Here is a 144,179-nt window from a genome sequence, read left to right as displayed (position 1 = left end):
GTGAAAATCTTATTTATTTTGCAAAAGTGCCTTATTTTGATGTGCTATATCCCAAGAACCTGTCTTTGTGATTTATTTTTTCTTTTTAAAACTAGAAACAATTAAGTGGTAATTTTTTACAATGGTGTGGAAGATTTAGATGACCGTTCTATAATTGCTCTCTCTTTGGCTGGATAAGTAGTTTTCCATCTCTGGATATTTTTTCCCAGCTTGCAAAAAGACTTCTTCACTGTTGAAAATAATAAGTCAAATATAATACAAGACAATATAACATAAGGCAAATGTAATAAATCTCCTGCAAAACTACATATTTCAAATTATTTTTAGGTTGCCTATTTTGATAAAAATGTGTCAGAATTATGAACCTATTCCCCTAGAGGAGAAAGTCAGGTATCACTGAACAAAATATATGCATATGCAAGGCTTCTTCATAGTTTTTCCATGGTAACTAGATTTAAAACATATTAAAGTCTAGAACTGAAAATGAGGCAATGAAGAGAGTCCAGGTGAATCATAGCTGATCTTTAATTTGAAGGTTCAGATGAGTCATTACTTTTTACAAATTTCCTGATTACTAATCTCCCAACCCTGGATTATTTATGAGTAACAGAAGCACAGGAGAAATATCACCCACTTGTGTCTGAGCTGAGGGGAAAAAAATAAGGTTCCTGCCAAAAACACCCCCAACGCAATGCAGAATGGCTGGCGGTTCTTTAAGAATATTATTGGATGTGATTTGAGTTCAGATGAAGGCAGGAGAGGAAAAAAAATCAAAATATTAAATAGAAAACATTTTTCCTCACAGATTTATTCCATCCTGTGTGTGTATATGTTTTTTTCCCTGGCAGTCTTTTAACACCATCCTGTTCCCCATGTTGTCTGGTTGGAATTACTTTCAAAAGGCTTTAAACCAAAGAGTACATATGAACCAAAATTATTAAACCTTCTCTATTGTTGCTGCTTATACTATATATGAGTGTCCTACGTCTGCTAAAGAAGAAAAATGTCGTTTCTTTGCAAACAGTAAGTTCTTTATCGAACCTAACGTCTCCACGATTCAGGGACAGGGCTTGGGTTGTCCAAACAATGACAAGCTCTAGATTTCATGTCACTGCTGCACTACAGCTGATAAAGGCTGTATCACTGTGTGTCAGTTCTGCAGCTTATTCATGTGAATTCCATGAAGATAAACCACTTTAGAAGCTGAGGATCTCAGTCTGCATTACTTATCCCTTCACATGAGTACTACAGTATGGAAACATGACATGCTTAACTACCAGAGCACTAGTACTGATGTTCCTTTTCTGCTTAATACTGCACAGCAAGGGACTGGTCTTTCCTCGCAACATGAATCACAATACCACACAATAAGAATGTGCTTTAAGCTAACATGGCACTGAAGAGATGCAATACTATTCAATTATCTTGTGCTAATAAACAATTTAACCAAAATATGCTAAAGGAAAGCCCATACCTAACCTAGCCAAAAGAAGCAAAAGGAGCACCATGCTCTAAGCAGCCATAAGAAATGTAAATACTCTGTGTAGAAAAGTTCTGCCCTCTGGCCATGCTGCAGGATGGCAGATTCCCACCAAGTGCCTCTGTCAGAATCCTCTCCTTAGTCAATGGGCAGAGATCAGCTGTGCAGGGCAGCACAGACTGGGTCACACCCTGGCACCACTTGCTCTCTCCATTAACTGTATGTGGGACCTACATATTCCTACTTCAAGGCTCAGAACCTCCTTTAAGCCAACCGAGGCAGTTCTCCTTCCCCGTATGCAGACACTGAAATGATCTTGTTCACAGCCAGCTCAGAGGCAGCTTCACTCTGTTGGTGCTGAGCTCTGTCTCAGCTGATTCACTTGGCATTATGCAGATCCCAAAGATATCTGAGAAACCAAACATGAGAATTTTAACCCTTTCAACTTTTCTGCCTCGGAACCACGTCCACAGGAACACGCAGCTCTTCAGAGAGCAGTACTGGCAATCAGAACCATTATCAGCTATCCAGGAGCACAGATCCCCTCCCTGAGCACGAGGTGGGGGTGCAGAGCCCTGTACAACAAAGCACCCACAGCAGAGGGGTGCAGTTCTGAGACCCTCATCTACTTCCTGACAAAGGAAATGACAGATGGAGGCACAGAGAGTACAGAGAATTTCATTAACCTTGATAAGACCCCTCTCTAAATATATTAAATCACCTCCTGTTCTTAGAGAAAGCAGCTTTGAATTTCTAAGCCAGCTGCTGTATATACTCCAGGGAGTACTGTCACACATACGTTTGGAGCAACTGATTCTCAGCACAGCATTTTTCTGTCTGGGGAGACTCACCTGTTAAAAGACAGTCAAAATGCAGAGTCCCGCCCAGCAGTGTGGAAAGGAGCCCTTGTCACCTGGCAGGTGTCCTCCTGCAAGACATCTGAGGGTACTAAGCAGTGCTCTCTGCATTAGCACATTAGGATAATGGAGATGGAACACTGAGGAGGGGAAGAGGAAGCTGCAGCTTGTGATCAAGTCTTTGTAAATCACTGCTTCATACTAAGAAAATAACCACATGGATTATAACATGTCAATATTTTGTTGTAGGGGATCAGAGTAGCATAATATCAGAGCTTTACAGAAAAGGCTCGGTGCTGTTTCTCTGAAATGCCTGTGCTTTCCTTCCCCCCTTCACACTTCCTTCTGATGCTCTTTCCAATGCATGCAAAAAACCAGAGAGGCATCCACAGAGAGCCTGCTTATCCCAAAGCCTGACTATCTTCTGCCCAGAATGATACCAGAGCCCTACAGAAACCTCTGTGGAGCAGAACAACTAGAGGTGTCAGCAGAAGGAGGTGAACTGAGGTTGTATAGACCTGGTTATAAGAAATGAAAGTATTCAGAAATCATTGATAATATTCAAGAATTAAATGCCAATATTTAAAAATAAAACTCTTGCCTGACTTTCATCCTATTTCCTACTTGCAAACTTGCCACACTCTCCAAAGAAGGTAAATAGCCTTATTTCATTTTATTGTGGGGAAATGGAGAAACAAAACAATTAAAAGATTTGTCCATAATAATCCAAAAGACCCATGACAGAGTTGGGCTTCATTCTGAATTCAACCTGGCCCTTTGGACACGGGATCTAGACAGGGCACCCCAGCAATGCTCTGAGTCTCTGGGTGTTAGTGAGTGAGTTAGTGAGTTAGTGAGTGAGTTAGTTAGTTAGTTAGCTTGGCCAGTGAATCCCAGCTCTGTATCAGTGCCAGACCCACTGCACACAGCAGCCACCCCACAGGATTCCTATTGGCACCAGAGAAGGATGAATGCAGCTCCTCAGGAGCTGCAGGGCAATCACATGATGATTTCCAGCACAACACACCCCAAGTAAGCAAATCTTGTCAATAATACCCAATTAAAAGATAAGAAAGTTTTTTAAAAAAAAAAAAAAAAAAAAAAAGTGACATTTTCCACCACTTGTTGCCAGACAAGTGCTGCTGTTCACCCAGGTAAAAATATTACTTGTGTCTACTGTATGGTAGAAATATATTTTGTTATTAGCAGTTGCTTAGAAGCAGCTGTGTAAACTTTCTCCTGATTCCTCATGGTGGGTTGAGCAACAATTTGATTTACCCCATTCAAATTTCCTTTTGATTATTCAGTCCATTACATATACACATCAGAGGACACCACAGAAAAGCTCTGGCCCGTCTTCAGTTTAAACTATTAATGTAATACTTTGACTCGAACATCTCTCACACTATAAATGTTTTGTTAATATCATACAGTAATCAAGATGAGGATAAATCATAGCTGTAAAAAGAATTTGCTTTCCACTTCCAGAACCACCCTTTATTACCCACATAGAATATTGACCTACGACACAATGAAAGCCTAGTAAAAACTAATTTAATAAATGCAAATCTATTAATAAACCCAGCCAAAATGTGGAATGAGGATGTTCACCTTCTCCTTAGTTTTATCCTTGTGCCAGGGTCAGAACAGGGGATTAAGGCTATGATTACTTTTCTGCTGGTCTCTATACCAGTTCACTTCACAAAGTCACTGGGACTTTAAGGACTCTTGGAATAATGATCATCAACTCATCATTGGTGATTTAAATACAAAATTGAAGAAGTAGCAAACCACTGAAAAGCTTAAGTCACTATTCAAAGCTCAGACCGTGTCCATTCTGATCTGAACCAAAAAAGACAGCTGGTTCTGGGTCCAATTCAAGATTGGCTTAAAATGGTGCTGGAAACAGGAGCTGGCTTGCTAACAAAGCATTTTTTCACAGAAAGAATAAATTGTAGAAAATTTTCCAAAACTTCTACATGCATTGCTAGAATAACTGAATTGCTTGAAACCATTTCTACTATTAACAAACTTTCATTAGCTTCAGAAAACAACATATTTTCTAAAGTATTTAAGAACCATATGTATATATGAAAGAGAGAAAAATATTTGTCACTCCTTAGATACTTATTATCCAATCATAATCTAGATTTCTCTCCCTGAGTTCCCCTCCTGAGTAGTATAATTTTTCTGCGAGAAAGGAAAATACTGATACCTGGTCACAAATTGGTATCTTGATAACAGCAGAAGTCAGCATTAAATAATCTGAAAGGAGTTCAAGTGACCCAGGATCAACATATTCATTAAAGATTTATATAAAAGCCATCTGCATTAAAACCCTGAGCCAAAGGTTCCATTACAGTGGAAAAAACCCAAAATGTAAGTTTGATAAAAGTTACTGCAGAAAAGAAATTTTGAATGATTGCTTAGGAACAGTGAATGTGGGTCCTCTCAGACTCCAGGTAACACCCTGAGGTAGGAATACCTGCACTATTTGCAGCCTAGAATAAATAAAAAGAACCTGGTTTGGATTACAATTTAGGTTGGATTAATTTTAAGAACATCTATATTCTTACAAATTTATGACAACATCAATTTGTTACAAAAGTATTTACATAAATAATTTTGCCTATATAATATGTCGATTGCTTAAGAAGTCTGAAATGGTTTTAGCTCTTTGGGAAAAATCAGCAGTGAACTTCTACCTCAAGCTTCAGCTTATGCTTCAAGCCACTATAGGCTAATAAAGCATGTCCTGCAAATTACCCAGCCTGCAGTGCATATGCTGAATCGGTGCTTTACAAACCATCAAAGTCTTCACAGGAAAGCCTTAGTGCCATAACAACCTGATCTCATCCACATCAGAGGTTTGGAGAGAACCTAGAACATAGATCAGCGCAAATTATGCTTTCAAGAAGAAGAGGGGCTCCTTTTCAGTCTAAGTAGGAGAAAAGTAAACTCAGTCCTACTCCTGGAAATTTTTCAACTAATGCTGGGTTCCTTCTGCTCCCTAAAAGGCAAAAGAACTTAATCTGTGTTTAAAGAATGCAGAGTACAGAATTTTTGAACAGCCTCTTGAGGCAGGTGCACTTTTACACTAAATATGTACTGATCCAGCCAAAGAGAAACCCCATCCTCTTGTGGCCCTGTGTTCTTCTGCCACTGCCATGGCTTAGTACAGCCAAACCCTTCTCCTTTAGGAGGGTGTTTATCTTTAGGTTTCATTGTCACCAGAACTTGTAGCAAGTTGTCTTCCTAACCAAGATCTAAAGAAAACACCTGACAGTCACATATCCAACTCAGTGATCTTTCGAGCTCAGCTAAACCTGAGTCAGCTGCTTCGATGGACTCCATGCTACAAATGCCAAGTCTCTAAGGAAATGGAGTACTGCTTTTGTTGCTGAAAGTAAGTTCTTTAAATTATATTCTGTGTGACTTCTACATAGGGAAAAAGTCAGGTTTAGCTCCCTCAGCATAAACTCTTCTAAGTAGATGAGTCTCCAATTAGAGAAAGATAGAAATCATTCACTCTGAATCTAAACATTCTTGGACTTTGGATCACACTGATTGGAAATTAGTGCCTCAGATTTATTTCTAGTTAAAGTAGGCTAACTAAATTCCACAGTTCATGATGTTTATTCTTTCCAGATCTACATACAGTCAGCAAACAGCTACTTTAAAAACTTCCAAGTAGCTCTGCTGTATTTGTGATCGCCTTCTTCAGCTCAGAACCATAAAAGGTATAATACAAAAATTTTTCCTCTTTCCAGTTTTCTTTTTTTTTTTTTTTTTTTTCCTCTCTCTGTTTGGAAGGTGTCAAATAAAGGGATTTTATCTTTCTGTTGCTATTGCTCATTTTTCAGCTATATCTCTGATCTCATCACAATTAAAAAGAGTGTTCTTCTGCATAAATAAGGGGGCAAGCCCAACAGGAGGGATACACAGGAATCAAACAGCATTAAGCAACAAGCTATTTTAAATGTGTGAAGAGATGAAGCCTTGCTCCTCAGTCACATATCATGCCTCCTTCAGGGACACCTCCACTGTAGGGGCAGCTTGAGAATTTTTTTCTCCACAGGAGATTTCTTCTCACAGGATGACACAACTATCAAGTTGCATTGATTTCCCTGCCTACAATAAGAATAGCAGAAGAAAAAAATTGTCTCTGAGTTGCAACTTAAGTGATGAGTTTTTCCCTCCTTTATTTTTTTCATTTATAGATTTATTCAGAGAGAGAATCTTCAGAGATGAGGTTGTGCATGGAGCTCATCCTTCAACTTCAGCTGCTTAAAAAGAGGTGCCAAAGGTCACAGAATCACCCTTAACTTGCTACTGCACCTTAAGACAAAAGGATTATCTATGGCTTAGCTGAACTCTAGGTAAGGAGCTGACACAGACCCTGTACAAATCTTCTAGGGGCAGGTGGGTTCAGAAGCATTAATCTGTTAACCCAGTAAAAAGGAAGGGACTACTTTTGTTGCACCTGCAATCAAACAATATAATTAAGCTAATTTTAAGGGAATGACTAATTTGTGAAAGGAAAGATGTGAATTTGTGTGACAAATGTACAGTTGCCTTTCCACAGTTATGAGTCTGAAGTAATGGCTTGTTTCACACCTACTGTGTTACAAAGGACAAGAGAGAAGGGCTGTATTTATTGCTGCTCACACCCACACCAATTTATGGCCACAGCTCTTTTCTCAAGAGCATGAGCTATGCTTTGGTCCAGGATAGATAGCCAGAAGAAACATGAGGACAAAGTCAACCAGAGCTGAATATAAACATGTGTTTATAAGTGTCTGATCAAATTTATGGTTTTCAATAATATGTGCCTAGATTTAAGACTGTTTTACAAGGAGAATGCAAAGTAAATATTGAATTGTTTAAACCATTTTTATTTTCCATGACCTCTAATATAGCTGCACTGCAAAATAAAGTCTCAAAATCCATTATTTCACCACACAGAAATCTGAAAGATTTTTACCTCCTTTGCAGGTCCTATATTTAAATGTCTATACACTTCATAAGCTTTCCAGTGGCAAAAATATTTATCCTCACTATAAATAATTTTACCTGTGATATTTGCATCTGTGTTATTATTTTATTAGAATACAGAAAAACCAAGGAAGAGTAAAATTGCTTATAAGTACAGCTATAGAGAATAAATCCCATTCTGGAGGGATTTTGCAATGTGTTGGATCTTGGTTTTGTTCTGACTGGAAATTCTCCAAAGGAATGTTTTTCCATAGGAAAATGCTGATTCATCAAAACCAAAGCATTTAGCAGTAGAAAAGGCCAACTACAGTGGAAATCTGTCTTCCAGTGGAAATATGCCCAGGCTTCTGCCAGCTTGCTTGAGGCACTGTGCTGCACAGAAGGGAAAACGAAGCATCTCAAAACTAAAAATAAGAGTTTTGACATGGATATAAGATCATGGAAGGCTCATTAGCTCCAGTTGCCAGTGTCCTACATTTCCAAGGTTTCTCATTCTAACACAGTTCACTTGGAGGATTGCTGGGCTAGTGGAGGATTCAGGGTCCTGAAAAAGTAGGTGCTTATCATCTCCAGGGCCAGGATGTCCTACTGCTCCTGCTTACTCTTCCCCCATTTGCCAGCCAGGATGACAGAGCTTTGTTTTATGGGAACACTGTAAAACCCACAAAGACCATGTGAAGAACAAAAACATATATTTACCATTTCTTCTGACAAAAAAAAAAAAAAATTCTCTAAACTTTCTTTTGTCCTGAAAACCACTTCCAGTTCTGTAAAGCCTTACATGGAATTATAATATCTTCTACAATACTCCTATTGAGACATTCAGAGCCATTCCCTTTACCATTAAGTGCTTAAAAGAGCCAGAGAGGCATCTTCTCCTCAAGCTGAATAATATTTGGTATTTTTGTCAAGTGAGGAAATTTAATTAAATATTAAAGAGTCGTAAAATATATTGAATTACAAGCGTAAGCCAGCCTACCCCAAACAGTCCCAAAAAATATTCCCAAAATATACCTGGGAGCTGCAGGTGCTAAGACACCCTGAAATGGGGCCACGAACTTGGCACCCAGAGTTCCCCCACATGCACAGAAGGACATTTATCCACCTCACTGCTCCTGGGAATGGCAGTGCACTCAAGACTCCACTCAAAGAACAAGACTCCGCTCAAAGCTCCTGCTTGGAGCCCGCAGCCTGGGTGACTTGTGGGATAAATCCTGCAGGGAATTTCATGACAAGACAGCTCCCAAATCCTAGCCCACTCTATCCCTGTAGATACGAGCGCATGGCAAAGGGCTTGTGCTGAAGGATGGCCTCACCTTGCTGGGCACAAGCAGTGCCCATAGCTGGTGGGGGGATGTGCCAGCCAGACCCCAGGTGAGAGCACAGCTGCTCAGCAGATTGGCACAAACAGCCTTCCTCGTACCCCATCAGGGCTTCCCGCACGTAAGCGCTTCTCAGGGCACTACGCCATCACAGGCTGTGCTGTGGTCATTGCTCCCTGCTCCACAGGGAAGGACTGAACTTTTCTCAGCACACCAAGAAATCCAGTTCTATCACTTTATTTAATTTGGACAATTCTATTCAGAGCCAGAGCCAGCAGCAACAGGGGCTTGACTACGGGAGTGCCAAGTGGCTGATGCTCAACATAAACAAGCCAGAGAAGGCAAACTCCTTCAGCAACAGGATTGCTGTTATGGGCATTGGAGTTCTTAAATCAGTGGCAGTTTCGATATCTCTGTAAGACAGGTGTTCAGTGCAGCTTTTGGGAAGGGGAGTTGACTGCTTGCTACATAAGTCATCTTGCAGGGAACACGAGACTCTGCTGCCCCAAAGTCCAAACGAGATGCCCACTAACACTGGGGGGCATAGAATAAGTTTAAACTTTCAAAATGAAACTTGAATTCAAATACTATTGAAGGAAGGCACACTATTGACTTGAATAACTGACATTTACTACAAAAATTGCTGTTTCTGCCTTTGTGATTACATTAAGTTTTATCATTTGTATGCACTCAAAGATGTAACAATGGGAATTACTGTAGTGGAGTTGCATATAGTTATGAATTCACTAGCCTGTAATTGGGAAAGTATCCCACAAATGCACAACTGAGCATTCAGCTGAGATGTCACCTAGAAAACACCAGCAAGTTCATTATTCACTGAGAGTCACTACGTGGAGTATCAAACTTACTCCAGGATCTCCAACTTCTAATGTGGAATTCAAGACACATTGGCTTAATTGATGGTTCCTCCTTTTCCTTTGCACCTCTTTCTTACAGGAGGCTTCTGTGCTTGGCCTTTTCCAGTAATCTGGATCCTTGTCTTTCCTCTCAGACCTCAAAGACATTCTCTTAAGGCTACCTCAGAAGAGCTAGAGCAGAGCACTTCGGAGCTTTTCAGACACTGGAAGTTTAGACCCACAGGATGACCATTATATGGAGACTTGCAGTCTGTAACAAAAAAATCTAGCACTGCAATGGCATGAATCCTTTCAAATCAAATTACACTTCCTCTATGGCCACAAGGGATTCCTCCAGGAAGGCCTCCTCCCCTACAATCTTCACCATTCTGTCTCGAGAATGAGGGAACCCTTATATTTGCTCAGCTGTAGTTATTCTCTGTGAAACTCCTCAGTGGAAGCCAACGAATTATGGGGATTATAGAGAAAAGGAACAGTTCAAAGATTCAGGCAATCTTCATGTTATTTTGTGCAGCCAGAACTGTGCAGTGAAAACAGATCTCTGCTTTCAGAAAACTATAGGACCTTTCATGAGAGTTACTTGCTACTGATCTCTACTAAGAACACTGCTGAGCACAAAATTCTGGGAGATGAAAGGGACAAGAGCCTAATAAAATCATTATGTAGGATTTCCACTGCTCTCTTCTAAACTGGTCTTATACCAGAAAGTTTGACCTTAGGAGAATTGCTTCTTGGAACAATTCGTTCCGGAGCACACAGGGGAGAGGATGTTCTGACCCTTGTCCTGAAAACACTCCAGCCTGGTCTGGCACAGCTCAAGAAGCAGCTCTAGTGAGGCTGCTAGTGACAGTTATCACCACAGATTCCGTGCAATATCCTTCAGGAACAAGTTGCTGGGGAGAGGGGCAGCGTCTCAAAGGAATGTTCAATCTAGTAGAGTGACACTAAAACCTAGAAAGAGAAATTTTTTCAAAACTTGGCTTTGTCAAAGGCACCCTGAAATGAAAATATGCAAATTGAGTACTTAGCAAAGATGCTGCTCTTGATTTGTTTTAATCAAAAATTCTATCCTGAGAAAAGAGAAATCCAACCCATGCCCCTCAGTAACCTTAAGTAAACTAGGAACAAGAAACAAATCCACTGAAATGAAGGCCAAAGTGTTCCACATGACTCAGTCAGTGATCAGAAGGACGTGACTATGATAAAATTAAAGAATTAAATTAAGTTCCCAATATTCCCATAAAGTCACAAGTGTTGATATCTCCTCTTCTTGTTCTGCTATGTCCTCCGGGATGTGTGAGAGTGGAGCTTGGTTTAACCACTTAGAGAGTGACACAGAAAGAATGGTCTAGCAGGTACTTGAAGGCACGCATGAACTTAAAAAGAACATAGAAATTAATTGGTTATCAATAAGTTTATGAACCATACCTCAAGTGTACAATTTGAAAATACATAATGTGTACAAGAAAACTGTTTTCTAAACAGTAAAATTTTGTGCAAAAAGTAAAGGACAGGAAAGGAAATTTCTCGGTAAATAAAGCTGTTAACGTTATTGCCATCTGTTAGAGGATTCCTTGTGTCTTCCTTTGCAGACACTGAGATGGTCCTACCCTTTGAGACCAGGAGCTCAGGTGTGACTACAATAACCTGTGCTAGACACACACCTAGCACCAGCACTTACAAGTACAGCAGAAGGCAAAAAGCCACACTATTTTACAAATTCATGCAGGATGTTATGGGACATAACTCCAGGTTTCTCAAGGCTCCAAGTGTCTCTGCTGAGTACAAAGTACATTCATGTCTTGAGATATCTTCATAATTGCCTTCCTCTATAATATTTTTCTACAACCTCTTCCCTTTGTTAAAGGTACATTTGCCTACATCCAAAAGCTGCTCTAATAGCACACAACTGTATAAATTTGAATCCAGTTTCCATAAAACCAGGGAAGGTGTGAGAAGCAGAGATTGTGCTGTCCCATCTGGTCTTTCCACAGGATACTCTGCCCATTGGATTAGGAGATATATTTGATTTTTCTCTGAAGTATATGGTAAGCTCACTGCACCTGGCTTTGCACTTGGCTGACCTTTCACTTTACCTTGACCTTTTCACTTGACCCTGGACCTGTCTTGTCCCCAGACTTGTCTGGTGATCTGGTCTTTTCTCTGGTCCTGGATATTCTCACTGGATGTGCTGCACCCTCATTCAGGTCCTGTGGAACTGGAGCCTTGTCCAAGAGGCTGCTGTCTGCGTGTCACTCTGTCACCCCCAGCTCCCTGACACACATGGCATTGCACCACAGGCATTCCGAGCCCCTGCGGAGCAGTACCTGTGTACCAGCTCAAGTGAACAGCCCAGCACTGAGCAGCTGTTAGATCAGTATTTAGATTAACTGCTAAAAGTGTCAGTGCTGCAGTTGCTTCATCTTGGGAAAACTAGGGAGAGCTGGACTGATGTTCATGTTGTGATGGAAAGTTTTTTTGGCTGACTTTGTGGGGGGTGGTTTCCATCCCTTTGTGCAACCATCGTTTATTTTGTTTCTTGTTTTGTTTCTTGATAGTTTGCCAGCATTCTCTGGGATAGATTATTCCTCAGCATTTTCTGAATCTCTGTCAGTACAGTCCAATGTTTCCTCCTCCCAGCTCTCATAGATGCAATGACTCAGCCCTGGCTCTCACTTTCCCTTTGTTGAACTTTGTGACAATTTTTTCAGCTGCATTGCTGTGTGGCCAGAAGAAGTATGTACAAAGTATGCCAAAAAGGAATTTCAAACAACAGAAAGAAAAAGCAAGAAAGCTATTTGTTTCTCTTGCATTAGAATATATCTGCATTTTTTTGTCTTGACTCTATGCATATAGGGACACTCACACTTATCTGTGCCGGACGGGAGTGACACGTAAGATGCTCAGCAGTTGCTGAACCTGCGGAAAATTTTAACACAGAAAAGTTTGGAACAACAATTTCTTGTTTCATGGGCCTCATAACACATTATCATCAGGGGGCACTGACAAGACACATTTGAGATTTGAAAAAGTGATGAAGTGAGCTGCAGTGACAGAGTTGTGGACGTAGGTTAAGACACAAAGTCTCTTTGAATTACAGACATGGAACAGGTTGCAAGCAAATAACCCAATATTGTTCACTAAACTCAAAGGTGACAGAATTAATGTCTAGCTTTAGAATTAATTGACAGGACTAATGTCCAACTTCATAGAGAAGTATCACAAGGAGCCATTGATGTCCCCAGTCAAGAGGAAAGGATAGCATAGCTGGAGAAACTGTGAGCTACTCTAAGGTAACTTTCAATTTGCCTCTGAATGGACAGAAGCAGATAATAATGTTCTTGTTCACATTTTTTGTTTGATTCTATTTTTCCAATTCTATTCCAGTTAAAACACACAAGGAAAGAAAACTCTTAATGAATAGGGCACTGTGAGGGTCAGAGAAAGCAATACAGGTGCTGAATAAATGAAATCCTCAATTCCTGACATTACCCTATCCTCAGTGAAAATCCAGATTAAAAAAAAAAAAAAAAACAGCGCCTCCGTACTGCACCATGTCACTGCATAGTTATTGAAAGCTTGCTGCATCAGTGTTTCTGAACTTATGGAACAATTAATTCTTCTGTGAAAGGGGCTTGGAGCACAATTAAATTCCAAACTGAAGTCTTGATTCAGGCTTACTAGAGTAGCCTGGACTTTTTCCAAGTTTCAAAATTCAGTGGGAAACTTATCAATTAAATAGAAGAATTTGATAAGCTGTGCAGATATTTTCCACTCTTTGTCAGACTAGTTTTTTTACAGTGGTGCTCTGCTACAATATTTTATCCAGTTCCTGAATAGCAATAACTTATATTGATCTCCCAGGCAGAGGTCTGTCTCTTTCGATTTCATGTGTACCCTCAAACATACAGATCATGCCCTTGCCTTGGCATAAGAGCTGGAGGGTTTTTGTTTATTTAAGAATCATTTGTACCATAGCTGCTGGCCACGGGATCCACCTCCGCTGGATTCTTTTGGACTTAGTTCTCTTGTAAAACTTCACCAGTGTTCAGATTCCTAATTCAATGAAGACTTGTTATAAACAACTCCTCCTCTCACCGCTTTTTCTAGGTCACAGTCAGCCACTTTCCCTGGGAGGGAGGCACTGTTGCCATGGCCTTTCCTTAGGATATCACTTATATAACAGTGCAATCTCTGCAGTGACAAATCCTCCTGCGGTCCTGGCCACAGCAGGACAGGGTGTGAGACCTGCATCCTCCAGGAAACAATGGTTCCAGTTACAGTAATGCTCGACTTGGCATCTCAAGACAGAGATGGGACTGAGCTAAAACTGTAGTCAGATGCATGTGTTCTCTGAAGATCATGCCTCTTAATATGTACATAAACAATTGCCAGGGTGACCACAATGTTTTTCTTCTACCTCCAAAACTGTCTGCTCCCAGTCTGACAGAATCTGTTTCTGTGCCATGGTTTAGGCTGCTCAGCCTTGAAAACAAGGACCTTTCCATTAGTACAAATTTATCTGTCCTTCAGGTCAGCTGTAGGGAAGGGTGGGAAATGTGGAGGTGGGAGAGTTTTTCATCCACTGTTTTACTGTCAAATAGTTTATAAACCAATAAATATGGATTCTACTCCTGCCTGCCAACATTCAAATAAGTTAAACTATTTAAGGTAAACGAACAAGAAGAAAAGGAGAGGCAACCCCCTCCCATTCTGGCAGCTAGTGAACAAGCAAGCACACACTATCCTTGTCGTGACTAAATGGCGTGGTCTCTGTCTCCTTCCTATCTACACTAATAGTCTTGAGTGGAAGTAAAAAAGAGCTTCAAGAAACCATGATGTTTATACCAAAATGCCTTTCCCTTGGTAAAGCATGTTGATTTTGATTAACAGAGTCATTTCACTAAACTTCAGCATTCTGTAGAAGCTTTCTGATTTTCTTAAATTATGATTTATGGGACTCTATACAGCCATAGCACTGTAAACTATGGTTTAATATAGTTTAAGAAAAGTAGGTTTGTGTTTGTTAAGCTAGGAATGAACTCATCCACGTTAGACAGGATTCTTCTCTAACCTTGCCTGATTTTAGGAGTTTAATAATATTTGAGACTCCTAAAATCCTGAGTAGCCTGTGCCCAGGGGAAGCAGGTGAGATTTTGGCCAAGATAAGACCACAGGAACCAGATGAGCTGGCAAAGCCCGTTCTGCCTCATTGCCAATCCAAGCTGATGGATGAGGCAGCAGGGGGAGAAGAAGGAAGATGACAGTGACTAAAGGAATGTGTTAATTATATAGAGTCCACAAAAAAAAGAAATGTTTGTGGAGTGACATCAGAGGTGCTGAAAGGACACAACACTCAGTGTGGGAACTTGACTTCACATAAAGAATTAGCTCTGACTCCCAGGTCACTCATTAGGAGAATTTTGGGTATACTATTATCTGCAGTTTTAAGGGACTTACTTTCTTTGGTTTTAAAAAACCGTGATCTATCTTCACAATTTCTGTTTGGTGATATGAAGGGAAAGCAGAACAAAAAGAGGTAACTAGATATATGTTAGATTATGTACAAAATGTTCCTGTATCAGGGAAATTATTTTTCTTTACCTAGTGGAATAAGTTTCTGCCATTTAATGTGAAGCTAATTTTCTCCCAGTTCTGCACAAAAGATCTGAACTACAGCTTAGGTGACTATTCTGGGGCAGATCGACATCATTTTTTTCGGCACAACAAAAGAGGGAAAGACAATTATGTTTTATTCAGGCATGAAACAGTTAGAAAATGAAATTCACTAAAAATTTACAATTTGCTGTATAAGATGAATAAATCACCAAGTAAAATAAATCACAAAGTTAAATCCATTATTCTGGGGCAAAATTGAACTGACTTAACATTTTTACTGAGGAAAGGGGAGGGTTTTACAAAGAAAGGACCATTTCTATTCTACTTCACAGATTTCTGTAAGGAATCAGAAACTGCAAGAGCTTTTTTCCAGTACAGTGGATAGCAGAAGATGTCTTGATAGGCTTTGCTATTTGGGTCATTAGCTTTACATTATTCTGTTCAGAAGCAACTAACAGCCTTCAAGACTTTCACACAGGCAAGACATCTTTGATGTATCATTCTGTTTTGTAAGGGGGCAGCTCGATTTTTCACATATGTTCTAAGCGTAATTCTTATCACATACAAGCTAGAAGACCACTTTCAGTGGTCTTTGAATTACAAAAACTCAATGAACAGTTGAAAATCTGAATTGCAGTCTTTCTTTTCTGGTTCTGAAAGTGAGTTTTTAAAACTTGGCAGTAAAGAGAACATTCAAGTAGCTGGTTTTCTCAGCCTTACCAGAAGATCACAAGAGTGTGATGCATTAAAGAAAGCCTTTTTCAGAGGCCTGTAGGGATATAAAGGGATATTGACTTCAGGTAATCTAGAGAGACATCTTCCCATGTAATGTTTGTTATAACTCATGGGAAGGTTTGCGTGGCTACAGAAACAACCAAAGGCATTTTGCATTTATTTGCAAACCCTCCCTCAAGGCAGACATTTATCTGATCTTAAGTTCCCCTCTTATTATCTCTTTCTCGGCAGCAAGATCACAGAGTTCCCCACTAGTAAACATTTATTCTGAGGATGGGAATCCACCAGCAACTTGCCTATGTGGAGTGATTTTGCTGACTGAAAAAGCCAGGAAAATTGAAATTAATCACTGTGATGACTTGCCATCCTCTTTTAGTGACAAAGAACCGCAAATTTTATTTTGCTGTGTAGCTATCATGAGAACTGGCAGCCGAGTTGCAGTGGCCCTTGAAAACCCTCTGTAGACACACTGGGCCCCACTGCCATGGGCATGGTCAACAGGGAAGGCTGTAGAAACCACAGTGAGGAACTCTTCTGGAAATTTCAGGTTACAGCAAATATGGGAGCCCCGGGAACTCTTACTTCATTGCCAAAGCTGTAATTTAATGTTCAGACTGAATTCATTGCACTGTGCATTGGGGAGACAATGTGGTCTGGAGGTTACAGAGGAGGGCTGGGAACCACAAGTATCCTCTTGGGATTCTATCCAAAATGAGCTGCTCACTGCGTGACTTGAAGGAAGTCACTTAATCTGATTTCTGTATGCCTTAGTTAATTTAGATATAAAACTGGATAGAAAGCAGAACAAAGCTAAAATTTCCTGTTACTGCAGTTAGACCTTATCTCTGCAGAATAAATAAGTCCTTTTGACATAATTCATTATGGAAAGAAATATCAGAGAAGAAAGGTGACCCAGAAACAGTCTGGTTTGTTAACAAGAAGCAAAACCAGGCACAAAGAGAAGTAACATTTTCAAATATTGAAGAAATGTATTAAAACAGTACAACACAGTATTGCTCACAGCGCCTGCAGAGAGTGGCTTTTGGATAGGAAAAAAGTCTGAGAAGTCTCAGTGACATTTGGTCATCCTTTCATGAAAAAGCTGATACCTGAGCAATCAGATTGGCTTTGTTGGTGCTGAGATGAGGGTGCTCATTTGGAGTAATTTGATCAACAGTTTGCAGTATCCACTTGTGAGAAAGAAGCAGGGAATATCAAAGCTGTAAGTAGATGTATTGCTGTCCTGATGACCTGTGGAAGAGGACAGAGTAGTCCTACAGGGTCACATACCTACACAGTATCCAAAGGCATTTACAGCTAAGCAAAATGGATCTCTCTATACACTTCTGCCAGTTTGAAAGTCCATGATTTTCTTTCTGTAGCTGGAATCAGAGTATTAGAGGTCTGGCTTTATCACACTCAGGGCTTTCTAGAAGCTGTTAATCTGTTCCAGCTCTGAACATAAATGATCATGAAAGTGAAGTGAACTCCCCTCAGGATGGATAGTTAGATAACTGTATGATTTTAAGGCAAAAAAAAACCCAAAGCAACTAACCCTGGCTTAACCACAAAGTGCTCTACATACTGAAGCTTGGATCCATATTTCAAAATGTTCTGAAAGTTTAAAGGGTCTTGCATGGAAAACTCTTGGAAGAGAGGTGAGGAGCCATCATTCCAAATATGAATTCAAGAAGCAAAGACAAGCAAAGGAATTTTACACAGATCCCTGTTTTTTACAGAAAGGATTCTGAACCCATCAAAGTATAGCAACAGTTCATCAGATGGAGATTTTAACACTTGGATTTTCATATATGAAATTATATAATATATATATTTATTTTAGCCCCATTTTCTTTCTCGGGAATACAAGCTCCTCATTAGAGTAACATGGGCCTGCCTGTGAGTAGAGAGCATAACAGTAAAGCTGTGGTGACTGGAAGAGAGATGTTCCATGTGGAAAATCACTGGAAGAGAGATGTTCCATGTGGAAAATCTGCAGGAGTCCAGCAATCATCCAAAGAAATTTTACTCAAAGAATTCTGGACAGAGCTTGAATCATACCAAATAATTCAGTGCATTTAACCCAATATTCTCTGAAAGCTGCACCAGGATCCAACCAAATTAATGGCCATACACTGAGCCAAAAAAAAAAAAGCCTTAGCTACAGAAGGATTTTCCCCTCTCAGTTTAATATGCAACATACTATCAAATAATATCAAAAACTGTACAATATATTTTAATTGCATTGTTACTATTTTTACATTAATTGCTTTAAAGCATACTCCTTAATATTGCCTTTAAAAGTCATGTCAAATGAACACGATGGGAAAACATTCTGCAATAAGCATGCAGCATTCTCCCTCTGCTCACAAATGGCTTATAAAATTCAACAGCAACATTTTGGCAATCAGAACTATTTACATAGGAGACAGATGACTAGGCATGGGAAAGCAGCTTTTGTTCACATCAAAGGACCACATACAAATTCTCACATGGAACTCTCATTTTTAAAAATCCTCATTTTTATTTACAGAGAGAAGAGATTGAGCAACTTGGTAAAAATATGAATGGTGAGAAGTACAGTATGTTGAAAGGGGGAGAATGCTGCGTTACTAGTATAGCATAAGGAAAAGTTGTCTTGTTGCATCATATAGGAAAGTGTCTCAGAGTTCAACCTGGGGACATGAAAGCAGAGCTCCTGCACCATCTGCCCTCTGTAAATGTCCTGCAGCATAAAGGAACTTGCTAAGTGATATTTCTTGCTTTGTCTACCTGATTACAGCTATCTCTTATAACTGCTGCCTCACATCAATATCTTCTCTCATTACAAAAACAAAAACCAGTTTATATAAGGAACCTCCCATTTATATAAGGAACCTCCCATTTATATAAGGAACAAAATTGGGCATAGAAACCTACTTTTAAATGTTTGGGGAAAAGTATCTCAACACGGTATACTGTATTTAAGAAATTAATTCTGCAGCAGCACTGAGCACAAGCAGCTCTCAGCTCTAAGGTTACTAATTTAAACCATGGCAACCTCAGCTTGACTGAAGAACTTTAGGAACCTGGTTTCAACTACATGCCATATCACACAAGTGCTTTTGGTGGTCAATAAAAGAACCTATAATATACTACCTGATCATACAAATACTGCACATGATACAAAACTTTACTACTTTTTTCCCCCCTCGATACAAAACTTTACTACTTTTTTCCCCCTCCCTCAATGGCTGCTGGGTTTTTTTGAGTGAATTTGGTCCTCCCAACTTCAACAAAAATTCCATCAAATTCTAACACCTAAATAATTTTTTTCATGACAGCAGAATGTAGTTTGTTGTGCACAAATTGTGAACCACTGAGGTACATTGGCAATTAGTGAGCAATGACAGTTCAAAAGCCCGTGGTATCTCAACAGTATGCTGTCATTTCCGCACATGCATGGACATACACATTATGTAAACACAGGGAATTTAACCCTTAGAAACAGGAACCAAAGGTCTTAGAGGCTCCATGCTTGCCTTCAGACTGTCCACAGTACATACCCAAAATGTGAGAGGCTATTTTCCTTGTGTAGTAATGACTGTGGTCAACATAGTCTTTCCTTGGGCAGGGTGGAGCTCTCTACTGTAAAGGCTAGAGTTTGTCTTCTTTGGAGCCCGACATCTGTCAGAAACGGAGCCCATCTAGAAAATTCCTTCAGGAATGCAGGATCATCACAAGGCTCTTTCCCTCCTATTTTGACCACTTTTCTCACTATTCCTTTTTTAACACAGTTGCGTAGCAATGTGTGTTTAACAAGCACAAACACAACCATGACACTTCACATCATAGATATTTCCCTTTAGGGAGAGGATGACAGGCACACTATCATGTGCCAGATGGTGGTTATATTATTTAACATTCCCCTGGAAGACTCTGAGATATTCCTACATATGGCAGGAGAAGCTTCGAAGGGAAGGGTTCCTACCATGTGAAATGAAAGAGGTAGACACCATTACTTCCTCCAAGATCACTCATTTTTCCTTCCCCAGATCTGGTGCAATAGTCCCATGTGCTCTTTACAGCTAACAAACCAGAGCACATCAGTCCTGGAGAACTGATGGTAAGGGAGTGACAGCTCTGCCTTCTTGCCCACTGAATTGGCAAATTCCCCATGGCTGCTGTTTGCCTGGTGTGGACCTTTTCCAGTTATTCAAGCATAGTCTGAGGTTCCTGAGCTCCAGACAGTGCCCGATGACAGCAGCTCTGATCACTGACCACCTGCTGTACACAGACCACAAGGCTACAGCTTACTCACTAACTCATTGCCAAATAGACATTTCGACCCATTATTTGACCAACTGTAAAACACCTCAAAATAAGTTTAAAATTAGCTTGTGGCTTTAAATTCCACACAGATGATTGTTTCAGACAATTTGACCTTCTCTAGTCAGGGATGAGTGACTTGTGGATGGGAGGAGCATTTCTAATAGCAAACATGTATTTAGAAGTAATTCAAGCAAATTGTTTACCAACGGAAGAGATGTGTTTACTGTACAGTCAATACTACTTGATCTTACAGAAGAACAGCTTGTAAGGAAGGAGATTAAATGACTCATTAAAAGTTGTAATATGCATTTTTTTTTCTATTCCCAGGGAATAAAAATTTCTCTCATTTTGTATTTCACTTATGAGTGAAACACAAAGTTCTGGACGGTCATACTTCTTTCTTTGCTGCTAAACCTTTTTTTTTTTTTTTTAAGTGCAGGCTACTGATCTGGGAAATAAACTTTCTACCTTTATTGCATAGATTTAGGCATCTGGAAACAGTCAAACAGTATCTCAGTTCCTGATAAACTAAATCCTCAAAAGTAGACCTTTTTTCCAGGTATAATTGCAGTGAGAAGGTACAACTGTTGCTATAGAATCACTTTTATCAGATAGAAAATGCAGCTTTATATGCAGGTCGCTTGCAGAACAGTTTTGACTACAAAAATGTTTGGAGAAGGTGGGATGCTAAACTTGCTTTTTCCATATTGGTGGTGGCTGGAAGTTCCAAGGATTAACTAGACCATTCCACCACCTTATAAGGGACCACATTTAACTTCTCAGCACACAGAGGGGATCTGAAATCCAAAGAAGCTTTCCCAAACATTTTAAAGTATTTCATATCTCTCTCAGCCCTTTCCCTAAGAGCCATGTTACTTTATATAACTTAGAAAAACAAAGAGCTGAGTGGTTAAAGAGGTGCAATGGATGGTTTGAACCTGATTGAGAGTTGTGAACTGAATGGATTGGATAAATGTCACCGAGACACACAAAGCAATCACACGCAGACAAGAGATTTTCGCAGAGGTTCCTCTGATCCAGCTCCCAGCTGAAAGAGCGGAGAGAAGAGACCCCTTTGTTTATTCTTTTATACATTTGTGGGTCTAGCAGAAGATTGGCTTTTTGGGGTTTCCACCCCTCAGCCTCAGTGGCCAGACGAATTGTCAGTTACAATTGTTTTCAGGTTAGAAATATGCAAACAAAGGACAAAGAATGAAAAACAAAGGATTTGTTTATATTACTTCTGTGGGAAAGGTAGAAGAACTGCTCTAATATTCTACAGTAACTAAAAGATCTGACTCCATTTATGAAAATCAAAAGGCTAATAAAAAACTCAGAAAAACCAAGGTAACAGATAAAAACGGGAAGAGCAGCTCCCTTTACATCTCCACAAGCAACAAGGTGGAACAATTATCTTGATTTAGTCCTTATTTCAGAATCGTTTTCATTTGACACATCTGATTCAAAAAGAGACATTTAAATTTTTATTTTGGCAAATAAAAAGCATTGCATTTAAATTTAATTTGATCTATATAAGAAATCTTTCAGCTGTTGAGCTTCACTGACTGTTAGCACAAGCCAGAATGCCCTCCACCTGTCTGAGATTGTCCTGCTACTGGTGCACATTAAACAAGCTTTTCTTAACCCTCAGCAGCTATTCACAATGGGGAAAGGAGCCTTTCCTCTTGCTTTAATTGAAACCTAAGTTTGTTCCTCTCTTTGCCTGGCCTGGACGGTCAATGCTGTTGTCTTCCAAGACCAGCATTTGAGCAGTCTGGGCTCTTGCAAGTCAGGCTCGCAAGAATTTTCAAGTCCAGACATAAAGTCTGATGCAATGTGAAACTCAGTACATTACTGCAAAAGAAGGAAAGGAAAAAAAAAAATAAAAATTGGAAATTCATCCAAATTCAGTGTTGAAGTATGAGTAGGTTCAAGATTCTTGTTTTCTCTAAAATGTCATAAACCTCTCAAGTTTTGGCATGACACCCTTCAGCAGTGCAGGGCTGCAGCCTGCTTGCACTAAGTGGTTCCATTGGCTTCCACACAGGTACAATAAGGCACTTATGGCAGCAGAAAACATTTTCCTGGCTGAGATAGATACGCTTATGACAAAGCAACCTACTCCTTACCTTTTATTAAAGAGTTGTGTGTAACAAATTACAATTCAAAAGTTCTCCTAAACAGAGAGAAAGATTTTGAAATTTTAGCATAATGAATACAATTTGTCACTCTCTTGCTCAGTGGAAACATTTTATGCAAGAGCTAACCAAAATAAAAAACCTGCAGCCAGGAAAACAAGTGTTAAATCATGCTGACAGTCTTGTCAATTTTACATATTTTCACTGAAAACAAAGGCACTAGCTACTTATTTAATTCTACTTTAAAATACGTTAGCATGCTAAATAAGAAGTGCAGCCTAAGATAAATAAGATATAAATAGTTACTAGGCTAGCCTAGCACCATTTATTATTTTTATTGATTTATTTTTTTCCTGCCAGCTACTTAGATCTGTTGTTTCTTCAAGCATTTCTTTTCTTAATTTCTTCTTAAGAAGAAACACTTCTTGGGTAATTGTAAGGAGGGATTTGAAGAAATTTGCTGACAATCAGATACCAGTAAACCTAATGTGAAAATCTTTGCTCACTTCTGTCTTAAACAATTTAAAAATAGAGACAACCATTCCCTTCACTTATATTCTCTTTCACACACCCAAGCCCATGATGTGTTGCCAAAGAAAATATTCAGAAATCAGATGGGCTAATTTCTTAATGGAAATAAAATTTTCTTTGCTGTTTGAACCCTGAAGTTCTGCTATTTTCTCTTCATTTTTTTAATATTATCTCTACTATAGAGGAAATAAATTAGAAAAGGTTTTATCATCTCAGTTAAGTCCTCTGAGTATACAGCAAGCCAAATAACTCATGTTAAATATTGGTTAAGACAAAATACATGAGTTAGTGGGTTGAATTCTAGGTAAGAGAGGCAGATTTTGAACATGGGCAATTATGTCCTCTGCTAGTTTAGCAAAGACTTCTTTCCCTGTGTAAAGTGGATATATCTTTTCACCCAGACTCCAAGCAAGCAAAGAATACACAAATTAATTCACTGTACTCCAGTGATTTTTTTTGTTTGTCTGTGGGTTTTTGGTTTTTTTTTTTTTAATTTTTTACTAATTAAGCTTGGAGTCTAGCCATAGACCATGATTAAAGCCATAAACCAAAAGGGTTAGCTACCACTGAAAAAATAAACTTATCCAAAGAGTTCCAAATCAACGAGCAAGTCAAGATCCAACAGCAGGGTCCAGAGAATCAAGCACAGAGCAGCAACGAAACAGTTTGGAAAAAATATCCTCAGGCAGTCATTAGACTGGGAAACAGAAGGGAAGATACGTGCAGAACAATTGCTTTCCAGGTCTATAAAATATATTGATTTCCTGCCATACAAAACTTGATGACTAGTCTAATTCAAGGAAACAAAAATAATTCTGCTTTCCTGCAGAGTGGCTGACTAGTTCATCCCATTCCCACCTCTCCCCTTCCCAGGTGTGTGGGATTTGTGCTCACCACAATTTACAACCCAATGGTGCTGCTGGCCTGCCAGACCAAGCCTAAATCTGGAAGGGATGCTGACCTCCAAGGAGCGCCCAACACAGTGCTGGGGCACTTACCACAAATGCACTGACTACTCACAATTCCCCTGAGTGACAGTGGGAGTCTTGGAGTAACCAAGGTCTGGAACACTTTCTGCAGTGCACAGAAAACCCTTAGCTTGTTCCCAATTCCAGCTTCACCTTGGGTATGTGAATGGCATTGACCCATTCTAAACATGGATTTGGCCATACTGCTGGTTATGGTTTTGGAAAACACATCTCAGGGTTTTCCTCCAGAGATTAAGCAAAAAGAAGCTGTTCCTCACATGAAGAAGAGTTAAGCTGAGGATTTCCACTGTGGGATATGATGAATGCTAAAAGTTTTCACATGTTTAAAGGGAAAACTGCATGTGTTCATGAGAGGAAGATTTATTGAATATTACCAAATACATAGGAGCTCTGTTGGCTCAGGAAATCTCTAAGCTGGAAATGGAGCATTCACAGGGAAACTGTGCTCATTAATTCTGCTCCCACATTCTCATCTAGACAGGCACCCATTTTCAGACACCATCAGAGAAGAAGCTGGGCTGGGTAGGTCTTTGGTATGAAATGAAGGCTCTTATGTTGTTTCCTGTAGACTGGGATTTCTTGCTGTTTTCTTAAGCTGTTGCTCACAGCTGTTGTACACTGCCTCAAGAACTACTTTCCTCACAGAGGCTTCTGCTTTGAACTGCTGGACATGAGATGACCATTGGGTGTATAATGAAAACAGCATATTATCAAACTGTTTTATAGACCTTTACACAAGCTCCAGCCATGAAATAATGAAAAACAGTACCAGCAGAGGCTATTCCTGATCTCTGCTTTCAAGAGTTTGTAAAACACAAAATTATTCATGTGCCTTTCCAACCTGCAGAGAATTCAGCTACCTAATAATGAACAATTGAGCTGCACAATGTCTACCATAACAGCTGGACATGTTGTTCAGCACAGTACTTTAGTTCATTATGCAATTTTCATTACTATCACTGTAATTCTGTCTAAGCATCAAAGCTCAGTCTAGTTTTCCTTGGCAAAATACACTGTTCCATTCATTTCCCAAAAACAATAGTTTATTTCTTCTTCCTAACAGCATCAGCTGCTTTCGGCTCTGTTGAGTAATGTAAATTAGTTATTCTACACTAGAAAGTTGGTGAGCAAATTGGCCTTGCTCACAATAACCTCTCAAGCAGGAACCATTTGCCAGAGATCATAAGATGAGTAGTTAATTGTGGCTTTCTAAAATGCCTTTCATATTCTCTACTGCAGAAATAGTATTTCTGCTTTTTTTAGCTGATAAACACTAGCAGAACGGTCCCTGTGGAGGTGGACTGAGCTTCAATGCAGTGATCTGAGCTTTCTCAAAAGCTCAGGTGTTTTGCAATCTTAGATTTTGGTTTTTTCCTTTGCAGACATAAAAGTTGGCTTCAAAACTTCAAATTTGATATGCAATATTTATCACATTTCAAGCTGAGCATTATGTTTCTGAAGATATTTTGAGATACTAGAATGTTAAGGGACATGTTTTCTAAGGATGAAAACAAATCTTTCTGGTGGTGGTGGTCAGTGTATTTTTAAACAATTACAGAAATCACAGGGAATAGATGCTTCCACCCATGCTGGTGTGAGAGACCACCTGGTCTCTCTTGTTTGAAGCACTCTTCCTTTATAGCACCCACCTAAAGTGGAGCTCAAGCTCAGCTACGATGATAAAAGTGACCACAGAATGGTGCCAAGGATTAGAGAGGCCACAAAGACTGACAAGACCAAGAAACTTTGGTTACCTCTGTGCTTACTGGATGAAACCCATGGTGGCATAATGCAGAACTTTAAATAAGCTTAGAAATAACCTCAGAAAACACATGAAATGTGATTCTCAAGCACAGGATATAGCTCAAGATGGATCACTGAAAAAATACTCTTTGATGACCATATTATTGTCAATTCCAATAACATTACAAGAGAAAACATGCCAGAATTCCACCACAAGAATATTAAATTTTCTAAAAGATATTAAAGAAAAATGGTTAATCTTAGTTAAAAGAAAATTTAAAACAGCAACTACAACAGCAGGGCAATTGCATGCAGCAGGGTGGCATTCAAAACACTACATAAAGACTCTCAGTTCACAGCCATCTGAGGGGAAAAAAGACTCCAAATGTAGCAATAAGAACAACAGTGTGGTTAAACTTGTGAGGAAGGACAGCTATAAGAAGATATATTTGAAAAAATTAGAAAATGTGGAAGATATTGCTAGATGGAGAACACAGGAAAAGGAATTAATTCTGTCAAGTTAAAAGGTAAAAGCACATTAAAAAAAATATTTTCACTGTTGGCATAAAGTACAACTTGCTATAGGTATACAGCCTACTAATAAAAAAACTTTTTCAAAAGTACTGGAAGCCAGGAGCCTGCCAGAAAGTTTCTGAAACGAACAGATCATAAAGACATAAACACTTAAGCAGATAAGCCCGTTTCAGAAACACCACCGAATTCTTTCCATTTGTGTGCAGCACAGGGAGGTCAGGCAGGTTCACCCACTAAGCCAGTCTGCCCAAGAAATCAGTCTGAGGAGCTGCCTCAAGCCAAAGTGTTAAAGAGGCAGCTTTTTCCCGGCTCTGTAACATCAACTGCATAAATTGTCAAGACCAGGGAGCGTTCTCCCAGGAGTTCAAAAGGACCCCGGTATAAAATTTTGCCAGACTATTACAGTGCACAGTTTGTCATGTAAATCCTCCTCACTTGCAGAGGGATGTAGTGGGCAAACACCTCCCAGATCTGCAAAATGGATCAAGGTTTTACTTGCAAAAAACAGACCCAAGAATTTCACTGCTGCTCCTGTAAGGCAGTAAAACGTTTATTGTATGTCAGAATCAACAGATACTTGGACAAATATGGTTTAATGAGGAAGAGTCAATGAGCTTTTCAAGCACAGTGGTGCTTAGGAAAGCTCTCAAAATGCTTTGAGTGTTGATCAGTGTGTTAATAAAGTTACTCAGCATACTAAGATTTCCCCCCAAAGGTACTGACGCAGGTTTTTGAATGGCCTTGACAGCCACTGCTGTTCTGTGGACTCTCTGACTTTGCTCTAGGATAAAGCAGTGTCCTCAAATGACAGAACAAGGGTTTAATTTTCAGACTGAAATACATTTGAATAGGGGCACTCCAAAACTGGGACCTGTGCTACTCAACATTCTCTTAATCTGAGAAGGTCAAATAGGGACAGAAACAGAGCAATATAGTTTGCCAATCATAAAAACAGGAGTGAGGAGAAAAACAAAACAGAATCTCCATTCTGGACAATTAAAACTTAAGCTGAACTATGAAGGATCAGAAGCTTCCCAGTATTTGATATTTAGCTCATTAAATGAAAACAGAATTTATTGCCAATAAAAAGAGGGTAATGCATATGGGGAAAAGCAGACTTCACTGTTCTTGTGTGGTAAGCATCTGGTTTTGCCATTAGTATTTACTTCCATTACCCAAATTTTGCTGCAGGTAACACTTGAAATCAGGCCACTCTCTGACTCAATGCACTTTCAAACAAATAAATGTGTCTCACCTACCAAGAGATTAATAGACTCCAGTGGCATTGCATTTAAGTAGGTACTTACTGCTCTTTCACACAATCCAGGGGTTTGATTATTAAAAAAAAAAAAAATCTTAGATAAGTTTGTACCACCTACTTATGGCTAGGGCAGACAGTCAGAGTCTGTAGACTTGTGAAAACATCTCTTAACATCTCTCTGTGGTGGCTGCACTATTGACTTCACCAAGACTGAGAGTTTTTATTCTTTTCATGAGGGAGGTAAGGGAATGGATGTCTATGCATATAAGAAAAGACTCTCTGAGAGGTTCTCAACAATATCAGAATCAATGCATTTCATCAGAGGTCTCCATCTTTTATGCACAAATTGCACCTCACAGCGCACAGTGCCAAAAGCAGTCAGCACCATCTCCAAACAAATCAACTCCTGGAACATTTTAGTGTAAATAAACAAAGCAGTGCATGATGCCAGGCAAAATAAAAACAAAAAACCAAACAAAAAATTAACCACCAAACAAAAACAAAACAAAGAAACGTAACTCCCTCCCCCCAAAAATCCAAGAACTCACAAGAGCACAGCCCACAAAAGCCCTCGCTTCCTGAAAGAGCTCAGTATTTCTAATTTATAGCATCCTTGGACTAGAAACAAACAAGAAAACACTAAGTAGGGGAAAGAGAGCTTGCACTTTCCTCAAATAACTTGGCAGCAGGCTTTCTAGCTGTCCACAAGCAACTGCCCTGAGCCACGTCACAGCCCAGCCGCACCAAATCCCACTTAGAGGAGCAGCAGTCCATGCAATTCTTCCCAACCCTAAGCAGCCATTTGATCAGCACCAAACTTAGCTGAGAAAAATCAGGTTTATTATGGCCCTCAGAGCCTATTACAGATTCCTTCCCACCCTGTGAGCTCTCTCATACATGAGCTCAGTGCTCAAAAATCCGAGGAAAATCTCAGGTGCTTGCAGCCAACTCCTTTCTTCTCCCCTCATCTCATCCAAGTCCAGGCAGGCACAGCAAGTACCTGAGTGATAGGCAGGCTCTCTTCAAATTAGTTTCTGTGAAGCATCACTTTTCCACACCACAAATAGAGCCAAGTCAAAATGCACCAGACCTTCTCAAGGGAATCTTTTTGTTAGATTGTTTTGACCTAATCTACAAATACCAATATAACAGAGACCTTTTGCCAGCTCATCAGCACAGGTTTAACTTCTGTCCAAACCTGATTACAGCCAGCTCTCATTCCCCACCGTGCTCACTACTGGCAAAGTGGGATTACACATCAGTCACCACTCACATCCCCTGCAGAAGGTATTTGCTGTGCCTTTCACTCAGCCAAAAGCAGGGGGAAACCCCCATGAAGCAGCAGCAACAATACACCAGGAGCTGCAGCTCTTGAATTTGAGACAAATATAAAATGGAACTGCCAGACAAACAAAGGACAAAATTATCTTTTCCCTTTACTTTCAACATGCAGTGGGAAGGTGGACAGAAGGAAGAAGAAGCTGTCCATTTTCCCCTCCAAGCACACTTTGTATGCAAACCATGTCTCAGGGTACAGGAGAAGTTTCATGCCTTGCTAAGGAAAACAATCAGCAACTTAGATATTCTTTTAAATAAGCATAATTCTTTATAAAACTCCATCAAATAATTGCAGAAGAAATCTCTCTTAAAGATGCTGCATAAGAAAAACTATACAAACTAGAAATTTTTAGAGTTTGTTTTGCTTGCAAAAGAAAACTGAGATATTTGTAATTTCAGTTAGAATCCAGCAAGCAGAGCCTTTCACTGCTAAGTCAAGTACCTTCTGTGCTGGTGGTGCAGCCAGGCTCCCTTTGCAGGAAGATCAGCTGCCTCTGAAAGCTGCAGTCCAAAGATACGGTCCCAAACTGAGTTAGTCCACACAGACAAAGGGATATTCCTTTTCCAAAGAATACTACCCAGCAGAAATTTGGGTTATTTGCCCAGGGGAACTTCATAAAGGACAGCAATACTACAGATTTCCTGAACCCAATTCACACGAGAGTATCGAAGGGCTCCTGGGAGAGCTGCCACCAGCCCGGAGAGGTGGCACAACACTCTTTAAACCTGCTCACTGCTTTGCTGTGTTCCCATCAGCATCATGCTGAGCACTCAAAACATATAGAAAATTAAAACCATGTATTGAATTCTGTTTCCAAAGATAGCAGATCCAATTACTCATCTGTTTTTTACTTCCACAGCTGTTCACTAAGTGTCTAACCAGAGCACAGATGAATGTTAAGCTACCAACTTAAACATTTTCCATATGGTATCCAATTATGCGGCTTGGATTCTTTTAGTTGGAAGCTGGAATATTTGCATATTTTTAGGTCTTTTTAGGAGTAGCACACAGGAAATACTTAATTTCTTCAAAAGTCAGGATAAAAAGCAGTCTAATAGTCACCTGCTTCAAAGAATCTGCATAGTTAGTCATCAGCAAAGTGTATGAAAACAGGAAAAGTAATGGACTCTCGGAAGTCCCCTCTGTGTTGCCTGCTGCTGTCAAATATATAAAAACACCATTACCATATGGAGATTGTAAAATCCCTGTGTTCACTCATGTCTGTTCAAATAAATTGTTTTCTGAATTTTCCATATTTAAATGTCAAGGTGGAAAGAAAACTTCTTTCGGCTGTTTCAGAAATGTGGGAGTTAAAATCCTGTTTAAAAAACCCTCCCAATAACAACCACCAAACAAACACCCACCTCCAAAACAAAACAAACCCACCCTCAGCCGCCCACAAAAATCCCCCTTTTAAATGACAGTGGATAAAACAACAGCAGCATCAACAACTGAAATATCTCACCCTTCAGCTATTAGTTTAATTTTATGGTAAACTTTTGGCAAGTTTGTTGTGCTGGGCTTCACACATAGGATATATGTCTCAAAGAATCTACTGTTTGGGGATACGAAAATGGAAAATTCATCTGGCAGCATAAAACACGCTGCAGGAGCAAGCTGGGAAGGAAACAGGTTGGCTGTGGAGCCACTGGTCGAACAGAAATCCCACCAAGCTTACTTTATTCACTGTATTAAGAAAATAAGAGGTGAGATGAGCTGCCTTCTTTTGTCCTGACGTGTGAGAGGAGGCCTGGCAGAGGACACTGAAAATGGCTTTTATTGGCTTGGCTTCATGCACATCTACGGGAGCCAGACTTTCACAGGGCAGAAAGCTGGAGGAGGACAGATGCTTCCTTGGAATATACCAGGGAGATTCCCCAGCAACACTACACGTACAGGGTCAGGTCAAAGATCCCTCTAATCTGCTCCTTGCCCCCGCAGCAGCTGGGGTGCCTAGAGAAAGTAGCACAAGTATACAATAATATTTCCCAAGTGTATCCTCCCAGCTCTGAACTTCCTCAACCAGAGACTGTATCTACTGTTCAGGAGCCTTTTGTGGATTTTTTCCTTCCATTGATTTGTGTAATAATGGTTTGAAACATTTGGCCTTCAAAACATCCTGTGGCGAGGCACGCCATCATTTAATTATGTTTCTATGGAAAAAAAAAGTAAAGGGGGTTTTGTTTGTCTTAAACTTGTCAGCTAGTTATTTCATTATGTACTTATAGACCCTGTGTCATGAGAAATATTGAATATGCCTTCACTAGTCACCTTTTCCATATCTCTGAGTTTATAAACTGCCATGGTCTGCCTTTCCCACCCTCTACCTCACATTGAATCTTCCAAGTTTAAGGACTGCCACCATTTCCTACATCTTCACAGAAACTTCTGAACCCTATGAGAAGTCCAAAACTGCGCAGACTAAGTGAAACAAGAGCAAACTATGAAGATGTTTTCATTTTTATTTTCCTAGTATTTTTCCTTATTTTATTTCTCTGCCTTTTTTACTATTGCCAACCACTGTGGAAAACTAGTGCTTTACTCCTAACTCAATCTCTGTGAGGAATTTTGAGTGTGTGTTTTGGGGTTTTTTGCTTGTTTTGAGTTTATGTTTTTGTTTGGTTAGGGTTTTTAAGAAGTTCTAGTACTCCAGCATAAGCCAGATGGAGAATTAGCTCCTTAATTATTGAGACCTTGCAAAAACATCATAGATGTGAGGCATAGCTTCTTTGTGTGAATCTCTTGTCTTCAGCATATCTGTATGACTACTAATTCTATTGTTTATTATAATTGCTTAATAGTTTTCTCCTTTAGAAAGTCATCCTTACCCAACTTAATCTTGCCAGATTCCCTTAAGAATCAGCATCAATTTACCATCTGTTATTCCTTTGGCACCAAAGATAATTTAACTCATATATTAGGCACCACACTTAGCAGCTCAGTAATTTCTGTTTGACTACCTTCAAAACACCCAGGCTACACTGTTCAGCCTTGACAATTTGTTACTACTCGTTTTTATGGATTTGTTCCAAAAACAGCTTCTGGCATCTCAATACCTCTCTGAGAGGTAGTTCAAGCCAATTAGACCAAGTCACAGCAGCACACACATGAAAGAGTGGGGACTGCCCCACAGAAAAGGATCCTCCAAAAGGGCTGGATGATGTATTATGCAATTAGAACACAACATTTACCTTAGAAGCGTAAATGCCAAATTTGGAAAGAGTCAGAGACCCTTACCTTCACCCACACCAACACTAATGTTGGCACTATATATAACTTGCCGCAGGAAATTTCCAAGCTGACTGGCAAAACTTTTTGCTATTTCTGTGTGCTATAAAAGTCTGAAGACTAAACATTACATGTAGCTGTAAGCAATACCTCCTAGGATCACATTACTTGAGGCTGGGGAGAGTACAGAATGTCAAGACTGAATGAATACCTTCCAAAGATCAGCAAACAACAAAGTGCTTTGTCCTCAGGGCCCTTTCTGTTTAGTAAAAGTTTGCTAGCAAAGCCAAAAACCACATGTCTTCAGGTTTAGGCTTATGTATATAAGACCTATAATATGAAAGCAAAGTTTCTTGAGGTTATATAATGAAGGTTATTTGAGAAAAAGGGAAAAAAATAACAAATTGGGCTGTTCCCACAGGCGCCCTTCTTTTCCTTGGCCTTATTTTTTCCACTTCCCCTACTTCACATTGAATTTCCTTCTGCTTATAATCACATTTCAAGATGGTTTCTTTAGCTTGGTCATAAGTTTTGGTTAGAAAGAGACAGCCCAAACAGAGCAACAGTTATGCTTATTGCAGAGTCTTGATTAATGAAGTGTTCCTGTTACAGCTCATGTTTCCCAGAAGTTCCTCCAGTTTCATACTCCAGCTTGGCGGTGTTATTGCCATTTAACTGATGTTTTAGACACTCACTAAAACTGATGCTGTAGTTAGTTATTCCGGCAGCTATCACACCTCTGCTGGACAAGGCACAGCCCTTAGCTCTGCCTTTGTACGAGACTACAGCAAGGACAGCCTTGCTAACAGACCACACTGAGTTACCTAGAAGCCGAGAAGACAAACGGGATTCATCCCTTAATCTACAAACGTGTTCTCCTGCCATCAGAGGAGCCCTGCACCAAGCAAAACCCCTTTCAAGCGCTGCCCCTCTGCCTGACCCCATGACCTGTGATGCCTAGTGCTTTAGAGGAAGGTGACAGGAAGGGCAGGAAAGAATGAGTTGCCAGTGCTGAATAATCCCTTCTTAATATATCATCTTAAGGATCACAAGCAGAAAAGCAAAATGTAAATCCCCACACAAACAAACCATGAAACTATCTCAATGTTTAGAAAACCACATAATTTCACTAAATCTAAAAATCTGAACCCTGTTGAGGACAACTTTTCATTTGGGTGAAATGGCATTTGTTTGCTCACAGGGGAGACTGGAAAAAAGGAAGATTTCACATCCTCTGACTTATTTTGTCAGGTTGAATTTGATCTTACCCACATCATCAGTTCAGACACTGCACACCAAGAGCTCCAAGGGAAAGGAGACCAGATAGCTCATGAGAAGAAATAAGAGCTTTTGAACATGAATATCACTGAATATCCCATCCTATCAGGCATGTGGATGTGCTAAAAGTCTTTACCATCCTCAGCCTGATGCAGTTTCTATCTACATTGCTTCTGCTGAAGGAGCACAGTTCCTACCTTAATTCATACACTGCCACTCTCTTTCCCAGTGGGTTCTTAATTCATACACTGCCACTCTCTTTCCCAGGGGGTTTCTAAAACCTAGGGCCCCCAGAAAATTGCTTTATAGGAGGTTTCATAAAACCCAGAGCTAAAGCTATGGCAACCTAGCACTAGCCAATATCCCACCAGTAAGCCAAATCCCTCTCTCCATCAGCAGGGCTGTAAAAGACAACAGTGGGGAGCGCAGAGTGCAACAACCCAACCAGGCTTGGTCCTTTCTACATCCTTTCTACATCTACAAACTTGATTCTGAGCATTTCAACATGAAGAACTGTACAGCTCTTACAGCTCTGCAGGGGCCAGCTGGGTGGGTGATCAGGCTGTGGTTTCAGTGATGTGCATTCCCATAACACCTACAATGCACATCCCTATCCCTTCCTTGGGAAACTGGTGGTCAGGTCAGGAACTGAGCAACCAAGGGAAACCTTAAAATACCTTTCCATTCCTATCTGTAGTAAAAAACCCCAAAACAACAACAAACAAAACTACCAAAATAAAAATTAAAAAAAAAAAAAACACATCACCAGCCCTTTTCATTTGCACTAAGACCTTCACACATGTTAGTGTGCTCAATTCCTGTTGAGTTCTTTACAGAAAAGGCAATTAAATATCTACAATCTTAATCAGATCAGGTGATATATATGTTTTCTTTAGATATTTAAACGTGTCTCTGAGTACAGTACAATAGAAAAAAGTAAGGAAAACACGTTTGCAGAGACATCTCAATGATAAAAAGCAGCAGAAATTAACAGTCCTAAAAGTGGCATCTACACCAATGAAACAACATAGCACTGCCTCTGCACACGTTTAACACTTTGTTCTTATCCACCCTGAAAGATAAAGCTACTGAGGTTTTTGAGTTATTTTTGCTCACACTTTCTGCTCAGCTAAGTATAAGCCACAAGAATCTTTAAATTCTAGCCATAAAATACAGCAGGTGCAGCTTTGTCTCAGGACACACAGATTGCACCACACGGGTTGGAAGGATGTATATATACATGGTCTACTCCGGGACTGCATCATTAGGCCATGTGGATCATTATAAAGAAAAAAAATGAAGGATTTTGCACAGTCAGAGAAGAAGAAATGGTAGAAGCCTTAAGTAGGTTTAACAGACTGGAATTCAAATTTAGAGCGCTTTGGGATTAAACTGGAGTTTTAAGATTAGAAATCCATTTATAAGATCTGATAGGACAGAAGGAAATGTATGTTAGTGTTCCCTGGCACTGGAGAAAGCAAAACACCAGGCAACAGGAAGAGAATTTCTCTCTCAGCATTATTTAACAGGTCTGGTCTCTCTATATCACTTATTTATAGAGAACACTAGAGACATCTTAAGAGCCTATGGGGCATCAACAGCAATGTCCCTGACAAGCCAGCAAGGTCCTTTCACTGTGTGCAGCAAGCCTGACGTGCTCCAGGATGTCTGAAGTGCCCACTTCACTCCTCATGCACAGTGAGCCCACCTCAAAGAAGGGGCAGACTTGGTCTTTGTCAGAGCATGTAACCATTGGACCACTCTCATCAGCCTCAACAAATGGAATCCTTCAGGACTGCTGCACATGAGCACAGCAATTTCACTCACACTGGCTTTGGGGCAAGTTTTGAAGTATCAAACCAGTACACCAGGGACCTACAGCATAAGCCTTAGGTTACTATTAGTAAATACTGTTACACAAGGCACAGTCAGTGCATTCTGCTTGTTTGGCACCATTTATACCCACAGAACAATGAACTGTTAGAGTTATCCAGAGTTTGGAGAGGTCATGGATACCTAAATGCAGACCACTGCTCACCTGAGAGCTTTCTCAGGGGATCACACAGAGCCTGCCTCAGCATGCCATGACTTGCAGTGATGCCAGGACCAAGCACTTGCAAAGAGACCCAGACCCGTGAAAGTTGTGCCCAAGGGCAGACCTTAGCAGCACTTATTGCTATGGTAGCATGAGAAAGCCAAAACTTTCTAAAAATAACCTGAACAGCAATTTCAGAGACTTCATGTAGTCAAAATTCTTTAGCTTCTTTCCTTAAGTAGACCTGAAGGTTTGATTGCAGTGATATAAACTTCCTCTATACCAAAGACAGATACCCAAGCCCTTTGTTTACCTGTTTGGGTGACACACAAACCCAAACAATCCTTCAGTTTTAAACAATTATTTCAGTCACTCTGAGGGCAATAAATCTCAGCTACCCCTTATGCCTTGCATCTCTTGGAACTGACCCCTTTCTGAAAGCAGGTCACATCACTTTCTTGGAAGCAAGTGGCTAGAAAGGAACTTAGCAGTTTAGGTAACCTTCATAATACAGGCAAGCTAAAAATCAGTTCTTAATCTGAGCAATATCCCTCCCATCTCTAAGGGTCTCGTCTAAAAACCCCTTATCCACCGACCTTATATCCCTTATCCACAGTGGGCTAAATCCCAGCAGAGTCACAAACTGCTTTCACTACAAGTGTGACCGGATTCTTTTGTCCCCATGAGCTGTGTTTGGTTGCACCTGCCTTTCTGTACACCTGGGAAAGGCCAAACTGTTTGGAAGTCATGGTTTACTCACGTAACTCTTCATTTGCAAAGCCAGTAACAGCTTGCAAGCCTCTGGCTGATCTGAGCAGCGTTTGCATGCACTACTTTCTTCTCATGGAAATTCAGTTTTACTGCCTCACTTCTGCTGAACATGCAGCCTCTCAGAGTGTCTCAAAACATTATCATTCTGTGTTTCCATGCATATCAGCTCAAGGCTTTCAGCTACCAAGTTCTGTTCACTTTAGATCTACAACAGGAAGAACAAATGTCTCCTTTGACTTTTGCAGAGTAAAAGGATGAAAACTGCATTAGCAGAGAATAATCTCCTTAAAGTCTAAGTGTGATTATCACACTGTGATTTTCCAACGAATCTGAGCAGCGTGCAACATCACTCATGCAATATCTTGTTACAATTTTGAAAATATTTTAATAAGCTTTTTCTGGGTAAGTAGTTATTTTTCCCCTAGGTAAGGTATGTGTGTAAAGCTTAGGAAGATAATAATGGCTGTGACCTGACAGACCAGAAAAGCCATCTAGCACAGTATCTCCAAGAGTACCCTAGAATGGATGCATACAGAAAGGACTAAAACAAGGGAGCACAGGATAACGTTACACAGAATAATCTCTCAACATCCTGACACATGTTGTGAGCACCTTTTTCAGCAAGAGACCACAGTGGTCAGTTTGATAATTTCAAACCCTTACAAAGCTATGATTACAAAATCAAAACTGGGAATGTGCCTCTAGGAAAATGGGATTGTGTCCAAAAGTGAGGCAGTACCTGAAAATGAAAGAAAACAAAGACTATAAGTCAGGTGAAACACCAAGGATGTGTAGTTTCCAGACTGCAAAGTCCTAATGGTAGAGAAAAAACCTCAGGGTTTCACTTCAGAGAGAAAAAAAGTGTCAGCAGGGGCTGTGCTGCCATTACACAGAAAGGTGCAGGGAACAGGGAGGGGACAACAGCAGCAGACAATTTACAGAATCATGTCTAGCACACCTTGATGCCATCTTACACCTGCATGAGACAGCAGCTGCCCTCCTGCAGGGACTCGAGGGGGTGGCACCGAGCCCTCAGAGCAGAGGGCAGCCAGAGTATTCCTTTTACCTCCACAGACTGCTCTGGTGCCATGGCAACAAGAGCAACAAATGAAAAGCAAGATAAAATGAACTTTGAGCAGAATTTGCCATTTTCATAATTTCTGATTAAAATGGCTTTGAGAATTTTTTTGCAAATTCTTGCATTTTTTGAGCCTGTTCTGTCAGTAATTTGTTAGATTCTGAGATTTGAGCTTGTCTTCACGTCACTTTTTGCGTGCAGATCTCCAGGTAATAATTATGCTTTGGCAGGTTTTTTTCCAGGCAGCTTTTCCCATACCTTTTACAAAAGCAGTGCCCAAAGCCCAATCCACCGGTGATAAATGTTTGTCATTTTTCCCTCAAATTGCATGTGGCAGCTGCTGAGTGAGACAGAAAGCCACACAAAAACTTGGGAACAAAGGCAACAGGAAGGACCCATTGGCATACTCCATAGCTTCCAAGGAACAGATACTTTAAGATAAAAACCTGCATTTCTTTCCACCTTCCGTTTGCCATGTCTTGGGGTTCTCTGCTCATTGTGCTCCAGAAGACTTTTGCCTCCAACACCCCCCAGAGCCAGTATGTAATAGGACTCAAGAAACCTGTGCTCTGGGACAGAGCCAGCATTCTCACAGGTGTTGATGCTCCACGTGAAACCTCCGAACAGAGCAGCATGCTGAAAGTGCCACCCTGGTTCTCGGATCACCCTGTCTGCTCTTTGATGTAGCCTTCCCTGCTGCCAGAGGATTTGTTCTTGCACCACAGGACCACACCCACACAGAGGAATGAACACGAACAGATGGGTATATAAAGGACAGATCTGTAATCCAACTGTAGCACCTTTCACCGACTCTTCTGCTTAGAACGCTTAAGTGCCTTCAAAGGGTTTTGAAATATTTATCCACAAAACTCCTGCCCAGGTTTAGTGATGATAGCAGGGGCTGTCAGTGAAAGGGAAGACTTATCAATGAGTTTGCACACCTTTCTGGCTTTGTGGGAAAAAAAAAAAAAAAACCACTAAAAAGAACCCAACAAACAACCAAATTACAAAAAAAAAAAAAAAAATCCTCCATCCTCCACATTAAGGTTCATCTTCATTTCCTGAAAGCTGGACCTAGCCTGGTGCAGTTGTGGCAGCAGGGTGATTGTGCCTGTGCTGAGCCTCCTGCTCCCTCTCTCACTGCATTTCACCACTCAGCTGGAGCAAACCTCAGAGATGTGAGCCCACCAGCACGGGAGGTTTTACCCAAACCAAGGACTGAAGCAGGGAGCCACATAGCTCAGAAATGTGAGCTCCCACTGCAGAAACGCCAGGCTTTGAGCGTGATGCTCCCCGTGCTCACGCATCCTCTGTGACCCGGGCACAGCTGGGGACACAGCACAGAACCCACCCACACGCTGCTCCTGGGTCACTCAGCAGTACGTGGGACCAGGGGCTGAACCAGCATTCGAATGTGGTGACTCAGCTCAGCTCAAACCCGGCTCTGCAGCGGAAAGAAAACTCGTTGCCATGCAAAGCACCAGAAACTTCCAGGCACCCCTGGCAAACCAACAGAATTGAAGTTCCCTCATCTCCTAGACTTGACCCACCTTTATCAAGCACCCAGGGTGGCCCCTTTCACCCCTTCTGAACAACTCACGGGACAGGGGGCACATTTTCTTGATGTGTCAGAGACACCCACAGACAAACCTCCCTAAAACTGAGCAGGACTGCGAATTGGAAAAGTTCTTGTCCCACAGAGATCAGTTATTACATGCTAAAGTACCACAATAGAGCTCACCATACTTAAAAATTCCTCCACCAGACGAGCCTGACATCTTTCTTACTGCAAAAAATATTCCAGGTCGCATAAAATAATTTTTTTTAAAAAAAATCACAAATGTGAACTAGAGGAAAGAATCAAAAACACACCTTCCAATCACAGAAGCAGTACTTTAAGTAACGTCTTCCTGCTTTCCACCTTCTGAGAGCAAAGAGGAGAGCTGTAGGAAAGGAGCTCCAACTCCTGAGGGCACTAATAAGCTTAATTACCCTGACTGGCCTCACCCACACCTGCCTCCACGGCCCAGGATCTCCTTTGCAGCCTAGGACGGGCACACCAGTCCCAGAGCACACTGCAAGGACAAGCCTCCCAGCTGGCCTGGGCTGCCCCAGGACATGAGTCCAGCACCCACAGCCCACCCCAGAGCTGTACAAGGACTGGGGGTCCCAGCCAGGGCTGCACTGGGTGGTCACAGGGTCAAGGAAGGAGAAAAGCAGCGGTGGCCTCTAGAGGAAAAAAAGTAAAGGATGTCACTTTTTGATGTTGTCTCTGAGCCGTGTGCTTTAGTGAAATTCTCCTACTGAGATCAATCTCATTAAAATTCCCCTTTGGCTATCTTGTTATTCTAGACTTCTCCTGAATTAAAAAAAAAAAATAAATAAATAAAAATAGTGCAGTCTTCGTGATGCTGCTATAAATGACTTGTCCAACAGGGTTTGTACTTTTATTAAGGCGGGAATATTGTCCTCAGAGTGCTAGCAGGTAAATGCATTTAGTGAACTCTGATACCTCTGCAGTGCCATGGGATTGGAGACTGTCCATGGTCTGGCTGCTCATAAGGCAAATCCTGTGTTCTTAGTCTCTGAATTGATGAGAATTGTATCCAGTGCAAGCTGCTGCACTGCTGTTTTTCTCTTCTCAATATTTGTTTACAGATTAATCCTGGAACTGCTGATTACACTGGCTCCTGCACTCTCTGTCAACCAGCAGCCAAGGAAAGCCGTGCATTCATTCACAGATGCAAAACCAGAATATTGCATGTTTCCCTTCAAATATTGGCACATCCTAATATACCCAGGAATTAGAGCTCAATGGCTGGGCACTAACCTGCAACAAATCTGAGGTAGCAAACACCAAATACCAATTACTGCACAAAATTCAGGCACAGGGGAATGATTAGGCACCATGCTACTTCCACTAAGGCTAAAACTGCATGGTGCTTTCCTCAAAGACAGTCATATGCAAAATATCCAAACTGAGGAACTCTGGCCCATCTCAGGTCTCGGTGGACTGTTTGTGTCAGGTACAGACTGTTACATGACCCACCATAGAGTGTCCTGTTTGCTTTACCACCTCACTCTGGGCCCTTCTCCTCTCCCCTGTATGATGTTGTGCAGCCAGACCCTGCAGGAATGCATCATCCTCCTCAAAGATGCTTGTGAAGGTTCTATTCAGTCTCTGCAACACCTGCCATGGGGTGACTTTTCAGCTACTTGCTGCCTGGATCAGATTGGGTGGGGGAGAAAGGTACCAAGACTCTGAGATGTTACTACACCACTATTAGCTGCCCCATTAGCTAACTGGAAGAAACTGTAGAGATGCAGCTGATAGGCAAGCTTTCTGATAGGTTATACTCCATATTTTCATCCTTCCTGACTCTGAAAGAAATTTTATTTTTCCCACTGAAAACAGATGTAAAAGGAAATGAGCAGAGAATGCTGTGAGTCGTCCTGAACTGATCCAAAAGCCTGTGCTTATGGGTTTGTGTTTTGTAGGATTTTACCCCGACATTCTGCCCACCTCACCTTCCCCAGTACTAGCAGCTACTGAGAAAAAACAGGACAAATTCTCATCAAAATCTAAGGTCTGTTTCCAGTTAAGGGTGCAGTAAAATAACATGTCATTTATAAAATCAGATGGAAAAACCCAAAGAACAATTTAAAGACAGGCTGGTTTCTTCTCAGAAAAATAAATGTCAGCCTAGCTCCACTTTTTCTTCTATGCTTAGGACAGACTGAGGAGAAAAGAGGTCACACGGTCCTGTCTGTCTCATGAGTGGAACATTTCCCTTATGCTTGCATTATAAAAGTCTGCTGTAGCTAGCAGCACCTTTAACAAGCACACTGAAGCAGTTAGTGAGATCCAATTGTTGTTTTCAGGTTGTTATTTAAATATTAACACAGTTTCCAAAGACCTACCTATTATCCATTGTCTGCCCGACTCATGGCACCCAAACCACATCCCAGATTTCTTTGTCTCAGCTCCCTGTTTATCACATCTCTCCCAGCCTGCGAGCTCTGGTGAGTGGAGTTGCTTGTTTTGTACCTCCTCCTTTAGCAGCTGGCAAATGAGGCCCCACTTTGGCAGATTCATGTGAATAACTGCTTTTAGTCAAAAAGATGATTTACAAAATTAAGTAAGTTGATGTTTCCTCACCAAGAACTAAATCAACATGGCTTTTACTTGAAACACGGTTGTTTCAAAAACACCATTTGCTTCTTAAACAGCAAAAGAAATGATAGGATATTTAATTCTCTGATTAAATCCAAGAAGCATTGGATCCAGACTGATTTCTACCTATGCCCTGAAAGAATCCACATCTCTTACAGGAGCACTATGGCTGCCAGGCTACAGGATAAACAAATCTCACACTGTCTTGGTGTTCTTGTACAATTTTGTACCAGTTATAGTCAGAGCAAACTATACAGCAGAAATCTGATATACTCTTGCCTCTGTGTATTTGCTAACCACCATACTAGGGAGTATTTGTAATTTCTTTCTCTCTGGCTCAGGAAATATGTATTTTTTACTGTAGGGACACAGGTCCAGTGGGACATACTGTGTATGTACTGCCCTTTCTTCTTAACATACTCAAATGCGCTGGCAATTCAGCGGAAATGAATTATCCAGCTCCACCCAAGCATGGACTGAAACTGTGTGAGGGATTCCCAGTTTCTGGGCAAATGCATTAAGCCCTGAGTGTAGTAAATGGGAAAAAATTATCCTCTTCCAGGAAAAAAAATTTAAAAAAAAAAAAAAAATTAAATCCCAGGAGTAACTACTCAGAAAATTTGACTTGAAATGATAAATAGTTTTGGGATGACCTAAATACCATTTTCCCAACAAACTTATTATTCACCAGATTTTTTTCCTTCTGACTTTGCAGGCCAGTTGGCTCATTTGAGGTCCCTCACTATAGGCCTTAGACAACAAACAAGGTTTTCCTTGTATCCAGCTTGGATCGAAAGGAATTCACTATGGGACTCCTTAGTCCACACTTAAAATTCTGCAGCCTGGTTTTCTAGAGTGACCATCATCACAAAATTATCACTGTGAAGAGCGCAGCAGACAGAATGGCCACAGTCACCCTCAAGAATGACATTCTCCCAAGTTAAAGGTCACAAAATGCCTGACAGGATTGCCCTTTTCATAAGTCACTGGAAATATTAAAACTCCTGAGAGAAGCGGATGACATGGTATCAACCTCAGACACAAAATGAAATGAAAGGGCAGCTAATTAGAGGTTTCACAAATATCAACAAGGCAAAGCTAGAGCAGACCCTAGCCCGTGGGGAGGAAATGCTTTCTGATTACCCTGTGACTGAGCCCCAGCTGTGGTCACCACCACCAGCACAAGGGACTGACCATGGTCCCTCTGGCCCCTCCTCGGGCACGGGCACCAGGCAGTCCAGCCCCAGGAGCAGGGTCTGCTGGATCTCCTCACAATCATTTTGTGCCTTCACAAGGGAGATCTGCGAAGGATGAGGAGATGTCAGAGCAGTTTGTGTTAAAGATGCAACGAAGATAAAGCTCTCATTGGGTAAGCTTGGCACATTCTCACCAGCCTGCTCAGCTCTGGGACGTGGATGCTCTCAGCTAATGGGGCCTGACAGGCTGAGCAACCAGGCTGGGATGTGTAATTAAACCATAAAGTGTATCCTGACACGGCTGCTGGGGACTAATCACAGGCCTTGGGGGATGAAAGAGCATAAAGTTGTGAGCAGCAGCACCTGAGAGGCGTGATTAAGGAGGAAATCACAGGGTTTGTTATTCCTCTGCCCTGCCCTTTGCCATCACCTTGAGCCACCGCCCTTCCCAGGCTCCCACACGGCAAATGGCCTTGGAGGAGGCACGGGGCCTCAAAGAGCACAAGTTTGGGGTGCATCTCACAGAATTTCCCCTGTGGGGCTGCTGTGGAATTGCAAGAGCACTGGCTCGGGCTGTGCCCCGCAGAGACCTCTCAGAGATGCCCCGTGGGGGCTGTGAGCCCTCTGCAGCACTCGCAGCCCCTCGCTGAGCCTCGTGCCCCTTGCTGCCCTTGCTTGGAGGCAGGAATTCTCCTCATTTCGAGGCTTTTATCACCTCACTGTTTCTTCTGAGAATCAATCAGTGTAATTAAGAGATTTTTTTCAGTAACTTCCAGTTGTTCCACAGGCATGAACCAAACAGCCGGAGGGCTGCACAGAAACACTGTCTGAAGGTAATTGTGTGGTCACAGCTCATGCCTGCCCCATCTCTGCAGCAGTTGCCTTCACCCCTGACAGACTCAACCCCCACAGCAGATGGAAGGGGGAGTTGGGGCACCTCAGGTCCCAGCTTGCCCCATGTGGGTCAGAGCTCTGTGTCAGAGCAGCCTGTTTCCTGTGCAAATAATCCGGGGCACGGTGGGGAGAAAAATACAAAACAAGCATCTGTGAACGGCAGGTTAAAAGCAGGCTGCAGGTTAACCTGCCCTCAGGGACATCTGTGACTGAAGGTGGGAAATCTGGTGTGAACTGGACCAAAACCCCAATAGATTCAGAATGAGGAGACCTCATTGACATATTTGAAAACCTAGAGGATCCGTGGCCACCAGAGCTCTTTCGAGGCCATTTCTAGGGGAACCCCACTGGAGCAAGGAGCCAAGAGCAAACCTGCACCTTTACTGGGTTAAGAAGAAACATGGAAAGCCGAAGAAACAGGATTTATTTTAATACTTCACTTTTATTTCTACTGTGATATGCAGAAAGTGACCCATGGAGCTGAGGAGGGCAGGGGAGCCCATGGAAACTGAAGTACTGGTGGAAGATGCTGCATCAAATCTAATGGAGCAAATGAGGACCTGTGTGAGGATGAGCTGTCCTAACAAATCTTTAGAGCTTCTTTTTTAAACCTTCACCAAAGGAACCCATTCTCTAAGCCAGCTGTGTTTTCACAGCTCCAGCATTCCCCGTTCGGCTCTGTCTGGGCTTTGACGTGCAGATCCCATGGCAGCACGGGGAGAGAGGCAGCTTCAGCCAATTTTCAGTGATCAGGGAATGCTTGCAGTAACTGTCCATGTACTGCTAACCTCACAACACCTGGCATGCTAATGAAACCAGTATTTCCACACACAGAATATGTCACCACTGATGAACCTTGTGAAAAGATTAGGGGTAAGAAGGGCTGAGGGCTGTAGCTGACGTTAGAGCAGGGTGCTGTTTTCACTGTCACGGCTCAGCTGGTAGCTTGCAGCACAGTCTTTCCCTAGGGCTTGATAGCACAGTCACTTTTATGGGCCCGTGCTTAAATGGAACAGTTTGGCCTTCAGATGCAACAATAGCTTACGTGCAGGACTCCCTAAAAGCGCAGGTCCCTGGAGAGGAGCACGAGGATGTCTACAGGAATGAGCTGGCTGTGGCCCGAAGCGGCAGAGCAGATTCATGTAATCCCTTATAGACCAAAGAGAGGAGTTAATCATTTTCCAGGCAGTGCTTCAAATTGGATCACTAGGGATATCTGCGAGGATTCCAAAAGAAATGTTCCTGATGGTCATTAATGTGTTCCCAGTGACGTACAAGACGCACACGCACAGCAACAGAGCAGAAGTTAGCCCGGAAAAAACCCAGCTCGTATGAAAAGGTGCACTTACAGAAAATTTCATTGCGAGGGACTCATTTCCAGCACAAATAATGACTCCCACTGCCCTTCCACGTGTGCTCCCAGCAAGGGGTGAGGGAGCGGGATGCAGGGCATGTGTACAGCCCAGCTTCCACCCTTGAAGACTCCAAGGGGCCACGCTCTGTTTCCATAACACTTTTTACATGCTTACTTTTATGGGTCTCTTGATGACAATCTAAATCCTGCCTGTTCTTCAATAAACCATTAATCTTCTAGATAGAGTTCAGGGAAGTTGCTGTGTAGCAATAAAATGCATATTTCCAGAGCCCAGAGGGAACAAAAAGGAAAAAAATAAAGTGAAAGGGAGAGACACTGTTTCTGATAGTCAAATTCCTGGCTTGCAGGGGTTGGGGGGCATGTAGGGTTATCCCCCCAAATCCTGCCTGGAAGCCATCCCTCTCCTCACCACACCCTGATGTCACTTTGAGTGTAACATTTGTGAGAAGGTCCATCATCCACCACCAGTGTCAGCATAAGAAAGGGGCTGGTGACCCCTATACCTCCCATCCTCATGGCCCAGAAGCCTTTTGTGAATGGTGCCAGCTGGGACTGTGCTTTGGTGAGCAGATACCAGCTGGGGAGTGTCAGTGATCATCACTGTCACTGCTAGACCGGCCTTGGAGGTCGGTGGGGAGAGGGCTCCACCATTCCCCACCGGCCAGAGACTTCAGCAGCTACCTCACATCACCCAGCTTCCAGCCTTGCTGCAGCTTTTGCAGAATGAAGCATTAAATGTCTCCTCTTCACCTTCAAATGACTTCCTTCGGCGTGCTGAGGGACCCAGTCTCACAGAGCCAGTGGCACAAAAGCCACAAGTCCTCACACCAAGGCTGGTCAGTCCTGTCCTGGGTTTGCATTTGAACCCGTGACCCACAGTAGAAGATACAAATTCTGTGCCCCACTTTATAACAGGATAAATGAACACAATCCCTTGTGCTTCCAGGCCCCTATAAAATTGATGGTAACCATATGTCAGTGTGTGTAGCTGGTAGGAAAGCACGTACTGCCCTGCTCAAGAGAGATGGTAGCAGTCAGCATTAAAGAGTGCCAAGGAATAGAAAAAAATCAGATTTGACCTGACTTAAGTGCCTTAAGCTATGTCTTTTATGCAGTAAAGAGAAAAAAGACAAGGATAGGCCTGAAAAAATAATTTCCCTGGGCTAAGGTCCTATAGAAAAATGGTAGAAAATGGAGAAAAAATAGGCACATCAAGAACACACATACAGATATAAACACAATTATTGGACTGTCGCAGTTCAAACTGACACAGCTCTCAACAGAAAAATGAGGGAAAATTCACTGTCTGTCTAGACATCATAAATAAACAAATACAAGGACTCAGAGACTCTAGTACCATTACTCTCAACTCCTGGGTTTCTGATATTTCCCTGGCACACATGTTTCTCACAAATATTCCTATTACAGGATGCTTTTAGACCCAAAGCTCTGTCTATTCTATATGAATGGTTTGTACTCTTCTTTCCACATGAATATAATGTTCTCGTTGTTCCTGATGATAATACTCCACAAGACAAACTAAAGGTCATAGAAGAGAAGTTATGGAAAAAACTCTTTTTACTGACAGAAGAAATCCTGGGATCTATTCAATGTTCTTCATGAGTTTTATTACAAAACTAATGCATAATGTACTGCGTAAATGTCTACACAAACAGTAAGCAGAGTACCTATAGATCACCTGCAGCAATAAAAGCCTTGAGCAGCCTCCTCTAAGGGAGCATTTTTCTTGCCACTGCAGCGTGATGAAGGTCAGCCCTTTCAGCAGCCATTTGCACCTCTCTGCAGAAGTGAACTGCATGATTAGTTTAATCTGGTCTTGAAGCCTTGATGAATACAGGAGAAAAAAATTTTTACAGCGAGCATTCATCTGAGATACACGTTCTGGCTGAAGAGCAGCTAATTAGATATGACTGGAGTTAATTATGTTTAATACTGAGGAGATAGACCCTGAGAAATAGAATGTGACAGGGCTCTTGCTGCTGTTTCCTCCAGTGGAGGCACAATGGGCTGTGTCTCAGTAAACATGGGTAGGTGCTACCATCACATCATCCCCTGCCCTCAGTGTCATTTCTTAGATAACACTCAGCCTTGTAAACCAAGTCTACAGCATCCTTTGGTGTAAAAACCTGTGCAGCTGATGAAAATTAACCCTTTTCACTCAATACACATCCCCAGAATTCCCACAGCGCTCTCATGCAGCGATGAGTGAGGAAAGTCAGATCTGGAGAAATGTCCCAATGGTGCTTGGGCTTTCAGCAATCCCAGAGCTGCTCTGTGCTTCTGCAAGTTCCCTGTTTCCCAGTGCAGTGGCAGCACAGTGCTTGCAGGCTGGAAAGCAATTGCTGACACTCAGAGGCTGCTGCTGCTGACAGGACCGGCTGCTGCAATGGGTCATTTTGTAGCAGCAGGTATTTGTAAGGAAAACCAGGGGCTGGGTCTTCCATTGAGGCCCTGAAAGAGGCACCACTGGGGCTCTCCTGTGCTATGTTCAAGGCAGCCTGTGTGCTGCTGTATCACTACTGTTAAAAATAGTAGCAGCATCAGTTTTTCTCTTCCTCTCTCTTCTCTTACAGGAAACCTTGTCTGATCAGTTTATCCTGATCTGAGGAAAGGGAAGGGGGATGTACACCCTTAGAGGTGCACACTTTATATTTCCTCCTGAGGAGCAGGAAAGAGCAAGCTTTTGTGCATTGGCTAGGATGAAATTCAAAAGCACTTGCATGTCCCACATCCTCTCACCTGCAGTGTTTAGCTGATGCTTTCATTGCTGGGATGAGACACAGCTGTCCCAGGGAGGGCTAGGCTGAGGAGCAGCCCACAGCAGGCTGCTCCAGGTCCAGCATTCACAGGTAAGCTGCAGGGTCTGGAGGCATCACACAATAGTTCCATCTAAGCAGCTGGAGCTCAAACCGGAGGAAATCCTTCAATTCTTTAATTGGCTCCTTCTCCAAGGACAAACAACTCTTCTGCCTTTTCTCACTTTCCATCAAAGCTCAGCACTCTGAAATTCTCAACATACTTATCTTCACTTATCAGCCTTAGGCAGGGAAGGTGTGCTCTTCTTTAAAGTTTATAAAAGGGAATCTTAGCCAAAGCAAGTAATTTTCCAGAGTACCACAATGAACCTGGAGCTGAAGGGAGAACTGGATTTAGTCTCACATATCCCAGAACTACTGCCCTGCTCTCCAGCTCTCAACAAAGCAAAAAACCTGTTACATGGTTTCTCTGCACCTGAGGAGGGATGAACTAAAATATTTCAGGTGCTATAAATTGGCATTTGTTGCCGGTGACCACCGTTGCATCTAGTAGTATTAAGGAGGGGAAAAAAATGTTGTTCCTAAGTGGGCAAGAATTTTGTATTTATACCATTTCTTCCATCTAAAATTCACAAGCATTTCATATCTATCAGAAACATCTCATATTTTCACAGATACCAATATAAGCAGCATCATATGATAATCAAGAGAAGCACAGACCAGTTGAGCAGATTACTGAGGGATAGAGCTGGGAACACAGTCTGTAATGCATCATCCAATTGCTTTTATTATCTTTTTTTAGTCACTTATTTGTGTAGTAAAATCTTTAGTCTAACCTTGATTAACACAAACTAGATCCCTACCCAAACCAAACAAACCAGCTTTGAAAAACTGGTTGCTTTTTTGATTTTTTTCCATTTTCTTGCCTGGTTGAGCTGGTTACAGAAGTGTCAATGAACTAAGAAGGTGCAGCTATTTTTAGCTGTACACAGTAAGACTTGCAGAGGTGTGTGAAAATGGAAAAAATAGAAAAGTAAATCAACCAAACACACAGAGGCAAATATGATCAGTGCATGAAAACCAAAATCCTGAATAATTTTACTAACTTCTATGCCTCTTAGATCCAACTGTTTACTCAGGAAGAAATCGTCTTCCCACTAGGGCAAGTTCTAAAAAGATTATAACATGACCATGGTAAGTGAGCAAACACAGGAGAGCATGGTCCAGCTTTGCCACAATTGCACCTGACACATCCAAATATTCTGTGCTGCACCCACTTTGAGCATCTCTGAAAATGCTCAGTTTTTGTGTGGTAGGGACCCCTTTCCATCTGAAATTTTTTGATGAAAATTAGAGGCAGATGGTTTTACCTCTTGGTCGAAATGGCTGTGATAAAATCATGGTCTTCCCTGGGGACCTGTGTACCCTTTGTCCTCAAGCAGCACACATACCCTAGTCCAGCATCATGCACTGAGGGCCTGGAAACAGAAATGACTGTTAGAATTTACCCTTTTCCTTCCTTTCCAACTCGTTGAGAATAGATTTGATTATTTGTGTGAATGTGGGCACTTGTCTGAGAAAGGGACATATCCAGGGAACCCGCTGTGAGAGGACCAAGCTAAGGAGGGAAGTTTTGCAATGAGCCATAGCACGTGAGGTTCCTGGCCTTACCATCATCTGTGACCTGTGCTCTGGTCCTGGGAAAGTGGATTCCCTCCTTCACCTTCCTTCTCTGGTTAACTCTCCCCTGGGCTAGATCACAGCCATGCTGGGAGAACTTGGGAGATCCTGTGCCTGGGGAAGAGATGGGTTCTGCAATCCTCCTTCATTTATTCAGCAGGTTCAGTCATTGAATGAGTAACATTACAGGTGTGCCTGAACATGATGCACTGGTAGCACTCAGGAGAGGTCCTATCACAGGTCCCAGCCTAGCAACTTTGAGAGGTGGCATTTCTACTTACAGTAGGTCCTGGAGCCAGCCCATGTACACAGGCCACACGCGTCCATCTTCTCCTTTTCTCTCAAAGGGGTTATGTGCTAACTACTGCAGCAAACGTATGAGGTACAGCACTGCCAAGAAATGGAAGCTTAATGCTATGTTCTTTTAAAGAAGAATCCATTTGTAAAAAAAATCACCTCCATTCAGTCAAATTACAGTCAATTATCATGGCCTCCAAGCCAAGATCTATTATCTCTGAATCTTACTTAACTCAGTTACTGAAGCACACTGGAAATGCCATTCATTTTGGGAAAAACAATATTATTACCTTTTGCTCCTTAGTAGTCAAAAGGATTTTGAAACAAGATTAATAGGAGCAGATTTTTTTCCTTCTATCCACAGCTTTTGAAGATTAGCAACACTTCTTTTATTTTGGAATAGCTACTTGGAATAGGCTATTTTGGAATAGGCAGTCTAGGATCACTGGGCTGTCCTCAAGGCATCATTGCACTCACTTGGACATGCATCTAAGTGTTATAGCTATATAGATTTTCACGTTTTTTTCTCTCCCGGTACCATGAAAATACTGATTTGAACAAATGCCTTAGGACAAAGGCAAATACATTCAAAACTATCTACATGCTTTCTCCAACCCCGCAACCCAAGGACAGCTCCATCGCAGTCTGCAAGAAGATGGCCACATTTTTGTGTTTAGTAGCTGTTTTCAGTGTAAATAGGCCCTAAAGCAGCCAGAGTTTCCCTTTATAGCAGCTCAGTTTAAACCGAGAAACTTCTGGAATAAGCTACCTTTTTGATCCATGCAGCAGAGCTGCAATTTACATTTGGTTCTGTTTTTCCTCCTTATCACCAGCGCTGTCAGGAGGCTCTTGATTCATGACTGTGGCAGTGGAAAGGCTGGAGGCGCGAGGCGGCGGCGTGGGGGAGTGTGGGAGATGCGGCGTTAGGGACTGACCCGCTAGCCCAGGACACGGCGCTGGCCCGGGAGAGCGCAGCGCTGCAGGGAAGCACGGCCCTCGGACGGGCAGATGGAGCTCCACAGAAGCTTCTGATCAGGCCCCAGAATTATTTAATAGGGAGTGAGTGAAGAAACCGGAGCACAGGGGAGCCCGTTCTGGGGGAAAGTGAGCAGATTTAACTTTTTGGCAACGTGATTTTTGAAACGACCTCAAATTACCCCGTGCAAGCAGATCTTAACCAGCACTCATGAATCTGTACATGTAACTCAACAAGTTTAGGGAAATTCAACGTTGCCTGTAAACATTTTTCCCCTTCTTAGGAAGGCAGATTCTGAAAACCTCCTCTCTACGTAAAACCGGGAACAACAGAGCCGCAGTGAGACCCAGGGTCAAAGTTTGTGACAAAGCCAGCTGTGTGCCATGGCCGAGCAGTGAAATCCAGCGGGATTAGAGATCTGTGTCAGATACTTGTCCATAACCTCAACCCTAGCCTACTCAATTTGCTACAATGCAAATCTAACTCTGAAACTCAAAATGCAAACATGTCCAGAGGCTGAATAAGCAGCAGAGGTTTCCATAGCAGTTTTGCCAGCCTCTCCAGCAGCCCCAGGGCTTTGCAGAAGGATGTCCCTGTGGCCCTGCTTGCACACACACCACCTGAGCGTCCTGCCCTACAGTTTACAGGGACCAAAGGTGGATTTGGAGCACCTGGCTCAGCCCCGCAGTCAGCCCACAATGCTGCAGTACCGTAAAACTCAAGGAATCATTTCAAAAAGAGGTTAAGAAAAGGATCCTGCAGGAATTGTGCCCAGTCTTGTTACTGGGAATCTATTTGACGTAGTGAACGAGCGTGGAGACTTTCCCAGGAAATGTGTTTCTTTATTTAAATAAAATTAGTGCCAGTAGAAACAGTAAACTTTAAATACATGAGACAATTATATACAACTCGATGTTAGGAATTATATACATCATTTTTTTACAGATACAAATACAGTTATACCAAAAGTAAAGGACGAAGGAGAAAGCAATGGAAAATGTGACAACTTGCACATGTCAGTCTCATTTGGAAAGTTTCAGGATTCAAGTGATTCCAGGCAAAGTGCCAAACTTAATTTGGCTCCTTTCAAACTTAAAACAGCCCCTTTTAGAGTAAATCTACCAAAAAGCTTTATATGGTCTGATCCAAAGTTCAGTGAAGCCGATGGAAAAACTCCCGCTGCCTCCAGTGTGCCCCAATCAGGCCCTTTTGGAGCACAATGGAGCCTTTGTTCCGCTGTGCTTGGAGAGACAGCGATCCCTGATCCCTGCATCCCTGCATCCCATTAACCCTCTGAGCCCTGCCCAGCGGCAGCACACAGCGCACTCCGGCTTCAGTTCACTTCTGCTCCTCTGCATTCGTGTCCCTCGAGCTGTCTCTCAAGCTCTAATGCCAGTGGATAAATCACAGAGCTATTTTAGTGCAGGAAATACACGGAGACATTTTGCAAATATTTTGCTGTGCAACGCTTTAAATTCAGGCTCTTCAGCCCTCATGCTTCAAAACTAATCAAAACACTGTAATAAGTTATTATAAAATAAAAGGTATGATTGAAATAATAGTCTTCTTTGTATTACTCTTTCACTTCTTTTAAAAGTGCAATAATTTAGTAACAAATTTCATGAGCATTTGAAAAATGTCACAGTACCATTAAATTGGGGGAGGGGGAAGTCTGTGGTGGTTTTAAAAACTAGTTACTAATAGCTTTATAGAAATGCACGTGTCACATGCAAGCTGATTAAAAAAAAAGATGTAACACAATGCTGACCTACACTGGCTTAAACAGAGCAAAAATTCTGGATTCCTTAGTGATGTAAATGGGTACAATTTTACTGACCTCAAACAGAGAATTTAACTCCAGCAGAAAAGCACAAAATCTTGTGCCTGTCCCCGATTTAGCTGATGATTTTGCTGGGGGCAGGAATTCATCATTGCTAGGTTAAATTCCATTCAGAATTCCACCTATTTCTCAAGGGAGTGTAACAGAGCAGCATCTGAGCCTTTTTACATCTTACAGCCTGTAACAAACATCTGTAAACATTTCCTTTAACACAGAGATCTTTGCCTTTAGCGACCAAATGTACAAACCTTTAAAAAATACAAAAGCAAAAAGCTAAACCCACTTTTCCTGTTTGTAACTCAGTCACAGGCTGGATTGCAGCAGAAGGTGGTGAACCTGACCCAGGCAGCACAGGTATAACTTAAGCAAAGACACGGGTAAGTGCCATGATTCTGGAGCCAGGCTTTACAAACTGCACAGGAACTCAGCTCCTCTTTTCTTCTGCCTTGTCTTTCATCCTTTCTGTACCTAAAGTCCATCTCCAGACATGCTGCAATCCCCCTTCAAGTACAAATTTTCAGCTGTCGAGGCCTCATTGAGCAAATGTGCTGTTGGCTGTGGTTTGTCATGAGAAAAACACAGTAAGAGCATTTCTAGTCTATCACAGCTTTGTGTGAATGAGCATTACCCATCATCTTTAAGAACTAGCCACTCGTATGAGGGTAACTTCCCCAAACATTTCCCAGATATTTACAGAATTCTGAAATATGCAGAGACATGCCAGTAATAATTACCTCATTAGAAAATACATATATGTTCACCATGTTCTTAGCTCTCATAGTAAGAAATAATAATGAAAAAATTAAAATTAAGCAACCCAATTATGTGCAAGTTACACTTTGAAGTTGCGTACCACTGCTTCCTTGTCCTGCCAGCTCTCAGGAACACCTGGGGCCCAGGAGCACAGATACCTGTTCAGAGTTCATTGGAGAGCAGAAAAGTAGAGCCGCAAGTTCTCAGAGGGAGCTCCACTCACGCTTTGGCAGCTGATCAGGGGAGCCCTGCTGGTGCTAGGAGTTCTTATGGATGTTTTCCACAGAACCCTCGGTGCTCTCGTTGAGGGGCGTTTCTGACACTTCCCCGAGTTCAGAATCCAGCACTTCCTCCTGGATGGTGAAGTGCACATCTGGGGAGGAGGACTCGGAGCTCACGCTGCTGCCTTCCATGGAGCAGATGGCACAGGACAGGGATGGCACCATGCTCTCCTGCAGCATGTTCAGCATCATGGGGATCTGCACGGATTTCAGCCCTGCTACCGTTGGGAGAGGCTTTACAGCTTCCCCCCACTCTCTTTCCTCATCTTTGTAGAGCAGAAGCAAATTGGATGACTTCTCTTTTCTTTTGGATTTCATGTAACCAAGCATTATTCCTATCAGGAAGATCCCATAGAAAGACATGACAATCAGGATGTAAAAATACTCGTTGCTGTTATTCTTCTCTGTGCTGGGGGATTCGGCATCAAGCATAGCTTGGGTCACATTTGCATGGTCCATCTTCAGCATGGAAAGTGTTTTACCACAGCTAAAGCCTAGAGGAGAATGTAAATGGATATGTAAGAGCAAACGTATAAAAGAAGCACCTGGAAAAAGGTTACCCCAAACTCCTCCTTATTCCTTGTAATTGTAAGCTTGCAAAGCCCACACCTGATTGAAGCTCTCAGTCTATTATACCTCTGCATTAGTATTCTAACAGAATCAACTCTTATTCAGATACAGAAAACATTAAAGGAAAGAAAACACATAATATTAAATTATCTTGGGTTCAAAGCTGAGTTATAAAATCCCCAAACCATATGATTAAAGAAAGAAAATTATATAGAAATTCTCTGTTAGGCACTTAAACATAGTTTTGAGCTACTTGATCATGTTTCCATGGTGGGGGAAAGTTAGAAGTATTATTTTGTTCAGTGATGCAGGGAAAAAAATAAGCAAAAAGCAACTTACGCTGGTATGCAAATAATTCCTCCTTTTGCAAAGCTCAAGAGACCTTTCCTCTACCAAATGCCGGGTGTTCTGAAAACTTTCCTCTGCTGCAGTTGGAATAAATAGCTCTCAAGAAATGTTTCATCACGTGTTTTAGAGGCACAGTTTATAATAGTTTTGTGTTGGAGTCAACAGATGAACTTGAAGGATTGCAGTTCAACCCACTGAACTCTTAACAGCTGTGAAAAGAAAAAGAGTTGGGAATTCAGATTTTACTCTTTCCTAACCAGTTCCACACTGGCTCTTTCAGCTTATGAATCTGCTCCTTTAACATCCCAGTTGATAAATCTGACCTCTTACCCTGAGAGCTGCTACACAAAATGGAAAGCCTGCAGATCATTATTCTGTGTTTGTCATAACATATAGAAAAATATACATGTGAATTTTATATTCAACACTACCAGGTTATTTACATGTCTGCTATACACAGTCTTCCCTAAAGAGACCGAGGAGGAAACAAGCTCTTTTCTTCGGTCAGGACAAGTGACAAAGCTTTAGAAAGTGTGTGCAGAACAAAGTGGTGACTTTCAACTCATGCCACAGCTCCACTTTGTCACAAGGTGAGGGGCTGGGGAGGGCTGGGCCCTGAGTCTTGAGGGAGTTTTGGATAGACAGGTGCTGGTGCTGCCTAACTTTGGGCATCAAAGCAGCAACTGTGGGATCCCCACATAATCAGTGGAAGGGTGGAAACTCCTCCAGGGAGAAATTTGGAGCTCCTGAAGATTGCAGCCGCCTTCTGCCTCCACAGAAGCAGCTAAGAGTTAATGCTCAGTGCATGATATCATGGCTAAATAGAGCCCAGGGCCACTGAGTTAGTGATGATTGAGGTACAAAGGGACATTACCAGTTCCTAGGCAGAGGGATGCTCTCTGAGCCACTGCTGCAGGCTGCTGGGCTGAGCAGGACACCTCACAGCCCACTGGGGAGGGCACGTAGGATGCAGCCTGGGTTGCAGGGCCCACAGAGTTCCCACTCATCAGCTCAGTGGTACAGGAGGCTCTGAGACCCCTTTCCAACACGTAAGCAACAGCCCAGGCCATGGGAAGAAGGAGGCCCAGCTTGCACCTTAGGGATTTCATTTCCTTATCCTCTCCATCCCCGTTCTTCACACACAAAGCCCAATTAGTCAGGGCCCACATGTGAATGTCACCCCTTCTGCAAAGCTTCAAGGATGTTTATGTAACAGAACACTCCACTTCCAGAAAGCAGTAGACTGGTGCTGAAGTTTCCCAACGGTAGGTCTGGGTTTTTTTCCCTGCAGTCACTTGTGGATTCTTTGCATAGACAGCAAATTCTTTTCCAAACTCTGCCCTTACAATCCCTCTGAGGTAAAGGCAGATAGGATTAACTTCTCTTCACATGTAGGAAAAGGCAAGACAGAGAAGTTAAGCAACTTTAGATGTAGCTGAGCATTCGAGAAAAGACAGGATTGTATCTGTGTTTGGAACCAACATTTTCCATCACTTCTCTGAACGACTACAGAAAGAAAGGAAAAAATCACATTAGCCAGACTGCCCTCTCTGCACCTTAAAATAGAGGATCCTCCCTTTAGGATGTTGGTTTTATCTCCTTATGCATTCCCATGTGATAGCTCAGGAGCTGTTGATGTTGGACTAACGTCTACTGGGATTTCATCTGACAAAATCTGTCTGCAGCACCAGCTTGCCAAGTCTGAATTCTTCTCCCCTGTTCCCGACAAATTACCGAGCAGGCAACAAGAACATATCAACTGTAGGCTAAAGCAGAACCCAGAGCAAGCCTCTGGATTTTCTAGTTAACTTTAGGGAGTATTTACTTCACAACTTTCTCAGCTCCATGTGATATCAGTCCTCCCCATTCAGGTCTAGAAATTTGGGGGTGGAAAAATTTAAGACAACGCGTCAGATTTTAGCAACACCTCATGCAGGACTTTCAGAGACCCGTGAGGAAGTGCCTTGCATTTTTGGCTCAATGAAATTGGGCTCAGCACAAGGAGAAGTCCTTTCTCTCTGCCCATTAAGCCCTCTTGGAAGTTGCTCGATCCTGGGAACAAGACCAGCCAAAGCCTGTCATCGCTGTCACCACTTGCCTGGACACAAAGGCACATCCAGAGGCACAGACACTGCCAGCAGAGCAGGGGCAGACCAGCTCTTCTGTAGGCACCTGCATGTGCAAAGAGAATCCTTTATTTGCCCCAGACCCTTGTATTCTTCACATAGGTGAAGCCCGGTACAAAATTACCAGGAAGAACTGGAGCACCCAGCACGAACACAGGAAGACTGCTCAGGTACATCCATAGATTTATGCAATTCCATAAAAGTTTAACTGAAAGATGACTGGATTGCATAATTCTAGAGAGTTATTGATGAAAACTCTTTGCAACTATGTTTACTTTGGCTAGCTGATGACATGTCTTCTCCATCTGTTAGCCCATGGTTCTTAAAAACTGTTTAATTTTTTTTAAAAAAAAAGGCCTGCAAGGAATTTCTGAGCCTTCTATAGACATGAAGAGGAGGGATAGCAAGACATTGGGGAATAACCACCTGAAAAACACACGCCACTGGTGCCATCAGTCAGCTTTCCCAAGCTATACTCTGTAGAATCTATATTTTTGTCTAAAAACAAGACCTAGAAAATTAAAACTGGGAGTTTTAGTTCAAATTATATTTGCTGTAAATTATATTGTGAAGCCATTGATCACAGCAAGAAACTTGGAAGTTTGGAACAACTTTTTTTGAAAGTTAAACTTACTAGCTTCTTCTTTTTTGATGTCTCTTTCAGATCAATTCTTTTCCCCAAACTTCATAGAATCTTTCCTGAAATTTCACTTACACATCTCTTACACTTTCAGCAATTGCCTCTCCTACGTTCCTCTTTACCTTCTTTGCACCCATCCCAAACAAGGCTACAATGTTTAAGAATAATCCTCATGCTGTTGCTGCCACCTTCCATAGACCCCCTCTGGAAAACATTCAGGCCAATAAAGCAGAGCAGCAGCCAGGCACTCCAACAATGAAAAGGTCACAACATAGTTGTTGATGCCAGATTTTTTTTCTCAAGGTCCCTGTCTCCTAGAGAGCCTTTTGTGGCAGCAACCTCCGTCACGAAAGGACGCAAACGTTGAGGCTTGAGGCATCCCACAGGGCAGGAATTCACAACATGGCTTAAGGGATCATATAATGTGAGCCCTTTCTCCAAATAAAAATGTGAGGACAGTCAGAAAACTGAATAAAGACAGGATCTATTATGAAGACAACATGAACCCTCCTTAGAGACCTAGATGACTCTGCAGGCTGCCTTGGAAAATATATACCTAACCCTTCATTACAAGCATAATCCATGGTCTGATGCTGCATTTATCGTTCTTGTCCCAGTTAGTGAGTTAATAAGACTAAAGACACCAAACAATTGTTAAAGGACCAGCTCCTATGGGAAGCTGAGCCTGTTTGATGAGTGTTTGCTGACTACCACTCTAAAGAGTACTTGAGTATGTGCTTTTTTAGAGTTTTTTTGTTGGGTTTTTTTTGTTTGTTTGTTTTTGTTTTGTTTTGTTTTTTCCTGCACATGCACATTTAATGGAAGTAATGTTTGGTAATTTACTGCTAGGGGGAAAGGGAAGGGAGAGTTTTGCCATGCAAGTATGAACTTATTTTCTGATTTAGACCTTTCAGACACTACAGTTGGCAAAGGACAACCAACCAAAGGTGATCAAAAAGATGATCAATATATTTCACTCCCATATATTATTTCAATTAAAGTAAAGTTGGAGCTGCTTTTGACACCATAAAGGAAGAGATGATAAAATAGATGTTTGTGGTCCTGATCTGGTCTTGCATTTAAGGACCTGCCAGGTACAGGCTGACTTTCAGTCCTGCTGCAAAACACACACCTCACTGAGGACCTGAGCCAAAGCCCCCGAAAGTTACTGGCAGTGCCTCTCCTAAAACAAACACCAGCATCTGCTCCTTTCAGGTTCTGTGCAACTCAGTGAAGCCTGTGAGTGTGCTGGAATAAAAGCTAGTTCAAAAAACAGCAATACACTCATTCCCAGAGCAGGCAATGAGGGGCACAAGCCACATGCCTCCTCACTATTAAGTGTATGAAATTGATGAACTTTACTACAGGTTCTTAACGCTCCTATGCCTCATCAGTTCAGACACTTAAGTGAAGTTAATCTAATAATACCTACAAATTTCTTCTGCTGGGAGGCACAGCATGGTAACACACTGGCAGATCACCACCCAAAAAGGCAAGAACCATTGTGTCCATAAGCACAAGGGCTGGGTTGGCATTTGAGCTCTAGGTTCAGTGTCATTTTCCATCACTCTCCCTTATTTTTCATACTGCAGAAATAGATGACATTCTTCATAAACTTGACATAAGCAATTTCTTGAGGAAGATGGCAATTTCCTCAGTGTCATCTGTAACATACTGTGTTGCCACATGGATGCCAAATAGGAGTAATGGTCTGATCTGTTATTAACTGTAAAAAGATTAATAAAATGCTACAGCTCTGCCTTGTTACCTTACACCCTTCACTGGGGAAAACATGCAAATATAACTCCAGAACAGGCATGCATCAGCCTTCTCTCCATCTTCAGAGTTTAGTTTAATTCAAATTTTATTTAACCTTCATAGCAGATCCAAATTCATGAAACTTGAAATTTCTTAGGTCGTCTCTGCACACAGGCAGAAAAAAAAAAAAAAATTAACCAATAGAAGCAAATACAAGGTTTAGCAGCACCTCACAGCCAAGGTGACCATCTGCACTCAGTCTCAGCTCTAGCAGTGGCAAGAGATTTCTCAGAAGCCACATCTGGAGTGTGCAATTGCTTTCCAAGCACAAAACAAACATCTGTATAGAAAAATTGGTTTCAGATCCTGAGAGATGACAAGCAACAAAAAACCTCAATAATATCTGTAATAAGAGTTCAGACTAAATTTAGCATTTACTGTAAGGCATGTGTTGTGAGAGTCCTGGAGAGGCATTCCATTTCAACCTCTAAAATGAATTTCAGAAAGCTAGGAGTGACTGGAAACAGACTGAAACAGTTAACCCTCATGATAGCAATAATAAAAAATTACATTAAAAAAAAAAAAAAAAAAAACAAAAAAAAAAAAACCAAAGAACTTTTCAGTGGTTAATATGAGAATCTGAGTTCAAAGTCATCACAGCCACAATTCTGCTTCCTGTAGCTAACACAGGTTACAAAGTGATTTTATTAACATAAATTTCCATGCAATAAAATGAAACCTATACTTCACATTACCCTACCCATTTCTTTTAATGTGACACAGAGAAAGTAGTAATGCTTGATTTGAAAATACTTCTTTTATTCTTTTTCCTTTACTTTTTCTTCCTTCAAATATAATTATCTGTTGGATGCACTACCTTTCAAAACAAAATTAACTCAGACAGCTTACTTTGCTTTTGGAGTCAAATAGATTCAGCAGCTCTGTGTGGCTCCTCTGTGTTCAACATTATTTGTTTCCATTTTGAGCCCAAACAACAAGCAAAAAACTACATTCTAGATGTCACTAAATAAATAAATAAATAGCCTTTAAATGTGATTAGCAGTGTTTAGGAGAAAATCACAGACAAATCCAAACACACACAATTCTTTCTCATCAGCGAAGAGAGAGTTCTTGCTCTTCCAACTATGGAAAGGTTCTTATTTAGGTCCATTCATTCTCCCTGAACAGCTTCTAGCTCTAATCTGCTTAGAATATCATTTTGATTTATATTAGTGAATGCTTTTCATCTACAATTGTAGATAAAGGAATATGTATCAATATTTACAGGGCTTTTGAAAAATTCCTCTGCATGCAGCATGAAGATCACAGTTTTTTCTTTTCTTTTTTTTTTTTTTTTTTGTTGTTGTTGTTATTTTTTGTTATTTTTAAGACTTATCTATGACAGAAGAAGTTCAGCAATGCCAGTAATTGCTAAGCATAAGAAATAAAAGGGACAAAACCACTGAAAATATTCAAGTGCTCAACTTGAACATGACGACAGACCACAAATTAAAGATCATTGGAAAAGTTAAGAGATGCTTGCCCAGTGTGAGGTGGAAACCTTATGGAGACACTGATAAACATCTAGCTGTCCAGTTAAACACAAGCAGAGATCAAATAGGGAAGCATGCATTCATTCCCTGTGCCAGGAAACACTTTGTTAGGATGAGTTCACATCAGCTGGGACCCTGCTGCCTTTTTGAGTAGGAGCAGCTACACATTACCTGTTGCCACTTACACAAGTTCATGTCTTACCCCAGATAATCTCTTCCTCCTGCTCCTCAGTTCTCAGTTCTCCGGGCTATGGAGAAGCCCAGCATGGCATGGTCATTTAGAAAAAATGATATTTGGAAGCCAAGGAGAACAGGGGAGCAGGATCCTCTCTCACGAAATGAACAGGGCAAGGTTCACACAAGCAGTGACTTCACTTGCCCAGGTTCAGAGGTGTAACCATTCTCAAAGTTGGTCACACTTCAAAGAATTTGAGAAGAAAAACAAACAGGTTGTTGGGGTTTAAGTCTCTGTGGAATTTTTTTCCCCCTCCCAAGTTGCTAGGAGACTAAGTGCTGAGTGCTTAACGTGGACAAAAGAACTGATAACTTAGTTTTGGGGGAGGGAAAAAAGCTCCCGGAGAGAGCGGAGGGTGGGGGGATCTCGCGGTTTTTTCTTTTCTCTTCTTCCGGGGGGGAGCACCGAGCGGGCCACAGTTGTTGGAGTCCACAGTTAACGAAGGAGTCTGGTCCTGGGAATTCTATCATCTGTTGGAGTATCCAGGAATTCGGAGTTCCTTCGCTGTCCTGCTGGATTTTGGGTGAGCCTGGGTCCCGCCGCTGCAGCTTCTCCGGCACTGCCACCTCTGCCTGCCGAGGACACCCCCTGCCTGCCGAGGACAGTCCACCGCGCCCGGCTTCCAGCCATCAGCGCCGGAGCCTCCACCGTGTGCCCTCGGGGTTCTTGGTTCTGTTCTACTATTGTTATAATTGCTGTTGTTTTTTGTCTGTCCTGTTATATTTACTAGTAAAGGACTGTTATTCCTTTTCCCCATAGCTCTGACTGAAAAGTTTTATTTTTAATCTTCCAAATTATAATAACACGGAGGGAAGGATTCAAATTCCTCATTTCCTAGAGAGGCCTGCCTCTCCTTAGCAGACACCTGTCTTTTTCAAAACCAGGACAGAATTTGGCGCCCAACGTGGGGCATTGAGAGAAAAAGGAATAACAGTTCTTAAGTGCCTACATTGCTGTGCACTGGATATCATGTGGTCTGGCTTAACCTGGTTTGGGTGGCATGTGGGTGTGGCCGTATTTCTCCCATTTGCAGGCCCTTTTCTAAACATGGGCCCTGTAACTAAGGTTACTGTGGCTGTCATCAATCTTGCTATATGGGTTAACGAAGTGAAGAAATCGTGGATTTTTAATTTCCTCTGGAAAGCAGGCACATGAATTCAGGGCTATCATACACTAACTGTGTGTTTCTGGAGTTACTTTAACAACGGTACCTACTGTGAAGAAATGACACCAGGGGAAATTTTTTCACAACCCTTCACCCAGCTCTTTAGGCCTACCCCACCAGTCTTTGAAGGGTTCAAATCTCTGAATGTTAATGACATCATACAGTGGCTGGTGTTGCTAGTATGCCTGTTCTGTTTAGCATTTAGAGATAAGGGGAGACTGACCTGGATAACTACCCTGATACCTACCCTAGAGAATAAGGATGCTGCCCCAGAGCCTGAGCCCGCCCCACAGCCTGACCCTGCCCCACAGCCTGAGCCCGTCCCACAGCCTGACCCTGCCCCACAGCCTGAGCCCGTCCCACAGCCTGACCCTGCCCCACAACCTGACACTGTCCCACAGCCTGCCTCAGGAATAAACCACCCAGATTGGGTGAAGGAGATAGGTGAGATGCTGAGGGAGTACCTTTCCCCTGTAGTAGCCTCATTAGCCCCAACCACTGGGATTTTAGAGATAATTACAAACTAGCCGGAAAGTGAAAACTTTAGTCTCATAGATGAAGAAGAGCAAGAACAAGTGACACGTGCTGAAGAAGCTCCACCATACAACCAACTGCCAGCAGAAAAAACACGCTATGCTCTTTTCACTGACAGTTCCTGCCGCATCGTAGGGATGAACCGGAAATAGAAAGCAGCCGTATGGAGCCCCACACGACAGGTTGCACAAGCCACTGAAGGAGAAAGTGAGTCAAGCCAACTTGCTGAACTCAAAGCTGTTCAACTGGCCCTGGACATTGCTGAAAGAGAGAAGTGGCCAAAGCTCTACCTCTACACTGATTCGTGGATAGTGGCCAATGCTCTGTAGGGCTGGCTAGACAAGTGGAAAAAGGCCAATTGGCAACGTAGGGGAAAGCCAGTCTGAGCTGCAGATGAGTGGAAGGACATTGCCACTTGGGTAGAGAAGCTACCTGTCAAAGTCCGTCATGTAGATGCCCATGTCCCCAAAAGTCAGGCTAATGAGGAGCACCAAAACAACGAGCAAGTAAATCAAGCTGCCAAAATAGAGGTGTCAAAGATAGACTTAAATTAGCAACACAAGGGAGAGTTGTTCCTAGCTCGATAGGCCCATGATGCCTCAGGCCATCAGGGCAGAGATACCACCTATAAGTGGGCACAAGACCGAGGGGTAGATCTAACTATGGACAGTATTTCTCAAGTTATCCATGACTGTGAGACGCGTGCTGCCATCAAGCAGGCCAAGCGGGTGAAGCCCCTGTAGTATAGCGAGCGATAGTCCAAGTATAAGTACGGGGAAGCCTGGCAGGTTGACTACATCACCCTTCCCCAAACCCGCCAAGGCAAGCGCTATGTGCTGACCATAGTAGAAGCCACCACTGGATGGCTAGAGACCTACCCTGTGCCCCATGCTACTGCCCGGAACACCATCCTGGGCCTTGAAAAGCAAATCCTGTAGAGACATAGTACCCCTAAGAGGATTGAGTCTAACAACGGGACTCATTTCAAGAACAGCCTTATAAACACCTGGGCTAGAGAACATGGCATTGAGTGGGTGTACCATATTCCTTATCATGCGCCAGCAGCCGAGAAGGTTAAACGATGCAATGGCCTGCTTAAAACCACTTTAAAGGCACTGGGTGCAGGGACTTTTAAGAACTGGGAGAATAACTTAGCAAAAGCCACCTGGTTAGTGAACACTCGAGGTTCCACCAACCGAGCAGGCCCCGCCCAATCTGAGCCCCTGGGAATAAGAGATGGAGATAAAGTTCCTGTAGTACACATGAGAGGAATGCTGGGAAAAACTGTTTGGATTAATTCTGCCTCCAGCAAAGACAATCCCGCCTCTGGGGTTGTTTTTGCTCAAAGACCTGGCTGCACATGGTGGGTGATGCAAAGGGATGGAGAGACCCGCTGCATACCTCAAGGGGACCTTGTTTTTCAGTGAACACTGTGACTGTGTCTGTATTTATATTCACATGTATATATATGTATATTATTTAAAGATTTAAATTCAATATAATATGTTAGTGTGGGAAAAAAATTCGGGGTGGATAATGTTGGGGTTTAAGTCTCTGTGGAATTTTTTTCCCCCTCCCAAGTTGCTAGGAGACTAAGTGCTGAGTGCTTAACGTGGACAAAAGAACTGATAACTTAGTTTTGGGGGAGGGAAAAAAGCTCCCGGAGAGAGCGGAGGGTGGGGGGATCTCGCGGTTTTTTCTTTTCTCTTCTTCCGGGGGGGAGCACCGAGCGGGCCACAGTTGTTGGAGTCCACAGTTAACGAAGGAGTCTGGTCCTGGGAATTCTATCATCTGTTGGAGTATCCAGGAATTCGGAGTTCCTTCGTTGTCCTGCTGGATTTTGGGTGAGCCCGGGTCCCGCCGCTGCGGCTTCCCCGGCACTGCCACCTCTGCCTGCCGAGGACACCCCCTGCCTGCCGAGGACAGTCCACCGCGCCCGGCTTCCAGCCATCAGCGCCGGAGCCTCCACCGTGTGCCCTCGGGGTTCTTGGTTCTGTTCTACTATTGTTATAATTGCTGTTGTTTTTTGTCTGTCCTGTTATATTTACTAGTAAAGGACTGTTATTCCTTTTCCCCATAGCTCTGACTGAAAAGTTTTATTTTTAATCTTCCAAATTATAATAACACGGAGGGAAGGATTCAAATTCCTCATTTCCTAGAGAGGCCTGCCTCTCCTTAGCAGACACCTGTCTTTTTCAAAACCAGGACACAGGTAAAATTTGATCATGAGGGAAACCACGGACTCCAAAAAAAAGGAGACAACGTTTGCTTAGTCCTACTAAACCACAGCATTGCTGGTTTAATTTTCATACATCAAGAAAAGGTAAAGATGCCAACAATGCAAGCTCTGCCTCAGCCATGCCCAGAGCTCCCACTGAATCCTGCAGGATTCTAGTGAGTGTTAGGAGTACAACTGCTAACACAAGGCAGAGCACCAATCTGGCTTCCAGCATGGTCTGGATTTTAATACTTTAAGATTAAAATACCTGCCAGTATTAAGGGGTACTTCATATCAAGTTCTAACACTGCTCTTGAAAAGGCAGCATTCAAAAGAGATTGGAAACAGAGAGGGAGATCATCACGGCATTTACTACAAAAACAATTCTACCCCTTTAGGAACTCACACCATACAGTAAACACTATAACCCGAGTGTCACAGTGATCTTCCATCTTCATGAGGACAGAAAACAGGTGCAGCAGGAGATTCCCTCTCTTCTCTGAGAAATAAGTGTAAGGCAGAGATGAAAGGAGCAGAGAGTGCTATCACAGTAGCACACATCCAGCCCAGCCAAAGTAAAAGCACTTGCAAGGCCTTAGAGGAACAACCCTTTTTTTTTTTTCATTGTTATTTCTTCCAATCCCACAAAATTCACAAAGAAAGAAGCAGCCTATCCTTGTTTCACAGCCATATAACGTCCCAGGTCACTGTGACCTTCAGCGCTTGGGAGATTTTCATTTTCACATGAATACCAGATGTTGAGCCCTCTCCCTCTGATATTCACTTTTCTACAACATCAGTCACTCCACATCACGTGCGTTTGTAGCACTCCCTCTGAGTTTTGGTTGTGAAACCTCCACATCTAACTGTAGGTGTTACAGCAAACATCCATTAATTTTGGCTCTCAACCCTGTCGACCTGAGTCTTCATGGGATTTCAAATACAGCTGAGATTACATCATGGCTCTTCTCTACAGCAGTCCCCTTTCAAGCTGAAGCAGCTAAGATGGCACTTCAGTTTGATCTATTACATCTTGGCATCTGTTGACTGTATTCGCTTTTTAGAGCATTCACTTTTTAAAATACTCTGAACAGCTATTTGTATGCTTATTCCAAAAGTCTGCTTTGGAAACGTAACAAAAGGAACGAAATAGCAATCTGGGGCGTAAAGATGTTCATCGGTAGGGTGAAACCCACACGCACAGCAGAGAGGGAGAAAGAACACAAAAGAGGCAGCAACAGCACGTGGCATCCTCTCCAAAGGGAGAGGCTCTGCAAGGCAGAGGAGGGAAAGCAGTAAGCTGTGATTTCTGAAACCTGAGGCTAAGATTTGTTCCTGTGTTTCAGTATTTTGGTGTTAGTCCTCATAGCCACAGCCGTGAGGGTGTGGGGAAAGGGTCCCCAAATGCACAATGGAAAGAACGGGTTGTAGGCAATGCAGTATCATGCCAGCTCTGACAGGACAGGATTTCTTTCTTCTTAACTGTTAGGGAAACTTTATTTCCTTCAGTCAACACAAGCACTCCTAATCCAGCCTTGCGTGGACAACTGATGGGGTTTGAATAATCTAATCCTCCACTACCAGGACCTTGGCTAATGTAAGAGCCCCCCGAACCCTCCCATAGCTCCTGCATGGAGGACATTTGGAAAGAGTTCCAAGAGGCCTGGAAAAGCCCAAGGAGAAGCCCTGCTGACATCTCCCTCATCACTGCTGTGAGTGGCCACGCTGCAGATCAGGGCTTTGCACGTGGCATCGAACAGAACCAAGTGTGCAGCCCCTGGGAAGCACTGCCGTGTTCCGTGCTGGGTCTGTGCCCACACCACCCACGGAACACTGCCCCTGTGCCGTGTGGGGAACAGAAACAGGGCAGAGAGCACACATCCACAGTGCAACAGGGCTCAGCAAAGGAATCCAAATTAAATTCCCTAATGGATTCTTAAAAAATGATACCAAAGAAAAGAAATTTAGCAACATAAAAATCCTTCCTCTAGGCAGGGAGGGTTTACTTGCAAATGATAAAAAAATCAGAGGGGATGTATTTTTCAAATCCAATCCTTTATAGCTCATTGGGCAGACATGAAAAAAAAAAAAAGTTGAAGCAAAGATAACCATTGTTTTGATGGAATTGTGCTTTTAGAACTTAGGGGAAAACACTCTCTTCCTCCCTTGGCTGCTTGTAACATGTGAATAATCAGCCCAAAGTAAACAACATGTGGTCTTGTGTGGTCTTTTTCTCTTCATATGAGGTTGGTATTCACTTGAAACTAGGAAGTGACAGGAAGTGGGGAGTTCTGTGCAGATACAGGAGACCTTGTGCTTTCCCAACAAGCTCTGGAAATGCAGTGTGTTTGAAGAAAAAAAGAAAAAAATCATTCTTATTGCAGACAGGAAATGCAAAATAAAATACATCTAAACACATAGAATGAATAAATCTTCCTTTGAGTCATATAACTAAAGAATTTTGCGTAGCCTTATTTACAACATTTCCTGACTCTTTCATGAGCACTCCAACGCTCCAGCGTCACTGAGTACCAACCAATTCTTAAACTGAAGTGTTAAAGGAGTTCCTGAAAGCAACATAAGTGCTGCATTATTTGCAATATAATTCTTGCTGTGTGGTGGTTGCTCACATTAATCATCCACTTAGGGAAGAGAAGCAGTGCCCTGGCAGACAGAGAGGCTCAGCACAGCTGGGTCTGTGCTCCCCTTGCTGTTGCACTGCAGGCAAGGAGTCCATTGGCTGCTTTCTTCAGGAGGCTCCTGAAAGAATGATGAGTGTTTAACACGCTGCTACTCATTTTCACATCAATATGGGCTGTGGAACGTTTGTGTCGGTTTTCTGAACCTCAGCTCCCTCACACAGCCCCAGCATGCCCTGACTCCTCTTACAGTGGCACATAAAGCATCAACTCAGCGAGTTTTCCAGCTGTCTGCTCCCTTTCCCTGCCCCAAAACCCCTCTCCCACATGACTTCTCCACATCCCCATCAGTCCAGCCCTCCCCCTGTATGGTTTTGATCTCCACCCTGCCCAGCCATTCGATCCAGCTCAGCCAAACCCAGAAGTTTTCTCCCTCCAGGCACCTCACGGGATTTGGCTGGGTCCCTATGTCCCACGGGCTCGTCTTTGTGCTCTGTGGAGTACAGAGGCAAAAGGACACAGCCTCCTCTCACACAGAAAATCCTTCCTCTGGAAGCTATTGCTTTGAATACTGGGACTCACGTGGTCCTTGCTTTCATTTCTGGGTTTCCCACCTTCTGAGTTCAACATCCGCCACCTTCTCCCTCTGTGACTCTTGTCCCTCGTCTTTGATTTCTCCCAAATTATCTCATTTTCACCATAGGTCCTAAAAAAAACAGGTTGCCAAAGCATCTCCTTAAAGTCCTTCTAAAATCAACCTATTATCTTATAGTAATAGGGTGGGAAGTGAGATAGACAAAAGATTTTAGATAACACTAAAATACTACATAAAATACTTGTGCATTCAGTTCCACGTCCGTATATTTATCCATACCTTCTGTGTCTTTTCTCTGACATTACTGCCCATAAACACAGTGTGTCACATCAAACCAATTGCTGTGTTCGTGCTGGGGCAGGACTGTGTTTTTCTGGAGCAAAATAGCTCGCATTTTTCTGCGCCCTGAGACAGCAATCACACCCCGCAGGTTTGTGAAGCGCTCTGGGCTGGGACAGCTCTGCAGGGTTCCAAGTGTTTTCCCAATATCTCCCTCCAAGAAGGAGCTGCCCAAACCAGCTCCTTCCTTCCCCTCAAAGATATACTCTCTTTGCCAGATTTCCTGGGGGTGCAGCTCAGCACCTTGGCCCCCACACCACCAGCACTGGGGCTGGTGCAAGGCACATTCCAGGAGTGCTTCCAGCCCTGGTGTCTGTGCTTCCAGCTCCTAGCTCTCCTCCTTTTCCTGAAAGTTCACCCATGCTTTAGGCAGATTTATTTTCTTTTAAATAGTTACTCATTCAAAAGCAGAGAGGGGTGCATGTATTCTGGAAGATTCCCTGCCCAGGTTCTCGTTGCCTGGTATATCCTGTTTGGATTGGAGCACAGACTAAGAAAATATTAATCTGAATTCATTTGCATTTGTAAATAACAGATTTTAAAGGAAGAATGAATGCAGATTTAACAGCATTAGGATTAGCTAGCAGCATAAGCAAAAAAAGAACCATAAAAAAAAAACTCACAAAAAAAAATTTTTAAGCCAGTTCTTTGGGATTAAGGAGTTTTGACAATTAATCTTTATGATTTGCTGCTGAAACAACCAACAAGTCAAAATGTGACATTGTTTTTTCCTAAACCCAAGAACTAACAAGAAAAACAAAATCAAATCCAACCAATGTTTTGGTCTATTAAAAAGTCTTTTTTTTTTTTTTTTTCTTTTCTTTTCTTTTTTCTTTTTTTTAATATCAGGATCTGAAGATTACTACAGAACATAACTGAAATGTGAACAGCACAAGATTGCCAGTGATGAGCTGTGCCAGGGTGCAATTTTGAGGTGACAAGGACAGAACCATCTTGTTCTGCAGTCCTTCATGATGGGGAGGGGGGTGAATAAGACAAAAAGACAAAATTATTCCCTTCCAGTTATGTGAAGGATGAAAAGCAGCTGCAGAGTCACTCAAACTGGCATGGATCAGAAATCCCTGAGGATCCCACACCCCTTACCTCCAGGCTCTGCCTGTCTCTGCTGCAGCCCCACTGGCTCCTGCAGCTCTCCAGAAGGCAGGGCTGAGCTGACAGTCATTACAGCATCCCAAAAGTTCCCGGCAGGAACTCACAGCCCCCGTGCAGCCAGAGCAGTGCTCCTTCACAGACACCCAGTACACTTCATTTTAAGGAAAGAAAGCACCTCTTATTACAGGCACTCAACCAGCACAGGCACAGCCTGGGAACTGCTCGATTCCACAGGACCCAGCAAACCCACACAGAGATCATTCCCCACTGAAGTCACTGGGTCGGTTTGTTTTCCTGTAAGGTGAATCATATTCTGCCCTTTGGCTTTAATACCTAAATCCTTTTCTAGAAAAGATTCCTTCCAGCTCAGCTCTGTAAATTGCCTCGAAACCTCACATCCCACTGATGTCAGTAGCAACAAGGGTTTGTCCCCTCCTCACTGTGCCCCAGAACACCACATTTGTGTTAGCACAAATCTGCCCCTTTGCAGCCACCTCCAGCTCTCACCATTTAGTGTTTGCTGGTCTCTGGTACATCTCTGCCATTTGTCCCTCTCAAACACAACTTACACGGACTCTCTTTGGCATTCAACAAACCACAAGAGGTTTCCTAAGGGGGAGTTGTGATAGATCCTGTCTCATCACTGGAAATCTCAGTGTGGGGAAGTTTAGGTGTCATCACTGAAACACCAAGTTGTCTTTTTAGGTTTTTTGGTGTTTAGCTCATGTCTTTTGATCCAGCCCCCCCATGACTGGTTTCAGGGTCTGACAAAACTCAAAAAGGAAATGAAATAAAAGAAAAGAAAGCACAGACATTAATTTGGGTACCCAGTGCTCAGACACTTCCAATAAATTGCCCTGTGCCTTGCGGTAATTTAGCTCAGGAAAACAGCCATTTTGCTAAATTAAAGGTATTAGAAGTTTTATGAGTAAAGTAAGCTTAGGCTTTGACCCCTAATTCATTAGCATTTTCGGTTAATTTCTCTTATTTTACTCAACCCTTCATTTCAGAACTGGTCACGGTACGACCACATAAGTTCATTATCACATGGAAAAATCCCTGTGCCAGGCCAGTGCCATGGGCTGCAGCAGCTCCTTCAGAGCAGTGGCTCCAGCAGGAGCGAGCTGCACATCCCCAGCCCGGCCCTCCGCCCCAGCCCGGGTTGCCACGGCTACGGGAGATGCTCAGGAGCTGAGATTGCCATGGCACCGAGGCGAGAGAGGCTGCCCGGGGCAGGGCACACACTTCTCATCCTAGATGCCATCCTTTTAATTAATAAGGGGATGTAATGCAGTCAATTACACACAGGTAATGAATGCAGATTTCTGGGGCCATTTCTGCTGGGCTAAGCTCAGGAGAGGTTCTAATCCAGCTTTAAAAACGAGCGGCAAAACCACAGGAGCTTGTTAGCAAAATAAATCACAGACAAAATATATTGGATTTCTATTGTTGTAACAATAAAGTGATGGCAATTAATATGGACTAATCATAAATAAAAACCAAATGAGGACCCCTCACATCAACATGAACTCCATACTACTTTCTAAAGATGGGTGGAGGGGCTTCCTTCCTTGGAGGCAGATACAGTGCAAAGAAAACCGAGCAAGCAGCAATCTCCTCCGTACCAGGATTTTTAACACTGGAAATTTGTCCAGGATTGGGGCTGTTCAAAACCCAGTCTGTGTGACTCACAGGCACTCTGAAGCAGGATCATGTTATCACCCCCCATTTAATAACTCTCCCCATTTAATCAGATGCCTTGCAGCACTGAGATACTCATCTCACACCGCTGAGCTGTTGCCAGGACACCATTCATGCTTCTGACTCCCCATTAACATCAGCTAATAATCTTCTGCCGTTGGCTTTCAAGGCACTCCAGAAGGATCCAAGGCTGCTGTAAGAAAACACGGCAAGAGAAAAAAAGCTTCTTGCTCTTGCAAGCAGTCAAATTAAGTTTAGCCCATGGCTTTTGCATGCCTCAGATAACCAGGAAACCAGAATAATAAAATCCTTAATCCATTACTTGAGTCATTTGGGGATCTGAGTGGTGAATTTTGAATTACAACTTGCTAGGAGTTGGCAGGAGCAATTAAACTTTAAAAAGCAGACATGACCACAGGTTCCCCTGTTTCCACCCGTTTCTCCCTCGAGTGCTAACAAGCTCTCTCTCTCTGCTTCCATCCATAGCTGAGCCCCTGGAAGCCCACAGCCCAACCCCTCCATTTCTCAACCGCTTTCCTATTTCGTTCAGAACACAAACTATTTGAGCAGAGGTTCAGTCAGGGGCACAGAAACTTCATCCTGAACAAAGCTTTTGGGACCAGTATCCCGGGGTTGGAGCTGGGGAAATCCCTGCTGCAGAGGCCAGCCAGCCCTGCTGCTCCTCAGCATGGACAAAGTCAGGGAGACGGAAAAATTCCAGCCAGCCTCATCTCACCCCATTACTTTGCTCTGACTGAAACAAACTGTTATCTTTGACCCTGCTCTCCTCCCAGGACACAATCACAGCACTTGTGAAATGCTCCTGCTTCTGCAACACTAAACCCACAGTGAGGAAATCAGTGCCGTAGATCTGAGTCTCAGCAAGAGCTACAGACATTCAGTAACCACCAGGTCTCCAGGGCTGTGTGTCCCAGGCTCTACACCGGTGACAATGCGTGTCCTTAGCCCTGGGCAGGAAGGTAACGGTGGCACAGGGATGTTACCTTGGTTTTTCTGAGTTTCTTTATTAGCCTTTTGATTTTCATAAATGGAGTCAGATCTTTTAGTTACTGTAGAATATTAGAGCAGTTTTTCTACCTTTCCCACAGAAGTAATATAAACAAATCCTTTGTTTTTCATTCTCTGTCCTTTGTTTGCATATTTCTAACCTGAAAACAATTGTAACTGACAATTCGTCTGGCCACTGAGGCTGAGGGGTGGAAACCCCAAAAAGCCAATCTTCTGCTAGACCCACAAATATATAAAAGTAAAAGAATAAACAAAGGGGTCTCTTCTCTCCGCCCTTTCAGCTGGAAGCTGGATCAGAAGAACCTCTGCAGAAATCTCTTGTCTGCGTGCGATTTCTTTGTGTTTCACGGTGACATCGGGAGATGGATGCCAAGGCTGCTGCACGAAGCCAACAGAGCGATGAATGTCCAACCTCTGCTGCAGCAACCAGACTATTCTTACCCTCAGGTAGGTTTGTGTCAGATCTCATTTCAGCTGAACTCGATGTTAGCCTTCAGAACAGGTAAAATAAAGAAATCCTTAGATCTGTGAAAAAGATATGGCAGGCAAATAACAGAGGGATAAGAACCCCAAACCAACACATTTTGTTGAGGTTGTTGTGATGATACCTGGGTGTGAGGAGTGGAGATTTCCGACTTGCACCCTTCATTCTGTCACTGGACACATCGCTTGCTCCCGGACTGAGAGGAAAACACGACTGGGTCACTGCCCGGCAGGACGATGACCCCCAGGGAGGTCAGGGGCTCTCCCCCACAGCAGGAAAACTACAAAGGATGGATTCAGAAAAGATAAAGATATTTTTTTATTTTGCTTTGCTATTGTGAAATAGACAGTGAAAAATCCTTTCAAAATAAATAAAGTAGGACTGGGAAGATAATTCTTCACAATAATGAAAGGTATTGCTTTTTTCTTGATCCAAAATGTGAGGAAATCAGGTCAGAACCATGGGTCTTTGCTCTTGTGGGAGATTCCCAAATTCACAGGAAAACAAATGCCACTGCTGCTCACCAAGTCATCTACTGCACGCAACTGCTATCGTAACTGAGTCATTGACAAGCTACAAACATTTCCCACAATTTTCCCATAAGGTTGTGGGGCTTTTTTTTGTCTAGTGACTGAAAAGAAAAAAAACAAGACAGCTCCAGCATAAAAATCCTGAGTTACATTTTAAATATTACTTAAATTATATTTAAATAGCATAAATGTCTATTGTTGTCCTTCACACCTACTGTCAGCCGAGTTTTTTACACTGCAGTTTCAGGGAATGAAGGCACTCAGACTGTGCCCCAAGATATTCATTCAGCTGCCTTTTAAGACTACCATATGGACCGGCAGAGAAAAAAATCCAGGAGAGATATTTTGCTTTGAAACTACCAACACCAACATTTCAGTTCATTAGCTGAGGAAATTAAAAAAAGTTCAAGTAAATTGTCCAACCCCACACGGTCTGAGTTAGCGATTCCCCCAGTGCTGCAGGAGCATTCAGCCCCGAGCGGCTGCAGTGACAAGGGGCTCTGTGACGCTGATGTCCCCAGCACCCCACGCTCCTCGGGGAGCCCATGACAAAGGTGGGTGGCCTGTGCAGCCAGGCTGCTCCAGCTCCCACCTCTGCAAACACCTCCACAAGTGATGCCTGCTCACACCAAAGAACTCCTTGAGGCGGACACAGCTTGGGGTATAAACTCCAGAATAAAACAGATGAAGAGAAGGGATAATTAAAAGGGTTGAAGTTTCGATATACATAAGAAAAAAATTTGACAAGACTTCTGCTAACTCAGTTTGTACAGAAAGTCTTTTGCTGCAGCTGACAAGTGCTTCTGATCTTAAAAATGATTTACAAATTAGGAGTGAGATACCAGACGTGGAGATGATGCAAGCATTTAAGATGCATCAATCTTTAAAGCTATTTCTCTCTGAAAACTATGAGAAAGGTCTTGGCAGTAAAATCAAAAAGCAAAAAAAAAAAAAAAAAAAAAGAAAAAAAAAAAAGGGAAAGACACTAATTGTTTCTTTAGGGGAGCTGGGAAGAAAACCAAAGCAGGACTATGGAACAGTGGAAGCTGGCTATAATTTCCTGCAGCCTCTGCTGAAGGTTACCACAGCAGCGTCCCTCGCTGTATAAAGTCGGAGTTTCCGAGGAATGAGCTCAGATCGGAGGCTGCTGTCGGGAGGGAAAGCTCCCAGTGCCCGGCTGGGTTTGTGCAAGGCTGGCTCGGCACAGGGAGCAGCGCGGCCGGGCTCTGCTCCGCTCTCACACGGGGCCCGGCTCCGGGAACAGGCTGGAGCAGGAGCCCAGCCACCCAGAGTCCCCAGGGCACTGCAGTGTCCCCACGGCATCACCAGTGTCCCCATGGTATCACCAGTGTCCCCATGGCATCACCAGTGTCCCCATGGTATCACCAGTGTCCCCACGGCATCACCAGTGTCCCCACGGCACTGCCAGTGTCACCATGGTATCATCAGTGTCCCCATGGCATCACCAGTGTCCCCACGGCATCACCAGTGTCCCCAAGGCATCACCAGTGTCCCCATGGCATCACCAGTGTCCCCACAGCATCACCAGTGTCCCAACGGCACTGCCAGTGTCACCATGGTATCATCAGTGTCCCAATGGCACCGCCAGTGTCCCCATGGTATCATCAGTGTCCCCATGGTATCACCAGTGTCCCCACGGCACGGCCAATGTCCCCACGACACCACCAGTGTCCCCATGGCACCGCCAGTGTCCCCATGGCACTGCAGTGTCCCCACTCCCATGGCACTGCAGTGTCCCCACGGCACTGCCAGTGTCCCCATGGCACCGCCAGTGTCCCCACTCCCATGGCACCGCAGTGTCCCCATGGCACCGCCAGCGCTCCCGCTCCGGGCACACAGGGAACAGCCGGAGACTCAGGCACCTACAGGGAGAAGAGAGCTCAGAAGAGAAGGAACCAAACGATTCTCAAAAGAGGTCTTACTTGAACAAAAAGTTGAAAGAAGCCAGGGAGTTGGCTGTAATCTCAGCCCTAAGAGGGAAAGAAAATGTGAAATGGTGTCAGCATGTGTTCCTAAAGAGACTTTCCAAGGCTTTGTTGCACTGAATCAGCACAGGATTCTTCAAATCACCACGGGCTAGAAATTTCTATCACAACAAAGCTGTTCTGAGTACTACTGGAGCTTTCTTGAAAAAGTAAATAAACAAAGACAAGCAGATGGAAATAATTATAATTTGAATACTTGGAATTTTTGGAGTGCAGTTTTCAACTATCCCAGATTGGTCTGGGCCCTAAAAACCAATCCAAACTTTTTCTAGCTAAGGCTAGAAAAGAGGGGGGAAAAAAAAAAAGTAAATCACTCCTGGCATAACCATGTGGGAGGTTCTTGGACTGTGGCCCTCTCCAGCACACAATCCATGGAGCCCCGAGTGCCTGGCACCACGGCACTCCCACCTTCAAACAGGGACAAGCCCCTGGAGGAGGACACGCAGGGAGTGGTGCAGCACAAACAGGTGTTTGACCAGGACTTACCGTGGCAAACAAGGGCCAGGATGATGGTTTAGCTGCTGTCAGCAAAGGAGAGGGGCAGCCAATGCCCCCCAGCACAGAGGGGGATGGAGAAGGGGCGAAGGGGCAGCATCCTGGCACCAGGAGTGCATCCTGTGGTCAGTTAAACTGTCAGACATCACAGGGCAATTCAGCACCCTGTTTAATTTTAACCATGGAATATTTAAACCAATGGAAAAAGAAAGGTGTCACGATAATGGAAATATTTTTTCTTTTCCTTTTTTATTTTTAATCAGGTTTTCCATTTCCCACTGAATTGGGGCTGCTACAGACCACCAACACTGGCTATTCACAAATCCTCAGGCCAGAGGCTGAGGACAGCAAATCTTTGTTTTCAAGGCAGGCATTTCTCAAATGGAATTCTTTCTCTCCACAAGATTAGCTCCCCCTTCCACAAGGAACACAAAGACAGGGTGGCTACACACCTGCAGAGTGCCCTGAGCAGACTGCTGCAGGTGACACTTGGCAGCCACAGCCTCACTGTTACAGCATTTCAGAAAAAATCCTACCTAGAAATCACTGCCAGTCAAAACTTAGAACATCATGCCTCCTGTGGAAGCAATCCATTTTATCTACATCTTTCTGTAAAGTCTGTAAAACAATTTAAAGAGACAAAGCATCAGTTATGGGGGGGAAAAAGCACACCAGAAAGATCGGATCAGCCCATGGTGTAACAAAAAGTTACTGGTAGAAAATAAAACTGATAGAAGGAAATGGAAAAATGGTTTAGAAACAAGTGTCCCATAGTAGCACCGGGAAAAATTCTGGGGAAAGTCCCAAATCTCATCTATTTATGAAAACATTAGGAAATTACTGCAAAATACAAGAGGGCACATTCCCCATCAAGAAATATGCTGTCCTCAAGCAAACCTGGCACCTGCCAGTCAGTCCTGGAAGATCTCAGATAATTCATTACTAAGCACATGGAGGAATAACTGTATGGGAGACACTTTCAAATAAACATTTCAGAAGTTTATCAAGATTTCAAATAAAAATTAAAGAAATTTCTGAGAGAAATTTTAGCACATTTTACTTACAACATCCTTGAAGAGACATCAAAGAGTTCAGCAGGAACCACCAACCCCCAAAGCTCCATGGTGGTCTGCACCAGGAAGGGACAACCTGAAAACCTTTTAGCCCCAAATCTGCCCTGTTGCAGGACACCTATGCAATGTTTGCCCGTGCCTGTCAGCCCGTGGGAGTGCAGAGCCACAGGCTGACATCCCACTGGAGCTGCACTCAATCACTTAGCAACCCATTCTGATACAGAAATTACTCTTGCAAAGTCTCCCTTCTTTGATTCTCCTGTTGTTTTACAGCTCTTACACAGCTGGCAAGAAGGGGAGCAAAGAGGATGTGAACAGGCCAGATTGCTCATTGGCATTCTCAGCCTTCCCACTAATTACGTTAGGCTGCTTTAGCTGCAACAGACCAAGTCCCGAATTGCAAGAAAATTAAGCAAAATCACCTAATTTCCAAGAAACCTGGCAGAAATACCCAGTAAATGTGTGTGAGATCCAGAGAACTGATGAAACATAAAATGCTTAATGAGCTTCAGTAAATGGCTTCCTTACAGCTTGTTAAACATCCACAACCTATCTTCCAACTACACTGCATAACAGGAGCTGCACTTTTCAAATCATTCTTCAGTTTTGTAAGCTATATGCTTGAGATATAAAAACTATACAAATATGGTACTAGGAAATGTACCAAAAATAGAGAGTTTGCTGAAAAATTCCTGATACAAATCTTATTTCAAAAAAACCCTGAACTGTAACTGACCACCATTATTAAGATAAAGCTCTAACTCAAAGCCTGTATTAATAGTTAAGCATCCAGGATGTTTTACCAGGTAGGGATACAATGAATTTTGGAAATTTGATAGACAGTCTCTTTTGCTATTAATAATTTCATATTTCAAAATTACGCTTCTTTCTCCTTTAAGCTCTCCAGGAGCCTAAAGCAGCAGAAACTCAATGGAAATTTACTTTATATAAGGAAACTTACTCAATGTAAGGAACTACATCAAAATCTCACCATTTCAGAGGAATAAAGGTCACCAGCTACCAGGCTCGTTGCCAAACACTGCTGTGATTGCACATCAATGGGAAGCCATGTAAACTTTCCCATTGAAGTTTAACTCTTACATTCATAAAGCTGTCTCTCAATTATCTGCAGATAATTGCCAAGACAAAAACCAAACAACCTACCCAACCTTGCTACCAATAGAAGGCATTACAATTCCAGAGAAAGAAATAAACACACACTGGTAATAAAGTGGGAAAGGGTACAATGCAACACACGAAAATTCAGGGCTAGGGATTCAAATATAGTAGGTGTTTTTTCCCTGCAGTTGCACTTGGCAATGCTGAGTACCTCTGAAGTCTGATATAAAACATCTTTTTGACATTTCATGCATGACAGGCTGCACTATCCTCTTGGGTACGTGTGCTCCCAGGAAACTGAATCCATCCCACTCCCAAGAGGGAAATTGTTTGCTCTTCTACCAACCACCTCCCACTGGGGACCAGGCAGCAGTTTGGGGATGCCCACCCAGGAGCACCTGCAGAGGGAGGCGCCCCGACGGCCAGCCCTGTGCCAGAGCTCTACATGGGGCAGGGAGGCAGCTAAAGCCAAGCACTGGTTTGCACGTAAAGCAGCAATGAAATGCTCAAGCCAGTCTATATAATGAAATCTGGGATGCAAATCATAGAGACATTACTTGCTAAAAGCCACAGGTATCTATTTTTATCACAGCTAGAGTAGAGAAACTACTTGCCGACAGTCTCAGGAACTTTCAGCTCCCCACAGCTGCTGTCCCTCCAGCCACCACAGCTGGATCCACGCTGGACAGCACGGGCAGACACACGCCCACGGCCACCAGCCTGTCCTCAGGTGCAGCTTCAGCTGTCCGTGGGCAGAACATTCAGGTGCCCTGCCTGGGAACATTCCCTAATTTCCCACTGATCACTGGTGCCTTCCATCCCAAAGCAGAAACTTCTCTCCCCAGCACAAAGACATGCCTGTCATCTGTTCCCTGCCTTGCCGAGGGCAGACAAATCCACTTTATCTCAATTCTAGGGAAAGCCAGAGCTCCCTTTCCACACCAGTCCCCTTTGACCTGCAGAACACTGAGAAGGGAGGGCAGGTGCCAGCCCTGCTTTCCCTGGGACAGCAGGCACTGCTCTGAACAGAGCACAGCTCTGGCACTTCCTTTAACCTTCAGTGCCAAGGGAGAAATGCTACACACACAGAAATAACAACAGATTTTCAACAATATTATCCCCAAGTATTACAACTGGTTTTTAAAAAATTACTCACCTTTTCAGCTGTTTGGGTTCTCACTTTCGCTGCTGTCACTCCTGGATTTTTTTTTTTTTTTTTTTTTTTTGTCGACCGTAACAGCAGCTCAGATCTACAATGTTTTTATTTGTATTTTTATTGTATCTGTTTGGATCACCATGCCTCTCCAATGGCTACATTAACATATTTTTTGATACTGTTACATTTAGCCATCGTGAAATTAATTGTTGTTATAAATACCTGTTATAAAAGTTCCAAACTTGTTTATTTCTCTTTACTAAAGAGATCCCTACCACCATTTTATTAGCTGTATCTAACAAAAAAAAAAAAAAAAAAACCAAAAAAAAAAAACAACAAACCAACCCAGTTAAACTGAATCATATTATCCTAAATGATTTGAAATAAGTTTTCAGTCTTAACACACCCCCCCCCCCCCCCCCCCCCCCCAGTATTTTTGAAAGAGTACAATCAACAATTACTTTGGATATAACTAAATCTAGAGGAAGCTGGAGCCTTCTCATGGCTGGTTAAAGGGATAAAAAAAAAAATCACCAATAGAGCAAGGAAGGTTTGACATTTTGTCAGCACTACAACCCTGGGCATTTGGGGAACCTATAAACAGAGACACAAAAAAGGGGGAAAGAGGCTTCTGTTGAGATGCCTGCAGGCTGGACTGTTACCAGCAATGGTCTGTGAGCTTGTCATCAAAACCTGAAATTTAAGTGCTTAAGATCTCTTAAGACATTCAATTGCAAGCATCTCATACCTGACCCTTCAACACACAAACTTAAGGAAAATTACATACTAAATACGAGTCCTGGCACAATTAGATAGGAAAAAAAAAATGTCACAAGCCTACAGCTTTACATCAGGTATTACCCACAGCCAAGGCTTTTAAAACCAGGTAAATAGCAGATCATGTGCAAATAAAAATTGACCAAACACAATTAATTTTCCTGCAGTGAAAATCCAGGCTAAACTGGTAATTCCTGCTCAGTCCAAAATGGTCACACACATTTGAAACATTTGACAATAATGAACACATTTCTGTATTATCAACTCTGTACCACTGAAAAAAAACCTGGATGTACAGGGCCCAATTTGTGAAATGAATTTTATTTTTGAAACATGATGTCCAATTACAAATAAATAATTCATACAATATAACTCAAATAGGATATACAATGTTCAGGCAGTTCATAGTAACAACCAAGATCACATTAAAAATGAGTTTATATTAAATAACCCATTACAACAATATACAATTGGTCATTCAATTAGTTTCAGCCTGGTCCAAGGTGTAGGCAAGTTGAAAATTGTTCCTCTTACCAGTAAAGAGAGAGAAGTACATAATTTCATATCCAGTCCAAAGTAGTTAATACACCACAGTAACAAAAATTAAAAATGCTGCATTGCATCACCTAAATGTAGTTTTAGTAAAGAATAAAAAGCTTGTCAATTTGAGCGGGACAAAGGTTATTGCAAAGGAGTTCTATGTCCTATAGCAATTTCTGCGTGAATGTATGAGCTTTACAAGGTGTTCCCAATGTATGGTTTCGATTCCATACCCATAAAGCAGTGGGATGTAGGTACCTGTTATGTTCTTAGCTCCAGTCACACGTTGCTTTTCACTTCCATTTCAGCAGAGTATTTCCCTGCTCAGCCACAGCTCCCCTTTGAGGTGTGCTCCTGCCTCTGAGACCTGCAGCAGCAAACTCACACTGTCTTTTGACACGCAACTTTTGAATTTCTCATCTACTCCAGAAATGCTACGCTCTGTAAAGAACACTTACACCTGGACTGAATGATAGCCCAAAGTCCTGAAATTTTTTTAAAAAATTGTGAAACTCAAAGGATATTCACAGCATCCCTGGAATTTATTGGTCAATAATTTTAATAATGAAATATGTAGATTTACACAAGAGAGTAAGTGGTTACAATTTTCAATGATTCAGAGACCGGGTAAGTTTTTATTTACAAAAGTTTTGTTCAAAATCCCCCCCGCTTTTGAGGGCCTTTCAGGCGAGGTATATGCTCCTTGCTGCTAGTTTGAACTCAGATTGTTTAAAGTTACAGCTCTTTCCATTACAAAATCCCCCATGTGACAGAGACCACTCCTCCCAAACACTTCTCAGCTCCTGCACAGCTGCCCTCGGCACAGTGCAGTGCACTCCAGCAGGTACTTCTGCTCTTGTTACACAGGGCATGGGCAGACACACCAAAAAAACAAACATTAAAAAAAAAAAAATAAAAAAGGAGGGGAATTCCCAGCTGGCAAGCAGTGCATCTCTGCAGGGTTGGAACAAATCCCCCCCAAGTTGTCCTTGTGCTCAGCAATGCAGGAGCACGGGGTGGCAGCCAGGACCTGGCAGCCCAGGGGAGCAGGAGGAGGGGAGGGATGGAGCCCCACAGGTGAAGTGCAGCCTGGCTGAACATCCCATTACAGCCAGCATCACCTCCCAGCACACACAGCCTCGGTGGGCCACGGAAGTACTCACAATCCAGCACACTGGAGTCTGTATTCTGCTATAAATCAAAAGAAAAAACCCCATACTCATCACAAAGACTTTTAAAGGTCTATCTCCAGCGCTTAGACTAAACTTCATGAACTGCTTTATTTTCACATTCTGCAGAAGAAATAAATGTCCACAATGAATCTGGTGCTTAATGAAAGAGGAACTATATGTGTCACATCCATTTTAAACATAAAAACCCTGAACTTTAAAATCAAATGCAGTTAGACTGCAACCCCATCTTGTGACTGGATTAGACCAAAGAAAACAAAACCACTATTTCCAAATTACTTTAAAAGTTTAATTTACTCAATTTTTCAAAAGGGGATTTAAACCCTTAGCAAAACAAAATATTAACTTCAGATTTGTTTGATCAAAAGCAGATTTATTTTCTTAAATCTGCTGCACAATGGACCGAGTGACATACATAGTACTTCAGGAATTTATTAATTTTCACTAAAAATCACAAAAATATTTGAACCTTGTACAGTCTGTGCTGAGTTCTATTTAAGAACCTGTTGATGGAGTACAGATACAAATTTAAGTGTTTGTAATATCTAATAATGTGACGCTTCCCTACAGCCTTGGCAATTTTTCCACATTCAGATTCTTCAGTCATTTTTCAACATTTGTCTTATCTCTATTTGCCACAAGGTTTTCATTTATGATCTGGATATCTAAAGGCAGTAATCTCAAAAATATGGTTCTGATTTCTTTTTGTCATTTCTATTTCTATTTGATTACTTACACTAAAATTTACCAAATGTTAAACAGTTTTTCATGGACAGCAGCAGGGGAAATCCATAATCAGCACAAACCACCTCATCATTTCATCAGGGAACCTCTTGATAAACTTCAACTCCTATGAATCTTTCTGTAATCAGTGGAGAGCATTAATTAAAAAAAAATATTTCAGAGGTTTATAAAATGAGAATTTGCACGTCAAATACCTCCCCCAAGACCTCATGTCACGAAGACAAACAGCAGGAACTCCCTTCTCCCAAACTAAACTTCTGGCCTTCAGCACTGCAATGTGCTACCACAGCAGGGCACTAGGTGAGCATCAGGACCTTGAGTTTTAGTACTACAAGTCAATGATACACACGAGAGCAATCCCTAAATTAAAGCCATTTCAGTACTTGCTTCATCACAAAGTTGACTGATGCATGCCTTTTCACATTCTCACATAACCCTTAATACTCTTTCCAGAAATATTTTGAAAATAAAATTCACACCTGAAACACATCTGATCACTCTCACTGAAGATGAAAAGAGCCTCCATATTTTTTCAAACAATATCCATGAATCTCTACTGAAACAGAAATTGAGACTCCTTCCAAAAGTAAGAATTAGGCGTAACAAACCAAGCAACATAATTAACTCTGGCTGACAAATGCTCCAAATATCTGTTTTTAAAGCAGAAAGTACTACACAAAAGAACAGAGAGTCAAAGGGAGATTTTTAATGGCACAAAGGGCAGCTAGGCACTGTGTGAGCTGAGAACATAACTGTCATTATGACTTTAAAAATCCCCCCCAGGAAGAATTGGGTAGCAGCTAGGGCAGAGCAGGGGTCTTGCCAAACCTTCATAAACAACGAAAGAGCAAACCCACTGTAATGTCCAAACCTAATGGGAAAAGACAAAGGTTGCTACAGTCCCTCTGCTAGAAGGACAGTCAAGCTTGTAAAGTGTTAGGTGACATTAATGATGAGAATTCATATTAGCACTACACAATTCAGCTCCAGACTAAATGGTCATGAGCTATTTAAAAAAGGAGTTTCTGTATCTGAGAGATTACTCTTAGGTTTAACTTCTGCTGTGTTAATAACATCTTCTGTATTAAAGGAGCTTTAACTAACACCTGCAAGAGTACCTGCCTTGAGGCAGAGCTGTGCCATGACCATCCTTCTATCTTCAGATAAAAATAAAAGTAACCATTAGGCACATATTGAAGGTGTATTACACAAGCTGGAACGCCAAACATTTTCTCCCTCAGATTTACACAGAAAAATAGCACAGCAGCAAATAACCTGGTCCTCTGTTCAACAATTACCTTGTAACAAGCATTTTCAATGTACATAATGTCACAACATCAATACCTTCTTATCTTTAAATAATTAGGTAAAAAAAGGCCCCCAGTATAACCATTTCTTATATAGCCAAGTTCTCTCTATATACATCCAAATTTTAAAGATACAAATAAAACATTATACAGGATTTATAAATGTTTAAAAACTTGAGGCTTCAGAACCATGGTTTCCCAAAAAGACCGGGAAAATCCACAGCTGACAAGGTAGCAGAGAAAACTGGAAAAAAGGAGACAGACACGAGTTTGCTGCCGTAACATTTTACTAAACTTGTCAGTCATCATGGTGATGTCATTAGAAAGAACAGTTTAAGCTGGAAATGAGGAACGGTGGTTTTGGGTGTTGATCTCAAGTGTTGAGTTGAGACAGGCAATTCAAGTATTTCCTATTTGATCCAAGCTCATGGTAGCAGAGTGGTGCAGAGGAGGATTATTTTACATTTTTTCCGTACATTCGATCAATGTCCGTTTGATAGAACGCTGTGAGCTCTTTGCGTTTCAGTTTGAACGCGTCCGTCACCAGACCAGTCTCTGGGGTCCAAGGATCAGGGCTCAAACGGATCTTTACTGGGATTTCAAACTTCTCCAGATTTGCTGTGAACAGAAACATTTTTAATACAGAACCTAAATGCAACCATTTTCCTAAAGCTAAGCACAAAAGGAGAAATCATATTCTCACACAGAAGAGCACCATGACCCAAATGAAGAAGTGCTCCTCCAACCCCCCAGAGTTGTGTGACAACTTGTGGGGGTCACAGGTGGATCTGCTAGTACCTGTTGTCCAGTTTCCACAGAAATAAAGCCCAGCTATTCAGGTATCTGTGTAGCTCCCTAACCTCAAAAAAGTCTCAGTGCATGGAAATGATATCCTGAAAACAGACTCTGCTCTACCAGCACCATGGTACTCATCATCTGGAGAGAAAAATCTTAAAATCCAGACTACTTAGGTTAGAAAAAATGGGGAAGTTTGTTTTTTTCCTGATAGTTCTAAACTGACCAAGGGAATTAAGTTCATATTCTCTGTACTGGAAAGAGCAGCGCTCCCCATGTTACACCTTCAGCATGTAGCACTATCATTTGCTACAATTTCTGCTGTGGTTTCAGATATGAGGAAAGAAAAACAGATAACTAAGAAAAGTAGCCAACAGAGAGCAATAATAATAAAATCTTCTTTTCAAGTTGAATTTCAAAAATATACAAAAATGTATGCCTAGCATGTACAACCTGACACTTTTAGGTCTTCTTGCCCCTTTTTCTCCCTTTGGCATTAGATTACTGGGTTTGGGTTTTCAGGGGTTTTTTTTGCAATTTATCACTAAAACCCACAGTATTTAAAAGTAAATAAAGCCTGTGCTACCAAAGTGAAAACCAAAACCAAATATAAAATAACACAAAAAATCATTGAATCAAATACTATTTTTCATCAAATTTTAAAAAGTGTTTAATTCTCTTTAGAATGGTGTTGAACAAAAAATGAAAGCAGCTTTGTACATGCTCTCCATTACAGCATCTTCTGAGAAAGCCTTTGCCCCTGTGCTCCATACAGTGAAGAAAGGAGGAGGACAAAGGGAAAGGAGGGACAGAAGGACACTGTGATTCTGAGCAACTGTGAAACAGCAGCAAACATCCATCGCAGGAAAGTGCCAAGAGATGAGTATGGAAAATCTTACACCCCTGATGATCATTTAAAAAGAAACATTCTGTGGCCATAACTGACAGCGTTATGAAAAAAGCTCAGTGCTCAGAAATGGCCAAAAGCAAAAATAAGGCAGAAATTATTACACAGAACAAACAAAATATCCGTGTGCCACTGCTTCATTCTGCACCAGAGCAGCCTGACAGACTATGGCCAATTAGCATGAAAAAGATACTGAGGGGGAAGAATAATCCACACTGACAGAATCACAACCACCACTGGGACTGCTCACTGGCCCTCCCAGACCTGAGCTCAGCAGAGACAACCTGAACTGGCAGATGGAAGGGCTGGCACAAAAAAGACATTTCTTCAAGCAAACAGGCCAAGTGACAAATTCACCACAAGATACTAAGGACACTAATACAGATTATCTGAGTTATTTTCAAATGTGGCTAGAAGAACTCATATAAGGAAAGTGTTCTGAAAATCACTAACTACAAAGATGCTGCTTTGGTTTTGGAAATCCTTCAGATGCGAGTGGGAGCCAGGAGAGCCCCTGTCAGCCTGGGTTTATTGCAACTCTGCACTGGTATGTAGCCTGTGAGACTGTCCACACCTATTGCACATTATGATTATGGATCTATAGTTGGCACACCCCATTTTTGGGGCAGCAGCAAGGCCAACAAGATACTACAGGACATCTTAAAGAACATCACACATACACAGAGGACTGTACTTGTAAAGTTTCCCTGCTCTTATATTCTTTCCTCAGCTACTGGCCGCAGTAAAAGAAGCTGCATGAAACAAAAGGACTGACCCAACTCATGTTTTGTTGTTGGGGTTTTTTTTTTTGAAAATCTCACTTCATACAGGTTCAATGAAATATACACACTCAAAGAAATATTTTAGGGCCTATGCTTGTCTATTTCACAGACATTACAGTCCACAAGATTAATACCATCTACCCAGCCACTCACCTGCCATGGCAGCCTCAGCTAGCACCTTCAGAACCTCTTTTTCCATCTCAGGACTGTTGCAGATCTCTTCCCAGGTTCCTTTAAATCCTTTTTTTCGGGCTAGTTCTGCGAGCTCCTTTTGATTTGGCACAACAAATCCAATGACATAAGAATGGAAACTGAGAAGCACAATGTACTTTAGTATGAATTTTGCAAAGTAAACAACTCTTCAAAAATAACATTTCAACTTGGAGGGTTCACACTTCATACAGAGATATTGCTCTTAACAGATGGCTTTTGTTCACCTGATAATCTTCCTGAAATAGTACACGAGTTACCTCTGCCTGCTTAAAAATAAGTAGAAAGAGAAGCTACTTACCTTACAGTAACTGGATTGCTTCAAGGTGTGCTGTCCATATGCATATTCCACTGTGCCTCATGCCCAAAGCTTTGGGAAGCAGTACCCATACGATGTCACTGTGCCCTGCCCCTCCTCATGCTTTGCAGCCCGGAATGGAGACTGGTGTGCCGCTTCCCTACCTCAGTTTCCTCTCAACTGCAGAATCCAGTTACTGTAGAGGAGTAGAGGACTGCAGTGAAGAGGGGTTGGAGAGCAGGCTGTGGAATGAGCATATGCACAACACATCTCAAAGGATGCCTGCTTCTGTAAGGGAAGTGACTTCTCTTTCAAGTGATTGTCCATACACTCACTCTACTGTTGGCACTCTTTGGTCTGCTCCTGACATGCCCAGAACACAGGAAGCTGTGGTCTCAGTCTTTGGGCCCTAAAGCACAATTCACTCTGAAACAGGTATTCAAGATTTTTCAGAGGATGTAAAGCTAAGGTAAAACGTGCACAGAATCTCACCTAGCAGCTTGACACATTCTAACAAAGCAGGTTAGAGCCACCGTTGAAAGTGAGCTCGGAAGAGCTCCTAATCAATTCACCTGCCCTGAAGCAGGGTCAGATACATCCAATAGATGTTTGTCTACATCTTTCCTAAACATCAGCCAGCACTAACGCCAACACTTCATCACTCATAACACGGACAAGCTGCTGTGGATGGCAACTCCTGACTCTCTTCCTCTTTGCAGTTTATCTCAGAATAGTCAGATGCCCCTCTCTTTTTCACAGAAGCTATTTATTCATTCACAGATCTTCCCTGTCACACCTTTTTAGTCTTGCTCCCTTTCTTAGGTTCATTTAGACATAGCAGGAGTGCCCTTTCCTCCTAATTCATGCCATGACAGGTCTCTGCCCAGACATTATTTTTTTCTTGGACTCAGTCCATGAGGTCCATCTCTTCAGATGTGCTACATGTAGAACTCAGACCCTTTAATACTTGTTAAAGCAATGAGATCACTGTGCATTTTGTAGGCAGTACATCTGATTATGCACTTTGCCTTATATAACAGCATGGCACTTGTGGACTCATGTCAGCTCCTACAGAACTGCTACCAACTGGTGGTTCTCACCCTTCGGCAGTTTATTTAGCTGTAAGTATACTTTACAACTCCTCTCTTTAAATTTACTGCTATTTTTAAGCAAATCTCCATCTAGCCAAGCTTGCTCTGAATTTTCATCCTATCCTCTACAGTGGTTTTGGTTACCTCCCATCTTAACCATCTACAGATTTACTACATCTTTTCAACTCTCACCAGACAGATCATTAATACAAAATATGGAAACTTAGCCCTAGCATGCAGACTACTGTAGCTGTATCCTTTAAGGTCTTCAAGATAATTTTAAGATGCTACTTCTAGATATGCTTTTGGTTACTGCACACTGCAATCTTCTTCTTTGTTACCAGCATGCCATTAATGGGCATCTGACAGGAAGACTGCACCAGAGCCCATTACAAACACAGACTTCCCTGGCAGCATCATCCCAAGCTTTGCCTGCCAGCTCAAAACCATTCTCATTTTTCTCTTCCTGAGAATGTATTACAGGATGATTTCAGGTTAGCATCACTATCACTACTGCTGCCATCTCACCTGCCTTTGCCTCTGCCCCATTTTCCCCCAAGCACACCCATACTGTACTCTGTACTGAGCCCCTGTAACTTTGCTCCCTACTGTGTAGGTATTGAGTGTGAAGGCACCTGGGACACAAAGGACTGAGGCACTTTCATCCCTGGTTCCTGCAGTATTTTGACATGGCTCAAGATCATGTCCAGCAGTATCTCCAGTGTTTCCAGGGATAAACAGCATATAGAAGCAATCAGTTGGCTGGGTAAGCATCAAACTTTCTGTTCATCTAAAATTCAGCCCCTTGAGCAGAAGTGTACTTGTTCTGGACAAACAGGGTTCATCCAATTGTTTATTTCTTGGAAAGAACACCTTGCAGCTCACAGTTCCCGGTACATGTAATTTTTCATTCTGTGCCACAAAGTTGAATCTTCACTGGTTGCAGTTTAAGTGCTAAAGCACCGTTTTGTCTTGAGAGGTATCCTGAAGGTGCATCTTCCCTCTTGCTGCTCCTTATGTCCTTCTTTTGTATTTGGTAGCTTTGTCTTCAAAACAATTTTCAGTGGAAATTTTCAGACTTTGGTCCTCAAGACCTCCCTTAGTCATCTCTTCCATGATGAAAGACTTTACCAAAGTGTCTGTCCTACACTAGGCAGTCTCATTCCCTTGCTATGTTTACGATTCTACCCATGTATGGCACTCAGAGCTATGGTCTAAACATATTTAGTGGCACTGCACATAGGTACCACTGTTTCTAGTCTGTAAAGTCTGGTCCTTATCTCCTTGAGACTACTGAGGACTCCCTCAGGTTTTCTGCCATGTTTGCTCCTTCCTCAGGTAACTGAGCTACTCATTTTCCTGAGGTGATGCTTGACACCCACTTAATGTGTCTTGGATGGGTGAAGTGTTGATAAAGCAGTAGGAGTCTCCCCTGACAGAGCTCTCATCACGATTCATTTCAGCAAATGTTTTTATTCCTTATCTCACTTAATTTGTCTGAAGGCAATACAGCTTTTTAGAAGTAGCAATATCATGCAAACAATTCTGATTCCCTACCACCATGTTCAGAAGAACTCTGCACCCTAAAATCTAAGGTCGAATCACATATTAAACCCATTTGTAGAAGTCTGCCCTCCTTGTCCTTTTGCATGTGGGAGACAGAACAGCTACAAATAAAGGACTCCTCCTGCATACAAGATCACCCAGGCAAAGGTTAAGAAGAGACAGGATCTAAGAAAGGTCACAGGAACTGTTACAAAAGCTCTCTGAGCTCAGACTGCTGAGGTGAGCACATGCCCACAATGAAATGTGCATATGGACAATCATTCAGGGACTCTATTACATGGTTACTCAGGCCACATTACACACATAACAGTACTAAGAAAAAATACAGCAGCAACAGAAAAACCATCTGGAAAGTCTTGTCTTGTTTGTCCTTGGTCTGGGCTCTTGTTTGTAAATTACCTTTAAAACCTGCTCATAGGTTTTCCTGTTTTTAGGTAATAGACATGATATGGCCTATCAGATTCAAGTGTCTGACTGGCAAGTGCATTTTAGCTTCCAATGTTACGCTGACCTGGCAAAATTAACATGAAAATTTGGTAGCATGAGTCCAAGAGTGAGTGAACTGCAATCCTGGAAGAGAAGAAATCACATGTAGGAAGCTCTTTCTCCACAGATTACAGAGGGTGCTTGTCAAAGCCAGCAAACACGAGACTCACTCAGTGAGTCCAAACCTCAAATAAAGCCTAAAAGAATGGAAATGTTCTCAGCGGTGGCAGGCCCAATGCATGCCAGCCTACTGAGCCAAAACGGTCAAAACTGAAGTTACAGAATGACTATAACAACCCCCCCCCAAAAAATTACAGAGAACCAGGTGAACAAGCCAAAAGGCAATTGTTTTATCTATTACCACTGAGCAATTCTCTGGTATGCTTATCCTGGCTTCTTTTAAAGTAAAGTGGGGCTTTTTGGGCCATATTGGGAATCAGAATATTTCTGATCATTCAGAAGCTCCAAAATAACTTTCTAAAGATCAATGTCAAATGTCAACAGGAAACAAAGACCACCTGAAGCATATTTATCTGTGTAAGAGCTAAGAAACTCTAGAAATAGAATCTTAAGACATATTTGAGCCCTTGTCACCTCATTTATTAGTACACATATAAAGCAAATAGAAATGGCATTAGACTGTCATTTATTGTGTGTTTGCACAGTGTTCAGGGTGGTTTTTTTCTCAAGCTTCAAGGTGGTGTACTGCAGGGGTAAAGAAAAGTAACTTGAATTCACAAGCCAGCTACTGGGCCATTGGTGTTTTTTTCCCCCACCTTCCTCTGAAATACCACAGTACTTCCTCTGAAGGACAAATCACAACTAAACACAGTGAGGAACAAGGTGTCCTAGGGCTTCTAAAGCTAATGATCTCCAAAGTGCTTGAGTGATGCCTGTTAATTAATGCAAAAGAGCTCAGCTACTTTTCACATTGGGGAAGGGGGAATGTAAGACTCATCATTGGTATTCTCCAAAAAAAGATAACAAATGAGAAAGGAAAAATGAAAATGGATTTCAGATCTTTTTGTTTTGATAGAGGGTTTCCTTATAATACAATTCCGTTGTATTGTAAGTAAAATCCTTTTTTATCTGATTAAAAAAAATTCCACACATTGTAGGGCAAAAAAAATGTGCTAAAGGCTTCAAGAGGACAAAGAACAGAGCAGTAACAAAGTATCAGCTGCTCTTACCTGCTTGCATACGCACAAATATTATCCACCAGCGGGAGATTCTTCAGAGCTGCTTCTACTTTGCCAAGAGAAACATATTCTCCTGCCTGCAGTTTTACAAGATCCTTTTTGCGATCTATCAAGGAAAAAAGGAATTAAGTGTTAATTACAGAATAGAAAACTTTCACACACTGATTTTAAATTTTTCTGAAATGCATTATTTAAATATCCAAAGTGATTCATGTTTGGTGAATATACCAGAAACCTTTAATGTCAGGGCTCCAGACTGCATCTTCTCAGTCTGTCTTTCCCAACAAAATGAGGGACACTGAAGTTCGATGCATTTTCTGCCTTCAGAACAGCATTTCCTATATGACAGCACCATCATGTGCATGGAAGACAAGCAGGACTATGCAAAAGCCACTTTTAGCCAGGAGCACACATTTTTTGCTGTCTAGCCCAGATCCACAAGGCAGGATATGCACCATTTGGTGACATTATGTTATTTGTTTCAGGCTAAATCCATATTTAAAGAGCAACTGCTTGCTTTTTACTTGAAAGACAACAATAGGAAGCAAAAATTACACACAAATTACTTGAGGTTATTCTACATAACTTTACAAAATTATACAATATAAGGCAGCTTATCTATTCAATGAGCTTATATTTAACTCTCTAATTACTGCCCAGACTCCCTAACTTAAGGAGTAAATGTTAATATTGTTTCAAAATGAACCAAAGATCATCATCTAAAACACCCTAATAAGTTTACATTAACATATCAGAACTTCCCTGGGATACATGGGAAGGCTTTAGATTGCATGACAAGATTTGGAGGTTTTTCTCATTCCTGTTATTTCACAGCCCTGAAAAATGTGTGTGCATATGAATATCTATACATATACATGTTCACCTGAATTTATGAACTCACCAATAATTTTTAGACATCCATCATGATGAAACTCTCCAATGTCTCCAGTATGGAGCCACCTCTGCCCATTCTCATCAACAGTGAAATCTTTTCTGGTTCGTGCTTCATTTTTGTAGTAGCCCACAGTCACATTCTGCCCTCCAATAAGGATCTCACCTCTAGGATATGGTTTATCAGTGTTGTAATATCCACCTAAAAGGATGGGGGGTTTTATTAAGTTTATAAGAATGAAAACATGTTCCAAAGCAAAAATTTGTGCCATCCTTCTGGCAGTAGTAATGTGCTTTATCAGTTTCATACAGGCTCATGTATAGCCAAATAATTTTGCCTCATAGTTTAGAAAAGAAAAAAATCCATAAAGTTTTGCATTAATCCAAAACATACTTAAGTATTATGTATTTCTACTCTACAGTACATAAAAGCCTATAGTGAAAGGAAATACCCAAGTGCATTTCAAAATTTATTATATATTTTTTATAAAGTCTCCATTAAGCTTCTAATTCTACATGCCAATTTTTAATGGCTTTAAGAATAATATTATGAGGATTATTTTAAATAATTTGGTAAATGGCAACTGAAGGTATTGTGCATACTACCTAGTCAAAATGTCATGCTTCTGTCTGGATATTTCCCTGTTTTGAAACTACTGAGAAATTTATTTTAGCTTTCCTTTCCCCAAGAGCAAACTTTACTAGGCAGAAGTAGCATTTAAAATACAAACAGCCAAGAAATAGTCTTCTAATTACTGCTACTGAGTAAAGCCCAACAGAAAAACACAGTTCTTCCAAACACATCACAATTTAATCATAAGCAGGAATTCTCACCTTCTTCCCAGTTCATTAACTTGATTTCACAACAGACCAAAGGTGCTCCCACTCTTCCTGTAGTGTAGTCCCAAACTACAATTTAAACAAGTGCATTTTCAGAAAAACAAAAAACGAAGCTGGTTAGAAAAAAAAAAATCTTTTGTTGTCATGCATCCTCAGTGAAAATTAACTGCTATTTATTTCTGAACCTTAATTCACAGGACCAAACTTCCAAGAAAACCCAAGGAATTTATCAGGAGAACTCAGGTAAAATTCTTATCCTACTAAAGAGAGTAGATGGCTGTATTAACAGACACCCACAGTTACTAAAAGGCAACTGAAACCATTAGTTCTGTTACATAAAATTAAAACCCGGTGCAGGAAGGTTTTAATTCCTGACATCTCAATATACCAAACAAAATCTGAAAAAAAACCCCAAAAACTTTTCAGTTCGCGTGATAACTACAACAATACCAAGAACCCATTGACGCTGGAACGGGCTGCTCTAGCACGAACGAGAACATTCATTTTACACCTGCTTTAGCGCAACACATCCAGATCAGCACTGCCACCGTTTCAAACGTTTTTTGAGAACACCCGATTCCAAGATTCCAAGATGATGGTCGGTGGCACTGCCAAAGGAACGGGCGGGCAGAGCGTGCCAGGCTGAACCGCGCCGGGCAGAGCCCCGCCGGGCTGAACCGCGCCGGGCAGAGCCCCGCCGGGCTCAACCGTGCCGGGCAGAGCCCCGCCGGGCCGAACTGCGCCGGGCAGAGCCCCGCCGGGCCGAACTGCGCCGGGCAGAGCCCCGCCGGGCTCAACCGTGCCGGGCAGAGCCCCGCCGGGCCGAACTGCGCCGGGCAGAGCCCCGCCGGGCCGAACCGCGCCGAGCAGAGCCCCGCCGGGCTCAACCGCGCCGGGCAGAGCCCCGCCGGGCTCAACCGCGCCGGGCAGAGCCCCGCCGGGCTCAACCGCGCCGGGCAGAGCCCCGCCGGGCTCAACCGCGCCGGGCAGAGCCCCGCCGGGCTCAACCGCGCCGGGCAGAGCCCCGCCGGGCTCAACCGCGCCGGGCAGAGCCCCGCCGGGCTCAACCGCGCCGGGCAGAGCCCCGCCGGGCTCAACCGCGCCGGGCAGAGCCCCGCCGGGCTCAACCGCGCCGGGCAGAGCCCCGCCGGGCTCAACCGCGCCGGGCAGAGCCCCGCCGGGCTCAACCGCGCCGGGCAGAGCCCCGCCGGGCTCAACCGCGCCGGGCAGAGCCCCGCCGGGCAGAGCACACAGGGCTGAACCGCGCCGGGCAGAGCCCCGCCGGGCTGAACAGCGCCGGGCTGAACCCCGCCGGGCAGAGCCCCGCCGGGCTGAACAGCGCCGGGCTGAACCCCGCCGGGCAGAGCCCCGCCGGGCTGCGGTTCCACCCACCTTCCGTGATGGTGCCGGCCCCGGCGGACTCGGTGAGGCCGTAGCCCTGGCCCACGGGGCAGCAGAAGCAGATGTTCATGAAGCGCTGCGTGGCCGCCGAGAGCGGGGCGCCGCCGCACAGCAGGACGCGGATCTTCCCGCCCAGCAGCATCCGCACCTTGCGGAAGATAAGGCTGAAACGCCAAGGGAAAAGGACGTTTTGGTGAGTAAAAACAAAGCAAGAGAGCACTTAAGTTTTGGACCTGAACTGAAAGTTTGCACTGTCTTCAGATAGATTTTTATGACATCCAAGGAAAACCTTGAAGGAGCCCACTGAAGTTTTCAGAAATATAGGCACAGATTTCTAAGATTGTTTCCATGTTCTAGTTTGAAGATGTTTGAGAAAACAGATTTAAGGAGGCAGTAAAGTTGCACGATTTTCTCCTAAAAATACTGTATATATTTTGCAAACACATTATCCTTTACTCTCACAGAAGCCCAGTTAGACTCAATGATCCTGTGGGCTGTTTCCAATTTGAGGTATACCATTGCTCCCTCCCATGACAATGTGGAGTCTACAGTTTTCTGTAGGAATAAACTTCTCATCTTACTCAAAACTTGTATAAATCTATACTTACATTCCTGATGAAAATGCAAGAAATGTAAATTTTCAATCAGTTTCAAATTAAACAACACTCACTTAGATTGTAAGTATTTAAATCCATCAAAAAACCCTCCTGATTTGTTGTTTCAGTTCACACTCAAGTACAGAGATGCTCACGTTCAAAGTGTCAACAATAAAATGAAGAAAAGCACAAAAATACCAGATACCGCTCCTGTGGTAAGTCTTTGATTTTTTTGGTGCCATTAAAAATGAAGTTAACGTTACCTGTCACAGAGTGGTGTAGTGTAACCTTTGGAAATCTGTTCCATTTTGTAGTTGTAGGCCAATATAAATAGATTCCGCTGGAAACTGGTCATTTCATTCACTTTATTCATGACGTTTTTGTAGATTCGATCCATAATTTCCTGGTTATGTAAAAAGATGACCATTAACTCAAAGAAACAGAAATCCCGAATTCAATACAGTAAAAAGAAAGCACAATCTAGAAATTCAGGAGAGCTTCAGGTGACAACCCACTCCCAGGTTCCTGCCTCTTTCCTTGCTAAAAGACAGCAAGATGTTCATGGAAAGGAGGAAAGAAAAATCTGGGCAGGATCAGCGTTTAACCCCCCACTGCCTGCTGCCAACTCTCTTTATTCCACTCTTTCACTGTAACAGACAAGAAATGACTAATTAAAATGGAAATCAAATCTCTATTGCTATCTTTGAAAAAGTTTGATACTCATATCATTATTGTTTATCCCCAACATACAAATAAGTACCAAAAATATTATTTTAAGGCAGTTTAACATCAAAGCTTCTACCTTTTCTATTTAAATGGTCATGGTATTAACTCTATTGCTAAAAATTGAATTATAAATTATATTTTAAAAAAGGTTTTAAAAATTATGCATCCTTTAGTTACTTACCGGAACAGCTGCCATCAGAGTTGGCTTAAGTGTAGTAACATCCCCTTTGCTTCCTTTCTTTATTTTAGAAGACTAAAGTGAAGAACAAGTTTACTAGCAGACACATTCAAGATAGTTAACATCAGAAACAAAATCTGTACTATTTTTAAAGAAATATTACAAAGATCTCACAAAAGTAGATTTTTTTTTTTTGTATTTCTTTTTTTTTACTGTAAGGACTTGCATCTACAACATACCTGGTCAGCCAGTGTCTGAGGGGAAGAGTAACCGATGCGGCACCCGTGAGACAGACACACAAGCTCAGCACTCAGCTCCAGAACATGGGCAAGGGGCAGGTACCCAATATAAGTGTCTTTTTCCCTGCAAAGAATTTTAGAAGATAGGTTTATGTTGTATCACTAGAGTCCTCAGATGCATCATTAAGCACAATTTATGCAAAGTTTACTGCAGAAATGGAGAAAGTAGAAAATGCCTTTTGAGCTTGAGAGCATATTTCAAGTCACATGGGTTTTGATTTTCAAGAGTTTTATACTATGTACTGTAAGTTTAAGGCATGAAGAAAGGGTGATGGTTACTCTGGGTGTATGAGATTAAAAACTGCACCAAGCCACAGAATTTAAACATTAACCAAGGGAAGCACTGCTAGGGAGGCTTTCAACCACTCTAGTACAAGGTGGCCTCACAGGTTTTTGTGTCCTGGTCTTGCCCACATACCAAAGAGGAGAGAGCAAAGAGCACATGAAGTAGTCATGTCATTAAGTGCAGTGGAAGATGCTCAGGTGTCAGTGCATAGTGTGATGCGTCACAGACATAGCAATATAAACCAGTTCATATTTTACACAGTAATTAATCTAAAATTAAATGCAACTACGTACCCCAGATTTGGGATCCTCTCAGCCATTCCAGTTATCCCAGCAATTATGTTGCAATGGGAGATCATAACTCCTTTGGGAACTCCTGTGGATCCACTTGTGTACATGATCACTGCGATATCCGAGGGCACAGGCCTGGATGGCTGCTTGTTTCCTGCAAGTTGTTATAAAATAGGATGTGAGAGCCTCTTGGCCTGGGAGTTCTGACACACTGACACATTTCAGCAGTCACTGCAATACAGCACCACATGACTCTTGCTATTACATTCTGCTTTTGCTTAAAAACATCGTGGTCAAGCTTAAGTGCCTTCACAAAGAGCAGGAACTCTGCATTAGCTGAGCAATACTTTGACTGACTGTCCTTATCTACCACGACAACAGTTCTATTATTTTTCCCCTACCCCTGCAGTGGAGAGAAAAACAGGCAGAGCTTTGGCTTGTCCAAAGCACCACAGAGCATCCCTGCCTTGGGAAGGTTCCCTGGCTGGTTCCCCTCTGCTACAAAATCCATCCTTCTGTGCCAAGCTCCTGCCTCCTGTGCTCCCTGGCAGGGAACAACACACTGCTTCATTTGCAACACCTGCAGCAAAGCACTGCTGAGCCAACCTGAGGTCCAATCTCCATAAATACTTAAAGGAAATTCAACAGCTTTAATTGGATTAAAGTGCTTTTTAAATACTTGTGCTGAGTGCAAGAAAATACAAAAACTACTGTGCTTACTCAGAGGAAACTGCATCACACACAGTGCACACACTGAATGAGAAGCACGAAAGCAACATTTAATCATTTTCCACTCACTGAATCCTGCCTATCCTGCACAGTGAAATACAGAGGAAAAAAAAAAAGCAATAGCTCATCTACTTAATATTAATTGGACATGCTTGACCATAAACAATTCATGACAGCATTTCACAGTTTATGAATGGTTAGCTTGACAAAGATAATGTTCCTTTATTGTAGTGCAGAGTATGTAATATTTAAAAGACTGAAGGAAGATTAAATATCTTTTTACACAGCACATAGATTAACAAATTTCAGGGTGCTAATGAATTACAGCCAAAATTTTTCTTCTGGTGTTGTATTAAACTGGTACATCAAATAGGGAAAAGCATCTTCTAAAGTAATTGAAGCAAATCTGCCATTCCCTTGAACATCAAAATCAGGACTGACCACCCCCACCTCCTAAAATACAATTGAAGATTCCCGCCTGCAGTAGGTTAAGAGATTCTGAAAACACAAAGGATTGGAACAAAAGAAATCAACTAGTGAATATATTGAAATCTTAAAACACTAAGATGGGCAGCTCTTCAGAGCCAAGAATTAAGATTACAATTAAAGTAAGTTCTAGAATTCTGAATTATAGTTCTAAAAATGTTACCCAGACTGGAAATAGATTTCAATGAATTTACATACATCAATGCTATCAGAAATGTAATAAGTGACCAAGTTATACAGATTCAAATGATATTTTACATTTTGCTATCCGTGAATTTTACAAAACTTAATGGTAACAAATGACTGATTTCTTTTGTTATAAAATACAGTGATTTTCCTTTTGTGCCCTGAATAACCCTGTTTTAAGATGTCTGATCATAAGAACGCCAAGTTTCTATCCTGAATTAACTGCTTATCCTAAAAACTATCCTTCAACCTGTGACATCTGATTGTGGAGTCACATTTTACTCCGCTGAAAAACAAAGCAAAACAAACTTACACCCCAAAATCCAACCACCCACCACCAAACCAAAAATAAAAAAATCTCACAGATTTTATTTAAAGGAAAAGATGATAAGAAAAGATAAAATCTGCACAATTTTGAAATTGTACTTTCTTCAAGTTTACTCAACGGGGTTAAATTAGGGCACCAGAAGAGATGGTCTGAAGAGGAAGAACCTACCAGTGTCTGCCTTGGCCCCCATGGCTTGCACAGATGCCATCGTGTGGACAATGACACCCTTGGGGAACTCTGACCACGTTGTGGGTTTGCCATCCACCGTAATTATGTGTCGCAGCAGTGGAACTTGAGAAACAATTTCCTGTGCAAATGAAAAATTGGTTCAGAAATTAGAAATCAGGGTTTTTTGGGTTTTTTTTTACTTCTTGGCATAAAAACAAAAAACAAGAACAAAAATCTCCATGCTATCTGCTGTACACTTTTTAAACAGCACTAATATATAAAACATCTCAGAATTTTAAAGGATAAATCTGCCAAGCTCAAATAGCTGCAAAGCTTGAAGCTTTCCAATTTTCAGTCCAAAAACTTCCCCAATCATTTAGTGATTTCATGAAAACCCCACAAATAAAACTGCAAGGATTTGTAGACATAATTGACTTTCCCTTCCCATAGGACAAAGAGAAATTGATGATACTGAGCTCACAATAATTCTTAGGCTGCTCCTCAGTTATTATGCTATTTAAAATAAGCAACAGCTAGCAAAAAATATTGAAAATTACTAGTTAAGCATTTCAAGCAAAACATGAGTTCTAAGACATTTACCAGTGTTCTCATGAAAGAAGAGAAGATCACCACCTATAGCAGAGCAAATACATTCCCTCATTGCAAGCTGAAATAAATGTGCATGGCATAGATACTGTCACTGTAGTAATTTTTAAAGTTTGGGAAATTCTCATTCAAGATTCCATAATAGTGCAGTTTTTCATCTTAAGGTCCAGTTTCCCCAAAACATACAATGATGAAATTCATGCAGATTAGTTGTTCCACTTGGGTATTTCATCAGGGTCAGTAAGTTAAAAAGGCTCTTGGACTGTTCTAATGTTTAGTGAGTTTTTTCTCCCCCTGCACGGAAAAACAGCTCTAACTCTTTAAACGCCCATCTTTAGATGTAAAAAACATTCTCTGCTGGGAAAACAGCTGATAATAAGCCAGGAGCATGATCACAGTTAGCTCTTTATACATTTTTCTGTCTTTCCCATTGTTACATTTATAGGCACTAAATGCACCCAGAAACCACAGCAGTTTCTTGTAAAGGTGTTTTTCCAGGCAGCACTCCAGCTCTGCAATACTGCAAATTGCTCATTCTCCAGTCACTGAGCAGCCTAAAACCCACTGAAAGCAAACTACCACTTTCTGTACATGAAGACAGATGCATAAATCTTCCAAAAGCGTCTGCCTTCTGGAAAGGCAATAAATCATTGTTCTGTACAATGGAACCAGGCCATTTAACAGTGGTGAACAGACACACTGAAAAGAGATAGATAAAGATCAGTTTTCTGACCTTCAATTTTGTTTGCATCAGTTCTTTACTAGTGATGATGGTGGTCACCTCTGTTTCATTCAGCCCATGAACTATTGCTGGGCCTCCCAGCGTAGCGTACAGAGTAACCACTGAAACACAAAACAGGGGAAATGGTCAGTCTCTGGGTTGCATTTTCAAGAGTAGTTTACAAAAAAAGATCTGAGATTCACCTATTCCAACTTAGGCAACACAATAACAATATTTGTCAACTCAAAGACGGGACAGTTTTGTATTTAAAAAGCCTCTTAACATCTGACTTTAAATACAGTGTGATTTTCAGTTACTCCCAGAAGGAATAATGAACAACCATACTCTATGTGACAGCTTACTCTTTTCCAAGGTCCAATTAGAGGTCTCAAACCCACATCACCTTATGCAATTCTCCTACATCTACTCTTATACTTTCACCATCTGAAAAGTAGGCAAACCTTCTCAGTTTAATCACTGTGAAACATTGCTCTTGCACACAGGAAAGAAGCAGCTTCCAATCATGTGACTTCTCTTTCCAGAAGTCACATACTCTGTTACAAACTTTTACAATTGACTGCTAATAACAAATTATTACAGCATGGCAATATGTGTCATCAGCAGAGAATTCTCACAGCCAGGAATAAATCTGTGGCTATCCTGTTCTGCCATCTATTTAAAATAATGTAATAAAGGTTTAATCATCACAGTCATTAGACCCTGAAATGACATCATGAGAATCATACAGAATAGCAAGAAAGAAAATATTTAGAAAACTGACTATAAGAAAAATTGTTTCCTGTTTCTAAGGAAGCTCATTAGTGTGTTAAACAACTATTTCATATTAACACCTTTAAAATAATATTTAATTTCCTGCAATTTTCCATGGAACTGAATGAGAAAACACTAGGGAAGAAAGGGCAGCTAAAGATTGAAGAGAAGTATTGCTCCCTCTCAAAAAACCACAAAAAACAAAAACAAACAAAAATAATAATAATAAAAAAACCTGTTTTCCAAGCAGGACACTAACAGGGACATATCAAAAAAAGCTCTGAGATGAATCAACACAATCAATAGTTACAACATCCTTGCTGGGAGTTTTGTCACATCAAGTATCTGAGTATCTTCTGCTTTTTAGTCTGTATATAGCTGAATATTTAAAGAACATAATTATAAAAATAAGACAACCCACTGTACATTAGGACTGTAATCACTGCAGCAAAGATTAAAAATTAAAATTAAAATTCTGTTGTATTCTAAGATTTTTATTTTAATATTTTAAATGCAAGGAGTTAACCCAAAACAACTCAAAAGCAGTTTTCTTACACAGAAAAGTAAATAGTTGACCTCTACTTATTTTTTTTCTTATTAAAACAGTCCATTATAGTTCAGAACTGTTGCAGGGCAAATGCACATGCACTATGTTTTCTTTAATTTGGTGGGAGCAAAGTCCAGAGGAGTGCCTCTCCTCGTTCCCACGAGCTCTCTCTACTTACTGCAGTGACCCCTGTTATATAAACATGTAGCAGAAATTCAGCTGCCCCGAGCCAACAAGCAGAACCCAGCTGACAACACCGCCCAGAAGGCAAAGCATCATCTCGGGAATAACCACGGAGGTACTTAATTATTCATCTGCAAATAACTACGTTAAGACACTCAGAGCTGTACGACAGAGCCAAAGAGAAAGAGAGACCATTTATATGATGGTGCACTGATGTCACAGAGAGAGCAAAACTGAGCAATGACTCTCTTCTCTGAAATTCTCCCTTCTCCATGCTGGCAACTAAAACTTTTTCAGGCACACTCGAAATTTTTGATAATTTTTTTCTCTCCTCATTCTCTTGAAAACATACAGAGAAGGGATTATTTTGTATTCACCTTTACACGCGCAATAGTGTGAGTGTTTGTTATCTGACCAAAGGCTTGACAAAAAGAAAACCCCCAACACCACGAAATTTGCCAGCTCGTATAAAAAGACAAAACCTTGCCCTAAAGAAACAAATAGAACTTTTACAATTTATTTCAAGGTGAGTGAAATGTTAAACTGAGTATTTCAGCATCCATAGTACATCAAGAGTAAAAAGCAAAATGCACCTTTAAAGGCTTCAGCCAAATTTAATTCTGACAAAACCACTTCTGCTCAAGCATGATTGAAAAATGAAACTTAATCTCTCCTATTCCACCATGTGGCTATGCACTCTTATGTTTTATCTGCCTACCCTGGTAAAGAGCTGCTCACACACATGAAGAGGTACTTAGGAAAAAATCTGTTTTCATGATAGTACTACTTCTTCTGTTTCTGAACTAGCAATCCCTACCCTACTTCCTGCAAATACAAGACTTGGAGAACTCCAGAAAAAGTCACATTTAAAATCAAGCATTTCTAACCATAAAATCACTTGTTTGTCCAAGTAATCCACAATCAACATCACTTTCCTCATATTAATTCTGCAGTGCAAAAGGCATTCTCTCCAACTGTATGTACAAAGCAGATGAACCTGCTCTGTTGACATCAGTTCTGGGCCCACTCCATCAGACTGAACACATTTCACATTTGAGAAGAACATCCCAACACTCCCACAGCAGTCAACTGGTATCAAACCCGCACACTGAAAAATGCTAACATAAGCCATTTAGCAATGCCTTGCCACTACTACTGCTTCAACATCATCTAAGTCTTCCAATTTGCCCTGCAAGCTGCCTGTAAACACGGCACAGCTCTCTCTTCATCTGCCAGCACAAGTCAGCCAAGTTCACAGAAGATGACACAGCTTAGAGCTGAACACCACGTCAGAGTGTGTGCCGAGGCACGTCGCAGTAAGGGGATTTAAAGCACTAATCCAACAAACCCAAAAACATGCATTCCATTCTGATCACAATAGCCAGCCCCTAGCTCAGGTTTTCCCCCCTCAAATTACAAATCTCCCTAGGATTTGTAAAAGTGCTTCACTTCCAAAGGGGGGAAAAAAAATTATACAAGCCTTTGCGTTTTATTCCCAGGATAGCCACTAGGAATCTGACAGATCCCAAAACTGATAAAAGAGAACTGGTGCAGAGACATGTAGTTTAAAAGCAGCACAGGCATCTTATCTGAGAGTAGTCTTTGCAGTTCTCTGCTCTGGTAGGAAGGCCAGCAGCAGCATTTACTCACTGAAGAACCAACCAAAACCATCACCAATCTAGGTGGGAAAGCACCTGGAGAGATCCCCTGCACACACCATGCACTGCAGCAGAGTGCTCAGAGCCATGGCCACTGTGGGTTTTATGGATCTCCAAGGATGAAGATTTCACCACTCTTCTTTGTTCCTGTTCTGATTCAGAACCACCCCCACAACAAAGACACTTGCCCTAATATTTAATCAGATTTTCCTGCCGTTGAACTTGTGACTGTGGCCTGCAGTGATATCAAGGCACACCTTTGTGAGCAGAGCCAAGCTCCATCCCCTCAACATGCTCCCACCAGGAACTGTCAGACAGCAACAAGATCTGAACTCACTCAAGGCTGAACAGACCCCTCTCTGTCAGCCTCTCCTCAGCTGTCACGTTCTCCAGCCCCTCCAGCATCTTGGCAGCCTCCACTGGACTCGCTCCAGGATGTCAGCATCTTTTTTCCTATTAGGAAGCCCCAGCACAGACACAGTAGTCCAGATGTGGATCTACCAGCATCCAAAAGGAGGAGAAGGATCATTTCCCTGGACCTACCTACTACACCCTTGCTACCACCATCCAGGATGTTGCTGGCCTCCACTGCAAGAAGGTACTGCAAAATCCTGACTCATGGCCCACCAGAATCCCCAGGTCCTCCCCTGCAAAGCTGCACTCTCCAGCTGTCCCCCAGCCTACACTGGTGCACGAGGTGCATTCCAGCACGCACAGGGGAAATTTTAAGTGCCTTTAATGAATTCCATGGGGTTCCAGACAACCCACTTTTCCAGCTGCCAGGTTCCTCTGCACAGCAGCCCCACCCTCAAGTGTACTGGCTGCTGCCCCCAACATGCCACCAGCTAGGACCTCCTGTGTTTGCGCTCTGTCCCATCATCCAGACCTTCAATAAATTAAGCACTATTGGAGTCACTGTCAACCACTGAAGGCTGGCAAGTAATAACTCTGTCCTGTGGCTGACAGTCCTTGCAGCTGGTGGTCCATCTTACCCACCTTCACCTGAACAGTCTGGCTCTACAGGTACTACAGCAGAGCATGCCAAGGGCATTGATGCAGTGCCAGTACACAACATCCACCCTCTCCTTGTGCACAGAGCCAGCTGCCACACAGGGCAAGCAGGCTGACTTTGAAATGTGAAGGGCCAGAGCAGTGCACCCTGTCACCAACTCCATCCTTAACACTGAGGGACCAGTACAGCAAAAGGTGCAAGCAAAATAATCAGAGACTGGAGTAAAAACTAAAGTAAATGAAAACTGCTATGTACTCATCAACATACTGCTTCTCAAACCAAAACAGACTCATGCTCAGAGCAAAGAGGGACCATTTAAATATAAATCTTACTAGCCTTGCCTCCAAAATCTGAAAAAAGTATAAATGATAGACAACTTTAGTGCATCTAGGTAGGAAATCAGGACTTTCTGCATATCTGGCTTTTATGGCCCACCTCTTATTGAAGGAGGGTAAATGTGGCACAGGAGGGAAAAGGCCCAAAGCCCATGAGGAACAGCAGTTTCTGGCATGCTCTGAGGGACAAGATGTGTCCCCCTGAGAGCATCACAGAACCCAGCCAGGCTGGGCTTCGTTAGGTGAAGGACATATTAAGGAGCAATGACGAAACAGACATTTAAACAACTAGAGCACACTGAGACCAGCACTCAGTACATTCCTGAGCAAGAAATGTAACCAAAACTGAAGAACTGACAAAATAGCCAGATAAAACAAAACTTGCAGGCACAGATGAAGGTTTGACGTCAACTCCTGAAATGAAGTCAATGAATTCATGTGTGATTTTTGTTTGTTTTCAAAAATGTGGGACTCTGTACTGATGCTAGATGAAAAGAAAATAAACCTCTCACAAATTCATTGAGCAAACTCTACTTACCAAAACCATTCTCCCCATCTGCCAACAGATACGGGTTTCTCCGCTCACTAGAGCAAAAGGCTACAAAGTGCACAGTTTCTACCTTACGCAGTATTTTTTAATTTGAAAACGTTAACGTCCTATATAAAATCTGGATAAAGTTTTCTTAGTACATAAAGCGAAGCAAGAAAGAGTTTTGTTCTCAGATTGTGAGATCAGAAGCCATAAAAACTTCAGGGAAGACGGGTACTCACGCTGGTAATTGCACATAAAGCAGGCCTGGGCTGCAATCATCCACTCAGCTCTGGTCTCACAGAAGATTGCAATGTTAGTCTTTGGCTGCTGACCCAAGACTGCTAAGCCATTTCCAAAATTAACAGCTTTAATGTATACATCTTCGTAAGAAAGCCAGGTGTACTTGCCAAGGATGACCTAATAAGAATAAAAAAAGCAACTTAGAAAATGAAAATCCTTAACACATGTCCTACTACATCTTCATCCACGTGTAGAATCCACAAATGTTTGAGTAACACGTGCTTCAAATTATAACAGCAGTTTACTCAAGATAAAGATGATACTTTTCTTGCCAAAAGCTACAGGGCCTGTGGAAGTTCCAACATAAATACCATTTCACAATGCAGTATCTCCATGCGTGTTACCACCTCAGTTTCTATTTTCACAGAAGGGAAAGCACACGATCCCCACCATCTTTTGTAGCTTCAGAAGCCCCCTGAAAGACTGTGTTTGGTTATCTGGCCCACATACCTCTACTTTTTAAAAAGGTTTGGTGCTTTTCATCCTTTACATAAACTAGTTAGCACAGTACATTCTATATATTTGATTTCTTGGATATTTGGGCTACAATTCTATACAAAAATGATACTCAGATGTTCATTTGAAAAAAAAATTAAAAAAGGCAATCTGGAATCCAGAAAGCAGTATATCCATGGGCCCTCAGTCAGAAATTGTGAAATCCCTTTCCCTTTGTTCTGAAACAAATGTCAAGGGGATGAGTAGTAATAAATTTGCCTTTTTTTTTTAACTGTTAAACAAAAGCAGGACAGAAAACAGGATAGGAAATTACTGGCAAGCCTCAGTTCTGAGAAGCCATGTAGAATATATTATGCAATCTCACTCTGCCATATGGGAAAGCTGGTGCACAGTAAAAGTGGATTTGAACTGACAGGTCACTACCCAGATTCCTGTGTGCACTTGCACCTTGCAGTACTACTTCCTTACTGTGTGATAGGATATTTCTTTGACACCAACCTAGAAATTTTCATGTCTAGATAAGTATGAAGATGTTTTATACTGAAAATCTATACTCTAAGTTGTTATATTTATATAAGCACACTGACAATTTTGAAAAATAATTTTTAATCCAGCATTTCAGACTTGTTCTTTACAAAGCATTAGCAATAAATGCAAGCAAACACTAAAAAAAAAAAAACCAACACCAAACTAGAAAAGCTAGAACTAGAAGAACTTCATTTTTCCCCCCATATTTCATTAATCAACATGAACTAAATTTCAAACTTTCAGCTGTCAAGTCTGGCAACTTTTTGACATGTAACTACATTTTTAATGAGTCCATATTTCCACATCCACTTCTTTAATAAAACATATTTAAATATATCTCAAACTCTAATAGAAACATAAAATCTAGTAGATTTCCTTAGTCAAGACGCTTTTCCAAACTGCTCAAGTTACAGTTAGTTGTAACAATGAGTTTTACCTACTACAGCTTCACTGCATATTGCTCATTAACCTACTTGTTTAGCAGGACAAACAGGTACATGTGCAGCTGCTTGGAAAATTCACAAATTTCTTTACGGGAAAATATCATCTAACAGGCCAAAAAAAAAAAAATTTGTCAACAACAGCAATATATAGCAATTCCACTAGAAAACACAGATTTCTCACACAAATATCTGCTCAGGTTTTCCTGGTTTATTCCCAGAAGCTCTGTTTCAGAGGCAAACAGGCTGTTTCAAACCCCAAAACCTTTCTGGAGCAGAAAGATCAGGCTGAAATGGCAGCATGTGGGGCTGGTGCTCGCTGCCACAGCCCCCTGAGCAAGAGGAGGGACCTGGGAGTCCCTTTCTGTTTCAACACACCAAGATATTTCTGGTGTGGAAAACTCCCAGCGCTTCCAGAAAACATATTGCACTTTTTCCTGTCCATCCAAATTTCGGTAATTTGGAATTTAAATTCCAATTTGGGCTTTTTTTTTTTTTCTTTCCCCAAAGAGAGTATTTTTGGCAGACGTGGAAGTTCTTGACAAGCTCATCAGTTCCAAACAATTTATAGCAGTGACTTGGGCAACATCCTTTCCCCCATTATACTCTGCCTACAGTGCAGCCTCAGGAACACTGCTCACAAATAATTAGGCCAAGAAATACAAGCAGATTCTTGTTACTGTTTCTGGTAAGCCTGCCAATCCATAAAAGGTTTTAGTAATTTCCACCACTCTGTAATTCACTCAACTGGAGAAGATAAATCATTAAATGGCCAAAAATTAATCTCTCCAAATAATACTCATGATTCTGCCTTTTTTCCCATTTTTTTTATTCTCTTATATAATTCATCCTCATTGCTTAAGCAAGTTTGATATGTAGTGAAAGACCACCTCATTGGTGTTTTTTTTTCTTAAAAAGAAAAAAAAAAAATTAAGGATGAAAACCTGTTGGCTGCAGCTATTTATATAAAAATACACTTCTGAAGAACACTGACGTGAGAACAGAATTTTGAGTTTTACTTTCCTACTGCCTTCCATAGATTCAAATTCCGATGTTCCTTCCCCAAGCCCAGTGCTTCTTCTCTATTCCATCCTATGACATTTATATTAGAGACACATTGGTGAATAACAGATACCCATACATACATATTACTAACTGCCTCTAAGTCCCTTTCTCCATCTCTCTCTGTGCAGGACACAGAGCAGGTCAGGGTTTCTCTCATGCTTCTTATGTTGGAGTACATCTCCAAATCCATCTCCCTTCTCAGCCTTGCCCTCAGTAGCTTTTGCCACCACTTTACAATGTACAGTGCAAGAAAGGGAAGGAGCTACTGGAGAGAGTCCAGCGATGCCTCAAAGATGATGAGGGGTCTGGAGCATCTCTTGCAAGGAGAGATTGGGGGAGCTGGTTCAATCTGGAGAAGAGAAGGCTGAGGAGATCTTATTGCATATAAATATCTCAAAGGAATGCTAAGATGATGGTGCCAGGCTCTTTTCAAGGGTTCGCAGCGATGGGACAAGGAGCAATGGCCATGAACTAAAATGTAAGAAGTTCCATTTCAACAGGAGGAAGAACTTCTTTACATTGAGGGTGAAGAGCACTGGAGCAGCTCCCCAGGGAAGTGTGGAGTCTCCCCCTCTGGGGACATTCCAAACCCACCTGGACACATTCCTGTGTCACCTGCTCTGTGTGACCCTGCCTGGGCAGCATGCAGGACCTGGATGATCTCCAGAGGTGCCTTGCAACCCTAACAATTCTGTGATTCTGCTTCTGCTGCAAACAGGTGCTAAGACTGGCACGAGGTGCCACAATCCTTTAACATCCACACACATTTAACTCATCACCCTTCAGAGGCTACCTCCGCCTGGTAACTGACGGACAGAACGTGACTGTCCCAGAGCTGGCAGAAGGGCCCAGGCAGTGAGTTAGACAGGCCGAGGAGTCCCAGGAGAGCAGCCGGCAGGGACTGCAGCTCCGGGGCTTTCCCTGGAAACACGGCATTCCAAAGGAAAACGCTGCCCTCTCGTGCTGCAGCCTCAAACTGCAGCCTGACTCACTTCGGCCACAAAACACCGCAAGTACCCAGACCCCATTCACGTCCGGAAACCCAGAAAAGCACAGACTCGACATACAGCTAACGTTTCTTTGACCTGGATTTTAGAAACACGTTAAAATTTTTAGTGTAAAGGTGTAATAGAATGTTCTTGATAAAGCTGCAGGCTCATGTAGAGTCATTAAACTACTTGATTTCAGTTAGCTTTGAAGGTCTTCCTAAAAGCACCTTATAAGGTTTAAAAGAACCTCAACTGTGACTTCAAAACCAGTGATCATGAATTAAATACATTTTCTTGTAAAAATATATTAAAAGTAATACAAAGGAGGTTATTTGAAATGCCCACTTTTGGCCTTTTTCACATGAGCACATGGATTGCAGCTGAATATATCTGAAAACCCTCACCCTAACATACCATTTACATAGCAATTCATGTTTTCTAACATCATAAGTGACTCTCTTACTGCTCAATGACTTGGCACGGCAAGAATCTTCCTGAACCTTCACTTTAAGTTTCAGTATCAGCAATAAAGAGTAAAGTTCTGAATTCCCAAGTGCTTGCCCACGTGCTTGCTGTTGCACCCAAGTCTCTCAGGCTTTAGATGCATCACCTTCCCCAAGAAAGCTGTGTTTTCTTCTCCCCACTATGTCTTATTTATTACATTCCCAGTAATTCTGTTCCTGGTCACCAACCCTTTTTAAAGCTGAGCAAAACAAACAAACAACCCCCAAACCAAACAAACCTTCCTCAAAAAATAAACCAATGAAAGAACTCGCACACAAAGCCAAATCCACATAGCAACACAGATCAAAACAAGCACCTGATGATATAACCTATAACTAAGACAACACAAAATAATGAAGCTCATCTTTTGGGCATGCAATTTCAGCTGTGGTTAAATTAAGTCCCTCTTCCAATTAATTACATCTTAATATCAGAGGTATTTTCAACATTATTTTATCCTGACTTAAACACACGGTTCATGAAATTAATACTAGGTATGCATGATATTGGAGAAGGAAATTGGAGAAGTACACTACAAAAGGAAATAGACCTAACCATGTATGAATTACTATGAAATGCAACATGTGCATACGCAAGTGTTTGTATTTTATTCACATCCGTGAATTTCTGCTACTTGGGAATCTGCATAGAAACTAATATTTTTGCAACAAGACACTATCACAAAAATTCAAGAAATTACAAATTATCTGAGATATCACTGTTCTCACATTAGTAAATTAATGAATATCTGATCTTAAAGACGTTAAGAAGCTCCAAATAATTTTAGCAACAGGTGCGAGGATACTTAAGTTTTCCCAATAATCAAAAGCTGAGTATTTTACTGTTCCTGTAAGGTATAGAAATTACATGCATTATACCTAAGAATTAAACTTCTTGTGCACCCTTTTGAAGAACTGCATCCAAACTCAGCAAGCTTTGGCTTTGCTAAAGGGAACCACGCAATAAAAAGGTGCCTGGAATGAAAGACAGCAATCAAAGGAAGAGAACCTGACATTTAGAATCAACAAGGTGTCTTGTGAAATGCTCTGATTTTCCTCATTTGTTAACACATGCTATGAGGGCTTAATAACACTGTATTCCCCAAAGAAAAAAAAAATTAGAAGTGGATTTGTGTGATAATACCACAAGCTGGAATGAAGTAACACGAGGGCAAATATGGCAATGGACCATAATGAACCTTTGTGTTAAGCTTAGGCAAAATTACCTAACTCAGGTAATTGCTAAGCCTAAATACTCACAAACAAGTAATTTAAGTGGATCAACACAAACATTCTTCAGCTTTCCAATACTCACAACCTTTTGCTTGCATAATGGAAAAGGCTAAACTCCTAAGTCTTACATTCACAATTATAATTAAAAAACAGGGCACATGTCACAGGCAGCCAAAATTCTGATCTGTGCCCAGAAGCCATTCTTTGTACAACATGAGCTTTCTGTTTCTTTATAGGGTAATGAGGCAGCAAAATGTGCATCAAGAAAGAGCACATGTAACCATTCATCCCGGCATTTCCTCCATACTGCAAAACTAACTCCACAGCTAAGGGGAAGTTTCACTAACAATAACGTTTGTATAAAGATTCTAACAGAACTAAACTTTACCATATACTGTGATGTTAACCAAGTTCTACTTTAAACATACTCCTCTATCAGAATTAAAACTAGCAGCATGAAGAGAATTTTTTTTCATCTGCATGGAAACTAATCTTAACTAAGAATTTTCTATTGTGGATTTAACAACTTCTAATATAGAAATGCAGACCTTTAACACAGAGATGCACAAACATGTATATTCTGTTGCAGCATTCAGCCTTGCTTCTTCAGGCCAAAGAGCATTTTTCAATGTGTCTGAACAAATACGAAGGAGCAAATGACATTACAGGCTTGAACATTATACATTACAAAAAGTCAAGCCCTTGAGACAACACAGCTGTTGTCAGATACTGAAATCACATCTCCCCCACACACACCAGGATTACAGATTAGCAGAGCAGTTCACCTTAAAGGAGACTCAAAGAAAAAAAGACTCTTCCAATAAAACCTGTGCAATCCTTTTCCAAACAAAAAATTCATTTAAGTCCTGAATTCCCAGGACAGAACTGCAAATCCTTAAATCACAACTAAGTCTGCTGGAAAGGCAGATCTGAGTACTGGCATTTAGTAATTTTTGTATATTTGTTTGATTACAGTTCAGAATAACATAAAGGGAGACTTTTTAGAATTCACTTAAGAAAGAAACCTTTAAACCCACTTACATCACCAGCTGAATATTAAAAACAAATACCTAAAACATAATTGTGTTTTTTTTCTTTGACTGAAACCATAAATAGGATACTTATTCCAGAATGCAAAAAGGTTTAGATTTGGTTTAAGTGCCAAGAATTGAAAGATTGGGAATTAGATAATTTGATTCTTTTCACAGCTACCAAATCTAAGCAGATACATTTATTTTTTCCCCAGCTTTGCTTTACTGGACTAGAAGTGCTGCATAAGAAAGCAAACATTCTTCGGAAAAAACAAAATCTTGAAGTCAGAAAAGACTTACCTTTTTAAAAACTTTTCCTGATGGCTGGATTTCATCTTCCTCTTTCAGAATTTCACGTGTTCCCAAGAGTTTTTTGTCCTTATATTTAGTTTTAGCATACTTAAAAACCTTGTCGAGTGTATCGCACCCAGGATATAAAACTGAAGCTAAGCAATGCAGACTGTTAACAGATCTGTATGCACCCCCAGGCCTGTTATTCACAGGTCTGGCTTTAACCTGCTTGGCTCTTGCTATAGCCTCCTTTGATCCTGAAAGTATGTACCATGGAATGTAAGTTACAAGCGAGTACACCAGGACTATGAAGTTTATAAACTGTAGAAGAACAGGATTGATGTTATGCTTCAACTTCATTTTGGCTGCTTGAGAATGTTACAAGAGAGAGTTTGGAAACATGAATCAGCTAGACAGGGATCCAAAAAGATCTGAAAAGAGAAAAGAAAAGGTTAGTAGTAAACCATCACTGTTGGCAGAGGGGCATTTTTAAACATGATTTACAATCCATATCCCAGGAGGTCTCTATGCAGGAGTAAGAAGTCTGAACCCCATACACACATGAAACCAGACACTGAGACACGAGATGGAACTCTTCCACTCTCCTTCAGCAGACTGCAGTACAACCACACGTGCACCACAGGCATTTATCTGAAAATGTTTTATGATCATACAATTAAAAAGATCCTCTTCAACATCACAGCACCTTCGTGGGCCCCTTCCCAAGGAATCCCTATGACTTCTGACTGTGAATCACCAGGCTCCAGACAAGCAATGTCACCAGTCTGCACATGGGAAACCCCAACCATTAAGGACATTGAAATGTTTCCCAAGCATTGGACACACCGGGACACCCACCTAAGAGAAGGAAAGCTGTGTATGCGACAGAACTTCGGTGATTTATTCCTAGGGACTTCCTATTGGTCCTATGATTTTAGTCTCAGAACCAGTATTCAATGGACCTACTTGCTGTATCAATAAACATGAGTTAAGTAAGATTGGGTAAATACCAGAAAAGAGCTTATAAATATCCCCAAATTCCCAACAACAGCATTATGAAGATGTGTAACCTTTTTCAGAGTCCCTAATGATGCCAGGATATTCACTTTGTTTTTTTTAAAAGCATGATTTACCATATCCAACGACCACAATGATGATGTAACTTTCTAATGTACTATACTGTTGAGTCAAGAAATTATGCAATCTGTCTAAAAGATTAAAAAGATAAATCAACAAAGTAATTGAAATCCTTATGGAAATCAGGTATAGTTACCATAATGGCTAAAGATGAATTTCTACAACAGTCAATGAGCCACTAGCTAAAAATCAGTGTTTTGTACATAATAAACTACAAATGCACTTCACTCAGTTAACCTTTCAAATGTATTGATACAACTTATTAAAAGCAGTATCATAAATCAAGTGACTAATAATAAATACGTAAGATGCATTATTCTGTACTGTCTTACAATCTTTAACTTTTCCTCCATTAACTCTCTGAAAAAACAAATGAAAAGAAATTTGAGTTGAAAAAAGTAATGTTTAAATCATGCACAATCCTTCAGTAGTAATGGAAAGAAACTTTGCTTAATTAATATTAGAGCTGCATTCCTTTTGGGAATGGATCAATCCAGGATGAGATTAATTCCATGCTTCCCTGAAACAAAACTTTCTAAAACTCCAAGCAAAAATATTTCATGATCATCCTTTTCCGTAACAAGCTGCTGTAATCTCACTGTTAACACTGCATCATTACAGGCATTTTGAAGGAACCAAACAACATCAAAGTCTGTTCTGCAGAGCACCCCGAGACACATACTCAAATAAACCATAGGAGCTCTTCACAGTAGGGACTTACTGCAACAAGCAGCAGTGGGGGGAAGATTTAAAATATATATTAAAAAAATTATATGGAAGTGCATATATATTTTAATTTTCAGACCAAAGGCAAAACGCAATGACAAAAAATTTAAATAGGCTAAAGGGCAAATTCAGTAATCGGTTGAAGAGACTTATGTTCTTAGGCTGTCACTGCAGGATACTTAATGAAAATAATCATGAGCCAGCCAATCAGCTACTGCAGGCCAGAAAAATTATACTGTTGTTGACAGCAGACCAGAACAAGATGTTTTAAAGCTGAATCCCGAGTTCACACCACAAGAGTTTACCCATTTTTTAAAAAGTTCTATGCTGTATTATGGTTTTGCCTGGCCCAGTTCAGGAGGCAAATACCTTTTTGCTCCTTATAAAGCTAGGTAACTTCTCTCTGCCTAAAAAGTAGAAACAGAATTTAACCAAACACTGGTACATATGAAAATTAAAGCAACTCATTTAACACCTTCAGGCAAACTGTTCTCTAAAGAAATCCCCTGTCTCACTAACAGTCAAGGCTGCGGATACATAGTAAATATATTCTCCCTAGGTTTCCTAATTTTCCTTGGTTAGAGAGGCACTGAGCCCTTCCAGAACAGCAGCCTCCCATTTCATTTTGCAGTCAGTTATCCCAACAGCTTTATTCTTTCCTCAGAAGGAGAGAGGAACCTTTTCCACTATTTCTATGATAACCATGCCAAAGTGTCATGTCAAACTCTCTCTCTTCTGGCTCACCCTTGCATTATAACCCCCAAACCTGGAAATCTTTGCTTTGAATTGCAAACATAAATTGTGCTTTGCCCACCACTTCACAAAAGGCTGCATTGCAAGAAAGGGTCTAAGGAACACTCCAATAGGACAGACTAAAGGGAAATGTCTTGGACTGTACCCCTTGCTCAGAAAAGCAAGCACCCTGCTCTAGATCTCTCCTCTGATGTACATCTCTTACCCTAAGTAAATTACTCCTGCACAAAAGTAAGGCTATTACAAGTCATCTATTGAAAACACTTTATTTTAAAAATTAAGACAATTTTTTTTCACTCAAAACGCAATACTTTTAAAGATTAAAAATTATCTTTTGCAAATGAAGTTTCTTGCCTTATAGGCCAACTAAGACTCCTTTTTTTCCTTCAAAATCTTATAATTAGGAAACAGCAAACTTTAGCAAGAGATAGAGCTCCGGTGTGCCACTGTCTTAAGAATTTGGCAATGGATTTCAGACTGTGATATTTAAAAAGCACCTATGTTTGTAACTAATTGTAATTACCGTTGTAATTGGACATTGGAAAAATGCAATGCCTTGTGGAACAAGAAAGAAAAACATATTTCAGTAGTTTCATTAGCAGAATAAGCTCCAGCATCTTTGTCAGGTGATGGTTCCAAGGAGAGCTGAGCCATGACACAAAGGGAGCTCCTTGGTGGCAATATGAAGGCTCCCCCTCTTTCCTTGTGTAATTGAAGAACAGAAACTGCATTTTAACTCGTCATTTTATTTGCTTGCTATGTTGTTGAAGAGGAAAATACCAGGTAAGCCAAGGAGATGCAGTTTAAAATGCCTTTGTGCCTAACAGACTTATCATTGCCATTCCCAGGAGAACATCAAAGTCAGCTAAATGGATCACTAAGCATTCAATAAAAAATCATTTTGATGACAATGTTAAAGCAAAACTCTACTCTGACTTGAGGCTGGAGTGCTACCTGTAAAGCAATTATGTTTTACAGCAAGCAAAACGAATGTAGATGAACACGACAGTGTATTTTCTGTTGTTTTTTTCCTTATGCAAAAGGTCATTTACCCTCCATTAAGAAAACCACTTTCAATGAAAATGTAAAAGAAAAATATTGTTTTCATTAAGATACAATGCTTGCTCATGCATTCTTCTCTGTAACAATTACTATTTCAATCCTTTAATGTATGTTATTTTAAAAACTTAAAATGAAAATACATTATTAAAAATCAATCTGCAGGACTAACCTAAAAATTAGAAGTTTTAGTGAAATTTTCAAGATTACATCAGATCTGGAAGGCCTAAAAGGGAAGCAGTGCTTGCTGCTTAATATTCTGTCTCTAAAAAAAAGTAGTACCCAACAAAGCCAGAACTTTAAAAAGTTTAGTTAGTGAAATACTATACAGGGTTTTAAAATTTCATTGAAGTATAATATGTTGTCACCTTATTAATTTTGGAAGTGTATGACTGCTTCTGACCATAAAAAGAGTACAAGCAAACTGACCATTTTGGGGCAGGTAATAGAAAGCAGAGAACATGATCCTAAGCAGTTTTTACAAGTATGAGACTATGGCACAGTGAGAAAGCTCACTGCATTTTCAACACTGGAATTTTGTTCTCAGGTAGCTCCTGCTTAATCACTGACAAATAAAAACACATGACATGTGGTAATATTCTAACTTAGTGGTTTGGTCTGCAGATTAGCTGTAAACACTCAGGCTCTTACAGAAAATGCAACCTGGTTTCACATAATCCCGCTGGGACTTTTGAGGAATCAGTGCTCAAACCCTGACTAGTGATGCAGGAAAGGCTGGGAGGTAAAATCCTGGATGTAAGAGCTGCTAATTTATCCGGGAATACAACCTATAGCAAATCTGCTCAGACATGCATAAGAGCTGTTCAGTTACATGTAATTTCCTGTTTACTCTAATAGTCACCAAATGGGAAAGAGCAACACCACAAATCAAGTTTAACACATTTTTTCAACAGCAAAAGGAAGCAGCAACCAGCACACTCATTCATGAGTCTGGAGAAGTACTTTTCAGGACTGATCCTTCTTAATACATAATCAGTGATTTGGCCTGATATACTACTTATACTAATACTGTTATACCCGTTAGTTTTAGATGAAAACTTTTGTTAGATGAGAAAGAAAAAAATCCTTAAAGGAATGTATTTACTAATTGACCCACTTAGAACAACTACATTGCAATAAAAGCATGAATTAACAAGAAAAAAGGAACCTTATGCAACTTCTCATCGTGGCAGGTACAGGTACAACAGCTGATACGAGATGTTCCAGTCCCAGTTTACTCAACAGGAGCTGTCACAGGCAACTGCATGAAATCTAAAAATGGAAAATTCCCATTAAAGGTGGCAATTATAAAACACATCCTCCATTTTTTCACTCCTATTTTGTAATAAATGAAACCTTTTTCTCATCTGATACTGCACTGCATCACCTCAGAGTCTAGGCACACTGCGTGCAAGCGAACACAAAGCCAGGTGTTAGACACAGCACAGCCACTGCTCGGACCTGAGTCCCCTGCAGCCAAGGTGGCTGCAACAGCTTCGGGTAAACTCAGGAGTTCACGGTACCCTGACAAATTCTAACTCCCCAGGGGCTTTCCGTGTACACTGCTTCTACCATTTGGGGTAGAAATAATAGACCTATCTTTGTGTATCCACCCACACAGAATGCATTTCAGCCTGAGTAATAAAATATTCTTGAACACTTTACAAAAAGGCTTAATAAAATAGTAATCATTGTATTTATTGATTTTACTCTACTATACATTAAAGTTTCATTTATTGTCCTTTGCAGAAAGAAGTCTTGAAAACCAGAAAATCACATTTAAACGCAAGCATTTTGTACCTATTCTTTTTCTGTAAACATTACTATTTACACAGCTATTCAGTTCTTAAAGATAATCTTTTCCAGTTTCAGTGGATTAACTGCTGCTTGAGGTGAGCATCCAGGTTGCTCACTGCCCCATTTTTTGAATTCCCCAACTTCACACATACTAACCAAACTCCAACCCAGAGACTCCAAAATACTCTTGCAAAAAAAAAATCATTTTGGTCAACAATTTATAGTTGCAGAAATACACGTTAAATTCCTCTTATCACTGAATCTTGCCAAAAAATCCCCTGATTTATTAACATTCACTGAAAGGATAAGGTTATTCACTGGGTTAGGCTTTAATGGACAAAATAACCAAGTATTTTCATGTACTGCCCAACCTCTACATTACAGAATATAACAACAGGAGTTCTCAAGACCCCATATAATAATAACATAATATAACAAAGCACATAATACAGACTTCTAACTGTACCAAAAATATAGCCTCTGTTAGTTTACATCTGGACTTTAAAAAGTAACATTAACAACCCTGAAGAGGCAGCTTTTTACTCCACCCGGAATTCACTCACGAGCTGTCAGTCCTCTCTAGCACTCAGCAAGTAAGCCTTTCTTTTACAAAAAAGAAGAGACCAAAAAGAAAGAAACCCCTATTACTATTATAAATACTCACGAAGTCATCTATATAAAAATAACAAAGCAAACCAAATGTACACGGACGCAACAGCCTATGCTTCACAAGCAAACTCCCTGGCCTGTGAAGCAAGGAGGGCCTGAGGCGATGAACGGTGCAGAGGAGAATCCCAAACATGTACCTATCTAAGTGGAAGGTATCTTTTGCAATATGGGTTTAAGGGACAGTTATGTTCGAAAACAGATGTTCTTCACAGGTACAGCATAAGCGTTTTCATGTATTTTTTGAAACAGAGAGGATAGAAATCCCAGCAAGCCCTACAGAATGGTGGAAATGGATGCTTTGGGTCCCTGGAATAAGAGCTGATGCTCAGCACATCCTCCCAAATTGGAAGAGAGGGCACAAGAAGACACCTCACATCCCTAACTCACCCTTCACTGCTCCCCACAAGCCTGCCCTCTCACCACCTCCTGCATTCCCTGAGCACTGCTACCCTGGCACTGCTTGTGGGAGCTGTGCTGCTCTCCAGGGCCCAGCACCCTCCAGGCCACCCTCTCTCACAGCCCTGTGGTTTCCACACAAGTGCACACACCGTCTTTGTCCCCTTTCCGGCCTCCGACCCCTCTGAGTGACCCTTTTCCAGGCGGCTGCCTGGGTCTCAGCATCACTTCTAGCACAGGGGAGACCCTCCATCCACAAAACCCTTCTCCAGGCAGACCTGAACCCTGCTACAAACACGAGTGCCCCTCTACAGTCAAGCTGGGAACAGGTCCATGGCCCTGTCCCAAAGGACATCTGCTTTCAACAGGGAGGAAAAGCAATGCTCAGCACGCCAGCCCCCAGGAGCCAGCACCCACTGGGGACAAACCCAGCGGGACCTTCCTCCACAGCTCCACGTGACCACAGGGCTGCTCACAGCTACTGAACAGCCTCTGCTACACAAAGGTCTACAAGAGGATTGCATGGCTGTAACACAGGAGCACACTCAGCCAGAGGTTCTTCTGAAACTCTTTCAAGCAAGCACACAAGAATGAAACTAATTCCCACATCAACTCCAGTCCCTGATGTCTCACTCCCAGACCTGAACAAGAGACAACCCGTCTCTCCCTGGACTCACCCTCCTTGCTGCTCCACATGCTGCGAACTGCTGTGGTCTTACACAAAAAGAGGGATGGTGGGACACCAAAATTGCTATTGATTATGTCTCAGCTCTCAAAAGGAGGCAAATCTTCAGGACACAGAGAATAAACATGCTCTGAAAGGACACGTAGAGTAATCCTGAGCTACCTTGTTCAGATCATGCGTAGCTTCCAGCTGTGACCCACCTCCAGCACAACCCTGGATGAGTCCTAAGGCTCTTTTTAAATGCTTCCCCTTGCTCTGCCAGGAAACACAACGCTGGCAGATGGCCAGAGCCAACGCAGCATTCCCACTCCTGCCTCCACAACTCCACACTTCAGCATAAGCAAATCTACAACTCAACTCCAGTCCCGAGGGAAACTCGGGCACTTCTCTGCACGAGCGTGGTTCTGAAAAGCACAGGAGGGCACACAGACCATCGGGAAGCGGCATCAGGACCTGGAACAAACCAGCTTCCGAGGCAGGAGTTCAACAGATCGCTGGGGCAGCAAAGGTTGCTCGTGAAGTGCACAGCCTGAGGGTGTGATTTCAGCTTGGCTCAAGCGGATTTAACTCTGGGCTGCTAATAAAAACAGACTGTTCATCTCCAAAAGGTAATTCCACTCTTGCCCTCCATTGTACCAGCACAGGAGTGCCCGTGTGGCTAGGAATGAGTCAGATTAGTTTGTTGATCCACTTTAAACCCTCTCCTTCTCAGGGCAAAACTGTGGATTTTCCTTTGTATCAACTTCGGTACTCAGTTTTGAGCCTACCATGAGTCACTGCAACCACCTAAATCAACAGAAAATCAGCACTACAAAAGATGTTATTCTTCTGCTGTCTCAAACTGAGTAAACCATGAATTGACTGAGTTACTGCCAATGCAAAGCCGGAGGAGGAGAGGGTGAAAGCCCTTTGGGCTGTGGAGGAAGGGGGCTGTGGGTGAAAGCCCTTTGGGCTGTGGAAGAAGGGGGCTGTGGGTCAAAGCCCTTTGGGCTGTGGAAGAAGGGAGCTGTGGGTCAAAGCCCTTTGGGCTGTGGAAGAAGGGAGCTGTGGGTGAAAGCCCTTTGGGCTCTGGAGGAAGGGGGCTGTGGGTGAAAGCCCTTTGGGCTCTGGAGGAAGGGGGCTGTGGGTGAAAGCCCTTTGGGCTCTGCAGGAAGGGGGCTGTGGGTGAAAGCCCTTTGGGCTCTGCAGGAAGGGGGCTGTGGGTGAAAGCCCTTTGGGCTCTGCAGGAAGGGGGCTGTGGGTGAAAGCCCTTTGGGCTCTGCAGGAAGGGGGCTGTGGGTGAAAGCCCTTTGGGCTCTGCAGGAAGGGGGCTCAGCACAGCGGTGGCAGGACGCCTTGTGACTCGGGTGTCACAGCGCACTGCGGGATCAGGCCACAGCTGCGGACTGCGGATTAACCTGCTGCTCTCCTACTAATGATCTCACTACTTACTTTTTTAGCAGCTCAGCCTTGGGGGTTTCGAGTGCTACAAGCTTAAATACCTTTAAACTTTGGGTATAGGCTAATACACATCCTATAAATACAAAGGGGTTTAATTCATGCCCTTCAGGTGTCAGTGCTACGTTTGTAAAATGATAGTCCTATTTCCTTAAGGAAGCATGTTATTAGGATAAATAAATTATTACGTCCTTGTTAAACACCAAGATACTATAAAGGTAGGAGTTATGTGAACCAAAGAAGTCCTTTTACCTGAAAGAGACACTCTCTACGGTATTAACTAAAGTTTGACACAGAAAAAGAAGTTATATTACCTAGAAAAGATTCCTTTTCCTCTTAGTAGGTTCATTCATATCAAGTGGAAAAAAACCTACACCTAGTGTTGGCAGACAACAAGGAGACAAACACGATAGCACAGAACTAAACAAGACAGAAGGAACTGACATTTCTCGAGGGCACAGAACAGTGCTTTCTCTAAAACAGATCCTTAGCATATCCAGTTGGTAATGGTAAGTGGGTATTAAAAACTTCTATTTGACACCAACCTCTTTTAGGTACACCCAAGCCCCACTGTCTGAAATATGACTGCACACCGCAGGACAGCGAGGCCCAGGTCGGTACATCCCTCCTCTGCTTCCTACCGAAACAAAGGGACATTTATGAGAAACTGAAAGCTAAAGCGACATCACAAAGCAGACAAACAGATTTATTTCCCCCACAAAAAAGCTACAGGACTCCAATGCCCAGTCTGACTGCACAGGCTACAAACTTAAGTTTAAACCCTTGTTCCAGGTGAAAAATAAAACTAAATCAAAGTGAGTTCAACATTAATGAGCTCCAGGAACAATACATAAACAATCCTAAAGCTACCTTCACCCACAACATGAACACCCAATAAAATCAACTGAAAATGCAAACCTTGTTGCAACTCTGCATCCTAGATTTTTTCTATTTAAAACTTTTTAAAAATTATTTCCCCTAAAGAGGGTTTTTTTGAACTTATCCAAGACAGTTTGCACATTCAATGGATTGACAAATGCATCTTCCTTAATAAGAACAATAAAACACAGCTCTGAAGTGACAACTTTGTCAGCAAACCTGAAAGCACTTCTCAAAAAGAAAGCAGCGTGCTAAAATGCTTACTTAAAATCATGTTACAAAATAACAGCTATGCCAGAACACAATCCAGCGCTGCTCCCTCTTCCATCTCCTTCCCCTCCCACTACACACATGACACTTCGTGGCAAACAAGTGTCTTAACTTGTTTCAGGCACTCTACCCGGTGCTGTCAATACATTGCTTCCATGCCTTTTCACAAGCAGTTATTAGAGCATTTAAGAAATGCATTTAGTGCCAAACTAAATTAAATGTTTTCATGTTTGTGACAGAGAAAAGAAGAAACTAATGGGTAAAGCACCTTGCTACTGGAGAAGGCCCCAGAGGAACTTTGGTATCTGCCCATTCACTGTTAGAGAGAGATTAAACCACTAATTTCCCCAGCATACTTCTATATTTTTTAACCACAGATACAAATTAAACACGAAAGAGTACTTAGACAAGAATATCAACAGCACGGCACAGAGTATGAAAGAAGTCTGCATAAAAAGAAGCCAGAAGCTTCACCAGTAACCTTTGCCTACTGAAGAAGTGGTGTAACAGGTGAGTTATCACTGCCAGTTTATCACTCCAAATTCCTACAGCCATTTTCCGCTCCTTTAAGTCAATGGTCGTAAGTACTTCCACTGGGAGGCAGACTCTGCTTTCCATCCGAATCCAAGGGACTCACCAGCATGGTTTCATGTGCTGTTTTCTACTACAAAGCACAGCCTAAGACCAGCTCTCCAACTTCTGGGAAATCTGAAATTCTAAAGCATGAATAGCTCTGGCTTGTTTGCTTCTTATTAAACTGAACAAAAATAGATGGTCTGCTGCCACACATTCAATATGGTTTGTACTGTATCCTAATCATGTATTTGTTAGATCAGAACAACAACAACAAATCTAGCAAAACAATACCACATATTTTTAACTGTAAAGGTGCTTCGGTATTTTTTTGTCCAGCAGAAGTCATACATGCAGAAAATTGTTCTTATTTACTTTTAGATGAATTTGAGTTCATGTAACGCCACAGTAAAAAATATTACCCATTATCCTATATCCATTTTTCAAAGAATACCAAGTGGCCAGGTCAAAAAATCTGGTAAGCCTGTATATTTATGTTGTCTTTGTCTTCTTTCTTTAACATTTCTTCTCTATTTGATGGGATTTTGTTAGGGATAACTGTTGACCCTGATGCTGGCTCATCACCAGGCGTGCAGTGTCAATTCACACACCAGGAAGCGATATTTTATTACATCATTCTAGTTTGCACAAAGTAGGGATCTAGGTGTAACCCCACAAAGTCAGCAAAACTTTACACTAGTTACACATTTTACCAAGGGTATCAGTGTTTCATAGTTACAAATTACACAGCTTTCTCACTAGCTAGTACTCAAAGCCCTATTTAATAGTTATCTCTCATTACTCCTGCTAATAGTCCACATGCACAGCTCCTCTCTGCACTGGAGTCAGAGGTCAGTTTTACAGGTGGTCAATGGGTTGGTGACCATGAACCCCCCTGCCAGAATCACCCTTCCCCACTTACTGCTCAGTCTTGCTGACTTCACTCCTGGTGGCCCTTGTCCAGACAGCCCTTTCATCTCGGGATTGTGTTCCCCTTCCCTTAAAAAAGAAGATTAGCCAAGCCTACAAGTCTCTAACAGGTTTCACAATGCAATGGCTTAATCGTAAGTGCCTACCCATTGATTAACACCAAAACAACTGCACAGCTCAGTTCAAATCAGAGGGACCTGATAACCTTACACCAGAAGAACAAGAAGCAGATGGAAACTTGGGTAACAAAACAAATCTGAGAGAACAAAATGAAGATATAGACTTCACAAGAAAAGGTGTGAAAATTCCAAGTCTTTAGACAAATTTCTCAAAAGAAAAATGTCAGCCAGATGAATAATACATATAAGAGGAATTTTACAATACATTTCAAAGCAAGAAGGATATCCACAGCATGATCTAAGCTATCAAAGTGATAAAGTGGGATGTTTCACCATTTAATTTGAAAGGCTAAGCTGCTGACACTTTCAATACACTTTCTCTTTTGAAGGATAAATACATTCTCAGGTTCCAGTTACTTGGGGGTTTGCTAGGTTTGATTTGTTGGGTTTTTTTAAAACATCATCGTGTCCAGTCATCTACAGTGATTTACTACCAAAATAAATGTAATTAAGAAGTTCCCACAAGAATATCTACTTTTCTCACACCCCACACTTTCCACTGAAGTGCCTCAAACTCCAGAATAGGAACAATCCCTCTCCTCTGGCCTGCAATGGAAGTCACAAGTCCTTCAGACAGGATCACTACCTTATTAAGGAGAGACTACTGCTCCCAAGCCATGTGCACAGTTCAGGTTGTGTTATCCAACATTCACTCTCGGAACAATTAAGAGATCCCCCTCAAGCCACACGGCAGAAAAACAACAGGAATGCAATTTATAGAAATCACAGCCCTAGCAAGTCTTGCCTCAAGCCAAGACTTGCAGAAGATTCATTGGGAGCTCCAGAGCTCATAGACTGAACCTCTCTGTAAGGACTAAGCAAGACATCTCAAAATCACTGCTTCACTCCAGCAGCAACACAAATGCAGAAAATAATCTGTGGAACTTTTCTTGAGCACAAATACAAAGAGAGAAATGAAATTTGCTCTAAGTTCTGGGTATATGTAATTTTCACTTGTGGTAACTTTACCTCTGCCACAGGTTATAAATCTGTTCTCAAAACCAGTCATCTGTTTCTTAGATTGCTTACAGTGGTGTCTGTGAAACCCCACATCCTAAACACCCAGGTTTACAGATGATTGAGCTTGACTCTTAAGCTGGTTTAACAGAAATACTTTGCTTAAGATCTGGGGTATATGTCCAAATACAACTATTGTCCAGCAATTGTCCTGGCCAGAATCTGCCTCCCTCCTAGCATTCTTCAGGACCTAATGCTAAAAAGTTACTTCACTTACTTAACTCCAGATTTCAAAAAACTCCAACTAAACCAAACCAATTTATAAGACACCAGAAGTGCTGCACACACAATCAGTAGAAATGGGACTTCAACAAATATTTCCTATAGATACAAGCATAAGGCCATAAACACCAAATTGTCAAAAGGAACTGGAAAGCCTGGAAACCATGGAAAAACCATTGACCAATCAAGCATTTGATGAAATCTGGGGAAGACTACCAGAGCAGATTTTGGCTGTCAATGGTTCAGCCTCACTCCTTCATGGATTTATGGATAGACAGCACACTTTGCACTCAACAAGTTGTGGGGTGACTGATGAGAAGTCACATAAAAGGGTGTGCTACAGAAAGACAAGTAGGCCATTTCTCTGCAAACTGCTTTGTATGTTTTTTATTTCTCTTGGCTGCCCTAAAGTTCTAGGGACAGTGGGGAATACGGTATTACAAAAGAAAGAAACAGCCAAGGAAAAAGAAAATACTTCAAATTCAGTGTTTTCCTGAAGAGCTACTTGATCTAGGTTTTATATCTATATTACTTGGGGAAAAATTACTCTTTTGTTCAAAATCCAGCACTACAATTTATTTAAACATGGCATAAAGAAGTCTACCCTGCTCATTTGAGTCATTATTCTGTTTTCCAGCTTCAGAAGTAACAGAATATCAGAATAACCTCTCTCCTCCATCACACATTGGAATAAATATCCTTTTCTCTCTTTTTATTACTCCTCTTTTTGTAAGCAAAGCGAGGCAGGATCAGTCATGAACATGCTCAACAATTGCATAACTCGACGCAAACACGGAACAAGGTCTCATTAAATTAGAAGCCATTTTATTCTCTGAGAAGGAGCGTTACACAAGTGTGGTTCTCAGCTCCAAGCCCTTACGTGTCACCCTTAAAAATAAAGCTTACAAACACAGATGGTGACAATCAGAGGACAATATCTAGTGCCCACAGATATGTTCAGAATGGGATGAAGGTGAGGAAGTAACTACATCCTCCCAGGAGATCACTCAAGTCTGCAGTTCAGAATCAGTACACAAATACTGCGTAGGTAGAGGGAGGTTTGGGTAGAAGAGAATCCTGTTTTTCTCTTCAGGGAAATCAAACACACCCTTAGACTCTGATTACGTAAACATGACCAAAATTGAGGTACGTGGCTGGGTAGAGCCTTCACTGCTAAGTTTCAAGAACATTGACCTTTTTCAAAAAGAAAAGTGCCACAGTATCAACAGCATTTGTAGGAGTTTTGTGAATATTCTCAGGCAAAATTGTTTTGTCTGTCTTATACAGACATTAGATTAGACAGCATTAGATTAATACAATTTGACAAGCTGGAAGTCCCAAACAGACTATTAAGTATTTCTAGGATAAGAATATAAATATTTCACCTGTTTCCTGAACCGCTAACATTTCAAACGTCAAGGGAAATGTATCTGGCTTTAAAAAAACCCTCCAAAGAATCATGAAAAATTAAGCTAATGATGTAATTAAAATATATGTAGTTTCAACCACTGTACTCTTAAAATATCTTATCTTAGATGTATACACATTTACAGATGCAGAAGAAAACAAGTCAGGGTAGCAGATGTGTTAGTCCTTTCACAAGCTGGACCTGGCCAAAACTGCATTTGTGTAACACAGGATCTGGGCAGAAGACTTGTTTTTTTCTTAACTATAACTGATTTTATTATTAAATTACAGATTTAAATTTTTTATTTGTCTGTTTTACCTAGTTTTCCTGATCAAAAACCCTCACCCCACCTTCCAACACCAGCTAACAGCCTTGGCTTAGTGACCTAGACATTCACACATGAGCGCACAGCCCTGCTACACCTGCTGGGAGGTGGATTTGTACCTTGTTCTTGAAAGTACTGGATGATACCAGGTTAAGCCTTCTGTGCAGACTGTAAGTAAAGCAGGTAAGCATCTCCATAAGCATCTTCCCCCTCAAAAAAGGTGAAAAAATAAAATCTACAGCGCTGCAGAATTGGAAAATGTTTTCAATGCATCTCAAAGTTATCCATTAGGAAAAGCACTTCTCTATTCTCAGTTTCTCTAGAACAATACAGTGCAGCAATACTTCATCAGGACAATTAAACTGCAGATGTAAATGCCTGGCAAGTTCTGTTACCAGGGCTTTACAAGTCATTTGTGGACTTACTGCTGAACAGACCAAAGGCAGTTTGCCACACAGATCACAAGCTCCCTCCCTGGGACAGCTGTCTCCCCTGTGTGCCTGTTGCCTTTACCTCTCTTCAGCACTCAGAAACAAAAATCCTGACAGAATCTGCAGACACAAAAGAGCAAATGTTTCTCTAAATAATCACTTAAATCCTTCTGCAAGCCATCACCTCTTGCTTCTTCTGTTTCCTTCTGCCTTTCTCCATACCCATATACTTAAAACCAACTGTAGATAACTCTTTACCAAACACAAATTACCAACTCATCTATATTCTAAAAGTTAACCACAGATGCTCCACTTTCCAGTTTTTCAGAAGTTCTCACAGAATGAACTCATAAACACTGATTTCAATAATGGTTTAGTGAACTGACTGCAGACCACACTCCACTGTTTCACAGACTATCTTCTCATACTGTCTTAAAACTTGGGTTCGTAGAAATTTTTCTGTATATTTGATCCAACAGACTTTATGTCACCATACACATTGATGTATGACACCGTACTAATTGCTCAAGCACAGCGCCCATGCAAAACCTTCCTGCGGATGGCCAAGATTTCTCACATGTCTGAGCAGCCACCCTGAACAAAATGAGGAATGTTCCATACCCTGTCCTGGAAAGCAGTGAGGCAAAGGCAGAAGTCATGCCTCAAAAGATGCAGAAAAATTGTTTTTACAGAGTTTTCAGTTCGCAGTACCCTTATGAAGTTATCTCAGGAGAGAATGTTCTACTGACAGGAATGTAACACAGCAAACAGATCGGGAACTGAACGTGGCAGTACTGCACTAGTGCCATTCCACTGCTTCAGCAAGTCACTTCTAATCTTCATTATCTGTTTTCCCCTTCCAGATCTCATACTGGTTTCATCTAATAGATACAAGCATTCAAGGTAAGTATATTTGCACAGCTCTAAAAAGCAAAGCACAAAATTTCCACTTTTATAGTGCAATGGGAGAAGGTTTGCAGTTTGTTCTTGCTGTTTTCGCTGTCAACAGTGAAAATCCATAAGCCAGTAACTTCAATAATCTTATCTTCCCTGCTTTTCAGGAAAGTCATTGGACTGAGAAGCCAGCTTGTCCCATTTCAGATATCGTAATTAACTAGCACATTTTTGTAATTAACAAGGCTTGTGAGCACTGAGGGAAAGAGGACTTCCCAACGCACAGGTGGTAACAAATTGCCGCCTCCTCCTCTGGGATTACAGACACCTTAAACCAGCATTTTGCCTTCCCATGAGCTGCAGGCTCACTTAAGGAAGGAGAGGACCTGAGAGTGAGGATTCTGTCCCAAGGATCAGTAAAAGACTCTTGCAAGTTTTGAACTGAGTTGATTCAAACCATTTTGAATTGTGAACAACTTTTCTCTTATGGATTCAGAAGGTAATACAGAAAAAGATTTGAGCACAAACCCTGTATTTCAGAATAGCCATTCGGGAGGCGTGTTTAGGATACGGCCTTGTCCACATGATTGCCTTCAACAGACTCAAAACCATTGGATCCCAAACTGTATCTTGAAGCTGAGTACTGAATCTTTTGAGAGCCCTTCAGGCTTTACTACATGGGAAGCCCTGATGTAGACCGGGCCCTCAGGATGAAGAGCAGGTTCTTCCAACTCTAACTGCATAATTAAATAAATTCCTGCCGTTTGAGAGCTCCCTAGGACTGGCTTGAGTGCTTGCTATACTGCTCCAAGTCTGATGTGTAAACCTGCACTGCCAGACCACACACAGCCCTAAATAAAAGCTGGCTTACAGCCTTCCACTGCAACTGCTCTGGTGGCAGAAACTAGATAGAGCCATGGGATAATTCACGTGGAAAACAACATCAGGGGGACTCAGGCTCAAGCTCAAAGCAGAATCAGCTGTGAAATCACATCTGCTTTCTAAGGGCTTTATCCAGCTGGATTTTGAAAACTTCCACAGGAGTCTGCATGAGTTCTCTGGGCTACCAAGTCCCACCACTTGACACACCTCAGGGAGAAAAATGCTTTACAAACAGACCTCTGTGACTTCAATTCACACCTGCTGTCTCCTGTCTTCCCACCATGCACCACTGTGAAGAACCTGGCTTCACTCTCTTCAAAATCTTCACACAGGTGCTGGAAGAGCCCCCCAAGCCTTTTCTTCTCCAGGCTCAGTAACAGGTCCAGTTCCTCTACTTCTCCTCACAAAGCAAAAGCTCACAACTCAAGCCAATCTTGGCAGCTGTCCACTGCACTCACTCCAGTCTATCGACATTTCCTTTGTCCCAGGGAGGGGAACACAACTGGATGCCGCATTCTGGACGCGGACTAACGAGTGCCAAATGGAACGGGATAATTGCCTCACTTGACCTACTGGCTGTGCTCCTGCTGATACAGGGCAGCTCGCTGGCCACCATGACCCTCAGAGCCTTCTTAGCTGAGCTGTCCCCCAGAACAGGCTGTCCTGGCGCAGGGGGTCACTCCTGACAGGGAGAGAGCCAGGAAGCCCCCACCCCTAAGGAGCTGCTTAAATGGTAAATTTGCTTAGTAATCGGCAGCTGATGAAAACGGATAGAAATTGAAGCCAAGTCTTCTTAGTGCTAATACACCTTACTTAGTAGTACTAAGTCGCCTCTTAGGGCCATATTCAGATGGCCTAAATTCCACATAAATCCTTCTGCCTCCTATTTCTTATTAGCTGGCTTTCAGACAGCTCCCCACTCAGTGTCTTATGTAAATTCTCTGAATTGCTTTTCAGAACCACCTAGAATTCTCCATCGACTGAGAAAAGGGGCTTCAGAGGAATTCAGGCCACCTGAACTAGTTTTTAAGGTCCAATAACACTGCAGCATCAGACTGCATTATTTTTTGGATTTGCCACCATGGCAGTAAGTAGCAGTTGGCTGTCAGGACAGGTTTAGTTACTCTTCCACTGGAACAAGTATTTTAAAAGAAAACATAGACCGCTGAACAATTCAGGACCCAGTTCTTCCTGCTACTTTCTGGAAATTTAATCCATAGCTGGATCTCCTTTAACAAGAATGCTTTATCCATAGTTCTTTTGAATTTTGTCCTGAGCCATGTGAGATGTTTGTTCCAGAAGTCTTGACAATCCATTGAAAAAAATTGGGTCTTTAGTATGACTCAATGGCTCAAACCATTCACTGGTCTACAGAAAGGAAGAATAAAAGCCCTACAATCAGCACTGAATGAGGGCTGGGGAAATCAATGGCTTAAATGCTCACCAGTTCAGCAAAAGCACACCACGCTTTAAGTCAGACATGAAGACAATTCCCCTAGTTCTTCAGAGATTCAGTTTTCCAATAAAAACTGTTCTGATTTTCCGAGGTTTCTGGTTAAACCACATCTTGTGATTTGAGAAGTTATTTCTTACAGGCATTATGGTTCTGGAAGTGTCATAAATGAGAAGTTACTCACGCCAGCATTGTCAGCCCAACAGGCCCTGATCAGTGTTCTTGCATACTCAGGATCCTCCAAGCAAGAGAAATGGAGCAGGGAAGATGGGAACCACCCACAAACACTTCTGAAAAGTGGAACCAGATTCTACACACCACAGTCCTCACACCTTTTTTAAGGCCATTAATAAGACTTTTGGCAAAGCCCCACAGCACTCAGGCGCACAGATACGGAGTGTCTACCCATTGTCCACAGCTGTAAGCCAGCGCTCTCTCAAAACATCCCAGTTCTTTGAAATATAAAGAATAAAATTGAGGCTGAAATTTACTACCTTCAGCCTTACTTGAGTGGAATAGGACACTTGAAGATAGCACAAACATTCAGGAGCAAGAGCCAGCTTATTGTAGGTCAAATAGACTACTGTAGAATTAAGTCAGTAAGTTTGTACCCCTCCGAGGGATTCTGTATCCATGAGCAAGCCTCCTGCTTTCCTGACCAGCCAAGAGGGACCAGATCCATACCACAGACTGACTTCATCATGAGTTTCAAAATTTTTCACCACACAGATCAGCAGCTCCATCAGACTGACTCAAGTTTGTCAGCCAGCCATCAACACTGAACATACAAATGTTAAACGTGAACCTACTTTTGGTTTCTAGGGACCTACAATAACAAACACGCTGAACAACTACAAAGAAAAATAGGTCTGTAAGTCACAGTGCTTAGTTTCAGAGATTCCTGAGGCATAACTCTACAGGTCAAGGAGGAATTGCCACACTTAAAAACGTCTTTCCTTAACTTTTCAAAACACACAGAACAAACAGTATGAGAAGAACATAAAGCCTTATGAATGCACTCAGATGACTACCTTCCTCTTTGGTTATAGTTAAGACCTGATAACACATATATTCATGCTTCTGCTTTTTAGACCCAGGTCTAAATATAAAAGTCATAAGCCACAGTGAATTTTTGCAGGAGATAGCAATGCACTCAGGAGAAAGACTGTATAAAGAATAAAATGTAACCAGTCAAAAATCACATTGAGGCTTTCGGTTTCATTTTACGCTTTTTCTTTACATGATGCTTAAAACAAAAAATAAGACAAAACCAATAACAAGACAAAAAAAAAAAAAACCTCACGTGAACTCAATTTTTTGTATTTTGAGTAAAAATGACCGCCCTTACTCTTAACAGACTTTTAAAGTAAGCAAAATCTTTTATCATTAGTATTACACTTTTTCATTAATTCTGTACTGATAACAACACTTAAAAACTGAGGTTACTCAAATACAAGACTTTCACATCTGGTCTTATCAAACCTATTTCACAGGCCAAAAAAAGTGCTGAAGTACAGAATCTGATACTCCACAACAAAATGCAGTACTTACTGCAAAAGATTACATACCAGCTGTTCTACATAATAATTAATTGCTGGGGGGGAGGGCTTGTTTCCTCTAAAGTAAAAAAAGAAAACGTAGTGGTCGTAAACTACCTTACGAATGTTTTTATTCTCCTACTGCCCTAATTTTTCTGGAGGTTATTGTTTTCTCATTTCCCAGGGATTCTGTATGAGTCCCAAACACCGAACTTCATGTTATTTATGAAACTATCTGTAGCAGTACTTTAAGGCTTGCTGCTCTCCCTAAGAGTGAAAGGTGCTCCGAGTCCCGGAAGGGAACGCACCTCAGCATCAAATCCTGCATCAACCCCCTGGAAAACAGATCAGCAATCCTGAAACGAGACTGGAAATCCCGGCCCGCTCCTCCTCCGGCCCCGCCGCTTTCGCATCAGCCGCGCACGCCGAGACCGCGGGGGCGCGGTGGGTCCCGCAGCGGGGACCCGGCACTCGGCGCGTCACCGCCCCGCGGCACCGGGCACCTGCCCCGCGCCGCGCTCCCGCCACCCCCTCGGACGCCGGAACCCAACACAAAGCAGAGCAGAAGGAGAAAACGCGCCTGTTACCGACTATTATCTCGCTAATTATCCGGAGCGCCGCTCCCGCGGGGGCGGCCCCGGTGCGCGGCCGCCGGCAGCCGGGCCCGTGGCAGCCCCGCCGGACTGCTTCAGCACCCCCGCGGCCCGGATGGCCGCCGCCGCTCGCCCCCGGAGCGCGGGAGGGGGCGGGAGGCCCGGCGGGGCCCCGCGGCACCGCACGGTCGGTCGGGCGGGCACGCTCCCGGCGGCGCGGGGCCCCGCAGCCCGCCCCGGCCCGCGGCCCCGCACTCACTCGCTCACTCACTCACCGGCCCCGGCCCGGGGACGCCGCGGCGGCACCGCCCGCTCCGCGCACCGCCCGAGTGCGCGCCCGCGCTCACCCGCGGCCGGGCCGCCCGCCGCCGCGCGCGCTCATTCCGTATGCGCCACGGCGCCTCCTGGTTGGCCCGCGCCGGGTGGCGCGCGGGGCCGGGCTCCCGCGGAACGGGGTTACTACAGGTCACCGGCGCCGGGGGGCGGGGCCGGCGCCGGGGGCCAATCGGCGGCGAGGGGCGGGGCCGCGCCCACAGCGCGTCCCTCCGCGCCCCCGGCCGCGCCGCCTCCGCGCCTGGCGCTGACCCGGCCGGTGCCGGTGCCTCCGTCGCGGAGCCTCCTCACGGCCCCGGGCGGCACTGGCCTGCGGGCGTTCCCGCGGCCCCGGTACCGCGCGGGCGGGCGCTGCGCGTTAAAGAATGCTTTTTACCGAGTCTCCCGGTCAGAGCGAGTGAGCGCGGCAGCGGGATGAGCGTGCCCCGCAGCCGCCCGGCGCGGGTCGCTGTGAGAGCCAGGCCCGCTGCAGGGCCTGAGGCCGCCGTAGGGGCTTGGCCGGGTGTTAGGGTTTACAGGAGCGTGTCACCCGTGGCAGCTGCTGCAGGGGTTCCTGGCCCGCATCTCTGCTGGCAGGGCGAACGGAGATCGCTCACTTCGCACCCACCCTTACCAGAGCTGGCGTCGCCTGGAAAGGTTTTGGTCAGTGCTGCTCAAGACCGGATTCCTCTTTAACAATTCCTGAGGATCTTTTGTCAATATTGACTCATCCAGGCCCTGCAAATGTTCCTTCAGAATTAAAGGTTTTCATTTAACCGGTGCGATACGATACTGAAACAAAACAAATGAACACCTGCCAAAGAGAAGCGAAATAAAAACAACGAATGAGAAGAAGGTTTCAAAGCCCAGAGGGAAGCTTTAGTTACTGCCGGTGCCGGGGTGGCCTCTGCGGTGGTGACAGCACCATTGTCACAAGGGTAGGTTTGTTTGGCTCAGCTGGCGCAGGTCAAGCCCCTGGCACGGCAGCCAAGGGATCTGAGGGCACAGCACATGGCAAGGGAGAGCAGGATTGCAGAGCTGCGGGCATGAGCCTGGACACCGAGGTACCTATGGACCAGCAGCACTGGGTTACTCTGAGCCGTTTATAAACTGCAGCTGCCGCCGCCCATGGCTGTGTCCCACCTGCAGCCGTTCCTCTTCCCCTCACAGACACCACGCTTCAGAGGCAGAGGTGCAGTTTGCATCTCCAGTCATCTGCAGAGTTACTTGAGTGGCAGAGAATGTGTTCACTCTTGCTAAAATCAGATTAACAGGATATATACTTCTAATACAAAGACCAACTAAGTCAGTCACCTCAGTTACTGGAAAAAACACTTCCAGCTGTTTAGAACTGGAACACAGGAGATGGCTGCTGACTGTTCTAAATGCAGGAAAACATTATCCACAGGAATTATCTGAGCTATAAAGGTCATGAGCTGCTTGAGCAAAAGGGATGCTACCTGAATTATGGGTAGCAGTGTGGAGACAAACTTAAAACAGTTGCACACTGACTGGAAAAAAGTGAAAAAGGATAAGCAGACATGGAAGGAGAAAAAACTCGGTTTTCAAAGATGGAAAGTGCAGACATTTGTGCAACAGAAGGGAATTCAGGCTTTGTCTGCCAAAAAATTTACAAATGTTGGTAGAGACAGAGTAAAGTTAATAAATATGTTGTGAACATTAGCACAGGGAAAAGTCCCAGATTTGTGTTACACCATCTTTCACATTTCTTTCAAGGCAAGGAAGGTTCAGGATAAAACTACAAAAGTGATTTGGTGTAAAGGAAAATGGGAGATAAACCACTGGACAGCACAGAGCTCATCTGCTCAGCATCAGATCTCATGCTGAACCCTCTGTTCCTATTTATTTCTAGGTTATCACCAGCAACTGAGCCATAAAACACCTTGGCAAAAGCCTCACTTTGAGAAATGCTTGGAATCCATAACTTGAAATTAAATGTTATCTTGTTAAACTGCTAGATCTGATACGATCAAGTTTTATGAGAAGGAGATTTCAAAGAAACTTTTATCTTCAAATAGATTTGTTGTAAACTTTGTACTTCAGCCTCACCTTTATTACAGAAGGTGCATTAATTTAAGTTTGCCTGAACTTTTCATTTGAAATCTAAACATTAACTGTGTAACTGGCTATATTTATTCCAGACAGACACAGCTATTGGCTACTGGCTCCTAACAGTCCTCAGCGTAGATGAAGAGTTGATGGCTCCTAATTCAGCTCAGCATCAGATGAGAAACATCAACTGCAACCTACAGTGATAAAGCAACTTCAACTTTACAGACACCTAAGGCTTAAGAAATTACACATATATACACAAACAACAACATGCTGATTTAAAGATTCCTACATGAATGCAGTATTTTCTTGAGGTTCTTTTTTCATAGATTCCCGATGTTTACATACAGCAGAAGTAAAGCTTTTCATGCTGTCAGAGATATTACCACACCTTTTGCATAAATGTAGATTTTACAGAGCAGGGCTTTGGAAGATGCTGGTCTCATGTGTTATTTTAGCACTTTCCTTGCACGAGTCTATGCTGAGTTCCCATGGGAAACAAAAGAATGTGGGGATAGATAGTACACATAAGAATCACCAAAAAAATGAGGGATAAGGTATGTTTATAATTGGAAATTTAACCTGCACAAGGCACTACACTAGTGACTGCGGGGGACAGTGGCTTTTCCTACACAAGTCATGCAATATGATAGGAAATTGAAATAGTAGCTTCTTTATATTTTCATTTAAAAGGCACAACAGCACAATTAAAGGCAGGAAAGAAGAAGTTGTATCACCCTAGATCATTCAGGCAGGGAAGGAGTATCTGGGAAAACACGCATGGCTGTTCCAAACCACAATCATATATTTACAAATTCTTGTTTGGCTTGGTTCTTTTTCATTTCCAGAAGGAGCAGCTCATTAATTATTCTCACTTTCCCTTTTAAAAAGTTTCAGGCATGCAGTCAAGGAGCAAAAAATGCTGCCATATATTTGGCTCGGCAACAGAGAATGAATAGCAAGTGGTAAATAGCAGGGAAGATTGCAAGTGATCTTATGAAAATACTGATTTGGGGGTACAGTCAACTGACTCATCAGGAAAGAGAATAGCAAGCCAATGTTATATTTGGCCAATTCTAGCTAATATCCAGAGGGAATTAATAAAAACAAAACCACAAGCCACACTGAAAGAGGAGAGTCTGTGAATGGGTAAATATGCGTAGAAGGTTGGCATTAATCTTTCATGAACCGGTTGCTGCCCACTGACTCTTGAGAAGAAGCTAGAGGGGGAAAACCCAACAATGTCACAGATATAACAGATGTGGAGCTTTTAACTAAAAATCCTTGGCGGGACACAAAATTAAGGACTAAAGGGAGGTACATAGGTTTATACTTAGATCAAACTGACTTCTTACATGAAATAACAGAAACCATTAAAGAAGGGCTTGAGTGGGACAAAGCTCATGGTCTCAATAGAATGTATTTTAGTCTATGCCTTCAAACTTGTGAAAAATGAATTACTCTAAAATTACAAAACTTTTTTCATGACTCATTAAATAATTGAATGCTACAAGTTAATACAGTGTTAGTCTAAATTAAATTAATTGTAACTAAAGATAACATATTTAAACAATTGGCTTAGAACTTATTTTGCTTTAGTTACAAACAATAGCCTGTTTAACAAAGGGATTCATATCCATCATCATTTTTAATTAAATACTCAAACTAATGTTGTAATAATTTATTTCTAAAGATGTCCTGTTAGTGTGGCATTTGAATGCCCTTTTAAGCATAGAGAGGGCTGAGCTACTACTGAAAGGGCAGGGAGAGCCAGCTGGGATGCAGGTTCTGGCAGCAGAAACAGCTTGTGTTCTTGAAGTGATCATTCTCACAGCTGTTAATTTTGGGGTGTTGCTTTAAAAGATGGAAAAACATTTCTAGACCAAGCAACATGAGGTTTCAATGCTAAATAGTCCTCATGTACATATCAGTACATTTGACTCATTTTTATCAGTGGAGCTTTTTGTTTCCAAATAAAGAAACAAATGAGTAAGTTGCTAAGATTAAATTGGAAAGCAGCAAACTCTGGCAACATGCCCCAGTGATTAATTATTTAGTAGAACACTTGGTCATATGGGCATGCCCAGAGCCATTTTTCACAGAGAGATTGATGACACTAATAATAAGGTGATCAAGGGTATATTGGAAAATTTATCACCACTTGACACAGGCTCAGCTTTGTTAATGCTTAAAGTACTTCTTTAAATTCCTACCTTGTATTTTCTCATCCTACAGCTCCGTTGCCAGCCCACTGTGATAAATTAGAGTGTCATTCAGGTATTAATAGTAGGATAACCCTGCAAACCTGAAATTTCTAATTAGGGGAAAGCATGTAAACGGGTTAGATCTGTAAAACAAGCTGCAAGGCACACTCAGCAATGCTGCCGCACCCTGGAACTGCCATGCCATGAGAAACTGCGTCACCCATGGAAAATCAGGGGAAGGATTAAAAATAGAATTTATTTCTGCTCCTGAACTTGCTTGCTCAAAAGCTGCATGTCATTTTCTAGGCCAGTGAAACCTTACAGTGGAGCTGAGGTGTCAAAGGCAGCCGAGAGGAATCAAATCATCAAGTGATGGCTCAAACCTGCAGAAAAGCATTCATCCCTATGGGCTCCAAAGACAATGGTGTCCTGAGAATCTCACAATACAATTTAATCATCAAATAGACCATAAAAACATCCAAGCCCAGGCCTAAGTCCATGCCTGAGCCTTCCACACCACACCCCAGCAGCTGCCCAGACTGGGCTCCACCACAACTTGCTGTGTGCCCAGATGTTGCTCCGTGGGCATGGATGCACTGGACATGCTGCAGCCCAGCACCACCCCTCCCAGCTTGGTGCAGCACAGGTTTGAGAGTGTTTCTTCATTCAAACGCTCTGGCACAGAGCCTTTTTGTTTTTTAGACCACCCTGGTGAGACTCACCAGGTTTGTCTGGATTACCCTGTATACACCTGGTATTTGAGAAGGATGGAGAAAAGCCTCTCCTCAGGACAGATCTGCTTTCTTCTGCAATTCTGAATAAATGAACATGGGAAACAAGTACTCTTACAAATAGAGATGGCACATTATAAACTCTGTAACACCACAGTGAGTGGCCAAAACAATCCAAGAGCTTTCCTGGTCTACCAGGTGAAGGCTGCAAAGGCTTTCAATAGTTTGCTTTTATTCAATGGGCTTTGTTCAGTCAACTACTCTACAATGTTTTCATAACACAAAACTACTTTGCTGTCTAAGGTTTCAACCAGAAAACAAATGTGGCCAAGGGTTTCCAAAACAGAAGCTTAAATTTGGGTCCTTGTGCAGGTGGGATGTTTGGGATTATTTGAGAAAATTAAGGTAAACTACCACATCTTTGGCAGCTTGAGAAATGCCATGGCTTAGGTGGGTGCCCAAATGTAGCCAAGACAAGTTCTGGGAGAACATTCTCCACTTATCCTGTCTTCTGTGCAAACCACATTCAGGGTGGAACTTCCCCTCACAGCTGGGTTGTGTAAAAGCCAAAACTAGAGTATACACTTTAAAAAAAAAGATATTGCAATAAGTCCCAGGTCTGTTGTGTAAAAACCAGCGTTTTGTGACTCACAGACTCTAAGGTGCTGTTAGTCAGTACGCTCCGGGAATGACTATTCAAACTGCATTATGATTCATACATAAAACTGATTTTGAATTTGGGGTTGCTCGCATCCTAATAGTTGCATCTGATTTCACTTTGGGATAACAAATCAGTCACGTGAAATTTAGTTGGCAAAACTTAAGTTCATTGTGCAATACAGCAATGCTTCCATAAAATTGTCAAACTTCAAAAGAATGGCTTTCAGTGTGTTTTATAAAGAAGTGAACAACTTTCTTCTGGCAGAGATATGGAAAGGAAGGCAAAGCCATCCCAATTTCAGTAAGTTTAACGAGGGAATTCTTAAAAAAATCAGGGCTGCAGCAAGGGTGCCTGATTTTGCAGGCTGAGCTGATCAGTGCCAGGCTGTCTCCTGCTTGGCCCCTGCCAGGCAATGCTTTGGGGCTCGGCCTGTGTGGTGCCTTTTGCCCATCACCCTTCTGCAGAGCACCTTGGAGACACTGCAGCTACGCAGGAGTGGAGTAGCAGACACGTGCCAAGCAGAGTGGAGGAAAAAAGTGAACTATTTCCTTAAAGCCTCACTTATGACATTTGTACGTTTGTAAAAATGGATTATTCAGGGGCTTACACGTCCATGGGTTCTTCTGAGAAATGCTGAGCTGAATGTCAGATCTGCTCAATTTTACATTTACAGTGTTCCTTACTGATTGCACCAGACAGTCCACACAACCTACTGCTAAAAGGAACCCTCACTCTCCAAATCACTCCTCAGCAATGATAAAATGAGGCTCATTTAAATTTTGGCCAATGGACATACTCCTTTGCTTCATAGCAATTCTTAGTGATTCAAAATCAGTTATCAGAAACAACAAAACATGAAACAGGACTTCCCTAGCAGATAGGTTCTATATGCCTAAGAAAATAATTCTATGTTAAATAAAGTAATCACCAAATTCAGTAATTCAATAATAGTACTTGCAAAATTCAATATACTAGAAATACTTGAAAGAGATCATTAATTAAAAAAAATCTAAATTAAATACTAATATACTTATATACACTAACATGCCATTCTATACCATGAAAACATATTAAACACATATTAGAAAGCATTAGAAACATACAGAACTGAGAACTAGCAGTAACAAGTACAGTCAGAAAACACACAGGAAATCAAAAGAGAATATGCATAGGATAAAGACAGGAGGATTTAGGACTAAGGTCTCATTCAGGATTTCAGAGCTGAAGGTGCAATAATGAAAGTATGATTTTATAATCCTCCTACACCCTGGCATTATTCTGAAGTAAATCTATGAAGGCATAAATTAAGTGAAGACAATGTGATCTCTTTGATGATTAAAGTGATACAACACTGAGTTCAGGTATAGGGTGGTCTGGGTTTAGGGAAACTAGGGCAGTGATAGCTGGGAGCACATGGAGCATTCATCCTCACCTAACACGGGAAAGGTCTAAGGATTAGAAGGATTAAGATTAAGGGAGACAGTTTAAGCGTGAGGAAGACTACAACCATGCTTGCTTAACAACACACAGACCATGATCTGCATCACTGCAAAATGTTCATTTCTTAGCTAATGGAACATATGTGTGTTCCTCAAGATACTGCATTCTGTACTCCTCTGATATTTCAAAGACATGAACATTTCTAAGAAATGAAAGTAGAATATATGCAAATGCATAAAAATTGGAAACAACAAATGCTTTGTATGTGCTGTGGATGTTTTTTAAGGGATATCTGCTAAATGTTTCGCTTAGGAGACCAAAACCCTGCTCCATTCACAGGAGAACACCACAATTCAAAGAGGTCTCTTATTCTGAACAGTGGTCCAGCTTGAGCACAAGCAGCATTTGCTCCTGAATACTGGTGCTGGACCTTTCTGGAGACAGCCCATGCCGAGAAGTTCTAACCCCAATCTAAACAGCTGTTACCTTTGGCTGGAAGACAATGAACATGAATTTATCCTCATACATTACAAACCACTCACAAAACACGCTTGGGGCTGGTCTTTGCCCAGAGCCTGGGCCAGTATTCTCCATAGTGGGTGTGGACCAGGAGCATTGTGCTCCTGTGCTGTCAGCCAGCACCACCACAGCACAGGTATTCAAGGGACCTCCTGCAAACACGCATTCTGTGGGTTTAGTACAGGAAGTTCCCACACACACTAGCTTGGGAAAAACTGAGCATACTTTAGCTGGAGGTCACCCAGTTACTCACTGTAAATTTTTTTTAATTGTATCTGCACTTTGCTTAGTGCAATTTGGGTTGTTTTAAAGGCATTTTGTCTCATCTAATTCTCCACTTGAGACAAAAGCCTGGAATTCTAAATCATAGTCATTAGCACAGCTCACCAAGGTCATAATCTCACATAACCTGTTTTGCTCCTGGAAGACAGCTCTGAGGGCTCGACTGTATGCACTGAGTCAGCTCCCTTTTCTTCCAGGATAGGATGTTAACACAGCAACAGCATTGTTTTTGATTGAAGTAAGGTATTGCTGTTCACCAGGGGAGGGTTTGGCAATAATTGCTTCTTATGTAAACAAGCAGAAATGAATGATGTTTTCTGGAGACCTAGATAAAAGTCTAGTTAATTACTTGCAAAGGTGTATGGATGTAAAATCTCAGGCCTGATAAGTATTGAATCATTATACACTTAAAATTCTATTTCATCTCTTATGTTTAAAGAATAAAGCAATAGTTTTGTAGCATCTGGATGTGTTAGAAATGTCTGCAAACTATAGGGCTGGTTTATTGTCTAGTATTCTCAGATTATATTAGAGCACTTTTTTTTCAAGATATTTAGTCTGCAATAGACAAGTAGACTACTCAGCTGACACTGTAATTACTGTGATATAAAGGTAGAGGTGAATAATGAATGTTGCTGCTGAAAGTATATTGTGGAATAACAAATCAATGTGTGAAATCTGGATACCTTCAGGTTAGGATCAGCCAGAAGAACTGCCATTGGGTGTTATTTGCTTTGTTCTATCTGAGGTAAACAAAACATGGTACAAACCATTAACTAGTATTTATTAAGAAACTTACTTTAAAATGATTTCCACTCCCCTTACTACTTCCTTATTTGACTTATGCAAGGGATAATAGATTTTATAGCAATGTTAAGTTTCCTCTGACTATCTCAAAGGACAAAACTGGAAAGAGGACGTCTAACTGTTTCATCTTTATTTGTATACTTAACAGCTTGCAACGTTAACTCATGAAGCCTTTTATACTTCTTTATTACTCCATCCACCCTGTCCTCGGTACCGAGCACTGGAGGTAACAATCAACATCACAGTCATTACACCATGAAAGCTGCAGTTATTTTTTAAGTGAGAAAAAATCCAGCTTGCAGTTTGATCTTAGAAATTCATTGGTACTGTGCTGTAAACACAATCATGCAGTGTGGAACAAATCACCCTTCACCCCATCACCCTTATTTAATAGTTTGATATTATATTTAGTAATGTCTTTTGCCTACAGGAATATTAAACAGCCACTCTCAATTCTAAGGAATCAAATGATCTCCCAAGCTCCTGAAAACACCAATCCTAAAGCTCTTCTAGCCCTCACATGAGTCTTGGGAAAACCCACAGTTTTCTCTGTTTTACTTACCAGAGACAAGTACAAAAGAAAAAACTAATCTTTACCTAAAAAAAATTCCAGTAAACAAGACATTGGTGTTTCTGCAAACAAAGTCTGAAATAATGACTCTTCAAATCCAGAAGGATGAATCTTAGATTTGCTATTAACATTTTTAAAATTTTTCTGTAGTGCGTGTATTTTTGTTGTTGTTTTGGGTTTTTTTTTGTTTTTTGTTTGTTTGGTTGGTTGGTTGGTTTTTGTTTTGTTTTGGTTTTGGGGGGGGTGTTTGTTTGTTTGTTTCAGATTGAAGCTTGAAGTAAGGCTTTCAAGAGACACTTACTGCCAACAAAACCCAGTTCTTGGTTTAGGAAATACAAATATGCTATGGCTATATATAGGGGATTGGCTAACCTAAATCCCAAAAAAGTCATGTTTGTGGTGCCAGCTGCAGGGCAGCCCAGCTGTGGCCAGCTGGAAATGCAGGCAGGAGAACTGCCACGAGTATTCCAAGAAGATATTGTATTTCAGCAAGAGCTCAACAAAAATGGCACTGGGGTTGGGCAGGCCAAAACACAGGTAATCCTCCTGTTGAATGAAATGTTTGGGTCCCCTGAAAGTTCTGATTTTTCCCTTTCTGCAAGAGGTGTAGACATCAAGTACAACTTTTTCTGGAGCAGGCTGTTGCCAGCACGTAACTCACAACATCACACAGCTCAGCTGCCGTAAGCCCTGCTCTCCATCGTCCCCAGCGCTTGCTGCGCTAAATGGAACACAGCCCTTGATCTCCCAGCAGGTGTGCTAGACCAGGATCAAAGTCTGGCAGCTGGCAAATTAGCATGTGGGATTCCAGCCACAAGGATAAGGCCTTTTCATACTTGAAAAACAACATGCATGCTTCTGCTGCCATGTAACAGAAAACATAGTTATGGTTAGATACGTGATAATGAGTAACAAGGATACAGATCTGTGGCTCTTGAGTGCATGGAAATGTGTTCACATCATCCAGAATGCTGACAGTGCCAGGATTCATCACTTGCTTTTAGTGACACCTCCCCCTACTTGCTTTTATTTTTCTATCATGAGTTAGATTTCAAAATGTGGCAGTACATGCTAGTTATGCTCTGAACTGCCAAGTCATTCACGGAAAGCCAGATATATATATAAAATGGGAAGATCGTGCATGTGTATCCTATTTTGTCAGCATTACTTGTGGTAACAGCCTCTCTACATGACAGGTTTGGTGATCACCTCTCACCAGCTGCATTCCAGGCCCCTTAGCATGACCAGGAGGTGGCTGACAGCTTCTGCTCAAATGGGACAAGGTGGGGAGTTAAAAACTCAGTGGCCCTGAGCAGCTCTTACTCTTGATTTTCAGGCAGTCCTTCAGCGGGTGATGAGGAACACAGGACAGTGGGCCTTTGCTGTCATTGGCAGTGGTAATTCTGGGACCTGCTGCCAGTGTTGGCAGGATGACAATTCGCATTGGGATCAGTGGAGACACTGCTGCTCCCCAAAGCCAGTTATTTTAAGTCACATCTAAACAAGGAATTATCAGCTTAAGATCAGCCTTTCTCCCCTGCAGGTTCAATTAGATGCAATACTTGGTAACTGAAAGGCAAAATCACATCCCTCTCACTTGAGCCAGACTGCTCTTGGCTTCAGTGGGTGTTGGCTGCAGCTGAACTGAAGAATTCACAGCCTGGCCAGAGGTATATTTACCTCCCAGGGTAAATACTTGGGAGGCTGGCATGCCCTGTGTGCCTCTTTGCTTCAGCAGAGGCACAGCAGCCTCATTTCAGACACTTCCCTGTGTGCCAGTGCCTGATATCCCTGCCTGTGGGAGGGCAGGTGACTCTGCACCATTTCTTGTACCCCCTGCCTGGCACCTCCATGCTTTCTGGTGGTGTTTGCCTTCTCTCCTACTCATCTCCTGAGCAAAATTAAACCAACACATCACCAGAAACTACTGCTGGACTCTACACTTCACAGCCGGCCCCATGCACACTCCTTTCTCCCCTTCCCTCCTTATTCTGCATTTGCAGTGGGTATTTGCTGCTCCAGCCATTGTGTACTTGGTGGCAGCACATCTGCACCAGCAGTCTGCATCACTGCTATAATGCAAGCAGAGACTAAAAGCCCATTGCAGACAAGGTCTTAGAAATGTGAAGAAGCTTGCAATAAAGAAAACAAAACAAAAATGCTCTTAACACATCTATGTTGGCTTTTTCTGTGAAACTGTTTTATGAGATTGGGTTTTTAAATTCATTGCTAGTCCCTATGCAATATTATTGCCCATTAAATAAAAATATTTACATACCAAAGCAAAAAGACCTACTGTATTTACTAACGACTAAATCCCAACACGTTTATCAGTTTCCAGACGTAGCTCAGGAAAACTCTTTCTGGGCTGTAGGGCTGAGCACCAGCCAGGGCCCCTGACAGACATTAGAGATACACCTGGGCAGTGATGGCCAGCTCCAGAGTGAAGCTGGGCACTCCTTTTCCCACTGCTGCATTAAAACCAGCACGAGTAAACCCCCTTTCCCCACAAGTCAGAGCAGCTCTGTTAACGTTTGTTGGGTGAAGACTTCACTCTATATCCAAATACCTCTGGAGATGAGGTGGGTGCAGATCCAGGGGCAGCTCTCGTGTCTTGCTGAAATCCATGATGCTGCTCCTCAGCTTCCTCGCAGCATTCCTGGCCCACACCTGAGGCTGCAGCTCCACCAAGCTTCTCCTCCAGTGTGTGAGGTTCTCGAGAGACCCCGCTCAGCTGCCGTGCCTCAGCTCTGCTCAGTCCTCAGCTCCTCCTGCTCCTCTGGCTACAGCTCCCTTCCCAGCCAGATTTCTGGAATGATTCAGCTCAGGGAATAAACAAAATGGAGTTTCCTGGGGAGAGGCATGAGCAGCAGGTGAGCAGTGAGAATACCAGCCACCTGCTGTCACAGCCCAAGACGGTCATTACACCACACCACATGTAATTAAAGCCGCAAATCAGTCACTCTGAATTCATTTGTTCAGTCCTCATTCACTTGCTTCTAGTGGGGGGGGAATAATTTGAAAGCAGCTGAAATCAT

General features: G+C 42.1%; 2 protein-coding genes across 9 annotated transcripts; both read right to left on the bottom strand.

Moving 5' to 3' along the window:
- Positions 1-51,315: 51,315 nt before the first annotated feature.
- KCNE4 (potassium voltage-gated channel subfamily E regulatory subunit 4) lies at positions 51,316-54,345 on the bottom strand. The gene is made up of 2 exons (XM_040074304.1): positions 54,275-54,345; positions 51,316-53,859 (listed from the first exon to the last, which is right to left on the bottom strand). The coding sequence occupies exon 2, from the start codon at positions 53,831-53,833 to the stop codon at positions 53,342-53,344; it is 492 nt and encodes a 163-aa protein (XP_039930238.1). The 5' UTR covers positions 53,834-53,859; positions 54,275-54,345; the 3' UTR covers positions 51,316-53,341.
- A 25,523-nt stretch (positions 54,346-79,868) lies between these two features.
- Positions 79,869-143,938, bottom strand: ACSL3 (acyl-CoA synthetase long chain family member 3). Of its 8 annotated transcripts, none has more exons than XM_040074063.2 (16): positions 143,711-143,938; positions 116,132-116,235; positions 111,298-111,719; positions 104,692-104,869; positions 99,427-99,536; positions 98,088-98,226; positions 96,194-96,344; positions 95,555-95,678; positions 95,319-95,390; positions 94,675-94,814; positions 93,807-93,979; positions 92,409-92,483; positions 91,585-91,776; positions 90,675-90,789; positions 85,987-86,144; positions 79,869-83,967 (listed from the first exon to the last, which is right to left on the bottom strand). In XM_040074063.2, the coding sequence occupies exons 3-16, from the start codon at positions 111,646-111,648 to the stop codon at positions 83,804-83,806; spliced, it is 2,142 nt and encodes a 713-aa protein (XP_039929997.1). In that variant the 5' UTR covers positions 111,649-111,719; positions 116,132-116,235; positions 143,711-143,938; the 3' UTR covers positions 79,869-83,803. The 8 variants fall into 8 exon arrangements, 4 of the variants coding, with proteins under 4 accessions (XP_039929997.1, XP_039929996.1, XP_039929994.1 ...); XM_040074062.2 differs by lacking the exon at positions 143,711-143,938 and adding an exon at positions 131,889-131,943; XM_040074060.2 differs by lacking the exon at positions 143,711-143,938 and adding an exon at positions 131,817-131,881.
- Positions 143,939-144,179: the final 241 nt, after the last annotated feature.

The sequence above is a fragment of the Hirundo rustica genome, chromosome 10 (assembly GCF_015227805.2).
Source record: "Hirundo rustica isolate bHirRus1 chromosome 10, bHirRus1.pri.v3, whole genome shotgun sequence".
NCBI classification, from domain to species: Eukaryota; Metazoa; Chordata; class Aves; order Passeriformes; family Hirundinidae; genus Hirundo; species Hirundo rustica.
This window is presented reverse-complemented; position numbering and strand designations above follow the sequence as displayed.

Coding starts and splice junctions, on each gene's coding strand:
- KCNE4 (XM_040074304.1), bottom strand. CDS start 53,833: ATGCTGAAGATGGACCATGCAAATGTGACCCAAGCTATGCTTGATGCC.
- ACSL3 (XM_040074063.2), bottom strand. CDS start 111,648: ATGAAGTTGAAGCATAACATCAATCCTGTTCTTCTACAGTTTATAAAC. Junction 98,227..99,426: donor TGATGCAAACAAAATTGAAG/GTCAGAAAACTG, acceptor TCATTTGCACAG/GAAATTGTTTCTCAAGTTCC. Junction 95,679..96,193: donor GAGAGGATCCCAAATCTGGG/GTACGTAGTTGC, acceptor AATTCTTTGCAG/GGAAAAAGACACTTATATTG.